The 121,896-nt window shown below is 35.8% G+C and overlaps 2 protein-coding genes and 1 pseudogene across 6 annotated transcripts; 1 reads left to right on the forward strand and 2 right to left on the reverse strand.

The window, feature by feature from the left end:
- Window positions 1-49,524: 49,524 nt before the first annotated feature.
- On the reverse strand, window positions 49,525-87,095 carry RPE65 (retinoid isomerohydrolase RPE65). Of its 4 annotated transcripts, XM_036235139.1 has the most exons (16): window positions 83,706-87,095; window positions 81,715-81,842; window positions 67,209-67,313; window positions 66,017-66,099; window positions 64,184-64,334; window positions 63,081-63,188; window positions 62,839-62,980; window positions 59,095-59,242; window positions 57,801-57,882; window positions 57,432-57,564; window positions 57,184-57,323; window positions 56,377-56,506; window positions 52,337-52,451; window positions 52,144-52,238; window positions 51,929-52,040; window positions 49,525-50,794 (listed from the first exon to the last, which is right to left on the reverse strand). In XM_036235139.1, the coding sequence occupies exons 3-16, from the start codon at window positions 67,217-67,219 to the stop codon at window positions 50,643-50,645; spliced, it is 1,602 nt and encodes a 533-aa protein (XP_036091032.1). In that variant the 5' UTR covers window positions 67,220-67,313; window positions 81,715-81,842; window positions 83,706-87,095; the 3' UTR covers window positions 49,525-50,642. The 4 variants fall into 4 exon arrangements, with proteins under 4 accessions (XP_036091032.1, XP_016020023.2, XP_016020025.2 ...); XM_016164537.2 differs by lacking the exons at window positions 64,184-64,334; window positions 67,209-67,313; XM_016164539.2 differs by lacking the exons at window positions 63,081-63,188; window positions 64,184-64,334; window positions 67,209-67,313.
- A 5,102-nt stretch (window positions 87,096-92,197) lies between these two features.
- On the reverse strand, window positions 92,198-110,568 carry DEPDC1 (DEP domain containing 1). 2 transcript variants are annotated; one of them, XM_016164533.2, is made up of 12 exons: window positions 110,412-110,568; window positions 108,521-108,786; window positions 105,860-106,016; window positions 105,315-105,433; window positions 104,795-104,925; window positions 103,327-103,374; window positions 100,630-100,770; window positions 98,254-99,102; window positions 97,641-97,813; window positions 95,848-96,024; window positions 94,666-94,851; window positions 92,198-94,013 (listed from the first exon to the last, which is right to left on the reverse strand). In XM_016164533.2, the coding sequence occupies exons 1-12, from the start codon at window positions 110,457-110,459 to the stop codon at window positions 93,873-93,875; spliced, it is 2,436 nt and encodes an 811-aa protein (XP_016020019.2). In that variant the 5' UTR covers window positions 110,460-110,568; the 3' UTR covers window positions 92,198-93,872. The 2 variants fall into 2 exon arrangements, with proteins under 2 accessions (XP_016020019.2, XP_016020020.2); XM_016164534.2 differs by lacking the exon at window positions 98,254-99,102.
- On the forward strand, window positions 100,234-100,352 carry LOC118606813 (annotated as a pseudogene).
- Window positions 110,569-121,896: the final 11,328 nt, after the last annotated feature.

Below are 121,896 nucleotides of genomic sequence, written 5' to 3' on the forward strand. Positions count from 1 at the left end.
ATGAAAACTCATGTCCGACTCTGTTTAATCTCATCTTATACCCCTACCCCAGCCACTCAGGGCTATTGTTCATTTTGATTCTTCTGCCAGGATGTCCTTCCCTCCCCTCTTCTTCTTCTTAGCTCTAAGCCATTTACACAAAAACAAAACAAAACAAAACAAAACAAAACAAACAAACAAAACCCTCCCTTGCCCCTTTAATTAAGTTCAATAATACTATTATAGACTCTCTTATCTGTATGTGCTTGATTTGAGGTCTGTCCCAAATTAGAAGTGATTCCTCTTTCTTGACCACATATTTACTCTTTTGTATGAGATGCTAAGACAGAAACCAGTAAAAAAAATTCACATATCCTTATATCAGAATTAAAAGTGGTGTCAAAGTATATTTAAATATTACCTGCATTGCCATTTGTTTGAAGGGGATCTTGATCTCAGAGCAAGTGTTTGAATGGTGAGAGAGGCAGTGCAGTGGGAGGAGGTGAATGTGAAAAAGGTGTCCTACTTCTTTTTTGTAACCTGTTCAATGAGACTGATCTTATTAATTCTGGCTTGGAACAAAATCTTTATAATTTCACCCCGGTATCCAACTGTGAAGCCCATACCGTCATCCCAAAATAGACTTAATAAATCTTGTGGCAGCTCATGGAGTGTATTGCTCATATCTCCCTGGAAGTAAAAAGATGCTGCAAAGGGATAGTTAATTGACAACCTCTATATGCTGTACCCTTGAGATCCATTGAAGTCCGTGACAAAGAGGCTATATATTCCCTGGGCTGCTCTATAACTGAGCATGGAAAGTATACTGGAGTTGAGCTGCTCTTGCCCAACATAGGACTCTTCTAATGGACAAACTTTGCTCTAGAGTGCTTCACTGATCCAGTCAAAACTTTCTGAGATCTGCACTGAAACCTGGGAGCTTTGACTATCCAAACCTTCCTCTCTCTCTTTTCAGAAGTATCAGATGAGCATCATGGTATAAAGTCTCCTTCCTTCCACTCCTGCTCTTTCTCCTTTATTCTTCATAGTTGTTTCCCTTAATTAATCATTCACATATCTAATTCTATTTTGGCATCTGCTTCCTAGAGAATCTGAACTGACGCATGCATTCAGTTGGGAGCCGCTTATGGAAAAAAGGGACATGGAATGTTTTCCTCTCTCATTTCTCCATATCTGGAAAGAAGAAAGTAGAAGTATTGAGGAAGCAGATCCTTTCTTGACCATCTGGTCTTTGGTGATGGCTAATTGGCCGCACACTTCTGAGCTGATAATCACCATTGATTAAGTTTATTCCTCATCTCCTGGTGAGGGAGACCAACAGATTTGGATGGTGATGGACTTGTCTCTGAGCTACTTACTGTCTATGCATCTGTGATTTCCATGAAGTATCTGGCTGCACATTCCACCTGATAGTCATCTTTCTTACAACTCTGATAAACATGGCTCATTTGGCAAAAGGCTTTCCTTTTATTCCTATTCATCTTTTGATATCCCTGTCTTCCTGACCTTGAGATCTGTAAGTGTGGTCATTATCCGATTGTTTTGTGCCTTTCAGGAAACATAGAGTGTGTGGCAGGGAGTAGCATTGTGGCCTGAACTGTGCTCTTTTCTGCCTGACTTTGCTAATACTCATCCCTTCCTTCCAAAATTCCTTTTCCCGAGTTCTGGTAGCAAGTCCTGAGTGAGGCCGTGCAGACGAGCACTTAGCAAGCAAGGTGAGTCTTTTTTTCCTATAGTCTCATTGTAATACAGCTTACATGTTTTATGGATTGCCCCCTGCCCCCTAAGCCAGGAGTGAGGGAGAGAGGGTTTATGCATAAACTGTAACATCTGAGAACTTGAATCTCACCCCAAAAGGACTTTTCCTATTCTTCAGCTCATTTATATATATGTATTTTTTCTTTCTTCTCCTAGCAAGGGATAAGTGGTTGGGAAGATCAAGTGTTCTGGTTTGCTCAGACTTTCTTTTTGATCTCACAAGGCAAGTTATTCTTTGTGATTAATCTAGGGCATTTTGTCCTGGGTATGGGAAAAGCCAGGAAAGGAGAGTAAAATTGATGTCTTAAATGACTGTCACAGGGTAAACATGTATCTTGTAATTCACTTATAGTGCCAACCTTCTGAGGATTAAATAAGATAATACATGTAGAGTGTTTAAATAGCACCTGAACAGAGTAAACAATTAGTAATATTAGCTATTATTTTTCATTGGTTAAAAATTTAGCAGAAAACAAAAAAAATTATTGTGTAAAAGTCTTATAATGCATATATATTTTTTTATTTTCCCAATAAAAATGAGAATTTGTAAGGCACACCATTTTGTTCAAAATGGCAAAAGAAAGCATTGTGTTGTATTTATAGTTTAAAAAATCATGGACTAATTCTGATTTACTTAGAAATCGGTGTTCATTTGTAGCTGGGGTGTGACAAAATGACTGCTATGTCCTTTTGTAATTGCGGGGACAGAATCTGAAGGGGAGGGCACAGTGATAACCTCGCTTCAGTTTCATTTGCTTCCCAATGCTGTGCTTCCCCTTGGAATTTCTCTCCAGCCTGTATGTTGGAGCATCTCTAGCTCAGCAGTACATGACTGTGTGAAAACAACGAAGTCTTGCCACATACATTACCTTCTGAAAGAATCATTTTCACTAGCTGTTATAATTTCCATAAACATGTATACATTACTTAGCAGTCTTTTGTCTTAACCACTTGGCCACCTCACCCCACCAAGGGTATATTGTTTGAACTGGGCCACTGTGGCTAACTGGATTGTATTTCTCAGCCTTTACGCTACCACTATGCCCAAGTTCTATAGCACATTTTCCTTTAATTATCATAATGTGACTTTAAAAGTTAGTGATCATTAAAATATCATTTTAGAACAATTCCATTTTTTTGAATGCCACAAGTACTTGTACTTCTATATAAATAATATTTTCCAGCAGGGGTTAGCAAACTAAAGCCTACCACCTGTCTTTGTAAATAAAGTTTCATTGGAACATAGCCATGTTCATTTGTTTACTCATTATCTATGGCAGCTTTTACAGTAGAATGACAGAGTTTAGTAGTTGTAATACCAACCATAAGGCTCACAAACCTAAAATATTTCCTATCTGATCCTTTACAGAAAAAGCTTATCTTCCCCTATTCTTCAGTGTGATTATTTCTGCAGGAGAATGTTCACAACTAGGACACACTGGTGAGCTTCTCAGATCTTCTCTTAGAGACAGATCTCCAGCCACTCTTAAAGGGGAGGGAGGGGGAATATAATAATTGTTTACATTATTCTATTTGGGATATATGAACAGGGCGAACAAGCAATAATCAGTGCTGCTGCCAGAGAACCTACCATCTTCTCTTTCATAAACCCATTACAAGTTTATACTTAGATATGTGGCCTTTACGACCCAGCTTCCTCCCTCTTTTGGGATTATGTTAATGTGACACTATTAATTTAAATGGGAAAGGAGATAAGGATGGTCAGATTTTTCCTTTCATCTACATTTTCCCTCAAGGTGGCAGCCTTTCCTCCCAGCTTTGGGACTCAGCAATTATCCATGCTCTTTTAATATTAATAATCTGCATAGCAGGGGGCAGCTTTTGAAGTCTACCTGAATTTTGCAGTTTCTACTGCTCATATTGCCTTCAGAATTTCATTACTAATGGATTGGGTATGGCAGACTTCGTCACTACCTCCTACATGTGTCTTATCCTCTACTTCATATTTACTTTTGTCTCTCTAAACAGTGTCATGTAAAATTTTTAAATCTCTATTTTCCAGTTCACTAAATCTCTCAATTGCTGAGTCTAATCTGTTGCTTTTTAATTTCGATTTTTTTATTGCTAGAATTTTTATTTGGTTCTGTCTTATATCTAGCCGTCTAACAGTGTCTTGTATCTTTTCAGTATTTTCAAAATCCTTTTTTATTTTTTTGAAACATATTAAACTTAGTTATTTAATATCTTGTGTCTGATTGTTCCAATATCAATTCTTTATTGCCTTAGTCTGCTATTTGTTCTGTCTGCCAGCTTTTACTCATTGTTTCCTTCTTGGTGTGATAATTTTTGATTGTGGACTAACATATCTCAGAACATTATCTCTGAGAGTTTTCTTTGAGTCTGTACCTAAAATTAGTTTCTCTACAGTGAATGTGCTTTTTCTGCAAAGTTTCTGGAAGTAGTTCCAACCAGGGTCATCCTTGGCTTATGGTTTTTAGATACATGGGCAGTATGGCTTTTGTCCATCAAATCATAGGAATGCAGATCCGCATGAGGACTTCTCATGGAAACATTTATTTTCCTTCCTCCCCTCCTGCATATTTTTCCTTTTCACACAATGCTAATGCTGAAAAAGGAATTGTCTCTATGACTCTCTCTATAGGTAGAGGTTGTTTCTAGATCACCACCCATTGAAGGTATTGCCTTTTGGTGGTCCTGACTTTATGAAAGGGGTCTTTGATCTAAACTCTCATTCTGCTTAGGCTCCTGTTGACTGTCAGAAACCTCTTAAAATTCAGAATTTGGGCCACCAGGAATCAGTTTGTGCCTCCAAGAAAAGGTTGGCTCTGGCACTAATTTCATTTTTGTGTGTGTGTGTGTGTGCATTGTTGGACTCCTCTGAATAATTCTCTTCCTTCCCACCAGCTCAATTATACATTCGAAACTTTGTTGCATTAAGAAAAAAATTTTTAAGCATTTTCTGATGTGCTGTCTAGAAGAGGTTTCATCTAATATTTATATAACCATAATTCCAGAAACACTCATTCATTTATAGAGACACCTTTTATCTACGCTCGTATGTTCATATCTCTCACCCTTCTTCCACAACATCTATTGATTTTTTTTCCCTTTAGTCCTCATGTTTTCTACTCTTATCCTCTTCAAGTCCACTATACCTTAAACTTGGGCTATTTAAGGACCTCCAATATGGATCTCCCCATGTCACTTTACAGTTCATCCTGTATATTATAGCTAGAAATCTACTTAGACAAACTAAATGCAAAACAGTCAGCAACAGCATTTAGTTTTGGCATCTAGGAAAAGAGCTTAGAAAAAAATCATTAGCAATTCAAGAAAAGGAAATTATTTTGTTGGAGGAAACTTGTAAGTAAATATATATATATATGACATATATATGTGACAATCAAATAAGTACTATTGTCAAGTAGGTCCAAGAGCTATCTCTGAGAGAAAGGGGAGATCAAAGATGACTAGATAGAAGAGTGGGATTCTAAGTGGCTTTATAGAAAGATGGTCTCCCAGTCAAGTCTTGAAGTAGTTTTATCCAGGTGAAAAGAGGGTAAGAGAGTAATCTGGGAACAGAAACAGTATGTACAGAGACACCACTGTTTATGGTTTATTTGGAGAAAAGAAAGTTGAGTGAGTTATAGAACAGAGGACACTCCAATGGTCGAGGATGTAGATGCAGTTTGGATTTCTGTTCTGCAGAAATATAGAACAAGAATAACACTTCTCCAGTTCTTTCTTGTATTTTATCATAGTTTACCAACCCAACAGATTGGCAGAGGGGTAGTCTTATATTCTACACATTTGAAGTTGCTATATTACTCACTTAGTCCATGTCATATCTGAGGTTTAAATTTACTCTACTTCATCTTCCCAAGTGGGTTTTGAGTTTCTTCTCAATTGCCTTTATGTATAGGGCATAGTGCTGGGCATAGTGCTGGGCAGTTGTTAAGACCAGGTTCAGGAGTCAGATTGCCTGGGTTTAAATCCTAGTCCACTGCTATGGCAGGCCTAGGCCAGACCTGCTGCACTAAAATTTCAAATGGGCACATTGGCCAAGAAAGAACCAAAATATGGAAACTATTAGATTAGGTAACAGTGCTTCAACCAGAAATTATGAATCTGGAGCTTTGACAGTAGAGTCTAAATAATGTGGTTCCCTCCTAGTCCATAAACGAATAAAGGGCAAGTACGGCGTTGCAGATTCTTCCAAAGGGGAGGATCTTTACACCACCTGAGCTGTTGAAACTACTCCACTTTAGGCATGCTTCTTTGAAAAAACAAGTAGTCACTCGAGAGACATATCTCCTTCCCATCTTGCTTTTATGTGTATTCTTTTGCATTGCCTACTAGTTGAAACGATAGTAAAGCAACAGAATTATTAACTTAAGCTCACTCAGGGTAATCAGTCTTGTCAATCTGAACCTAGACCAGATTTTGCATAGCTCAATCACTTGCACATTGTGACTCACACTATAGTTTGGGACTGATTTGAGGATTAAATGAGATAATAATTGTAAAGTGCATGGCTTGTAGGGACTATGAGCTAAAGTTGGTATTATTATTAAGTCATTATTTCACATGGTTACCCATTCCATCTGCACCAATTTTTTCTTATCCAGAATCATATAGTCATACCTAATAAATTCTGCATCTGATTTTTGTTCAAAAGTTTTGTAGAATGAGGCAAATATCTCCTTTACAGCTATTATCTTTTCACGTTATGTTTATATCATTCAATTTACCTATTCACAATCTGATCCCTCAGTCTTCCACATTTTAGTTCATAGCCCTCTATCTTTCCACTTAATTAGACTAAAAATCTTAAAGTCAGAATCAACTTTTCTCTTTTTCTGACATCCCAAATCTAATCTTTTATATCTCTGTGCTACATCTCATCCAAGCAACTGTACTCTCTCCTGGCTTATTGCAGTAGTTCCTTAATTGATCTTCTAGTTTCTGTCCTTATCCACATTTAATTTATAATGAATGTATCCAAAGTAATCTGATAAAATAAAAAATTGATTCAATCTGTTACTCCTTTGTTTAAACCTTCAAATGACTTTTCATTTCACTCAGAGTAAATGACAAGTTTCTCTTAATATGAGCTATGAAGCCCTGTATAATTTGAACTCCTTTATCTTGTCTTATCTTCTGCTGCTCCCCTCTTTGCTCGCCTATATACACACTGACTTCCCCAATCCGGTATTTGTGCCATGACTTTACATTCTCCATTTGCAAATATCTTTTGCTTAGATATGGCTTTTCAATACCCTCTTAAATTCTGGTGCTCTCATCAAGTTAATGACAGCTCCAAGTACATGTTGTGTTTACATTAGATTAACATGTTAATTACATTTTCATTCACAGAAACCATTAATAAAAATATTGAACATGGAAGATTAGAGAACAAAGATTTCTAGAGACCTTTGGTTTACATCTAGAGATCTTTCAATAAGATTACTATGACTATTTATCCAGTTGCGAATATATATCTTTTCATCTTTCTTTCCTCAAGTTTGTTTCTTAGCAACATGAGGACACTCAGAAAGGGTAAATGAATTGCTCAGTGACACATGGCTAGTAAGCAGCAGACATGGATCTAGACTGCTGGCCCAAGGTTTTCCCCGATATTGCATAATACTTTAGCATTTTCATATTTTTTGTACAAAACAATGTTTTGCAAGTTATCAATGAGCACATGTTTATTGTTGATTAATAAGCCTTGCTTTGATCATCCTGCAAAGTAAGTCCTTCATTTAGACCTGTGGTTCTCAACTCAGAAGATTTTGCCTCCAGGGGACATTCGCCAATGTCTGGAGACATTTTTGATTGTCATAAATGGGAGATGCTACTAGCACCTAGTGGGTAGAGGCCATGGATACTGCTAAACAGAAAAGCCTCATACAACAAAGAATTACATGGTCCAAAATGTGCTGAGATTGAAAAACCCTGATTTAGAACAGCTTACTGATTTACAAGCAGTTAAGAGGTCTAAAAGTGTACCAAAGCAATCTGAATGTTTTTTTTTTTCTCTGTATTTCTTGTTAATGGATCCAGTTTTTAAATAAAACAAAAGAGCACTTGAGCTGGAAAAAAAAAAAAAGACAAATAAAACCTTATGGGCCAGCTCCTTTTAGTACCTGAGGTCCTTGTACTTGTATTGAGAGGTGATAGCCAAGTACCAACCACCCGCCTCAGCTGAGATAAAGTTGTACTCATTACATATTCATGTTTCTAATGGCATTCTTCACTGAAGAAATCAGGGCACATCATTAATTAAAGCAATGAATTCCCCAGAAACAACACTAATTAAACCTCAAAATCAAAACAGCATAAAAAAGCAGACCTCATTTTTACATCCCATCTGAGTAACTGAGAAAATTCATACAGCTTCATCAGGCCAAGTGGGGAATGGTGGGATTTATCAAGAAGGCAGACCAGCCACCTTCACTTATGCTTTCATCCTCTTGTTTCTTGCTGCTAGTTCCAAAAATAAGCCATAGGCAGAGCTGCCAAGAAGCAAATAGCTGGTTGATAGTGGCAGCGCCATCGTTTACATGGTATGTGTTTTATCTTCAGTGAAGAAGTGGTGGAATTCTGGAGCAACAGGAGGGCTAGAATTTGATAAGTCGGAGATCCACCATCTTAACCTAGACAACACTGGCACTCTGCTTTTGAGCCCCATACTGATACTTGGGCAACTTCGTAAATAGTCTTTGCTGACTATTTCCATGCCTATATTTCATTCCAGGAACTGTGCTGAATGCTTTGCATGCCTTATCTTTTCAAAATTAATTAATTAATTAATTAATTATTTTATAGTGACATTGGTTAATGAAATCTGGTATGCTTCAGCTGTACATTTTAACAGTAAGGCATATATAAAAATATTTACATTGTGTGTTCACCTCCCATAGTTAGATTTCTTTCTTTCACCACATATTTGACCCCTTTTACCCGATCTAATTCACCCCGCCTCCCCTACCCCTCTAGTAACCACTAGTCTATTGTCCATGTCCATGAGTCTCTGTTTGTTTGTCTTTTTTTAAATCCTCCAACATCCTTATGTACTCTTATCCGCATTTTCTAGATTATGAAATTAAAATTTAGAGAAGTAAGTAATTCGTCCAATATTATATGTTTAGTTAGTGCAAAATCTGGGACTAAAACCTATATCTTTTATCCTCCCTTCATACCCAGTTACATTGGTTCAGGTTCCCATTGTTTCTCATCTGAATTATTGCCCCATTTTTCCAACAAAACTCCTTGGTTTTGCTTCCTTCCATGCTACCCTACACTCTGCAACCAAAATAATCCTTCTAAAATACAGATCTAATAACTGTATTATTTAGTCTAACTATTTATGATTTCTTAAATTTATCAGGTTTCATGTACTTACAATGTTCTTTCTCTAACTGACATTTATTTTCCTTGAAAATTCAGCTAAAAGGGTCAACCATATTGAATAAAACGGTAGCGTTACTTTCTTAAAATATAGACCATATTATTGCCTTACTAACATCAGTTTAAAAGAGTAAAAAAAAGTGAACTTTTTCAGTAATCCTAACATATTTGTGAAATAGTTTCCCATATACAACATTGGAAAACTTTTTTACTTTTGTCAATTATGCCATTTAAATGGATTAGGTTAGGTCTGATCATTTTACCATTGGACTATGATGAAGCTCATCACTTTTTCATTTACCTCATTTCTAAAATATCAAAATTTTATCTTCTTAGTATTCTGGAGGCACCTCAAATTATGTCCCATTTTATTTTTTTTTACCTTGAAAACTAAACATATATTCAGTGCGCACATATTTGTGACTGTACCAGTTGGTACCTCTCTCTCACTTTTCATTAGTTGGTGTAAGTTCACTGACATTTTGACCCATTTAGTCCAATCCTTCAGGAGGTGCTACATTCAGAGAAGTATAGTTCTTCTGCTCTCATTTACTTACCTCTCTTGAAGGACATTAATGGGATTGGAGAATACATCCCATAGCAACTCATAAAATCCCTGGCTACTTCTTATAGTGCCAATAACTTTTCCCTAATCTATGTCATTCCTTCTCTATACTCTCTCCTAATCTTCCAGTTCCCTGACTTTTTCTCTTTCCACCTACCTGCCTTGTTAGATTGCAGAGCTCTCTGCTTTCTTCCAGCTAATCACCCAGGCAGCTATTGTACTTCCTCCACCTCCTGCATTCTGGAGGCTCACTTACACGAACTCAAAATATTAATCTGGTGATATCGTGAAAGCAGGAGGCGGGGGGCAAAGTGGGCAAAACTAGGTTACGTAATACTTTAATAGTTTAGCCCCATCACAATTATAATTTTGTGTAGCATAAGGTCCATGCTTCCATTTGAAATTACAATTTTGGTGATATGAGGAATTTTAGAGATCAGATAGTCCACTTTCCTAATTATATAGGTTAAGTGGCAATAGCCCAGACAGGTGTAACTGGCCATAGTTAAGCAGGACATTCTGATTCAGAGGTCAGGATATCTCCTAGTATTTTATGCTATTTAAACTCCTCACTTAGTGCTAAGTGCAGAACACCTCGCAAGATATATACAGGGTGAATGTGGGAGCAAACAAAAAACAGATGTGATTCAGTGATTATAGTTAAAGTAGTATCCTTCTCCTCAGCTCATCATGACAGAGGAACCAGATGGAGCAGCAAAATTAGGCTGGTCTGCCAGTCTACTTATACTATTTTAGTTATGATGTTTTATTATGGATTACCTGGGGGTCTAGCCTTTTATTTTATAATATAATGAACCTTAAAAATAAAGGTAAACACATACCACCTCACTCAAATGACCTTTTTAGTTTTTATTGACTATGCTTTAATAGTGATAAAAACAGTAATGATGATATTAATAGCTACCATTACTGACTGCATACTATGTATCAGGCCTCCCATTAAACATATTCTCTCATTTAATTTAATCTTCAAAATGACTCCATGAAATGTGAGTATATATCCACTTTACAGATTAGAAAACTGAGGCTCATAAAAATGAGATAACTTATTGTCACTCATTAAATAGCAGAGTCAAGACTTAAACCCAAGCTGTCTGGTATCCAAGGGTCTTCTCTTTTATTCCCTGCCATATACAGGCAGAAGGTGACAGCACCTACCTCATTTTGCCTTGTCCTATATATAGTTCATTCTTTCATTCGAGGAGCTTTTATTGCTATGCACCGGGACAGGTGATAGGAACACAAAGTTGAATAAAACATTTTTCTGTTTTCAAAAAGATTGTACTCTAGTGGGGGAAAATAGACAAACAAATCAACAATTGTAGTTCAACACTAGGAAAGTACTTTTCTCGTGGTGCAAATGTGATACTCAATGTGCCATGGGAGACATCAAAAGCAGAGGGAGTAGGGATTAGAGAGCTTTTGGGCTGAAAAGTTAAGGATGAATAGATGAGAATTAGGGAAAGAGCATGTGTGAAGACATGGAACTTGATGAACTAAGGGAATGGTGAGTAATTCAGTTAGACCAGAAGGAGGAGGCCAAGTGGGGCTCAGTAGAAAGAGCTGGGGAGGCGGTCTGGGGGCAGGCCCTGCACAGCTGTTCGAACCATGTTGAGTGGGTTGGAATTGATCCTGAGAGAGATGAAAAGCCATGGATGAATTTTTATCAGAGAAATGAAGTAGCCAGAGATGGTTTAGTAAATGTACATGCGCTTGAGTGGGGTTCTGGAGGATAGGCATTGGCTGGGGATGAGAGATTGTAGACAGAGCCACTGGAGGAAATACTGCTGTAATATGGATAAAAGAAGAGGAAAGGAGCACTGAGGCCTCTTGAAGGGACAATTTAATGAGGAAATACATTTCCAAGATTTGAAGCAGGTTCTTTTGACTTCTGTGGGACTGATAAGATGTCTGAAGTTGTTTGCTCCATTGACAGTTGACTCTGTGCCCCTTGTGTACATGCTGTCTGTTGAAAAAGAAGAAAAAAAAAACGAATGTGAAATGGATCCCCCAAAAACTATGAACAACAACAACAACAAAAAATCAAACAAGGGACCTGAGGGAAGTCAAGAAGGAAGAGACATTTTTTTTTTTCACATTAAGCCTTGCATCCCTGTTCTCTCTGCAGTCTTTAGCTCTGTCTTCTCAGTTATTCTTTGTCTACCTCAATGACTTTAGCTTACAGTGTACCATGGCTAAGGTCTCAGGAGGACAAGGAGCTAAACTACACATACTTTAACTCTAGAAAGTGGGCATTGCTAAGCTGGGGTCTTTGGAAAAGAACTGCTTCCTGATTCAAACACACTGCATGGGGGGAGGGGTGGATTCAGGGAAGCTCAGCTTTTGCTCCCACGATGTTGCTTGAAAAAGCCTAAGTACTGCTTGAGAATAGGATCTATGTTTTTCCATTGATATAACCATCTCTGGCTATTAGTTTGAACCCAGGCCTGTGAAGTTGCTGTGATGCTAATGACCTTTTGTTTAAAAAACATCTAAAAGAATATTCTTAAATTATGCAATCTCTATTGCTAAAAAGCTTCCTGTGGACTTTTGAGCAAAATAAAGAAAAATGGCATGTAAATTCACATCCATTTTCCAATGTAAATCAACATTTTTTAAAAAATGGAGTCTATAACAAGGCAATCATAATTTAAATTAATGAGTCCTCAAATAATACTTGATGTTGCCAATTATTTTTCCATATAATATAAAATTCTGGGTTCATAAATAACATTCTTTCCCTATTCAGGAAAAACCATGCTCAGCAATGTGTTATTCATGACTTAATTATTCTATAGATGCTTCATTCATATGCATGCAGATATATCTGGCAGCATTGCATTTTAATGAAGATGCTGAAAGGCAGCAGGCTATAATTTCTAACAGAGAATTCTGTCAGGATTGAACAATAGCAGCTCTTGGAGAGACTTAGGAAATAACATAGCCCAGAAAGAAAATTAAAAATCCATTTAAATATTTTAATTATAATCTTCATTAGTGAAATTTTGAAATCCTTTTGTATGTCTGGAGTGAGCTTCTATAGTTCAGGAGCTATTTTTGTTGGAGGAGAAAAATTTTGAGGAAGAGAAATATTTTTAAGATTCCATGGGTTGAGAGAGCACAAGACCAGGTCTCTGCCCCCATCCCCTGAACCTCCTCAACCTGACTTCTTTTTATTGAAGTAGTGGAGTCAAAATGACCAGTTAGGTCAACTTTGCAAGGGACGACAAGAGGAAAAGGAGGGGGGATTCATTTTAGCGTTTCTTTTGTGTGTGTATGCTGAAACATATATATGAAATGTAAGATTTTCGCACTAGCTGGATGCACCTCAAATTTCTATCCTTGACCCTCCAGAAAGCTCAGCTTGTCTAGAAACAATTAAGACCATTTCAACTGTAATGATTGCCACAATTTTGTTCTAGTTTCTCTTTTTCTCATCTTTCTAGAGAAGAAATGTCAGAAAAATGATGAAACTGTCAAAAGCACAGGAAATGGCTAAGTAAAGTGTGAAATAGGCCATAATTCTACTTGTCTTGTTATAGAATAAAAGCCAAATAGAAACCTATTGCTACCATGTTTAGGTATTTTAGGAGAGCTATGAATATGCAAATGACAGGGCATTGGGGCATTTTGGAAGGTGTGGCATTTCCTGGAAGCATAGCTGTCCATGTACTACCCTGGGTTTCCTCCTTCTTCATTGAAATTTCCCTTGTCCTGGTCACCAGTGTTCTTTGTGTCTTGAAATCCAGTGCTAACTCCACTTCTCAGTAGAATTCAATATGAATGACAACTTCTGAATTTCTTCCAAAATACTTCTCTCCTGACTCTTGAGACACTATACATTCCTGCTTTTTTAGCCTTCTTTTCTTTTCCTTACTTGCCTTTTGTTTTTTAAATGTTGATTTCTATAAATAAAATTTTAAATTTCATATGTACTTGAGTTTTGAATCTTTTTTTGTATTTTACATCTTTCATTAAGGAATTCCTTACCCCACGTTAATGAAGTTCTTCTAAAATTTCTTATAATAAAAGTTTCTATTTGCTTGTCATATCTGGTGGTAGCGATCCCATTTTTTTCCCTGTATGTATGACCAGTTGTCCTAGAATTACTCCTCGAATGGCTCTTCCTTTCACCAATGGTCCGAAAAGCCAGCTCTGTGGTTTATCAAAAATTTATGTGCCTATAGGTCTGTGTATTAATATTTCTATTGCTACATAAGAAATTACCACACATTTTGTGGTTTCAAACAACACCCAATTATACCCATCACAGTTGGGTAGACCAGAGAAGTCCAAGCAGGCTCAGCTGGCTTCTCAGAAGTATTGAAGCAAAATCAAGGTGTTGGCTGGGCCAGGCTCTTATCTGGAAGTTCTGGAGAATTATCTGCTCTTAAGCTCATTCAGGTAGTTGGCAGAATTCAGTTGCTTGAGACTATAGCATTGAGGTCCCCATTTCCATGCCTCTGAGCCTGGGGCCGCTCTCCACAACTCAAGGCCGCCCTACTCCTTGTGGTCTCCTCTGTTTTCAAAGCCAGCAAGGTATATCAGATTCTTCTCATGCTTCCAATTTCTGAGATCCTCTTCTTTCAACAGCCAGAGAAAATTCTCTTTTAAAGAGCTTATTCAAATCGATTAGGCTTACCCAGATGAATCTCCATGTTTCTGCCTAATGTAACATAATCATGAGAAGGATACTTTCTCAATCAGAGGAGAAGATATTATAAAAAGGCAAGAATTATTGAGAGCAATTCTTGGAATTCTGCCTATCATGATCTGTTTGTGGGCCTTCTAACCTGTACATTGGCTTATCCGTGTGCCAGTATCCACCCTGTCTAATTAATTGAGTTTTGTCAAGAATCCCACTGATTCTCTAACTGGAACTGCACTGGATTTATATGGTTCTTTTTTATATTGAATCTTTTTATTAAAAATGTGATGTATCTCATTATTCATATCTTTTCCTTTTTCATGTCAAAATGAAATATTACAGTGATTTCTGGCCAAGAGCAAAACTTTGACTTGAGGTTGGGCTTCTCAAATGGTTGAGTGAGGAGGTATGCAAATCCTCTCCCCTGAAGCCAACTATAGAACCAGACAAAACTGTCAAAAACAACCACTTCAAGATTTGGGAAACTGACCAGAGATATCCATCTAATTGACAAGAATTTATTCAAGAAAAACTAAACATCAGTAATCACAGTGGGAGTCTGTGGCATTTTATCCTGGGGCTTCTGTCATTCCCCAGCCAGCTCCACTGTTAGTAATTTTATGAGGGAGGGGCAGGCTGTGAACACGGGCAGACTCCTTACTAGACAAGGCTGATTCACTTTGGAGTAGAACACAGATACCCAAGGGTGTTGTCAAAAACGATATTAGGAACATCTAGGAATAATAGCAAATAATTTAAGAAGGCCAATATCGCAGCTAGTCTGAAGTCACAATATTGCCTGTACAAGCAACAGATTGATAGACTGGCCAAAAAACTGAAAGAGAAATTCAGAGACTGAGATAGTAACAATGGGCTTTCATAAGTATTCACTTAGCTCTGGTGATTTGGAAAAGGGTATGCATGCTCAAGAATGTACACACACAAAGGAAAGATTAGATAGGGCCTTGGATATTTACTTTTCCCCCCCGATGAAGTTTTGAATGTGCAGAGAGAATAAGTTAGAGTAGACCTATAACTGCCTGAACTTTGATTACATTCCTTAAAAACACACAGCACCACTGGCAAAGGGTGGAAGCTTACTGGTTCAAGATGTTTTTGCACAACATCTAATCAATCACTGGCTGAGCACTCAGCTATGCTGACCCTTGGGGATCCAGGCTGAAAAATGAAACACAAGTACATTTTTAAAAAACCTGAGCAGAGACATTGTTGGCTGCATAATGATGGGAAGACAGACTCTACAGAGTTAATCCAGGCAAACCATTAAAGAAACAAAAAAATCAGCAACAACAACTACCCCTGAAGAGGATAAGAATCCAGAGTTGCTGCAATATATTATTTAAAATTTCCAATTTCAAAAGTTAGATGCAAAAGAAGAGAGAGAGAGAGAGAGAGAGAGAGAGAGAGAGAGAGAGAGAGAGAGAGAGAGAGAGAGAAATACCAGGAAAGTATGACCATACACAGGAAGAAAAGTGAGGGGATTCAGGACATGACATGCCGCCCCTAAATATGTCATCTTGGCGTATTGATTATTATGAGTTAAAGGCGCTTAAGTAACAGCAGATATGAAAAAAGCACTTGATTTCCCTTTCTTTTCCTAAAAGCAGAAGTTAAAACTCCCTTGTGAGAGCTGTCTTCCCTGTGCCAGGAGGAAAGGAACATTCTTATCACTAGAAATGGGAGTCAAGGCCAAGGGAATTTTGTACTAACAGACTTTGTTAAAATGTCTTTTATCTTCCTTTAATCTCTTCATTTATTTTAGTTACATTTTTACAATTGCCATTTTTTGTTCAACCCAGTAAATAAGCATTTAGGTTTTGCCACTTCTTTATGTTCTCATTTCTTTACAAAAGCTCTCCTGTCATGTAAAACTAATATTAAATAAATTTTTATTCTTTTCTTGTTTATGCGTCATGTCAGGCCCAGCCAGAGACTCTAAGAGGGTAGAGATAAGTCTTTTGCCTTCCCTACAAAAGCAATCAATCGAAACTATATCTGAGGGAGCCAGATATTGAAGTCAGCAGAGGAAAACTTCAAAGCAATTACTGTAAACATGTTCGAATAAAAGAAACAATATTTAAAGAAGTAAAGGAAGTATAACAATAATTACTCATCAAATAGAGAACAACAATAAAGAGATAGATTATTTAAAAATCAAATAGAAATTCTGGAGCCAAAAAGTAGAATAACTGAAATGAAAAATTCACTAGAGACACTTAATAACAGATTTTAGCTCGCAGAATAAAACAAATTAGTGAAATTGATGATAGATTTTAAAAATTATAAGAAATTAGAGAAAAAAATGAACAGTCTCAAAGACATGAGAAACACTATCCAATGACTCCACATAAGTGTCCTAGAAGTAGAGGAGAGAAAGGGGAAGAAAAAAGTATTCAAGAAATTATGCTTGAAAATAACTAAAATATATATAGTGAAAGGCATCTGTATTATTCTGCTTGGCCTGTCATAACAAAATACCAGAAACTGGGTGTCTTAAACAACAGACATTTATTTTTCACAGTTTAGGAGAATGAGAAGTTAAAAATAAAGGTGCTGGCAGGCTCAGTTTCTTGTGAGGATCCTCTCAGACGGTTCCTCTCAGAGGGTCCCTCTCAGGTGGCCCTCTTGCTATGTCCACACATGGCAGAGTGAAAGGCCCCATCTCTAAATACCATCATATTGAAGATAGGGTTTCAACATATGAATTTTTGAGGGACACAAACATTCAGTCCATAATAACATCCTACAAATGAATTTAAATAGTGTACTAGAAAATATTGAATACAATAAAAGTAGTAAAGACAGATAATAATAATAATTAAAAAGGATGAGATGTATAGATATTAAATTCAAATAAAATTTCAAGAAATAAATTTGAGGAAAAGAGCAGAATAGCCAAAATCCAAAGAACTAAGACCTCCAGTTGGTAAAAATGCAACAGGAACTCTCATTCATTGCTGGTTGAAATATAAAATGATACAAATACTTTGGAAGATGGTTTGGCAATTTCTTACAAAACTAAGCATAGTCTTACCATATGATCCAGCAATTGTGCTCCTAGGTGTTTACTCAACTGATTTGAAGACTTATGTCCACACAAAACCTGCACATGAATGTTTATAGTTACTTTATTTATAATAGCTTAAATCTGGTTTTTAGTATACATGCTGCTGAAGAGAGCACAAATAATAGCCCAAATCTGGAAGCAACCAAATGTCCTTTGGTAGGTGACTATATAAACAAACTGTAGTACATTTAGAATGTTATTCAGTGATTAAAAAAAAAAATGAAGCCATAGAAAAGCATCATGAATTTTAAATTCATATTGCTAAGTGAAATAAACCAGTTTAAAAGTTTACATACTCTATGATTCTAATTGTATCACAAACTGGAAATGGCAAAACTACAGTAAAAAGATCAGTGATTTCCAGGGTTTGGCAGGAGGTGGTGATAGGGGGAGAAGGGTTCAGTAGGTGAAGCACAGGATTTTTTAAAGGGTGTTGAGAAGATTCCATATGATAATGTAATTGTGGATATGTGACACTATGCATTTGTCAAAATCTTAGAGCAAAAGAGTGAATTTTAATTATGCAAATGTAAAAAAATCATTCAGGAGGTTAGAGGAATCCCAGGATTGAATATAGTATGTGACAAAACAATCTAGCTGTATATATTACAACCACACAAAATAACCTCACTGAATGGGTTTGGAGTAAGATGTACTAACCTATGTAATTTTGGAAATGAGTGGAATCTAATTATGACAAAAGAAACTGTGCATAAAGCCCTGTCACTAGTTCATAAAGTTATTTCCCATGGGTGTGCAGTTTAACAATTCTAATACTGCTATTTTGAAATTGAACATTTAAGTAAATTGATGTCAGATGATAGGAGTCAGATGTTGGATGATATGTCATTGTTGCACTGGGAATTTGTAGATAAGCAGAGGGAGGAGGCTAGAATATTCAAGTGGCACTGGATTAGAGTTTGAGACATCAGTATGAACTCATGTTTAGCTTAATATCGGTACAGATGTTTATACATAGAAATGTGTATATACACAGGCTAACAGAGCAGGCCTAGAAGCAATAACACTCTAGCAGCAATGAGCACACCTGGTACCCAGATTGTGGTTTCTAATACTATTCTCCAACAAAAGGAACTAGGGCTCCTTGGAGAACTGGTTGATTCTAGGACTGGAACAGAAAACATATAAGACGAGCCTGGAGCATCTTGCAGTGCTAGAAAGTAAGGAAGTGCTCAAAACAAATAAGCAAGCAAGCAAACAAACAAACACTCATTATGTTGAAGTTATATCTAAGGAACACAGGTGCCAAGTGAAAGGGCTCCCAATGGCCAAAGCTGGAACAATTTGAGCAACAAAATGACTAAAGTGCCATTGGATCATAATCCAATTATAAAAGAAATATTCACAAGTTCATATAAGTGATCGAATAAATAATAAATGGGGGAAAGACAAAGTTCCCATGCAGAATTGCAAACAATTTACATAGATACTCTGCCCTCAAAAAGGTGGAGTATAACTTTCTACTCCTTCGGTTTTGGCTGTATATAGCGACTTCCTTACAAAGAATACAGTATGGAAAGGAGGAAAAGAGAGTAACTATACAGTGGTGAAAACTGAAAAACATCACCTCAGTCAGTCGAACATCAACAGAGATGTCATGTTGATAGTATGTATCCTTAAAAAGATATGACGAAAGTGGCACTGTGTCTCTGTGGTTTTCTTCCTCAGAAATCATCAGTCACCCTAGACTAATCATGAGAAAAACAAATCAAATCCCAAGAGAAAGATAGTACACAAAATACCTAATCAATATTCTTCAAAAATGTCAAGGCCATCAAAACCAAGGCAAGTCTGAGCAACTATCATGGTCAAGAGACCTAACTCGACATGATGAGTAAATGTAATGTGGCATCCTGGTTGGGATCCTGCATCAGAAAAAGGCATTAGAGAAAAACTGAGGAAATTTGATTAAAGAAGGGACTTTAATAATAGCATATCGGTATTGGCTCATTAATTTTAACAAATGTATTATACTAATGTAAGATGTTAAAAATAGGGGGAAATGCTGTTTAAAGCATTAAAATTTTTTTACTCCCTAGAAAAGTTAATGATTAATAAACATGTCAAGTAAAAAATTGTCCTAGTTAGTGATTTAAAAAAATACATGTCTCCAATGACCAAATAGCCTTATGTAAACATTTCAAAGGAAAGGCAGCTACTTCCAGAAAAAAGTGAAAAGAATGTTTAATTTAAATAAAATAAGTTTATTTCCTGACTCCTCATTCAGATTCTTTGTTCTTCAAGGACAGGATTATTCTTCTCTAAGAACAAATTTAGATATATAATGGCTCTTCAGTTAATTATTATTTTATTAATATCAAAAGTTTATTAAACATTTAATTAAAGACCAAATGTTATAGTTTATTGGGGCTAAATCAGTGTGACCTAAGATGAGGTGACCTCTAAACGGAAGTGTTGCAAATTATATTGCTGTTCAAAATATTTATACGTCCCCCCTATAACCTCATGGAAAGAATGCTCTTCCCCTACTCAATTGATGTTGGCTTTTGCCATCTATGACTAGTTTTGGCCTCAGCTGGACAGAATGTACTTCTATATTCCTGACCTTGGGCTTGGCTATGTGATTTACTGTGGCCAATTGCAGTTAACAGATGTAAGCAGAGGCTTAAAGTGTGCTTACAAGGTTGTACTAGCCATTTTGTGCTTCTGCTATTGCCATGAGAACTTCTCCTGCACAGCTAGCTGTTGCTCTTTTAGGTTCCAGAAGAAATACTCATGGAGAGAGCCCCCTGGCTGAGCCTCGCTTAGATCAGCTAATCTCCCAGCCAACCAGCAGACTATGAGAATAAATGTTTAACACATGCTTCTGAGATTTGGTGGTTGCTCTTGTTCATCAAGCACTGATTGATACAGGAAGCATCTTTATTTTATTGTAATTTATCATCTGCATGTAAGTTTATTTTATAGTGCCTTAACATCTTCAATCACCTCCATAAATTTAATGCTTGGTACTATACAAGGCACTGAGGATACAGAAGTGAGTAAAACACTCAACTAGATATGAGTAATGTTTTGTGTATTAGTAAAGGAATATCTGACTGAGAATGTCCAGCCATTTAAGCAGGCTTTGGAAAGTCTAACTTTGATAGCCAATCAGTAACAGCATATGTCTATCTCCTTGATTTATCTATATGCAGAAAATCTACATGGGTGAGATTAGGAACAAGTGGTTTTACATTTTTCAAAAAAAAAAAAATCGGTTACTACCTCCATAGGAGCTCTCTAGATATGGGATTCCTATGTCCTTTGCTTGGTTTCAGGACCCTGGTTTCATGCTGAAGGGGCCTATGGAGAAATTGGTTGTATCCTACATATTCTTTGAGATTAATTAAAAACGAGATAAAGAGAGAGAAGGAGAAATGAAAACAAAAACACAATATATATATAAAAAAAAACCCAACCTGTTTTGGATTTTACTGTGCTTCAGGTGTTGGAAATGTATGTTCTCATCAAGTATTCTCAACTTCCGATGAGGCAAAATGTGACATTTACCACTGGGGCACTTGCAATGTGTCAATCACAAATGACAGGGGTAAACTTCCAGATAGTCTGGCATTCCAAGTTGTTTTTTCCAGAGTGAGAATCATAGATTCGGTGTCTAGCACAAAATAGAATAAATGTTTGTTGAATAAATGAAAGTTTATATTTTTTAAAATGAAAAATAATAGTAATAGTAGTATTGAGCATGATGTGACAGGTACTTATTCAATACCAAATTTGTTATTTACATTTTATAAACGAAGGTACTTGTGAAAGGTCATATTAGCAAAATCCGGATTAATTTAAACCAAGTTGACCCAAGTCCCTTCACAATATTGAATCATCTGAGGTTTCTAGTCTAGTGCCAGAGGCTAGTGATGAATTTTGCTCAGGGCTTCATAAACATGGTGGCAGAGGATGTGACACCAAATATAGACTGCAGGGGATGAAAACCTGGGTGGAGGAAAGCACGGCAAAGGCATGAGACTGCCTGTGGCTGGAGCGGGCTGGGGATGTCTGTGAGGAGTGGGTAGAGAGGAGAAATGGGGCAGTGAGGGGGACCAGGCAGGTGAGACATGGCACGGAGTCAAGCCAGAGAGTACTGGCTAGTGCTGGGGTTTCATGACTCTAAAGCTTCCCATGGACAGAGTGGGACAGTGCTACAGGGGTGCATCTGGCTGGAGGTGAGCATGTGGCTGCCAACGGTCCTGTTTCTGTCCTGAAGTGGGTGGCATAGGTTCACGCAGTCCCCAAAAGAGGGGTGTGTGTGTGTGTGTGTGTGTGCGCGCGCGCGCGCGCGCGTGCGTGTGTGGTTATGGAGGTGGACCAAGTGAGCGAGACACTTAAGCAAGCTATTAACTTTGCTGAGCCTCACTTTTTAACCAGCATAATAGTACTATTGCAGGAAACAAGGTGAGGATTGACTGAACCGTATGCATGTGCCACTTTTTAGGCTAGTAAAAAAGTCATTAAGAGTTACTTCTATGGTTCAGGAGCAGGCCAAAGAGCATGTATAATCACAGCCTATGCTGCATTATGCTTAAGCAAGGTATTTTTTGGTTTTACTTTTTTTTCTTTTTTAAATGCCATAGTGAATATTCTGCCCCATATTCAGAGAACTTAAAATGCATTTCTTTCCCACATTCACTGCAGTCGGGGAATTTCTGGAAGTTGTTTAAATAAAAGACAAGGCTATTCTCTTGTGACTTATGCCAGCGGGATGTGAAATTACATTCTCCTGCGGAAACTCTCGGTTCTTACAGGCTCTCCTTTCCCACAGATCCACTGTAGAAGTAAACCTCAGGAACACTGAAGCCTGTACAAAGAGGTAATTTCACACACGGGGTGATTCTGTGGTGGCAGGTAAACCTCTCATTGGGACCTATGAGTTCACGCCAGCCTCAGCTGAGTTATAAGAAAGTTAAAATTATCACCATTATTAGTGACGTGAGGATGGTGGTAAAAAAGGGAATTAGTCTGAGTTATTCTTGTTTCCCAGCACTTTGTAAGGTGTCCTGTCTCCTAATTTTTGTACACATTTTGCCTTTCCATTCTGTATCTCTTGAATCTGGGGAAATCTTTTACCACCTTCAAGATTTAACTCAGAAGTGTCCTCCAAGAAGCCTCCCTTGACCCATTAGCCTTAATAAGGCGTGCTCTTCTTTGTACTCCTTGGGGCTTGCACTCAGTTTAATTTTTGTCTTCCTCACACTGTATTATGATCATGTACCTCCCTGTCTTCAGCCTTATATAAAGAATATCTTGAGGGACTGAGCTGCATTGTTGATTTATTTCTACACACCTAGTACCTTGTACACTGAATACATGGAGAAAGCTCTTAATAAATATTCGTTTAATAAACAAGGAATGATTGAAAGAAGAACAAAGAGAGGCCAGCCTTCAAAGGCAACTTTGAAATTTTCTCTTACCCCATCCCTGTTGGCTTCAGTTTCCAAGTACTCTAAGATTTGTGTTGTTTCTAGACCATTAAAAATGGTTTTATTATAGATTGAAATATGTAACTTTGAAAATGGTCTTTCGCGTTCATGGACATCGAGTCTAGAATTACATTTCGAATTTGTGTCTTTGGTGACTGGTAATGAAAACAAGATTGAATAAGGACATCTTTCAATGAGAGAGGACGAACAATGTCGATACAAAGAGCTGTTTTTATAACACTGCAAGGGGACATCAAGGTTTAAAAAAAGTTTTACAGGGATGTTAGGGAAGGGGATAAACTCTAGATCTTGCCAATTCTGTCTCTATAGTTCTACGTACTGATTTATAAAGGATTCACACTGCATTATTCTTAGCCAAGATAAGCACTTAAAAAATGCAGTGGAGCATATCATGCCTCCCATATTTGGAAAGCTTAAGTTCATTTCTTACTTCCTTCTTCTCTCTGAACAAAAAATTTCCCAAGATAAACAGATATATAGTACATCCTGTATCCTCCTGCAATGTACCTCTTTCATAAGACCTCCCTTTCGTCTGGCATACAAACCTCTCTAGAAATATACTTGTTTTGCTTGTGACCATTTCCTGGAAAGCAGTCCTGCCCCAAATTTAATCTAGCACAGAGATATCCTTGGAAAATTCTTGTTGTCTTATATTTAATTGGGTTGTACTGGTAGTGTTCATTTATTTCTTTGTTTTAGAATATAGAGTTTTATTGGAAGGGGGTGTTAACATTAAGCCTCTCTTAATGCACCAGTTTAGGATGCATACACCCAGTCTCCATGCTCTTGCATAAAAACTTAGTGCAATGTTTTATAGACTTCTTTGTGCATAACTGTTTCCTCCATTGCCTTGAGGGTTAAACTAGGTCTAGTTCCCCTCCTTATCTGTAGCGCCTAGCCCTGGGTCTAACACCTGGGAGGCATTTGGTAAATGTCTTTTGAGTGAATGAATGAATGAACAGGAGAACAGTAAGTTAATGGAGGCCTGTGACTTTTAACTTTAAGCTCTTGGAAGCACACCATGACTATGTTTAGCACCTGTAGGACCAATGCTAATAAAAGGATAAGTTGGAGATGTTCGAGCAGCATTTGAGAATTAGCAGTGGCAGAGAAGATCTTTCAGATGAACAAAGGGAAGAAATATAGTGGAAGACAATTAAATGGAGGGAAGAAGTTTAATGGAGCAGGGGGACTAGAAAGAGAAATAGAGAAAGAACTCCCAAATGTCAGACTGGGCTCTTCCTCCTCACCTCCTCTCAGCTCCAGGATGCACTGAGATCCTTTGGGTTTCCTTTTGTGGTCCTTCCCCACCTGCTCCAATTCTGGTCAGAAGAATCGTAGCACAGGATGAGGAATTGTAAGTAGGTGGAGAACAGCAACTGAATGTAAAGGTTAGAAATTCATTCAGCCAAGCAGTTTGAAGTTATGTTAAAATGCCAAACTTCATAGTAATGTTTCACTCCTCAAAGGGTAGGCCTTCTAAATGACTAATCATCTTTTGCCTATTGAATGTGATATGTGCTTATAGAAACAGCCCACGAACAGCCTGGTGTTCTATTTCTCCAAGGTCTGCCAAGGTTGATGCTGGGTTGATTTGGAGGGTTGGCTTGGTTAGGCTAAGGTTAAGCCAAGAAGATTTTTTCAAAGTAAGTGGCATTTGAGAGTAATTTCTATAGGGTTCCAAAGAAAAGATGATGTTTACAAAGAGATATGACTTTAAAGATATATAACCTCAAAGTTTTGTGACCTCGGTCTTTTGCCTGATTCTTATTTGCTGAAATAGTCAAGAAAATGCCTGACCAAGGACCATATTTGAAGAAAAATTAGAACTTGCTTTTTTTTTTTTTTGACATCAGTTTTTTTTAGAAAGCAGGGAATTAACATTGATTGGAATGCAGGTGTCTTTTTGTTTAATTTTGAAAACATTTTTAGGGTCTCTCAAATGCCTTTCAAAATTTGACATTTCATATTAAAAGTATAAATATTTAAGTAAAATAAGAAACTTGCCTGCTGGGCAAAATGAGACATTTTGAGCTCTTGACTTGGGTTCAGGGTGGTACCATCTGTAACTCTGTACCCAAGTGCTTGGCATATAGTGAGAGTTCATAAACATTTGGCACATGAATGGGGAAGCTGAAAGCCAATTACATTATGCAATTTTGCTCTGCTTTTCAGTTGGTAGCAGCCTAGTTGGTTTTAGCTAATGGGACCTTAACATTTTAATTTCTTTTGCTATAAAAGTAAGTAAAGTAAGAAGCTAGGTGTACTTTCGAACCATCTATTCTCATAGCTTGTCATTAACAATAAGTCTATTTTATTAGAAACGTTTGTACATGCATGTGTGTGTGTGTGTGTGTGCGTGTGTGTGTGTGTTTGCAGAAAAACCTTGCTATGTAACAGAACCAGTTTTCTAAAAATTGACCATTGAGTCTTTTGTAATCAGTATTTCATATGGTTGTAGTTACTGCAGATGGGCAAGCAGCTGGCTCCAAGATTCTGTAAGGCCACAGTGTTTTGAACTAAACTAATAATGGTATTGTTTTGTATTTCTTCTGATTTCAAAATAATATATTTTTTATTGAACAAATGAAAAAGCAGAAAGAAATGAAAACTCAGAGCAGCCACTGTTAATATGTTTCTGAAATATTTTCTGTGTAAAGATGTGTAATAGGCAGATTTCTAAGATGACTCCCAAGATCTCCACCCTCTGGGACTATTCCTGCAGTTATGTTATGTTACATGGCAAAAGGAATTTCACAAAATAATTAAACTACTAATTAGTTGATCTTATGATAAGATTAGTTAGGTGGGCCTAACCTAATCATACAAACGTTTCAAAAGGAAAGTTTTCTCCGGATAGTTGGATAAGCAAAAGTCAGAAATTCAAAGCCTGTGAGAAATTCGCTGGTCATTGATGGCTTGAAGATGAAGGGAGTCATAAGTCGAAGAATGTGAGTGACCTGTAAGAGGTGAGAGTGATTCCCAGCTAGCAGACAGTAAGCCAGTGGAGATCTCAGTTCTACAACCACCACCAATGAAAACAACAAATGAACAAACGAAACACCTGGATGTTACAAAAAACCTGAATGAACTTGGAAGTAAATTCTTATAGAGTTTCCCGCTTGGCCAATGCCTTAATTTCAGCCTTTCAGATTCTAAGCAGTAGCTAAAATGTGCTAGACTGCTCACCCACAGAAAATGTGAGATGGTAAGTATGAGTTGTTTATAGCTGCTAAGTTTCTGATAATTAGTTATGTAGCAATATAAAAACTAACAGAGATTATGGTGCCTAGAATGGGCACACAGTAACAAATGCCTAAAGTATGGAAGTGGCTTTGAAATCAGACAGTGGCTAGAAGAATTTTGAGGAGCACAACAGAAGAAACCTAAATTGCCTTCAACAGAATATTAGCAGAAATATGGACATTAAAGATGCAGCTGGTAAAAGCTCCGAAGGAATTGAGAACCATTACAGAGAAAACTTAAATTGTCTTAGAGAAAATCTAAATCACCATAAATAGACTGTTATTAGAAATTTAGGCTTTAAGAACAGTGCCAGGAAGTACTCAGAAGAAGTGTGAAATGTTATTGGAACTGGAGGAAGAGAAGCCTTGTTGTGTGGTGGCAGAAAGCTTAGAAAGATTGTGACCTCAGTTTTATCAAAAACAGAATTTGTAAGTGACAAACTTGGATATATAGCTAAGAAGATTGCCAAGCAAAGTGTTGATGGTGCTGGTTTGTTTTTTCTTGCTGCTTATACCAAAATGTGAGAAACAAGAAATAATTTGAGAGAAAAATTGGTAGATATAAAGGGATCATGTCTGGATGGTTTTGAAAATTCTCAGCCTTTCCAGATGGTAAAAGATGCTAAATGTGAGAAATGGCTTCTGAAATCATAGCATAGAGGGAAAAAGAACTGTGTGACAATCCAGCTCTTTACCAAAACAGAAAGACCAAAAGGACAAAGTATTCAGTCATACAAAAGGCACTTCTAAGAGATCAAGGGTGTGACATACAGATCCCATCAATCAAATCAGAGTGACTCTAGAAGCTTAGCTGTGTTGTCCCTCAGCCATCTCACCAGAAACCAAAGATAGAGAAGCGATCATCTCAAAAAGATCTGTTGATGCGGCTTTTGTCTACTGGAGTGCAACCCTGTGAAATTCAATAAAATGAATAGCTTTCCCCTAAAATTCAGTCTAACTGGAACCTATGAATGTGACCTTATCTGGAAATAGTGTATTTGTACATGTAATCAAGTTAAGATGCCCTTATAAGAAGAGAGAAATTTGACAGTGTTCCAAGTGTTCTGAGTATTCTAAGAAGGCTCCTTGACCCCTGTCCTCTCATGTCACTCTCTGATTACATTATGTTACATAGGAAAAGGGAGTTTACACATGTAATGAAGGTTGCTAATCAGTTGACCTTAAGAGAGAGAGGGTATCCAGGTAGGCCTGGCCTTATTACATGAACCTTTGAAAACAACAGAGTTTTCTCTGACTGGTTGGAGATGCAGAAGACAGATTCAAAGCAGGAGAGAATTTGACATGTCATTGCTGGCTTGAAGATAGAGGGAGCCACAAGTTGCGAAATATGAGCGACTTCTAGAGCTGAGAATAACCCTTGGCCAGCAGCCCCCAGTAAGAAATTGCAAACTAAATGAACTTGGAAGCAGATTCTTCTCCAGAAATAACTGATAAGAACACAGCCCGGCTGACATCGTGGTTTCATTCAACATCTGAGACCCTCAACAGAGGCTCTAGCTCAAGTGTATGGACAATAAATTCCTGGAAACTTGAGATAATAAATTTGTGTTATTTACAGTTGTAAGTTTGTGAAATTTGTTATGCAGCAATAGAAAATTAATTTGTGTGTATGTGTATGTGTATGTGTGTGTGTGTGTGTGCGCGCGCGCGCGCATAATTCTGTGTGTATATATTTTCTTAGGCAAAAGAGATTACATTTTACTAGATCACATAAAATCAATCTAGCTAGAGGTTTATAGGAAAATATTGTAGGTCAGTGATGAAATTAATTTTATAGTATACACAGGATTCTAATAACTTTTAAAAAGCTCTTAATAAAGACCATTAGCACTAGGTTTAAGCTTCTTATTGCTTTATCCTTCTGAGAGATTCTGTGAGGACTGCACATACCTGGATAGTATGTACTCTTAGAGAGTTGAGATCTTAATCAAATCCAATCACTCCAACAATCATTGAGCACCTTATATGTACTACTAGATACTGGGCTTAGCTCTGGGGATTGAACGATAAATATATCTTGCTTTCTTGGGGATTTATGTTGGATGGGAAAATAGTCAAGTAAATATATAATGGCAATATAATGTGTTAACTACTATAATTAGGTAATATAGGAGCATGTATGAAGATTACGTAATACAAATGAGACAGGGATAGTGATAGAAAAGTCTAAGATTTGAGGAGCAAGAAGGTGACAACCAAGTTGGAGGCATGCATGTACAGGTGTGTGTGTGTGAAAAGTATTTTGAGCATAGGAAATACATATAAAACATGTATGAAGGTGCGAGAGTACTTAATAGATATACAAGTATTTTGGTGTATCTGAAACTAGAATGCAAGGAGCAAGTGGCCAGAGGGATATGGAGAGGTAAATATGGACCAGTTATGAAGGGTCTCATATGCTAATTTAAACTTTATCCTGGGGACAATGGGAAAAATCATTAAAAGTACTAAGCATAGGAAGTATTTATGTTATCAAGCTTTCCCTGCAGAAAAATCTGTGTAGTGTGTGGAGACAAATAGTAGGGAGCAAGATCAAATTGCAGGGAGATCGGACCAAACTCTTCCAGATTAAGGATGTCTAAACTGAGTGATAGTGGGAATGGAGAGGAGAGAGAAGTATATGGACTTGAGAAATAAAAGAGATAAGATCAACATGTGTATGTTTGGACCTGGCCAATGAGAAGGGGAAAGAGCAAAGGTTAATGTCCAAGTTTCAGGCTTGTGAGGCTGGATCAGTCGACAAGATGGAAACCCAGAGGAGAAACAGTTTGGGGAAGGAGGTGAGCTCAGTTTTGGACATGTGGAGCCTGAGGTGTTCATGGGATAGACAATGGAAATTGTCAAATAAGAATTTGTTTGTTCTACAAGTCAGGAGAAAAATCTGGGCTAGATAAAGCTTTGAAAGATGGGTGCTATGTTATTTATCTGTAAAATGGGGATAGCAATTTATCAATAGGAATCTTGCAGACAATGTGGCTGGAGGCTTGACAAATTCTAATACATAAATGTATAGATATTATAAGACATCATAAAGGATGCCCAAATATCTCACCTAAGATATGTGAGGGGAGTGTGTTTTCTCAGGTTTCCCTAATTCTTCACAGAGAAACTACCTACATTGGTGGTGATGGTATCTCACCTGTGTGGGATGAGGTCCTGCCAGTTTGTAGGAAGCTCTGACTAGGAGCTGACCAAGACTCTTATATCCCCAAATATATCACAGCCAAACTCCAGTATAATTACTTTCTAAGGCTGAAAAAACTTTCTTTAGCAAGCCCCACTACCTGTATCTAATCAGCATAGGTTCCAGGTACAATTCCTTACTAAACCACCAGTGCCATCTTGCTCCTTTGTCCTAGGTTTTAGAATGATGCCTAGGAATCTTATGTTTTCAATTACATTGTAAGGATGAGCAAACACACACACACACACACACACACACACACACACACACACACACACACACACGTTCAGTTCAACACCTAGAAGAGACTTTTAGCATGGAAGTCTTGACCAAGGCCCTCAACATCTAGTTCACAGAGTAGTCCTAAGAAGAAAATAATGTAAGGTGTAAGAATGCTTAATACAGCGCCTGGCATAAATTAATATTCAATAAGTGTTAGTCACTTTTGTTAATTGCTATTACTTGTTATTGCTTTTACTACAGCTGTAACAACTATGGCCAAAGAAGTGACGACAAGAAGGGCTGATATTGAGAGAAAAAAGAGGGTATTTGGAAGTAATAATGAGGTTGAAGAAATAATAGAGTGGCAGTAATTGAATGAGAGACTTGGAAGGAAGGTTGCAGTGAGTGAAGTGTTTGAATTTAAGCTTTAAGAAAGGGAATAGTTCCAAGTAATGATAGGACTGTAGCAATCTTGGATGCATATGGGAGTATGAGTAATGAGAGATGAGTGAAAGGAAAGGGAGATATGAGATGAAGGTCATTAGCACTGAAGAGGTCAAAGAAGTCAGAGGCTGGGGAATCAGGTGGGTCAGCCATATGACTGTGGAGCTGTCTCAGGATGATAACATGGCTCAGATTAGAAAAGATAATTGTGAATAAGTGCTAACATCTTTAAAAAGAGAAGGAAACACTTGAGTTTGTTGGGTGGATTCTCATGCCATAGAGTGTCTTTGGATCCCATGGTTTCAGCAGAGCTATTATGTGCTTTACTTCTACCCTTGGCAGATTCTCTCTATCCTCTAACTTCAAGAAGTGACTCTCTTGGGCTGGTTACCAGGGACCTGCTAGGATAAGTGTACTTAGGCCTGAGCTGGCTGTTTGGAATACATCAGATATACTGCGTACCCATTCTTCCAGTCCAGGCAAACTGCCCTGATTCCAGGAAGAAAGACCCCTTACAGCTACTTGACTGAACATCACAAAATCTGTTCTCATTCTAATTTAGGATGCAGAGACTTGTGTGGTGACTCACACATTTGAAAAGCTCAAATTAAGTAGTGGTGATCTCAACCATGATTCACTGATGAAAACTGGAAAGTGATTCATCTCCTTTATGTGCTTGTCCTTGGGAGTCATGAGGCCTAGAGGTCTTTTTTCTGAACACATCGCACTCAATAAAAGACACTGGGCCCTCCTGTGGTGGTATTTTAGTAATTACACAGTCATCCACTGCATTTTCTTACGAGGCCATTTTCTTCGGTCCATTTTAATTCCATCTACAGTGAGTAAGATGATCTTGTACTATAATGACTCATTGTTAATAAATCAGGGAAGGCAATGATATTTTCAGGCCAAAGGTGGGGGTATATCTAGTAAATCTATGGTGCAGATTCACAACTCCGTAATCTGTAGGGACCGTTGTATCATTTTTAGTATTTATTTGTTATGGAAGATTCACTTTATAAGATCTTAAGGGGAAACACTAATTAAAAAGTGAAGATGACTTCTACTGTAACAAATAAGCCCAGTTTAATGACTATTGTGTACCAGTAATACCATTTACTCAGAATTAAAATTAACACCAAAAAAAGATCCACCCGAAAAAGAAATACCATATAATTTGACCACAATAAGTATTTATTCGTGCACCCACCATGTATTCAATCACTGTGCTGATTACTCAGAACTAGGTAGGAACTCTTCCTGTGAGCTTCCTTAGAATCTTGTATTAATGCTCACTGTAGCCCTTATAAACAATCAATTTCAATGCCATCTGAACATCTGTTACCTCCTCCCTGGTCTATAATGCTTATAGCTAACATTTTACTGAACTAATATTTTGTGCCAGATGCTGGGTCTAAGCACTAAACATGTATTAACTCATTTAATATTTACAGCAACCCTAGGAGGTAAGTACTTATTACTATCATCATACCTGTTTTTATATAGAAAGAGACTGAAGCACAGTGACATTAAATATTGTCCAAGGTCACAGAGCATAAGATGAGGGAGCCAGAGTCCTAACACAGGTAGAATCAATTGAGTCTGTGTTGCTCATCACTCTTCTGTGTGCCTCTCTATAAGTCTCTCTCTTGTTCGTCTCATCCCTAGTACTGGTTGTCATGTCTGGCAACTTAGCTTTCCTGTTCGTCCCCCTTTGGTCTGTTTTTGATACAGCTATCACAGTGATGTTTTAAAACTATTAAATAAAGTTATTATCCTTTCCAAATCCCCCAGTGACTTCCCATCTCACTTGGAATAAAATGCAAACTCCTACGAGGTTCTATGTAATCTGGTTATTGCCAACACAATAACCTCATCTCTACCTTTTCCTGCCTTGTTCACTCCCCTTCATCCACATTATTCTAGCTGCCCCTGGAGTATAGTAATTCCTTCCTGTCTCTTCCTGCTCTTCTCTCTACCAGTGGGATTCTTTCCCTGGCATTTCTTTTGCTTCATTGATGTCTCTTCTCAAACATCATCTTTTTAAAGGGGTCTTTTCTGACCACTGTATCTATTAGGAGTGCCTACTTCTAGTCACTTACTTGCCCCTACCCCCACTCATAGCACATAATCATTATCTGAAATTTTATATGACAACACCACCTTCATGATGATAGGCAATTTATTGTCTTGATCACTTTTGTATCTTGAACACTGAGAACAAGTGCCTGGTTCCTAGTAGGCACTCAGTAATGTTTGTTGAATGAATGCCTGTCTATAATAGGTAGAAAAAAGTTTGAATGAGTGAATAAATGCATGCAGTCTTATATATGAAACGCAATACAATGTAAAAATGTTTGTGAGTATATAGAAGAGGGATTCTTAAGTATTTCTCGAGAAAATGGTGCTGAGCTGAGTCTTGATAAAATAATAAAAGTTACTTAGGTTGAAAGTGAGTGAAAAAGGCCTTTCAGTAGAAGTTAATAAGATACACAAAGATTTGCAGGTGTGAAACAAAATATTATGTATAGAGAAATACTATTGTTGAGGTATTCTGGAGCCATAAAGTATAAGGTATGAAGAAATAAAAATGATCTTGGAAATATAAGCAGGAGCTCCTTCATCTCTCTTCAACATTGAAATAAAAATGTGAAAACCACAATCAACCAAACAAAATTATCTTGTACTTATAAGTTAATAGACTGTATTAATGTATAATGTATACATTAATGGAATGTATTAATGTGTTATTAATGGAATTTAATTACTAGTTCTCATTCATCCCCCACCCCCTGCTTTTTTTTTTTTTTTTAACCTAGATACTCAGAGTTACTGACAGCATCCAAAGAAAGAAAAAGGATATCTTGAGACTCAAGGGCAATAATTACAAGCTGTTAGTGCATGAGTGACTCAGGTTACTCCTGGATGATGAAGCCTTTTTGGAGCTGTTACCCTTTGAGGGCCATGACTTACCCTATGGCACTGTCTAGAATGCACATATCTTCACTGGTGGGATGTGGGGCTCTCATTCCAATTCTTATTTCACTGAGAAAAAATAAGTAACTTTTTATTATCTTGTTTGTTTTTGGAAGGGGCTTCATACAGCTTGTTTATCACGGAATCCACTATACCTAGAACTAAATGAACATTTGTTGAATTAATGTATGAATATCCAGGTGGGGATGTGTAGTCAGAATTTGTATACATGAGTCCAGAGATGGTTCACTGGACTAGAGGATAAATAAAAATTATAATTGTTGAGATGGTCCCCAACATTGCCAGTGGCTTTGTAAATTAATTTTATATATGGACATTGAAATTACTCATAAAGGAGGCAGAAGTTAAATAAGAGGAAGACTCAGACCAAATGAAGGACAGTAGATAGGATATCTGTAGATGATAGCAATAATCTGAGATAGAGGGTGGTGTAGACAGATAACAAAGTGGTAAGCGATTTAGCCTGAGTATGGAAAAGGAATGATGTTCAATAGAATATAATGGACCATTCTTCCCTCTCCCCTCATGTGCCGCCTGGACTCTGTGGTATTTGGAATTTGAGAAAATAGGCAGCTTTGAGAGGATTTAGGAAAAGACAATTTTCTATGGGGGTTCCAGGTTTCTTGTAAGACTAAGAAGGTAAAGAAACATTTTATGACTAGGTTGGGGATATTTAAAAAATTGTTGCAATGAAATCAAGAGTTCTGTAGAGCACTGTGAAGTAGGACAGCTATGGAAAGAAGAATCACAGGTAAGAAGGGAGCACAGGATAGTATGGGAAAGACAGCATATCAGGGAATGGTGGATTACACAACCTTGTGCTTTGGCCAGTTACTAAAGATGGCAGAGATGAAGGGCACAGTTACATTGATTGTTCTCAAGGGAAGGACTATACTTAATCTGCAACTATCCCCCACAATGTTAATTGATTCTACTGGTATTTATTGAAGATTTGCCAGCTGCGTTCTGGTCATTGTGAATAAATAGAAGAGTAAAATGGCTCTAGCCCCTTTTCTGGTGGATGTTATAGTCTAGAAGAATAAGTGGATTGAAACATAGATATTTATGTAATTGCAAACATAATAGAGGCAATGAAAGAAACATATAGAACACAATGAGAATTAATAATAAGATAATTTATCTTAATCTAGAGATTCAGGGCAATCTATTCCTAAAACATGAGAACAGTAGTCTCCCCTTATCTGCGGTTTTGTTTTCCACAGTTTCAGTTACCCAGAATCAATCACAGTGTGAAAATATTAAATAAAAAAATCTCAAAAATAAACAATTCTTAAATTTTAAATTGTGAACTATTTTGAGTAATACAATGAAATTTCACACCATCCTGCTCTGTCCTGCCTTGGACATAAATCATCCCTCTGTCTAGTGTGTCCTACTACATGTGCTCCCGGCCTGCCCATCGTCATTTTGTAGCCATTTCACTTATCAGTCAGATCGATTGTTGGGGTATTGCAGTGCTTGCATTCAAGTAACCCTTATTTTATTTAATAATGGCCTCAAAGTGCAAGAGTCGTGATGCTGGCAATTTGGATATGCCAAAGAGAAGCCACAAAGTGCTTCCTTTAAGTGAAAAAGTGAAAGTTCTCTTATTTAATAAGGAATGAAAAAAATCATATGCTGAGGCCGCTAAGATCTGCAGTGAGAACAAGCCTTCTATTTGTGAAATTGCCTAATTTATAAATTAAACTTTTTCATAGGTATTTATATATTAGAAAAATCACAATACATGTAAGATTCAGTACTATCTGCAGTTTTCAGGTCTTGGTATGTATCCTCCAACAAATAAGCAGGGACCATTATAGTGATAAACCGGATTATAAGGGTAGACAAAGGCAAAGTCTCAGAAGCAAGAAGGAAAAATTGTCTGGCACTGTAAAACATAGAGTTTTGTAAAATTTAGTACTTGGGGAACCTTTAGTACTCTGTCATGTTTTATAACCCAGAATAGTATTTCATGTCAAATGTGGCATTGGGTTAAGTCCCCAGGGCAAGCATTTAAAGTATTTGCAAGTGTTGTTGTTTTTTATACATTCTCAATATGTTAGCTTTGACAATTTCCTTCAACACCGTAGGTCTTTCTGACTGATATAGAAAATTGAAAGAATTGTTTATTCTTTAACCAAATTTAATCAGCAATCTACTGACTACAAAATGTTGCAGAAGACACAAAGGTGGTCAATGAATTCCATGAAATTTCAATATTTTGAAAATGCAACACACAAAAATGAGAAAAGAATGATGATATATAACAATATAGTAGAAATTATAAGACATTGTATAACAAATGAAAGATATAAACAAGATGTACTCTGAAGTCATAGAATGAAGATAATACTGTGTTCTGGAGTTGTCTGAAAATATTTTATAATGGATTTGGAGCTCGCGATAGTCCTTGAAATACCTTAGAAGAGATACCAAAGGCGGATATTTTTATTTTGAAGTGATCCTCATAGAGTTGGTTTTAGTTAGGATCATTTTGGTTACAAGAAACAGAAGATATAACCCAAAGTAGCTTAAATGAGAAAGAAAATATATTGGCTCACAAAACTAAAAATTTCATTAGTTATATAGACACCAAGTACAGTTTAATCAAGGACCTGGTTATATTTCTCTTGTTTTCTTGGACTTCATCTTCTCCTTTGTCCTTAGGCCATTTTCCTTCATGTTTGGTAGATGGCTGCCCTCGGCAATAAGGGCTATATATGCCTCTTTGATAAAATTAAGGGGAGATAGTAAGTTGCTTATACAAGTGTCCTGAAGTTTGCTCTCACAATGTCATCTAATGTCACATCGCTATGGTCATGGAGATATCCTATAATTGGTTATCTCAGATTTGAGTCATATACCCATTCTTGAACTAAATAACAAAGCAAAGTGAATTAAAAACTATGCTTTACAATCACTGAAGCTAGTAAGCCATATGGCAATTAAGTTCATTGCAAAATGACCTATAATTCTAAACAATAGCTACCTACAAACCAGTCATTTTGAACATTGGCTATTTGTCCAGTCCTTTGCTATTTTTTTTTTATTCTCAGACTCATTTCTATTCAATAGATACATATTGAATGTCTATCATGGCATTGTGCTAGGTGCTGAGGGATGTGCTATCAAGTCGAATGAGCATTTATTCCTGCCCACAAGAAATGTAGTATGGGTGGAAGGGCAATGAATTAATGTGATACGAGTAATGACTGTGGGAAGCAGAGGGTGCTAATGGGGGCAGAAAAGAGGCCCACACATGTCAGGTGCTGAAATGGGGGGGGGGCATTGTCAGAAAGGGTACCCAGAATTAGGAAAAAAAAGTTAAAACACATGTAATAGATTTTCTTGCTCAATATTAGTGTGACTTTTTTCTCTTTAAAATAGAAGCAAAAATATTCTGAATATTAAGGATTTATCTAACAAAATGCATTTTGCTTTGAAATAATTTCTGATTCAGAGATAGCTTTATTCTTTCAGTCAATAGAAGTCAGTCAAAAGGATATCTTAGTTAAGTATTGCCAAATTTTGTTCTTTTAGTTAGAGAAAGAAGTTGAACTTTACTAGATCTTTAAGCACCTAGTAATACTTACTAGTTTATTAGTGTAGGGGAGGAAAGATAATTTTTCCTCTACCTTTCCGAGTGCTTGACTGAGACCACTATAACAAGATAGATTAACAGGAGAAAAGCAAACAAAGTGTATTAACATATACACATCATATATACCTAAGGGATACCCAGGGAAAAATAAGTAACTCCTTGAGGTGGCTTAGAATTCAGATTTAAATACCATCTTAATAGGGAAAGTAGAGGGTGAATATAGGCCTTTTAGGGAGAGTAATTTTTAGGAAAGATGAATGGACCCTTAGAACAACAGCTAGGAGGTATGATAGTTTGTGGCAAAGTTTTTCTTGGTGTGGTCTCAACATTAGAGTCTTCTCCTGTGATAAGATGATTTAAGATAATTGAGGTTTTTGGTTTTTTTTGGGGGGGGGAGGAGATTTGCCTATAGGCAAATAATGGGAGTTAAGAGAAAGCCTCCCTCTGCATTTACTGTTTTGCAAGTACTTACAGCTCAAAACAATCGTTAAGCCGAAGTGGCATATTTTGGGATGGCATATTCTGCTACTTTTCGTTAGTTAATTAAAAATAGTCCTGCCCCTTTCTGATATAATATCCTTTGAGATCAGTATCACTAAAGAAATGTCCTTGCTTTTGGCAATATGTTCATGCTCTATTAAGATGGTGTGTGGTGAACCAACCCCACTTCTCTTGCTCCTGCTGGACTTGAAAAGATGCACACAAACAACAGAGCCCTTGTGATTTTGGGTTCTGTGAGCATGACATTGCTCTTCAGGGAATAATATCCAGATCTAAGGACCATTCCACCCCAGGGTCAGGGCTGGGAAAATAGGGTTACATACGTGGATGGATGTTTATTTTATCCATCTTATGTCTGTTATCTTTTGTTATGTGGTAAAACATCCCAAAATTTGATGGCTTAGAACAGTAATTATTTTTGCTCTGAGTGGTCCCACTCATGCATTTGTTGTCAGCTAGCAGTCATATATAACTTCACTTACTTACTGGCGATCAACTGTTCTCAGGGGTCATTGGTGAATTCAGGCTTTTTCACATGGTGTGGTGATAGGGTTCCTCAAAAAAGCAAGAGAATGCAAACCCCAATCTAGAAACACTTTTCAGGCCTGTAGTGGTATCATGTTTGCTAAAACCTTTTTGGCCACAGAGCCCAAATTTAGAGAGTGGAGAAGTAGACCCTACCTCAATAGGAGGGGCTGTACAATGCTATTGCAAAAGAGTGTGGATAATGGGGTAAGGAGAATTTCTTGCCAATTTCACCATACATCTACCACACATCCAACAAATAGTCTCTTTTCATTTTATTATGTGTCTACTGTAAAAGCATGCATAGCTTAAATCCTGAGAGTTCACTAGAAGGAATAGATTCAGGCTGTCTGAAAACTCACTGTTAGTGCAGAAGTTTTTCTGCAACAGTTCATTCCTGAGCCAAGTTTACAATATTTTGAGGGAGAAGATATGAACATAGAGGGGAAGAATAAATAGCAATATTCATGGCTAAACACATACTTTTCTTTGTTTTAAGATTCAATTAATTATATGTTATCCTAGAGGAATTGGAAAGATATGTGGAGTCTTGTGTATGTTAATAACAAATGGTGCAGTTGTGAAAGGTGAGTCACTATACCCGATTACAGGGAAGAAACAACTTCAAGCACAAGGTATTGTAATCAAGAACCACCTTGCAATTGTGTATCTCATTGTTAGTGAAAGAGCATTCTTGCCACTACAGGTAATAATAAAAATGATGAATTAATAATCATTTGGTTCATTTAAAGATTTATATAAACAATTATCATTGGACAACAGTGGTAAGTAACATTCATTCATGGCAGGAAGTCTCTAATCTTTGATCTCTGGAATATTGAGGATATTCCCTGTCAGATATGCTAATTCCTAGCTATGAAACTAATTAAAAAGATTAATATCTCTAACTCTGGGTCTTTTTATTTTAAGAATATTACTGAGCTCATGTGTGGTAACTAATAATGTAACATTTCGCTTATTTGGAATTCTGTACTCAGTTTCAGTTCAAAGAATATTTTCTGAGTACCTGATTTGGGGTAGGCCTCCAGTGCTGGGGGCTGGAGATATAATGGTAAATAAGACATATGTTTGGAGCCTATATTTTAGCAGGGAAGACAAAGATTAAGTAACTAATTATAGCTGTTAGGTATTTCAGCTATGGAGCATATACTAGGATATCTAACTTAGCCTGGGGATCAGAGAGGTCCCTCCTAAAGAAGTGATACTTTAGCTAAAACTTGAAGAAGGATGGATATAAATTAGCTGGGTAGAGCTGAGGACAAGGTATTGGGTGTGGAGATGAATCTTACAAGTAGATGAAAAAATAGGTAGAAAGACCTGTAGGTGCAAGAGAGCACATATATTCGACAAACTGAGAGTAGTCCAATGTAGCTGGATCAGAACACGCAAGGGAAAGTGATGCATATTTAAGCTGGAGGGTCTGGCAGCAGTCAGATTGTTAAAAAAAAAAAATCAGTGAGATTGATAGGCATTATCTTTTTTTTGCAATTGCCATGTATACAGAAAGTATAAACCTCAAAAAGTATGAAAAGTCTCTGACTATGCTTTGTATATCTTCTGGGACAAAAAAAGTGTTAAACTCTGTTTTTCATGGATTTGCATTATTATACAGATAGCTACCTAGTTTCTCATATTTCTCTAAAAAAATGGATTGTTTCCAGTGTTTTGGTATTATAAGCAATGTTCCAATATACATATTTCTTATAGAAATAAGCTAAATATTTTTGTAGACTAGATTCCTCGAAGTGGAAGTGCTGAATTAAGGTGTCTATGCATTTCAATTTTTATTAGAAATCAGTACCTCACGAAAGGAGATATCTAAATAACAACTATGCATTAAAAACATGCTTTGTAATATTATTCATATGGAAAATACAAATTAAAGCCAATAAGGCATATTATTACACCCCCATGAGAATGGCTAAGATTAAAAAGATTGGCAATAACAAATGTTGGGAAGGATATGTTCAACTAGAATATTTGCTCTTACTGTTGGCAGCAGTAAGAGCAGAAGTAGAAACTCAATCCTTTCTAATGCCAAGACCAGGTAGAATTTTTTTTCTTGATGGAAAATACGTACAAAATATGCACTGGGTATGTAAGAATATAATTATTTACTAACATGTGGGTTTAAATTTTTATCTATAATTCGATGTTTTAAGTTGTAACTTTTCATATTCACACTTTAATTTGTTGCCATTTAGAGTCAGTGATAGTGTTGACTATTTTGCACCTACTGAAAAGGAAGCCTACAGCCAGGTTAAAAATATTTTTTTCATGTTAAATTATGGACATCTACACGAAGAGCTTATGGAATGTGATAATCCTTTGTATAGCACAGAAGAGCTAAATGGACTAGCCCCTCAAGATTTTGAGTATCAGCTAGATGTTAAATTGGTTAGGGAAAAAAGGCAAATTTATTTCTAAATGGATTACTTTGGCAAAAGAAGTTAAAGATTAGTAATAGGGAATAATTATTCTTTTTATAAAGATATGATATGAATACATTTTTGTGCTTGATTAATCAACAAAAGACTTTCTTGACAACAAAAGACTTTCTTGAGTTATAAGTCTGATGCATTTTCAAGCTCATGGCAGCTTCATGGGATTTGATGACTCCAGTGGAAATGTGAATTTTGTCTTCAAACTCTGTTAGTATATTTGAAATACTCAAATAAAAGAAAATGTTAGATAGAAAGGTTTAAGAATCAGTGACTATATAGTCCCACGAACTTATAGAAGCAGTGAAATACTTATTGGCAGGAAAGAGACCTTTGTTTATAAAAGTTCTGAAAGGACTGTCAAGTAGTGGTGAATTTTTATGAAACAGAAAAACTAGGGAGATCACGAAACAGCCTCTGGATTTCAGTGACCCTGACTTTGAATCCCCTTTCAACCACTTAAAACCATGTGACCTTCAGTAAGTTTTTTATTTCCAGGTCTCTTTCTCTATAAAATAATACAATAATTACATTTATTTTATAAGGTTATTATAAGAATTTAACCAAATATTTATGTAAATTATCTAGCACATAAAAAATAATAGTTATTATTTATGGTTATCTAGGTCCCAAAACTTCTAGCAGACCGAGAATAGCTGTTATTTCATAAAACAAAAAAACGAAAGGACTGGTCATTGGCTTAATACTTTACCAAGATTTGTATCCTTTGGAGTGTCAAAAACATACTTGTTTAATGAACAAATGAATGGATACAATCGGTTTTTAAACTGTTTGTTCATTCACTAATCATTGAGTACCTACTCTATACCAGATGAACTTACCCAGCAATGGAAGAGACAGGCATTCATTAAATAAACTTACACATAAATTTAAAACTAACACTAATAAATTTCTGCGAAGTATATCAGAAGAATATTTGAATGTTGAGTCAATCATGTATATAATCACATGTGATCTGTAGATTTTGAGCTGTTTGATAAACAGAAGTTGATTCCATGAATTCAAAGCAGAATATGGAGCAACTCTTGTAACAGGCTTTGCTCATCTGGGAAGGTAAGGTTTACTTTGCCAGAACACATCTTTCTTGTAATGCTAAACTGCAAGAGGACAAAGCATTCTTCTTTCTTGCCAAGGCTAATCTTTTCAATCATAACATAGGTCTAGTTCTTGTAGATCCTATTTCTATCAAGAACATGAGAGAACTAAGCATCTTGATGGGTTAAGTAGAACTTCAAGTTAAGTTCCATTAGAGAGAATGATAAGATGTGAATATTAGTTCCATTCCCAGTGGCGGAGAGGGTTCTGCAGTGAGAAACTTGTTTCAGCACCCAAATCTTCCACAACTCAAAGCAAAACTTAGGCTATACTAAGTGCAATGCCAGTTGCTTTAAAATATTTTATTTTCCTTATGTCAGGCAAATTTATTTTCTCCAGGGGAAGCTCATTGTTTAGTGTTTGAGTTAAAAATTTTAGTGGTAATTAAGAAGTTACTTATACTATATCATGTATCATCATCGCAAATATTTAACGAGTCTTCACTGGGTATGTTTAAATGTACTGGGCGTCTCATAAATTTTGAGTTTGTAGAGAGATGTGAGAACAACTGGTTTAGTAAGCCCAGTAGTATTATCTAAGTGTTTCATTGTTTTTATTATTTTATAGTGACACCAGAATTAAACATTCTCCCTAATCAGGTGTTCTAGGAAATAGTGGAGACAGATGCCATTAAAATAAACTATAAGCAAACTTTCAAGTGAGTATATTAATTGCCCCCAACTAAGCTGAGATGGTAAAAAACAAAAACAAAAACAAAAACAAAACAAAACAAAACAAAAACCAAAAAAACATATATTGAGCTCTTAATATGTGTCAGAACCTGTTCTAAATGTTTTATATATATTACTTGATTTAATAATCAGAATAATCCAATAAGTAGATAACATAATCATCCTAATTTTATGGATAAGACTAAGGCAATGAATAGTTGAGAAACTCAGCAGGTCAGTGTTAGTGAGCGGTGATGCTGGGCTTTAAACATAGACAGTCTGGCCTCAGAGACTGTGCCCTTAACCAGTAGGATGAAGTAGTAGCAGTAGAATAATTAGTAGTAGAATTAGTAGAGGGGTAGCAGCAGCTTAATATTGAGGAGCGGCAAAGCTGGTGGTTGAAAGTAAAGATTCTGTAGCCAGACTGTCTTGGGTGAAATCTTAGCTCCAATTCTAACAGTAAGTGAGACCTCAGGCAAGTTATTTAATCTCTTTGGGCCTCAGCTTCCTCATTTGTGAAATAGGTATTGAGGAAAGATTAAATGATATAATATATGTTCTCAGAATAGAGCCCAGCACATGATAAGAGCTCGAGTGTTAACCGTTAATATTTATATTATTGCTATCTGTTCTGTACCCTTAAAAAGATTAGGAAAGACATGCATGAGGAATCCTTTCTTCCCTCTCCGCTGTCTTTAAAATTCCACTGTATGTTCCTTCCTTTGTTTTGCATGCTTCTCCTTCTCATCTTTAGATACATTTAAAAAAAAAAATCTAACTTGTTGGTGCCTGGAGATTTATGCCTCACCTGTCTAGATATATTATAATTTTTTTCAGAATATGGTCAGCAACATATTGCAAATATTCAGCTTGGTAGATGATGAGACACACCAGTCCTGGTGTAACTGGAGTATAGAAACTCAACAAGTAAACAGTGGAATAGCAGACTCTTTTTGAGAGAGTGGAGAAGGAATTTCCTTAGCTAGTTAAAGCAAGCTGGCCACCCATGGGGACACTTAAACATGTTTTCAACAAAGAGAGTGGCTCTGGGGCTGTGTTTTGATCCTTGAGAAAAAGGGTGGGGATAGGGAGAAGAGATATACGTGAAAGAAGGTAATGTGCTCATTGAAACTGGTTTGCCTTGCTTACAAAAAAGCCAATTAAAATTTAGGTCCTCGGTCATACTAGCCACACTTAAAGTGCTCAGTAGGCATATGTGTGTAGTAATTATAACATCAGACAATACAATGTAGACCAGTTCCATCATCATAGAAAGTTCTCCTGATTTAGGTAGTACTTAGAACACATTGGTTGCTCAATAAATATTAGCTGACTGAAAGAGTTGAATAAACAGAATATATGCCTCACCTACCTCATTTTGAGAATCAAAAGCTCTTTTCAGATGATGAATCATCTGAGTATGTTGAAGAGCCTTCATTTTCATGATGGCTTCCAAACAAATACTTCGATGGAGGGCCTTTTGTTCTAAGAACGTACAATGGATTTTTTTTTTTGGTCATGTTCTAGGAACGATGTTCCCTCCTGGTCCCTGTTCCTACAGTTAAATAAACTTTTCTTTTTTAACTATAGGAGACAGGGTGAACTTGACATAACTGTGTAGCCTTGTTTCTTCTTTCTTTTTCCAACGGGCCTCCTCGACCTTCTGATTCTCTGTTCAAACCCCTTTGGGAGTGCTCCTAGGAACATTTCATGAAGTGAGTCTGTGTTAGGGAAATGATGTGAAGTGTGTGTGTGTGTGTGTGTGTGTGTGTGTGTGTGTGTGTGTGTGAGAGAGAGAGAGAGAGTGTGTGTGTGTGTGTGTGTGTGTGTGTGTGTGTGTGTGTGTGTTGGTTGGTTGTCAGCAGAGCTGGCAGTCAAGGGATTTGTAATCCACTTGCAGTGGTTTCCCAAGCAAACTGTGTGGATGACAAAAAGCTGCTTTCAATAATAGGAGTAAAAGTCACTTTACTTTTTCTTTGGTATTTGCCTTTAATTTGTGTATTAAGTTTTTTTATTTTTTTATTTTTAAACTTCATCACTAATTGATCCATTATTACTCTCTAACAGTTACATTTGAAAATTTCAGATGAGAGCATTTTATGTGAGAGGCTCACTTCCATTACATAGCTTATAAGAAACAAAACAGGGCTAGAACCCAGAGCTTGTAACTCTTACTCCTTTACACTCTGTTGCCTGATTTACTTTGAAGGGAGACAAAATCATTAATATGTGTTAGGTCTGTGGGGGAGGCGGATGCCTGCCTGGAGGATTCCCGGCTTGATATCAGAATCCAGAACTCCCAACTTGACGTCAGAATCTGGACAAGGGCCCACCCTAAACCACTGGCACCACCACCGTAATCCGGATGCTCAACTGACATTCCCTATTCTATATCCTACCCCCACATAACCCTATAAAAACTATGCCCTCCTGTCCCAGGGCACGACTTCTCTGGCCCCCCTCTCCTCTCAGGACCAGAGAACCTTTCCCGGGAGCACTCTCCCAATAAAGGCTTGCTTTTATCTTACAATAGGTAGTAGCAAATACAGATATCAATGTGAGCCTATTTCAATTTCATCTAAAATTTCATCAATTTTATAACTGAATTGTGAGGACTTACAAGAACTTTAATATCATAATTGGTGGCCCAAGATTTGGATTTTTGCAGTTGGAACTCTGAGGCTGCTTACAGAGTGTAATTCTGCTTTTTGGACTTGAAAACTGTGCAGAATGAACAATCTCTCTGTGCTGTTTGATTTCTGCTGATAAGGAACCTAAGAGCTGTTGTCCTACAAGCTGAACTGAAACTAGAACACTGACAAATTCTTGATCATATGCTATCCATCACAGTCCCACTTGCGGACCACTGAGTCAACCTGCTGCTGAAAAGTCCAGTTGCCCTTACCAATCAGAAAACGAATAACGTAAGTTTATGGTCTTGTTTCCCTCTAGCAGCCCATCTCTGATCATCAGCTCCTAGCACTTTTGTCTTTAAAAACCTAGCTCTATTCCCTCCATTTTGGAGCATGTCTTTGGTTTGTACTGAGAGCTACATTTCTTCTTTTTTTAAAAAATAATTTTTTATTTTTCAGTTATAGGTGGCATACAATACTATATTAGTTTCAGGTGTACAACATAGTGATTAGACATCTATATAACTCACAAATTGATCACCCCAATAAATCTAGTGCCTCTCTAACACCATATATAGTTATTACAATATTATTGGCTATATTCCTTATGCTATACTTTCTAGCTCCATGACTATTTATAATTACCGATTTGTACCTCTTAATCCCCTCCCCCTTTTTTATTGACCCCCCCCCTCAATCCTCCTCCAATCTGGTAACCCTTAAAATGTCCTCTATATCTATCAGCTTGTTTCTGTTTATTTTATTCTTTAGATTCCACATATAAAAGCAATCATATGGCATTTGTCTTCCTCTATCTGACTTACTCCACTCAGCACACTACCCTCTAGGTCCATCATGCAATATCTTTTCCCATCCTCTTAATTTTAGTTTGTGTCTTTTAATCTGATGTGAGTCTCTTATAGGCAGCATAAGTAGGGTCTTATTTTCTTATCCATTCAGCCACTCTCTCTATTGATTGGAGCACTTAATTCTTTTTCATTTAAAGTGCTTGTTAATAGATATGTAGTTTTTGCCTTTCTCTATTCATATTTTTGCTACATATTTTTTCTTCTTCTTAAAGAAGTCCCTTTAACATTTCCTGTAACGTTGGTTTGGTAATGATGAATTGCTTTAGCTTTTTCTTGTTTGGGAAGCTCATTATCTGTCCTTTGACTCTAAATGATAGCTTTCCTGGATACAGTAATCTTGGTTATAGATCCTGGGTTTTCATTACTTTGAATGTTTAGTGCCAAGCCCTTCTGTCCTGCAAAGTTTCTTTTGAGAAATCAGCTGCCAGTCCTATGGGAGCTCTCTCGTAGCTAACTAACTGCTTTTCTCCTGCTTTTAAGATTTTCTCTTTGTATTTAACCTTTGGCATTTTCATTATGATGTGTCTTGGTGTGAGGCCTCTTTGTGTTCATCTTCTTTGGGACTCTTTGAGCTTCCTGGGGTTGTCTGTCTATTTCCTTCACCAGGAAATAGCTCTTCAACTCTCTGCTCTTCTTCTCCTTCTGGTACCCCATAACATAAATGTTGTTATGTTTGATGTTATCTCATAGGCTCTTTATATTATCTTCATTATTTTGGATTCTTTTTTCTTGTTGTTGTTCTGATCGGATGTGCTCCGCTACCCCATCTATATCAGTAATTCTATCTTCTAATTCCTTCACTCTGTTGATCCCTCTAATATACTCTTTATCTCAGATATTGTATTCTTTGTTTCTGACTGATTTCCTTTTGTAATTTCCATCTCGGTTTTTATCTTGAATTACAGGCTTTTCTCATACTTGGGCCTGTAATTCAATAAGACTCTAAACATTGCCTTTTCTGTCCTCACCTCTCCCACTCCTATCTACTGAAATCCTAGAATTCTGTATGAATCATCAATAAATCTTCTTTATCTTCAATCTCAGCTATAAACTTTCTCTTCTTTTTTTCTATAACCAAGACCTGGCATTTAAGCTTAAGTCTGCTACTATTTCCTTTTATGCCACTGAAGTAATAACTCATGATCGACCATGGTTAAGAAGAATCTTCACGTCTTTTCTACATTTCACATCAGCTTACCCATCACATCGAAGTTTTTAAATTCTTTTTCAACTCTGTTTGAATAGCTTCAGCCATAATGTATATTCTTTGCTTCTTCAATTGGTTGATTACAAATAATCACATTACAAATGCACTATTCACATGATTCCCCAACACTTAACAATATTTCTTCTTTTAATGTGGGAGATCCTTTGATCCTAAATTCCTATTCCTATGGCCTAGTGCAAAAGTTGCTCTGATAGATGGGAGATACCCCTTTGCTTTCCTTCTGGAAGGAGATAAAGATATGTCTGTGGATGAATCCACATTAAAGGAATTAGTGAGAATTAGTGAGTTTTGAGATTTCTGTTGTTAGCTTTTTGAATATATTTTATCATCTATCTAGTGTAATATTATGAACATATTAGAATAAGAAATGTCCATAACCATCCTAGTTACAGAAATAGTAGATATAATTTCTTCATCTTATTTTTTTTTCCTTTTCTTAAGTAAAATTCTTTTGTGTAACTTTAATGTAAGAATTAAAATAAAATTATTTGGTCTGGAGAAAAATTTAAAAGTTTATTTAAATCATAGACCTCTAGAGTAGGGGCTATAAGATTAGAGCTTTTTACATAATGTTGAAAACCAGAGTCTTAAACAGAGGTTTCCCAATTTTTATTTATTTATTTATTTATTTTTTTGGTTTACAAAGACTTTAATGTCTCAGTAACCTAAAAGATATACCTAATGGCACTCCAAAAGATATACCTAATGTTTCTGTTTATTACAAAATCCAAATGACATAATACATATCTTTGTTCTAACAGCCTGATATCTTTTGGACATGAAGAACTTCTCGAACTTTGGAATCAAATTGGACACGGCCATTATCATATTGTGCGCCACATAAATTTTGCATGGGACTTGCATTTTAACAGCAGTCACTGCAAACTTAGCCTTTTAGGATGTCATTAAAAGGAATGCAGTAATCTAATGCTGACATTGTGAATTATCTCATAGTAGTTCACAGTGTCCAACAGGTATAGATGGTATTTGGAATCTGATTGCCATTCTATGTATAAACTGAGCCAAGTTATTTAACTTTACTGAGTTCTAGCTTCCTCACCTGTGAAATAAGATCGTCAAATCGACACACAGCATTTTAGAGGGACTAATTAATGGAATCCATTGCATAGTAAATACTTGGTATATGGTAACTATTATTCAAGGAACATTTCAGCTCACTAATGATTAGTAAGAATTACTGAACAGTTGAAGGTTTTATTTGCATCCAGAATTGATAACCAAGTAGTATGAGAGTGGCTACTATCATACTATAATATGAGAATTGATATTTGAAATAAAATTTTAAATTAGTAGGAATATTTAAGAAGCTATCAGAAACCAAAATTTCAGTAATAGAACTATTAGATTTAGATTTCAGTTTTAAGTTTTTCTACTAATTAGTAACTTGGCCTCCCTTTTCTCATCTTCAAAATGGTGGAGATAGTATCATGATGGATGTAATATTAGGAGTAATTCTCACTTTTTTTTTTTTTTATAAAAGTGAAAGGTACTCAATAAGGATGAGTTTTCTTTTCTCTTGTCTTTCAGAGACAGTTTTTCCATTGAGATCTAATTTTACCAGGTTTGGTGTTCCTTAAGGGATCCCAAAGGGGATATTTTCTCTATAATCCTAATCACCGATCATTCCTATTAGGTTAAGAGAAGAAAATACTGCATTTTATTCTTCAGTCACATGCGGGATGATGAAATAATAGTGCCATAAAATTATTGAAAAGTAGGCTAACTTTATTGTCTATCAGTGCTTTCTGGTTTAGAATACAGTAAGGAACTCTGTTTAGATTGTCTGTCATGAGGTAGTTATCAGCTAATAATTTACCTTTTAATATTGTCAAACATTGTATTATCTTTTCCTCTTGGCTGTGATAAATATTAGGTGCCCAAAATGGAAAAAAATTTGACTCCAAACAATTGATTCCAAGTTTATTTTAAAATAACTACTTATTAACAGGTTTATTTGTCTTAATTCAATAGAATTTTTTCCTTAATAAAGATTTATTTGTTTATAGATAGCACATAGATCTCTATACCGCCTCAAAGTTCTCTAGCTCTGATTCTTAGAAAGTGGGTTCCTTAATTTTTTCAATGTGAATTCCTGTTACTCCCTCTTGAATCTCCCTTATTTTAATTTAAGGTTTTAAATCTCACGTTCCATCTTTGGAATTGAAAAGCAGCCCCTAAGCCTTTCTGGTATATTATTGGCAATGACTGTATAGAGAATTCCAATTTTGGTGAAATGGTATTGGTAGAGTGTTATTTTAGTCAGATCTGCTTCTCTCTCTTCTTAACACTACAAGGATCTCCAGAAAGAATAGTTCTTAGAATGAGATTCTACAACAGGAGAAGAGGTGGGCACACCAAACTGCACGACTAGTTACAGAAAACTAATGGAAAGAAGGCAGGGAGTGATAGGCACGTGTAGGAAGTGGCAATTTTAGTTCTCTTAAATTTGGAGATTTTAATAAGTATAACACTTAGTAATTGCTTAGTCATTTATTTAATATTATAAAAATAAATGAATAAATAGTTTTCTTTATGGAATTATGTTTATGTTTCATGTCTAGAGATAAAAAAAAAAACAATGGACTGGTGTTGATCTATAGTCACATACTCCATGTTATTCTCTGGTAGTTTTCCTTTTCTTTTTTTGAGATTTCTAGTTCAATCCAGAAATTACCCACAAAGAAATAATGATTACATTAAAAATTCACAGGGGGGAAAACGATGAAAAAGACTACTCAAATCTAGTAGTTCAACTTAGATGAATTCTGTTTAATTTTACTTTATAATTTCCACTTTTCTGTAATTTTAGATTTTTGAAAAGTGTATTTTAATATGTGTTTATAATTTAAAAAATAAATTTGCATTTTGTTTAAATAAAGAGATCAAATGGATGCATTTTTACAAGTGAAACACAGTGTTGATCATTTTAAATACAATGATATGTAATACTTTTAAGCATAAAATAGATACCAGGGTTAATATATAGAATAAAACTTTTTGTCAATCTTCTTGTTTTCCCAATGTGTAGCACAGAAGAGAATAATTTTAAAAACAAAAGTGCTTAAATTGCATTAATATCTGAATGCTAATGATTTAATATTTTCTCTTTGGTCAGGTGATTATACGGTGCTTAAATGTAATTAAACAGAAGAGGCAACAAATTAAAACACCCAGTATTATCTCACACTCCAATTTTAAGTAGAAATTATATTTTTAAGTATTTTATCCTCTGTTTTTCAAAAAATTACAGATACTACTATATGTAGCTGGTTTGATGTTATATAAGGTTAAAAAAAAAATAACAATCTCCAACATGTTATTTGGGTGAGCACCTTCAGGTGAGTGGAGATAGGTTTCCTCATTTAAAAATCAGAAATAGTAGTAATTGCTTATATTAAATGAAAATGTTAAAGTTCACAAAGCTTGAGACTCTTTGAGTAGTAATATATATGTGTATACAATTATAGCGATTACTCTTAGATGATAGTTTCTGGTTTGAAAAAGAGTTTGGTTTGACATTTAGTAACTAAGCCATTCTACCTGATACTGCCTTGACAGCAAAGCCTCACACAAATCAAGTATAGAGAACTTTGGTTTTTAAATGTTAAAAAATTATTGGAGCAGATAAGTACCTAAAATACACTTTTATGACAGGGATAAAAAGTTTAATAAATTCACGTTCATTTTCTAATTGATTGCTAACTATATAGAATTCTTTAGTTATGGTCTGTCTCACAGAGAGCCTGTTTTTCTAAACAGATACTTTTTTAAGAACAGCAATTAATTGCTCAGCTCTGTGCTTTTCATAAAATATTGCAAAATAGTGTACATCTGCAAGTGAAAACCATGTCATACAGCAGGCTAAAACTGAACAGAACTTGATTACAGACCTGACTGTGTTTTTCTTGGTCTTGTCACTAAAAACATATCTTGCTAGAATGTGCTCAGGATTTTTTGAAGAGTCCATGAAAGGTGACAGGGATGTTAACCTCCACTTCGGCCCTGGCAACTTCGCTCAAGTCCTTGGCATTCAGAATCAGGAGATAAGCGGGCTTTTGTCCTGCCCCAGGGCTCACCACCACACTCAGAACTACACCTGTTAATCAGAAGTAAATAAGGCAATGCTGAATTTAAAAAAATTGCCAAGGGCTATAGAGTAAATGTCACCGAGATAATATAGGAAGTATTATGTTGACAATTAAAAAAAATCTTATGCCTTAATATTTTCTTCTGACTCCTCCACCACCTTATTGTGGTGACCACCTGTAAGTGGTCTTTTAAATTCTTAATGTCCCCTAGACTATAACCTTTAGGACGGGAGTGACCATATCTGTCTTGTCCACTGTCATATCCCAGTAGCCTACTACAGTGATTAGAAAATAGAAGGTATTAATTAAATTCTTATTGAATAAATCGATTCATACTCTTATCTATAACATAAGATATAGCATCTGCTCTACCTACTACAAAAGAAAAAAAAGTATTGTGACAAATGAAAAATGTATACTAAAACACTTTGACAATAGCAAGGTATATAATTTCTATAATTTTCAAAATCTAGCTAGAAGCTTACTTCGAACAAAATAAGAACAAGACTTTTGTGTTTTGACCAGATGAACTGTATGTGTACAATAATTTAGCATGAAATGGCTCTACAATTTTTTATTTCCTTCATTCCTCTGTGGTCTTTTTATATTTTAATCCCAGAGAGTGTAATCTACTTTCCTATTCCAGCTAACCAATAGTTAACTAAAATTGATGCATTGTAATGAATTGTTTTATATTCTGTGGCTCTGTTCCTGTTCTAGCCCCTGCTTACCAAAAGAAAAACTAAAGACTAAAACTAGAGTCATAAACCCACATTCTTGTTCTCTTTGATCTGTTAGAATACTCAATCAATTTCTCTCCTTGGAACTCTCTTGTTTTTCAGAAACGTATCTAGGTCAGGAAAGGCAAAAATCTAGAATTCATGCTCCTCTTTCCTCATGATGTTCCACCATGACTCCAGATGGAACTTTAGTGTTTTTTCCAGTGGTACTCAACGAGACCTGACCACAAGATGAAACTTCTTTTTGAATAAGTTTACATTTTTTAGTGCTGTCCCACTCAGTAGTATTAAGGATCAATTTTGAACATCAGGGAATATTTACTGTGACTCCCTTCCTAGTGAACTAATGATATGAACAACAATAAAAAGAGAATGTTCAGCTACATCCATTGCTTTCATTACCATCATCTTCTTCCAAGGCATCAGGGTGAGAAACAAAGATGGGTTCTGATGGGTATGAATCAGGCTCTTGCCATACCCAAGTTTCTTTAGTTTTGACGTTCAGCTTACAGAGCTGTTTGTTAAGAAAGAAAAGTCAATTAATTAGTCAATATGCTTTACTTGACTAGCATGTGACTTAAAGTACTGTTCTAATATCAGTAAGATGGATTAATTACCCTGTCTGGAACAAAGTGATTCAAGCCAAGTCCATATGCGCATGTATAAGGTTTCCCACCATACTTCTGATAATTGATTTGAGGAAACTCAAATGCTGCAAAATAGAGCACATGCTTATGAAAACCCAGTTAATCTTTTTGAATGGAACATTTTGTTTCCTCTCATGTGAGGTTTTTCTCTAAATCATCTCACCTTGGTGAGGCCCCGAAAAGAGAACCTCAGGTTCCAGCCAGATGGTCTCATCACTACGCAGAATTGCAGTGGCAGTTGTGTTGGGCAGTGAGACTAAATTCTTTCCTGTGTCAGCCTAAGAAAGAGGATAACAGAAACTTCAGTGACCAGAAAAGTGAAATCAAGCAGCCATACATGCAGTCTTCCTGAGTTTTGTCTCCTGAGTTCTTTATTTCTTAAGTTAATATGGAAGGAGGAGTAGTTCAGAAAACTCTAAAGGAGGGAGGCCAGGAACATGGCTGGGAAACTGCCTGTGTATACACCAACTGTGTATCACTGGGAAGGTCACATAACCTCTTAGGCCCTCAATCTTCTCATTTGTAAAATGAGAATGTTCTCAAAGAAAGAGGCACTGAGGAAGGACCTCTGGAAAAAAAGCAAACAAACAATATTTTTCTGTAGAACAACCAAGACTTCATTCCCTTAGGGATCCATTTATAGCATTTATCTCCCTTATAGTTAGGATGTATTTTGATTTTGTTTGAAAAATATTATATGGTTATATTATCAAAAAGAAAAAAAATAGAAAAACTACTGTACCACATGTTTTCTAAAATCTCTATCATCCCCTGCCCTCATATGATGTTTTAGATTATTTATGAGAGGAATGGATATCTGAACATATTCATTTAGTAATACTTGTATTAGATATTTGAGTACAAAGTATTTGGGATACTTTACAGAATAAAGTTCCTGTCCTCATGAAGCTTACATTATACTTTGAGGACATAAATAATAAGTGTAATGAACATATAAAGTATATAGTATGTTATGAAAGTGGGGAGAAAAAATAGAGCAGGGTAAGAGAGATTAGAACCGTGAAGGGTAGTTGAGTTGTAATTTTTAATAGGTGGTCAGAGTAGACTTCATTAAAAGTGAGACAAAATTTGTAGGAGATAAGAAAGTTAGCAATGCAGATATCTAGGGAAGAACATTCAAGCAGAGAGGATAAACAGTGCAAAGACCTGAGGTAGGATTGTGCCAAATAAGCTTGAAGAGTACGAAAGAGACTACTGTAGCTGCAATTCACTAAAAGTGGGGGAGAAGAGAAGTAAAGAAGGTTAGAAGGATAACTGGGCCAGTTTGTGTAGAGCCTTAGAGGCCATTGTGAGGACTTTTTCTGTGAGAGAAAAATGGGAAGCCATTGGAGGGTTTTGAGAGAGAAGTGACATGTGATTTATTTTTAAAAGAATCACTCTAGCTGTCTGTCGAGACTTCCTTTGGGAGGAGGGTGATGCAAAAGTGGAATCAGGGAAATCAGTTTGTATTGTAGTAGTCCAGTCAAAAGAAAACTGATTCAGGCTAGGCTAATAGCATTGGAGTCAGTGAGAAGTGGAAGGAAGAGCCAATAGGATTTCCTGATAAACACGATACAAATGGGAAAGAGTCATGAAATTAAGAGAGGAGTCAAAGATGATGTCAAAGGCTGGAATTGTCACAACAAAACTAGGGACTACTGCAGGTGAATTTTTTGGTGGAAGAAGAGGAGAAATTTAGGTTTTGTCTTAATAAGCTTGAGATAGCTATTGGACATCCAAATGGAGATATAGAGTTGGCAGTTAAATATGTGAACCTTTAGTTGAAAGGAAAGTTGAAAATGTAAATATAGGCTTCTTTGAAGCATGAGTCGTTACAAAGGGAGTGGATGTACAAATAGAAGAATAGAACGAAGGACTCAGTTCTGGTGCCCCACTTACCAACACTAAGAAGTCTACAGGAAGAGAAATGAGGGACTAGTTGTTGAGGGCAAGAGGAGTCAAGAGAAGGATTTTGTAAGAGCAATGATATGAGTGATTCAATGAAAAGGGGAGAAGAGTGATGATATAGGAGAGAGGGGGAGAACTGCTAGAGTGATGTCCTTGAGTGGGTGAGGGAAGATGAGAAAGACTAGTTCTGGATAAGATGATGGATAATTCAATATGAGTACAGATGCTGGTGGGTGGGTAGATGTGGTGGCAGAAGTCTACGTTCTTTTCTGATTCTTTTTATTTGTTTCAGTGAAATAGGAAGCAGAGCCATCAGTTGACTGTGAGTGTGGAGGTGGGAGGTGTTAGAAGTTTGAAGAGAGGAGGGTGTGAAATATTTAACCAGGAAAGTGGGAGAGTAAATGAAGTTGGAAAATGTGACAGTAAGATTTGTGGTGATGTATTTAAAAATGGGCCAATTAGCATGGTTCTGTGTTTTCAACACAATTTCACCCTCAGAGGTACAAGCATGAAGCCGGTGGAGAGCTTAATTTAACTAGGGCTGCAGTTTTGACAAATGAGTTGATAAAATAAGGAAGAGGCAAGAGAATGAGAATCTATACAAGGGGATAATTATTTTTCATTATCACTGAAGTTCTCCTTTCAATAATTGGGTGGTTTTTCTTCATGCAATGATGACTATACATTTAGAAAAATCCTTCCTTTTTCTTATTTTTGGGATGTGGAGAGAATGATATTGGAGAGACATATAAGGATAAATTGAGTGCTAAAGGTACTGAGACCAATCTCTCTCCTTGATTTCTCTTCTGAATGCCAGATCCATATATACCAGTTGACTAGTGAACATTTATGCTGCGATAACCAGTGGATATATCAAACTCAACATGTATAAAATAAATCTTACTCTTTTTCCTGCAAACCAGCTCAGCTAATTGTACTATCATCCATTCAACTGCTCAAGGCAGAATTCTGGAAGTTGTTCTGATCTCCTTCTCTCATTTACCCCTCACAAATTATTATATCAACTTCTGGTGATTTTGTCTCCTAAATATTTCTCAATATCATATCTTTCTTTATTGCTTAGTTCCTATTTTCTTAATTCAGACATTTATCCTCTTTTATTGCCCTATTGCAGTAGTCCTCTAATAGAGCTTTTAGCTTATAGATTCTTCAACTTCCAAACTGTCCTCCATAATACTGCTAGAGTGACCTTTCTAAAATATAAATTCAATCAGATCTCCTCCCCCTCACGCACACTTGAAATACTACAATGCTTCCTTATCATTTATATAATACTCAAAGTCTATAAAGCCCCATACAATATCACTCCAACCTATCTTTCCAGTCCCTCTGCCCAATGCCCATCTCCTCTATGGTCTGAATGAACACAGCAACTACTTTACATTTCCACAGTATGTTTTGATTTTTTAACTCCTTCCTGCCTTTGTAGAAGCTCTTTAACCAAATTGTAATGCCCTACATCAACCTCCTTCCCCCTTTCTCATTCTTCATAGAGCTTTAAACTTGCTTAAGAGCAGTAGTGTCTGATTCTAAATTGGGTTTATTCCCCACTACAGCTGATCTAAGCCTTGAGTATAATGTTTTATCCTTGTAGCTGCCTCAACTACTTTTGTATATATATTTCATATATACATAAATGAGAGTATATATTCATGTATCAAGTGTAAAAATTATGAATATTTTTAAATTTTGACTGTCATTCTAGTACACTAAAAATTCTTGATGTTATTCTGATACTCTAAAAAGATAGTCACTGATTACAGGGAAGAAAAAGCAGAAGTAAGGAGAGATTACTGTTTAATACTATTAATTATTTTTATCATCTAGTAATATTTTCAGAAGATTTGTAGAAAAACCAAACTAATGGGCTGATTTCCCTACCAGGGTACTTTTTGATGCTTTATCTCTCTAGTATTTCAAATTATTTAAATTAAATTATATTATTGACAAAAGATCCTAGGAACCAGTGGTGTGCAGTATTCACTGAGAAAGTATATTTTTAAAAGATTTTCTAAATTAAAGAATAACAGATTCAGAATCCTAAATCCTGGTTTTCATTCTGGCTCTGCTGCAGTTGGCTTTTGCTAAGTCACATCACTCATCTGAGCTTCATTTTCCTCTTTTGTAAACTGAGGGAGTTGAATTTGTTTATTTTTAAAGTTCCCCCAGCTCCGAAATTTCAAGTCTCTATGTACAAACAGAAAGCAGGTGAACATATCCTGGGAGAGATGAAACATTCTGGTTTTATCTGAAATCTATATACAGGGTGGTTACCTTGTCAATATTCAGAGGAAGTACATATCTCCTAACTTCAGGCTGGGGAGCCTTTCTGGCATTTTTTTTCACTTCTTCCCAGTTCTCACGTAAATTTGCTAAATATAAGTAATTATAAATAAATTCAAATCTGCAAAAAATAAAAGTCAAACATGAGCATACACAATTACAAATAATTTTAGAGTGATGATTCAAGCCATTTAAAAGCACAAGTGCCTGCCTGTTCTTTATTCCCCAACCCAGAAACTGCTAAGGATCCTGGTATATTAGAGCCATATTCTCCTGCCTACCTGGATGAAACAAAAAGAAGCCTGTTTCCTGGAAATGTTTAAATAACAGCAGCCTTTCATGCTTTCTGTTCTGCTTCTCCAGTACCATTCTGTTCTGCTTCTCCAGTACCAACCATTCTGTCTGTGTCTTTAGCGGCTACTGTCTTTAGTAACTTGACTATTTTAAAGAAAATATGCCTTTCTCCCAAACGGAGAGGTTTGTCAATGTTTGTCAAGTTCATGTGAAGTTGAGTTTAAGTTTAAGTTTAAGTTCAATTATCAGGTCAGTTATCTTTTCAGATCTGGTTAATAGACCTGATCAGTTTATAATCATTACCTATGGTTTTGATGTTCAGCTGGTGAGTTTTTCTGACTACCTAAACTCTATAGATTTTTCAATGGTATCTTGTGACTTACACATACTTCTTGCTTTTAAAAATGTAATTCAGGTTAAATATTGAGAGCAGCATCTCTGAAAAAGGCCCCTAATTTTCAGAAGCAACTGAAGATGTAACATTTATCCACTGTCTTTTCTTACCCTTTCCAGCAACAGAGATCCACAATCAGAAACTCATTGTCTTCATAGGTATTGATGTGATGGAAAAGGTTAAAAGGAGAGGTCCTGTATTTATTATTGAGATACTTTCTCCTTTTTTTGTCAGCAATATGAAGCCAAACCTTGAAAATGAGAAAAATATTTTGATGCTTTTAAAAAGAAAAAAGTATGTATTATGAAACACATCTTCTTTAGGATCACAAACCTGACAAAATAAATGTAAGACTTACCCCCATGGTTTCATTGGACTCAAAACAATCCATGTAGTTGGCTCCCCAAAGACTCCATGAAGAAAGAAACTTGAACAGGTTAATTTTGACTGGTGTCTCCACAAAAACAATGTAGTTGGGAGTCAAACCAAAACTGTTTAAAAACACAAATGGCCTTGTGAATGAAAGGAGCTGCTTCTCAAACCAAAAAGATATGTGTATACATGAGGTATGCTCAGTTATGTGAATCAATGGTGCCTACATAAAATTAATTATATTTACATTTAAGTTTCTGTAAGAAAATGTGATCAGAATTGATATCAAAGGTAGGCAAAGCAGATCATTAAAATTGAGTTTTCCTGAAGATTTATAGCAGGCCTTCGAAGTTACCTATGGACGTAAGATGGCTTGAATCGGTCACTGCAGGGGAATTGTACAACGATCTCTGACTTGCTTATTGGATCTTCCTTGTCTGAAATAAAGTGGTTTTAAAAGGCTTTAGAAGAGCCCCACCCCCTCCTTTTTTATTACAAAAAAACTTAGAACAGCTTATGCAAGCAAAGAAATACATTTTCAGATTGTGATTTTTTTCAGAGCTTATTTTCATTTTCTTAGTCATTGACATTTGTTAGCAAAATTTCATGTGAAGCTGCAATCACCCAGGAAAATCCAAATAGCAACAGCTTTGGAAAAGTGCACTCATATAGGATTGTGGCAGGCAGAGAACAGTGGAGTCATATCTGCTAACTGGAGGTGGGTTAAAGTCAGGAGAGTAAGGCAAAACCTTAGTCTGCAAAAATGCCTTTTACAATCTCTTAAATGGCTTACAGAGTACAGTGTACATGGGTTTGTGTCATTAACCCTGCACGGTAATTCTTATGCACATTTAAAGTTTATTTACTACTAAGTTAGTGGTCTTCAAAACCTTAGTGTGCATCAGAATCACATAAAGAGCTTCTCAAAATGCTGATTGTTAGCCCACTCCCAGAATTACTCATTCAGTTGGCCTTAGGTGGAGCTCAAGATTCATATTTGTAACAGATTCCCGGGTGATGCTGCTCGTGGGACTATACACTTCAGTAACTATACTAAGCAATACTAAACAAAAATCCACATATATTTAAATAATTCTGTCATCAAGGTGGTTATCAAATTTCTGACAATTAATGGCAGATAAATGGAGAATTCTAAAGAGTACTCTTTCTGTTTTAATATTCTTTATAATATGAATATGAGTTAATAGATTTGTTCATAGTTTTACAAATTAAACATACACAAAATACTTAGAACACTGTAATATAATGAGTGTATGCTATTTTGTATATGTATACGTATTGTTTAAAAATTTAATTTTGCCTGGCACATGAATAAGTGCTTGCTCAATAAATGTTTGCTAGATTTGAATCTAAATCTTATGTGACATAGATACTACATATTTGAAACATTGTGGAATAGAACTTGAACATTTGCTTTCTATATTTTCAAGTTGTCATTTACTGCTATTGTGTCCATGGGCATTGATTCCATGGTAGGGTACGGGTAAGGACAATTGTCCTGAAATCTGAGAGTAATTTAGCTGTGCATATAGTGCTATCTTGATATTTTGATTTGGTGTCTTATGTTTCTAGTAACTTTTTCACAATACAGATACTTATTTTAAAAAGAGTCAAATAGGTAAACTGACCTGCTTGTAGTGGAGGAATCTTTATGATATTGTAGGCAAATGAAAAATTTTTCCCAAAGCAATTACCAATGTTGTAAACAGTTCCATCACTTTCGATGTGGGGGTGAGCTGTGGCTCCATTGATTGAGACATAGTTACAAAGATCAACCTATGGAAGAAGAGCAAACGTCAATCATGTTGAGAGAGATTATTTACACCTTTGGTCCCTAGTTTTGACCTCACCATTACTGCTTGCACCCTTATCCTAAATGCACTTTCTCTTTCTTTCCATCTCTTTGAAGTCTGCCTGAATTCCCGTATTCAATGCAGGACTCTCCTCTGACCCCCATGCTGACCCCACTTGCCTCTGACATCTGAGTTCTTGACTCTGCTCTTTAACAGATGTATACCATATACTGCTTTGGTTAGTTATTTTACTTTTGCATATTGCAGTTTTTCCTCAAACAATGATGAAGTTGAACCCTGGGACTTCTTTATATTCCCCTTTGTTGTATTAGATGAATTGCACAAAATTGCTGATATTTAATAATTTTCATTTTACAAAAATAGCAATTTTGCATGGTACGACCTAAATACCAAGCCCAGTGTCTTCCATAAAGTATGAAGCTGGAACTGAAAGGAACCCCAACATTCATAGTATAGAATGTCTTAACCTAAATAGATTTTAGGGGAACCATAAACCTCCTGTTTATGTAAATGTAAATGTTTTTGGAGAGAGGATTTAATGCTTTAATTAAATTTGTAGTCACATAAGATATTCAGAACCACAAATCTAACACAAACTTCTTATTTACAGAGGAGAAATTGGGGTTCCAGAGAGTTCAAGTGGCTTGTTCAAGGACTCAGAGCCAGATACTGGCAAAATTGGCTCTTGAATTTCTACCTGGGACCTGCTCAGTAAAGATTTATTGAATGAGTAATTGATGAAGTATATATTTGTTTAAACAAAATATTTATTTACTCTTTGATTAGGTGAATATGTTTTAAAGCATAGGGAATTTTTAGCATCCTATTTCAATAATAGCCAAGGTATCCATTCAGTCATTCATCAAGTACTCATTGAGCTTCTACTGTATGTCAGGCTCTGTACTTGGGTCTAGAGAAACAGAGATGGTCTATGCTTTCAAGAACTTCAGTCTACACTTGTGCTGTCCAATATTGTGACCACATGTAGCAATTTAAATGTAAATTAATTATAATTAGATAAAACTTCAAATTCAGAGTGCTCAATAGCATGTGGACAATGCAACTATAGAGCACTGCCATCATTGTACAAAGTTCTAATTGATAGTGCTGTGGTAGACTGATAAGCTGGTATACAGACAGTGCTGTAAGTGTAAAATGGTATCTGTAGAGAAAAACCATCTAACCCAGACTGGGAAATTTGGCAGGGCTTCCCAAGGTGATTACTTCAACTATGGCTTGAAAAAATGAGTAAAAGTTAGTCAAATGGAGAAGAACGACAGTGTATTCCAAGGAGTGGGAAGGCTAATGTACAGGCCCAGAGTTGTGAAACAGCACGTGCTGTTTGGGGACTCCTAGTTGTTCAACGTGGCTGCCGTGAAGGGCATGCATGGAGGAGGGGAATGAAGAATGGGCCAGCCACAAAAGCCCTTGTTTGGACTTTATCTAGATGGAGTAACACATTCATACTTGCATTTTAGAAAAAGTGCTTCTACTTGAATTAAGGAAGTTATATTTAAGAGAATCAGACTGGACACAGGAGCACTGATTAGAAGGCTATTTTAGTAATAGTAAACAAAAAAAAAACCCTCAACTTTTTTAAAACTATATTTTTATATGAAGTCATGTACATTGCTGTTCTCAAGGAAACCTGACTCCTAATAAAGTCTTTTCTGGAGCCATACCATGAACTTTATATTTCCAATTAAATTACCATGTCAGTTAGAATACAGATTCACTATATAAATCATCTTTAGTTCTTCTCTAAATTGTCTATACATATACTCATATGTGGTTACAAACATACATCAAAAACAAGAAAGAATGGTTTAGAATATGTTAAGCCTTAGTAAATAGTCTGTTGAGAGTTGTTAATTGCCTTGTGTCATTGAGACCCAGTGTTGGAACTATTTTTACTTTCTATTCCCACTACACTAAATTTCTAGTTCTAATCTTGAATTCTACCCAACTGGTCCCTTAGCTATCCCTTATCTCTTTTACCCTCCCATACAGTTTATACATGGCAGTTAAATATCCTAATGTGCAGTTCTGCTTATACCATTTCTCAAAGCAAAAACTTTCAGTAACTTCCCATTAGCTAGACAACTTATTCCAGATTTTTTTTCTATTATTCAAGATTTTAGTTTCACCCCGCCCTGTTTTTAGCTATCCCCCTTGACATTGCATGTCCTAGATCCCTAGTTCTCAGATGAAAGTGATGTTGGCCCCTCGGGGGAGAGCTAGAACTGTTGGGGAACATTTGATTTTCCACAGTGATTGAGGGCATGATTGAGGGTATTTAGTGGGTGGGGCCAGGGATGCCAAACCTCTGCAATGTCTGAGACAGTCCCCACACAATGAGTGATTCTGCCACTAGCACCTACATTTAAAAATACTGCAAATCTAGCCAAATAAGTTATTCTTTAGTTTCCATGAGTATATCCTCTATTTTTCCCACGTCTATACCTTTGATCATGTTACTACCTCTATCTGAATGTCCTTTCTCCAAATTCATTGAGGTCGTGCCTCTCCGTTAACTTCTAACTCAAATATAAGTCTTTTTAACCTTCCTTGACCTATCCCACTTTACATCCCCCAACTACTGCCAGAAGCAATCTCTTTCTCCTCTGTGCTTTTATACGTTTTCCTTCTCTTAAAGAACTCATCATATTATGTGTCCCATCTTAGTTAAATTGTGTATTTGTTTGATTTCTCCATCTAGATGTTAAGCTTTCTGAAGACAAGGACAATGACTTCAAATGGTTAGATCTTAATAAGTATTGATTGAAAAGGTGAATCTATTTTATTGAATGCTGCATTGAGATTGCCCAAGTTCTCAGCAAAATTTGTCACTTTTTAATATTGCTGATATTTTTTTCTATGCTATTTTATTTCAATAAATATTTGTGCCACAGATGAATAAATGTTAGGCATCTTATAAAGCTTTCCTCCAATTCATGTAATGTGTTTAAAATTTCATAGATGAATAAACAAAATCTACTCGATGTCACGTAACTAGTAGATGATGATGCAGCAAGAATTTGAAAATTTGGCTCTCATGTTCTTTCCACCAACTTGCACAGTTGATTTAATTCCAAGTTGCAGTTTTTTTTAAAATTTACATATTTTAATTAGTTTCAAGTATATAATACATTGGTTAGGCATTTATATAGTTCATAAAACGATCCCCCCAATTGCTCCCTCCCTTCCCGGCCCTCCACCTAACCAACATATTAATGCTAACTGCATTCCCTATGCCGTGCTCCCCATCTCCATTACCATATATCAATTACTAATTTGTACTTCTTTAACCCTTCACCCATTCTCTCAGCCCCCAACACCCCCTCCCCTCTGTCCGTCACCAAATTGTCCACTGTATTTGTGGGTCTGTTTTTGATTAGTTTGTTCTTTTTGTTCCTTAGATTCTGCATATTAGTGAAATCATACGGTATTTATCTTTCTCCGTATGATATATTTCACTCATCATAATAACCTCTAGATCCATCCATGTCATTGCAGTTCTAAATTTTTGAGCAATGTCACCTGGACACTGTGTCCTACCTGCTTAATTGTCTCCAAGGTCTCGGGATTAATTTTTGTAATGAAGTTGGTCTCTGTGCAGGCATAGTAATCTTCCCCCACTGGGTAGACATTAACAAGGGCATTGTCAGTAACCTCTACTCCTCGAAAGTAAGAAAAAAACCTGTAGAAGTAAATGGATTTTTCAGTCTAGTAACTTTCAAGCCACGAAAGAAAAAAGGCTAACAAAATGTTTTTAATACATGCAGTTGAGTTTCAGTAACCTGGAAAATATATTCTTGCAGGGATCTGGGAAAGCATAGGTGCCAAATTCTGTGATGACGATCCTTTTCTCAGTCATTGCCCGTACGTAAGCATCAGTGCGGATGAACCTGAAGTTACATTGAGACATAGGAAAGGGTCATGGACAGGGGCAATCAGTCCACATGGAGTTTAGAATGGTCATTCTGTGTGTCCCTATCAAGTCAGAATCATAAATCCACAACATGAAGAATGAAGAGTATTGTCAGGTCTCATTCTTGGGTGACTAAGGGAAAAAGACACAATGTGCCATAAGCTTAAATTTATGTCTTATAAATCTCACAGTAACAGATGGGGAAACTGAGGCTCGGAAAAATTTAATGATTTGTATATCACTTAATTGGCTGAGTTGTAAAACAGGCATATTCCATATCACACCACCCAGCCTCATGATAGTTTACATAGGACCTCTGATTTCTGGTAGCTTATAACCTATCGACCTACACTTAGCAGGAAGTATAGGACATGGCGTGCTGGATTAGATTCCTTTTAATCTCCCTTATGTCCTTCTTGTGTTTTCTTCAGCAACAATCTCCTATTTTTAGAAAACTTCTCTTTCTTGTATCATTATGACATATATGGTCCTTCCCTGTGGCCTTTCTGATTATAACAAAAAAAAAAAAAGGAAGGAGTTAAGAGAGCCAATGGTTTAACAATAATAGCAATAACTATTATTACTGAATGCCTCCCATGTGCTAGGTACTGTGTTGTTATTTAATCCTTGTAATGAACCTTGAAGTAGATTCTATTATTTCTCATTTTAGAGATGACAGAACCAAGAATTAAATACTAACATCTTGCCAAAGAATACCCACTTATGCCAGTGGCGTCCGATGGATATAGGATTTGAAGCCAGGTATGTTGGATCCCAAAGCCCTGGTTCTTAGCTTCTTTATCCCATGTCACAGTTCCCAGGTGTCCATGCAGATGCACTGACCCAAGTGGATACTCAGAGAAGCGAGTATATAAGTCCCCTCTGAGGTTCAGGAGATTGAAAAGCATCAGGGAAGAGGAGCTGAAAAAGGCCCCACTCACAGTAGGGGGAAATAGCCTAGTGTTTCTTTACCTTCTATAGTATGTGACATGTCCTTCTTTAAAGTCAAACTTGTGCAGGAGGGCTTGCCCATCAAACAGGTGGTAAAATGGCTCAGATCCAACTTCAAAGAGTCCTGGCCCACATCGAAGGAGACTGCCGGTGAGCCAGAGGGGAATCCTGCCTGTGATGAATGTGAGACACAGAACATTGCTTCTTTCCCCTGCCCCTGGCTGGGCTGTTCCTGGTACGGTGTAGTGATTATATTAGCAGCCTGATTGGGCAGCCTCTTCTTTATAAAGAGAGCAGTGATTTTTATTGCCAGCTCTTATACTGGGCAGCACTTAGCAAATGCCTGCTGATCAACTGTCCTTTCACTAGGAGACCAAGTTGGGGGAAATGTGGCAATGCCTTAGAGTTGGGATATGTGGATTGAGAGACCAAAAAAAGCATCTTGAGGGGAATTGGATTCGCAATCTAATAGATTTCTCTGGATACCAATACATTTGCCTTTTTCTAAAATTTCATTATTAAGAAAAATTTCAAATTTCTTGACATATTTATGGAGTGGGGGTAGAAAAGATGGATAAAGAGCAGGGATCAAGACATTAAGAAAGGTGCGTCTATAAAATAAATTATTTAAAGAAACGACAAGAATATTGGCTTTTAAAATAAGGAGCTATATTCTTTTGAGGGTGTGGGCTACTGTCCAGGTAAAGGCCAACCTGCTGTAGCAGAAAGTGCACAGGGCTGGGTATTAGGGACCTGGATTCTGGTTCAGGATTTGCCACATGCCATCTCTTGGCCTCTGCCTCCTCAACTGCAAAATGAGGGGCACACGAGAAAGGCCTTATTCCTTTCAGTTTAATCAGTTCCATTTGTGCCCTTTTATCCTTTGAGAAGTGCAATGTTTGTTTAATCTTTGCCTATGCTTTTTTTTTTTAAACAAATGGATTATTTTGTACAACTCAGTTTTAGCAAACCACTTGATAAGGGTTTGTATTTTGGACAAAAACTTTAAGACGATATGGCTTAACTAAAAGGTATGGTACTAATTTGATTGCTAGAACTTAGATTGTTAGTATCAGAATCTGGGTGAGAGCATTTGGCCCATCCCTTCTATTTTATAAAAGGGAAACTAGGAAGAAAGAGAACTTGCCCAGGCTTTGGCCCTTCTCTTAACCTCATATCCAGGCAAGGATGCTGTATGAGTCATGTGTTGTCTTTGGATAATGATAACAATAGTACTAACTACCAACTATCGATTACTTTGTGTCAGATACGGGGTAAAATTTTCTATTTACATTATTTCATTTAATCTTTACAATATCCCCCTGCAGTAAAATTTGCTTTTTGGTAGGTGAGGAAATTGAAGCTCTGAAAGTTTAAATAACTTGTAGGATTCACCGCAAGTAAAATAAGAATGCTGCAATTAGCACCTATACCTACCTGACTCCAGAACCAAGACTCTTCCAGTATAATGGTCATAAAACCTACTACCCTTCAATGTAACATTCTAAGATGCTTGTCACTGGGGCCCTCATTTATTCAGACATTGGTGGAAGAGATATTTATAGGAAATTCACTTTGTGTCAGACATTGAGCTAGGTACTGACAGTTTAAAGAGACAAAGTCCAGTTTTCAAGAAATTCAAGTTAGGTAGCATTTTTTTTTTTTTTACATTAGAGAAATAAAGACAAGGTAAATGAGAAGAAATGAGTTATGGATATAAAAGTCCCCAACCTCCAGATTCCTGTCTGTAGCCCACAGTGGGAGCAAGTCTTGAGAGGTGCCCACAAATAAAAAGACGGAGAAGAGAGGTGGCCAGGAAATAGAGAGGGTGGCTTCAAGATCTGTGAGACCCACCTGTAACATGAGCTGTGAGTGGTGAGGAGAGTTCCTCTACAGTTTCGAAAAGTTTCTTGTAACCACCAGCAGGATGCTCGACTCTGAAATGGTGGAGTCATGAGCGAGAAGCCCATGTTGATACTCAGAGAAGTCCACGGAGGCAGAGGCAGAGGCAGAGGCAGGGCTCCAGGAGAAAAGGCTGCTCTGTCTTAATGCCAATGAGCCCCACCACTCCAGCCTCACTCAAGAAGCACATGGTGCTTAGGGGAATAGAAAATTACTCAAGAGGGTTCGGGGTAAGTTCTCCTTTGACATCAGAAAAAATGACCTCCCTTTTATTGTCACAGTTGACTTAATCCTGCCATCCACAGTTTTCCCATATTTCTGAAGATCAATCAATGACTCCTGCTGCTATCACTTCCCTTCCTGACAGAGTCCCTCTCATAGAATTATGCTGCCTTGTCATTACTCTCAGGTTACTGTATCTTGATTCTCTTGCCTCACGGGGAGTCTCATCTCTCTCCCTTCTATGAGTCTAGAGATAATAGCATTTTGGGTCAATACCTCATCCTTTGTTATTCACCCATATTATACCATCATCTCTTCCTGTCATTTTGTTTCTTTACCAACCTCCAATAGCTATAGTATTTTTAAAAAATAGTCAGATGAAAAGATTCAAGTTTCATGTTTTCACTTATTTCCTGCCTCTTCACTTTGGCTCCATTTTATAACCTCTTATAGTGGGAGCTCTGACCAGAATCTCTAATTATGATAGTTATCTTTTATTAAGCACTTACTATGTGCCATATACCATTAAAAAAAACCATTGCATGCTATCAGCTCACTTAAATCCCATAACAACACAATGAGGTAAGTACTATCATTATACTTACTTTATATAGAAAACCCTAGACTTTAAGACATTAAGTAACTTGCCCCAAATCACATAGCTAGGAAGTGGCTGGGCAGGAAGTGGAAGCCAGGTCTGCCTTACTGAAATCCTCATGCTTCCAGCTGCTTCCAAGGGCCATACTGAGACACACAGATCCCACTGTAACTCAGACATAAACTCTATATAGGAAGAAAATCCCTCATCAAGACCCAAGACCTTCCCTAAACAGGCCATCGATTCTCTTCAGGAGCTCTTGAAATAGCCCACTTACCATCAACCTATTAAGGCATTTAAAATAAATCTTCTAGAGTTACTTACTGGATGGACATTTTCTTTCGGCAGAGGATTGAGAAGTCTGTCACCAAATCCAAAATGAGGAAGCAAGTCCTCAGCCAGGGACCTTTATATGCCTTTTAAATCCTCCTAAAAGGAATTACAGCTTTGAGAACCCTTTCCCACCCCCTTAGCTGATCCACCTGATACTTGAGCATTATTTGAACTTGCTGTTCCCAAAACAGTTTCTTGGGCTGTTTTCCAGAGACCTCGAGCCTTCCCAAAGAGAATGAGAAGTGGATTAGAAAAAAGGAGGCTGTGTGGGAGTAGCTAGCATCAGGCCTGAGCTGGTCCAGGTCACCCCAGTGGAACCTGGCACCATTCTCTGGTGCCCAGCTCCCTGTACCACCTTTGTGCTCTTACCTTCATTCTCCATTTATTCAATTATTTATTTTTTAAAAACTCTATTATACATTGCCTATGGAACAGAGATAGGCACAGTCCCTATTTGCACACATCTTGTAACTCTGCAAAGGTAACAGAAAACTAGTAAACTATTCAATAAAGTTGTATAAGTGCTATGATTGGAGAAGTGCAAAGTGTTATAGAAGTATATTATAGGACCTGTAACCTCTCTGGTCACCTTATTGACCTCATTCAGTGTCTCAGTTCCAACCAAGCTGAGGACTATAGCTTGGATTTGTCCTTTTGATTTGTTGAGGATGAAACCTGTTTTGTATTCTTGCTTATCACTAATGCTTGCCTGCTCTCTGCCTCACTTTCCTGTCTACAGGTGTATATTCTTCACTCAGAGAATATATGGCACTATTTTGTTAAACATGAATTCTTTCCTAGCACAGACATGGTACTGCCAAAAAGAGTCCCCAGAAACAAAGATACATTCTATATCAGCTAATGAGAAACTCATTAACCATTTTAAAATTAATAAATAGCTATGGCTACCCACCCTAGGGATCTTTAACAAAATTGTAGAGCAATTATTCTAAGTACTCCTCAAGAAAAAAGATGAGAGCTTACTTTCCCAGCCAGCCTTGCAACAAGGGTGCAGGCATGTGACCTCAGCTCTACCAATCAGAGTCAGGGGCAGAGGTTCTAGTGGTAGCAGACCCAGTGCCAAGAATCAGCGGTGTCACCATTCAACTAAGGCAGTTGTGTCTCCACTGGAGCCATTCTACCGAGCCACGCTCTAGTGAAACATAGAGCATTATCACTGGCCTGGTAATCTCCAAGCTCCATTCTTTAGCTATTGAAGAAATTCTGTCAGCTATCTAATATTTTAAATATTTGTGTGCTACTTCGATTAACTAAAATGGACATCTTGTTTGCAACTAAGAGCTCTGTCTTTATAAAATGATGATAATAAAGGGTACTGTATTATTGCACAGAAAGAACATCCTTGTTGGCATGTGGAGGTCTCAGAAAAATTTTTGAGGAAGTATCTAAGCTAAGATAGAAAGACTATGTAAAAGTTAGCCAGTCCATGGGCAAGGAGAAGGGTATTCAGGTACAACTGGTAGAATTTACAAAAGTCTGGAAGTAAGCATGATTTTGAGAAAAGGTAAGCAACAAAGCTACTAGATCAGGACAGATTTTGAAGTCTTATAAACTATGTAAAGAAATTGTAACTCATATCATAAGAACAAAGGGAATTACTAAAATGTTTTATTTAGAAGATTGATACAATCTAATGTGTGTTTTATTAAGGCCACTTTGATTACATTTTGGATAATATGTTGGAATGGGAAATTTGGGAAAGATAAATCAGGAAAAGACCAAACAAGTGAAAGTAGCTGATATAGGAGAATGTCTTGGGGATGGATATGAATGGTGAGATTCAAGAGATATTTCAGAAGAGGATTGATCAGGCTTTGTGACTGGCAAATGCATTAGTGAAGTAAAAGGCAGAAAAAGGATGACTACTAGATTTATGGCTTGAAATGTGCTACAATTCATTGAGATAGCACACACTGTGTGAGTGTGTGTGTGTGTGTATGTGTGTTTGTGTGTGTGTGTGTGTGTGAGAGAGAGAGAGAGAGAGAGTGAGAGAGAGAGAGATGTTTTAGTGATGCAGAATGAATTCTGATTTTGATTAAAGATAGACATCACTGGGGGCTGTATGGTTTAAAGGCTTCATAGAGAAGTGGACTGAGTGGGAATATGGAAGATTGCCAGCGTGTGGGCACAGAGAAGATGGAGAGAACATTCTTTGTGAAGTTTGCATAGTGAGAGAAGGCAGAGTAGGTGGTTTGAGAGGTCCATGTTAGAAGGCCTTTCCCTCTCCGAGAATCTATAGCACTATTTCATTCATATTTTTACGCTGCTTTATTAGACATGAGTTGTTCCCTGGCACAGACATGATATTTCTTAAAGAAGTCCCCAGAAACAAACCTTTGATAAAAATAGAAGCTGATTTTAGTAGATTTTGCATTTTATATTACATGTTTAGTGGCTTTTATTTTTCAACCTATTTAAATGCTGGGAGTCATCTGCTTGAGGGCTATTTGTTTTAAAAACACAAATTACAGCAATTCATTCCTGGAAGGTTTACAGAGTTATGGGTCATTTGAGTTGTCAAGTTAGTATGCTTGATTAAAGTCGGGATGAAAACTAATTACTGTTCACTCAACCTCAAAGAAATTTGAGTTCTTTAGGTATAAAATAGGGGAAATAAGTAAAAGCTTTTTTTTCTTTTTTTAGCCGAAAGCACTCTATAAAAATATTAATACCAAGCAGTGCTTATTCTCAGAAAGTTTGATTTCCTATATAATCGTCCAGCTAATACCTCCTACCTTACAGGTAATCCACTTCCCCCCATTCTCCTGTTGATATGAAATCAGAGCAAAGCTGGGATATATCCTTTCTAATGCATCTTTTCAACCTCTTGGCTCCTAAAGAACCTTTTTAAGGTCTAACCGTAACCTTTTGTTGTTTCGCTGTGATACACCAGACCTGTAATGTATTGTTACTTTTTGTTTCATCCTCTCCTCTTATCTTCCACCTTAATTTTTTATTATTTGTTAAAATCAGATCTTCATGTTCGGTTTCTGTGACTGCCAAAGAAACTTAATTTTTAATACATTTTGGTACATTTACCAAAATAAAATTCTATGAATCAAAACAATTAAACACCTTCCTTCAAACAGAAATTTCTAAATAGGAATTGGTTTCACATTTCTTTGAAGAAAATACTTTTGAGAGTATAATACAAGCTAATTTTTTTTCATCCTAATATTAGGCAGGTCATGCAGGGCCTAGAGGTCATGATGAGGAGTTTGGATTGTATCCTGAGAACAATTAGAAGATGTTAAAGGATTTTAAGCAGGGAATGACTGAAGTGATCTGATTTATAATTTGGGAGAAAATCAGTCTCCCTGATATTTGAAGAATGGATTATAAGTGTCTGATTTAGAAGCAGAGAAAGCAGTAGTTCAGGTGAGGTAAGGATTTTTAAACTAGAGTGGAGCAATACGGATAGGAAAAAAATAGATAGATTCGAGGTCTGTTTGGAAGGTAGAAGTACAGGACTTGTGTGATATAATTGATATGTCTTGGATATTAGAAAATGGGGTCATGAGATATGTAAATTATCTATAACATAAAAATTAAATACCAAACCTCAGTGCCATACAATGAGTCTGGGGTAGTTGGCTGGGTAGATCTGCTGATATTGGTTGGACTTGCTCCCATAACTGGACTTTAATCTCAGCTGCGATGAGTCAAATAATTGACTTTATGTTGTAAAAATAAAAATTGCCATAATTTGTATTTTTAGAACAAATAGCCTAACATGTCTGCTGTTCAGTAGGGTAACCTGGGAATTTTCTCCTGACAATGGCAGAAATGAAAGAGAACAAGCAAAAATATGAAAGGCCACTGAAGGCCTAGGCTCAGAACTGATACACTGCCACTTACACGATGCTCTATTAGCAAAACATATTTTAATGGGTGTGAAAATAGCCTTTGCCTTTTAGTCATTAATGAGAACTACAGTGTCACATGGCAAAGGTCATGGATACAGAAAAGGATAAAGAATTGGGGCCATTTTTGCAGCTTGGTACATAGGAGAACCAAATATGATTTTTAATTTTTTTCTTGAGCAACTGAATTGAGTCTCATTTTATTCTTTATGACTAGAGGAGGAATGTTTGGGTAGAAATGGGTATATTTAGTGGTCCCAATTAAATTCGAGATGTTTTAAGACAGGGGTTCCCAACTCCCAGGCCACTACCAGTACTGGTCCATTGCCGGTTCAGAACCAGGCCACATAGTAGAAGGTGAGCAGCTGGCAGTGAGCAAAGCTTCATCTGTATTTGCATCTGCTCCCCAGCACTAGCATCACCACCTCAGTCCACCTCAGATCATCAGGCATTAGATTTTCACAGGGGCACTGATTTCTGGTGCCAAAAAGGCTGGGGATTGCTGCTGTAAGATGTTTATCATCTCCATGAAGCTTAATTCTCCATCCTTCTCCTTCTCTCCTGTAGCATGCCAGATCCTCCTTACCCCAAAGGAATATGCTTAGTGGAGGTGAAATTCAAGCCAAAGCAGTCTGATTCCAGAGTCTGCATTCTTATGAATTACTTCCATTCACATACAGAAGTTCTGGTAAATATTATTTTCTCTATTTCAGTACAAGCTGAATGGTATTTTAGTGCTCTTTGTAGACATATGCTCCTGGAAGATTCCTAGCTGACTTGTCCCTAATCTGTGTCTTCGACCATTCCCCAACCATAGTGTCAAAGTCATTCTTCTTCAAGGAAAATCAGACCATGTCCCTTCTATCCTTAGACCCTTTCAAGAGGTTTGCATTTAACTGGATAAAGCCCAAGCACTTTGACATAGCTGTAAGATGCTCTACACACTGACCCTTGTCTACTTCTCAGTGTCATCATCTACTGCTTTCCCCTTTCATTTGTACCCCAGCAATATCAAGCTGTTATTGCTTCTCACCAATTGTATACCATTTCATGCCCCCTTTCTTCACACGGTCTAGTCCCTTTGCTTGGAACTCCCTTTTCCATCTGATAGAGTATCACCTTCCTGTGATGACTCAGATAGGATGCTCTCTTCTGCACTTTTTTGAAACATATATGTCTATTTTTGTCTATAGCACGTTATGTTGTTTCATTTGTTAGCATGTCTGTCTTTCACTTTAGATTCTGAGCTTATTGCTTATTGCAAGCAGATATAATTAAACCACCCTAGCACAATGGCATTTGGCTAGACTATTCAACACCTGTCAGTATGGAAACTGGCAGCCATCCCAACTGCTCCCCCAGGGTGAAAAACAACAGAAAAAACTCTGCAGTCGTATCTGTTGTATCATCATAAATCACATGTGAGGTAACCCCTTCTGCCCCTCTGTCTCTCTACTTCTACCAGAACTGGCATCATTAAAAAATGTCATTGGGAAGAAATATATGTATATAGCCCCTGAGCCTGCACACTTTGACTCTCTTTCTTTCCAGTGGACATCAGAGTGCCTTCTTGCTGGTGGGTCCTACCCCTCACTCATGGAATCCTTCTTGCTTCGCACACAGCTGTGTGAATAATAGACATTTAAATTATTTATGGTCTCTGGCTTGGATGTGATATATTTTAATATTTGATATCTTAAAAAGGTAGAGCTTGGCAGTAACCTTGCCATAACACTTATGTATCATCATTATACTCAAATATCAGTGCAAGAACTCAATAAGACCTGTTTATTCAGCCCAGTTAGAAGAGGCCACTAAAAGATTGCCTTATTAACTGAGTACAAGAATGATTATAAAATTGTTTATAAATTCATGCTTAAGAATTTGTTTTCTAAAGAATTTGAAACATTTTACTTAAGATCTTGATTATACTCTTATTTTAATTAATCAGCTCTTGATTCAAAACCAAAACCAAAAAGGAAAAGCACAAAAGAGGATTTTGGGTTAGCCTTCTTGGATTAATATGCCTCAGCTTTTGAAGGACTCAATACACTTTTAAGTTCTCAGGTTCTGATAGTTGGTACAAATGCAAAGAGGAATGGGCAGCTGAAATCTTTTAGAACAGGGTTTTTTTTTTTTTCTTTTTTTTTACCTCCTGGGCCAGAGAACTGGTTTATTAGACAAAAGAGCCTCAAATGCGAATTAAAAATGACTTATCCTCTTAACTACAGGCACATGGACAGCAGGAAAAGTGCTATTCTAATAGCATTAGGAATCCTGGTTGTACCAATCCAGTTATGGAGTTATTAGATTGCTAACGGGTTATTCTCAGACAGTGGGAGAATAGATTTTCTAATAGAATAAAGTTGTTAATAGAATTAACTAAATGTCCACTAAATGTCTCTATTCCTCTTCTTATCAGAGTATGTTATCAATTTTTTATGTTTGATTCCCCACATAGAGAGTTTCTTGAGAAGAATACCCTTGTTTGTCACTTTATCACAGAGCCCGGCACTAAGTAATTATTAAATATATTAGGCTATTACAAATTGTATTGTTTTTTAAATTTTATATTTCTGCTTGTTGGGTGATGATGTATATAAATAAATTTGATTTGTATATTAACATTTTATCCTACAATCTTTCTAAACTCATTTATTAGTTCTAGTACCTTTTAAAAAGATTCCATCATATTTTCTACATAAAAAAGCATATTATCTATGAATTAAAAACAGTTTACGTCTTCCTTTCCAAGTTGAATGCCTTTTTAAAAAAATTTTCTTGCCTTATTGCATTAGCTAGAACCTCCAATACATTGTCAAATAGATATGCAAAGAAAGAATATCCTTGTCTTGCTCCTGGTCTTAATTAGAAAGTACGGAGTCTTTCACCATTAAATATGATGCTAGCTGTAGGTTTTTGATGGATGTCCTTTATCGAGTTGAGGAAATTTTCTACTTGTTGAGGGTTTTTAATCAGGAATAGGTGCTAGATTATGTCAAATGCTTTTTCATATCCGTTAAGATGATCATATGGATACACTTTATAGTTTAATTTGGTGAATCATTGATTAAAATATTAAAGCAACTTTGCATTTATCAAATAAACCAGAAAAATATATTATCATTTTATCAACTTTTATATCCTTTTATATTTACTAAAATTCTAAGAATTCTTGCATCTATGTTCAAGTTGGATATTGGTCTATAGTTTTTCTTCTTGTAATGTTTTCATCTGATTTTGGTATCAAAGTAAAGATGGCTTTAAAAAATGAGTTGGAAATTGTTATCAGCTGTTTGGTTTTCTGAAAAACTTTGTATAGAATTACTATTATTTCTTCCTTAAATGTGTGTTAGAGTTCACCAGTCAAGCCATTTTGAACATGGAGCTTTCTTTTTTGAAAGGGCTTTAACTACAAATTCTATTTCTAGCTTCTCTATTTCATCTCTGATATACTGGAATAAAGTTGTTCATAATAATCCTGTATTTTTTTTTAAATATCTGTAGATTCTGTGATTATGTTGTATCTTTCATTCCTGGTATTTGTAATTGTACTCTTCTCCTTTTTTATTTTTTATTTTTTATGTTTTTTACTAATAAGTATGGCTAGGAGTTATCAAGTATACTGATTTTCTCAAAGAACCATTTTTTAAATTTTCAACCTATTTGTGTCTTTATGTTTAAACTACATTTTTTGGAGGCAGAAGATAATTTGGGCCTTTTTTAAAAAAATTAAATCTGAAAACATGTGCTTCTAAAGGAAAATAGGTAAACAATTAACATTTAATATGATTATTAATGTGGTTAAATTTGAATTTATAATTTTGTTGTTTATTTTCTGTTCATCTCATCTGCTCTTTGTTCCACCTTTCCTTTCTTATGCCTTCTGATTTTTAAATAATTTTTTTATTTTTTAATTATGGTTGACACACAATATCATATTAGTTTCAGGTGTATAACATAGTGATTAGACATTTATATAATTTACAAAGTGATCACCCCAATCAATTTAGTATCCATATGATATCACACATAGTTATTACAATATTGACTATATTCCCTATGCTATCTATACTTCGCATCTCCATGACTATTTTGTAACTATCAATTTGGTTCTTAATAATTTCCCCCTTTTTACCCATCCCTGCAAGGTCCCTCCCATCTGACAACCATCGAAATGTTTTCTATATTTAAGAGTTTGTTTCTGTTTGTTTATTTTTTTTTGTTTTTTAGATTCCATATATAAGTGAAATCATATGGTATTTGTCTCTCTCTGTCTAACTTATTTCCCTTTGAATAATAGTCTCTAAGTTCATCCATGCTGTTGCAGATGGCAAGATTTTATTGTTTTTTTATGGCTGAGTAATATTCTATCGTATATATATGTACCACTTCTTTATCCATTCATCTATTTATAGACACTTATGTTGCTTCCATATATTGGCTGCTGTAAATAATGTTGCAGCGAACATATATAGATATCTTTTTAAATTAGTGTTTTAGTTTCTTCAGATAAATACCCAGAAGTAGAATTACTGCGTCCTTCTTTCCTTCTTTGTCTCTTGTTACAGCCTTTGTTCTATCTTTCATTATTTTTTCCTTCCTTCCTTCCTTCCTTCCTTCCTTCCTTCCTTCCTTCCTTCCTTCCTTCCTTCCTTCCTTCCTTCCCTCTCTCTCTCTCTCTCTATTTATATATTTACATATAATATATATGTATAGAACACATATAAAGAATACATTTTATAAATGTATAAAGAATACATTTTATATATATATAATTTGTCTGGTTTAAATACTGTTACCATACCTTTTTTGTTTATTCATTTCCATTTCATGCAATATCTTTTTCCATCCCTTTACTTTTAGTCCATGTGTCTTTCAACCTGAAGTGAGTCTTTTGTAGGCAGCCTATGTGAGGGTCTTGTTTTCTTACACTATGTCTTTTGATTGGAGCATTTAATCCATTTATGTTTAAAGCAATCATTGATTAATATGTTTATTGCCATTTTATTTTTCCTAATTTTGATCTTTTCTCCTTCTTCTTAAAGAAGTTTCTTTAACATTTTTTATAATAGAGGTTTGGTGGTGATGAACTCCTTTAGCTTTTTCTTTTCTGGGAAGCTCTTTATTTGTCTTCTGATTCTAAATAACAGCTTTGCTGGGTAGAATAATCTTGTAGGTCCTTGACTTTCACCACTTTGAATATTTCATGCCAAATTCCTCTGGCTTGCAAAATTTCTATTGAGAAGTCAGCTGACAGTCTTATGGAAGCTCTCTTGTATGTAACTAATTGCTTTTCTCTTGCTTCTTTTAAGATTCTCTTTTTGTCTTTAACCTTTGGCATTTTAATTATGATATGTCTTGGTTTGGACGTCTTTGGGTTCATCTTGTTAAGGACTCTGTACTTTCTGGAGTTGTGTGTCTATTTCCTTCACCAGATTAAGGAAGTTTTTCAACATTATTTCTTGAAAAAGGTTTTCAATTGCTTGCCCTCTCTCTTCTCCTTCTGATATCCCTATAATGCCAATGTTGGTACATTTGATGTTTTCCCAGAGTTCCCTTAAACTACACTTATTTTTCTGGTTGCTGTTCTGATTGGGTGTTTTCTGCTACCTTATCTTCCAAATCACTTATTCAGTCTTATGCTTCATCTAATCTACTGTTGATTCCCTTTTATGTAGTCTTCATTTCAGTTTTTGCATTCTTCATTTCTGACTTCATTTTTTATGTTTTCCATCTCCATTTTTATGTTTCCTATTTCCTTTGTTGAAGTTCTCACTGTCAACTGAGCATCCTTAGAACCAGTGTTTTGAGCTCTGCATTTGGTAGATTGCTTGTATCCATTCAGTTTAGTTCTTTTTCTGAAGTTTTGTTCTGTTCTTTCATTTGGGACATAGTTCTTTGTCTCCTCATTTTGGCTACCTCCCTGTGTTTGTGTCTATGTATTAGATAGATTTGCTATATATCCTGGATTTAGTAGAGGGTCCTTATGTTGTAGGGGGTGTCCTGTGGGGCTTAGTGGCACAATTGCCCTGGTCACCTGAGCTGTGTGCTCCAGGTATGTCCCCTGTGTGGATTGTGTGTACCTTCCTGTTATAGCTCAGTCTTGATTACTTTTGACATGTCAATAGAAGGGATTGACCCTCATGCTGATTGGTTGTGAGGACTGGCTGTGACTATAGTGGAGGAGCTGACGCTATGGAGCAGGATTTACCTTAGTGGGCTCTGGTGCCTGCCAAGTCTGTCCTTTAGGTGTTTTGGTGGTGCTCTGTTGTGTTCTGAAGCTGACCCTGGATGTGTTGGTTCTGAGGCCTCCTGGGAGGGGCTCTGGTACAGGCCAAGTTTAACTGCTTCCTGTGTCCTGCCTGGTTCTACTTGGTGTGAGCTACAAAATGATCGGCAAATGGTTACCACTTATGCTGGCCTCGAAGGTGCCTGGGAGAAACTAAGTTGTGAACCAAAGCTGGCTGCTGCGAGTGCCGGGCTTGGGGCTGCTTAGTATAAGGTACATGGCATGCTGAGATCAGATGCTGCTTCTTTTGAGTTTGTGAACCTTAGATAGATTTTAGGAAAGTGTGTAGCATGAGTCAAGGCAGGCTGTTTGTATGAAAAAGCCATTGAAAGTGGCTTGGGTGGGCCCCAAAGTTGGTTGGGGTGGAGTGTCAGGGAATGTGCAGGGCGGGACAAATAGTGTTAACCAGGATGATGGAGGAGGCTCAGATGTGGCACCTACCTTGGGGTGCAGGCTGGGCGAGGAGAGGGTTCAACAAAAGAATAATGATTTCTGTAAGCACTTCTGTTTGGGAGGAAGCAGACTCTTGAGCCATTTCCCTGACGCCAGACAATTTAGTTTCACCCTGTAAGTCTCTTTTGAGCTGCTGTTCCAGTGCTGGAGCTCAGAGAAAGTGAGTTTACCAGCAAGTAAGTTTGTGTACAGGCCCTTTAAGAGAAGCTCCTGGGCCTCCAGCAGCCCTGTGTCTCACCCAACTACAATCTCCTCTGGTTTTCACAGCCAAGAATTACAGGGACATCTCTCCCTGGCACTGGAAACCTGAGCTGAGGAGACTGATGTGGGCCTGGGACCCCTCACTCCTCAGGAGGGATCACCACAGCTAAGATATCCCTCCTGATTTTTAACAACCATACGTGAGTGTGAGACTTGCCATTCTGAGTCTCTGGCTCTCCTATCAGTCTCCAAATGTGTATCCTTCTGTATATCTTTCATTGTAGGACTTCTGTTTAGCTAGACTTTAGGTGATTCTCAGTGATGGTTGTTCTGTAGTTTAGTTGTAATTTTGATGTGGCCTTGGGAGGAGGCAAACACAGCATCTTTTTTTTTTTTTTTTAATGCTTTCTTTGGATTACTCATCGTTGTTGTTGTTAATCCCACCTCCTATAATTTTCATATCAGACTCTCTAGTTGTTATCTCCAGAATTTCTATTTCGGTCCTTTTCATATCTCCCATATCTCTACTTAACTTTTTGAATGCTTTAATATATCTGTCTGCTAATTATAACGTATGTGTCAATTCAAAGTCAGATTGATTTTTGTCTTAATTATGTCTTTATATTTTTCTGCTGCTTTGCATGTCCGGTAATTGTTTGATTAGATGCCAGACATTTAAATTTTATCTCATTGAGTGCTGGGTTTATTTGTATCCTTTAATTATTCATGAGTTTTGTTCCAGAACTCAATGTTATTAGAAACAATTTGATCCTTTTGAGTTTTGCTTTTAAGAATTGTTAGGCAAGATTAAAGCCATGCCCAGTGTAAGGGCAATTTTCTCCAATACTGTATTATACAGCATTACTATACAATATTGAGTTAACATTCCTTTGTGTATTCTACCAAATTTTCATGAATTGAGGTTTTCGATTAGTAGGAAGTTTTGGATGGTGGAAATAGGTACTATTCTTAGCTCTGTGTGGGTGCCTGGCACTGTTACCCCTAACGCATTTAGGTGGTTCTCTTGGCTTTGGGTAATTTCCTCATCCAGAAGCACTGATAAATATTTCAGCTGAATATTGAAGGGGGTTACTCAGCAGAGCTTCAGAGCTCTCTCTCTGTAGATTTTCCCTTCTATATTTTTATGAACTCTAATCACTTCATTCTCAAATTCTCAGTTCATCTCCTCAATTCAGGGAGTCATCCTGGATTTATTTAGGTTCATTTTCTGGGCATCACAGCCTAGAAATTTTTCAGAACATTAAGTTGGTGCAATCAAACAGCTTACCTTGTTTAGGGATCATTGTTTTCTATTGACCAGTGTCCCGTATATTGAACACTGTTGTTTATTTATTTTTTATTATTTCAGGCAAGAGGGTGAATTTGGTCCTTAGCACTTGATTTTGGTTGAGAGCTGAAGTTCACCAGCTGGGAAATGTTTGTTTTGAAATAAATATCAGAGAACTGTCTGAGCTTCAAATAGAATAACTTAGGGGACTTTGCATCTTTGGAAGTGGGAAAATGAGATTATGGAGTTTCATAACTGAAAGGGTTAGGTGTGATGTGGTGGTATTGGAAGTTGGATATAGCAGGAGGCAAGAAACTTAAAAACTACTGCTAAAACTTATAAGAAATAGTGCTATGTACTACACAAATGGCAATAAATAAAAAAAACAATGTCCTTCTTTGGCAAATTTTATCCAATGTATAGATAATATAACCCCCAAAACACACAACATATGACACATATTACCTCATAGCTTTATAATTCTATTGTAGCACTCATTACATTATATCATAATTAGCAATTTATTCATATCTTTCTCTAACAAGTCTGTGAACTTCTCTACATCATGACTAAGATGTCTTATTTAGTCTTTTATTCCCATTGTCTAGCACAATGCAGAGCACGTAGCAGGTTTTAGTGAGTGATATAAATGAATGAATGTAGAAAGGAAAGCCTCTTCAATAAATGGTGCTGGAAAAACTGGAAAACCACATGCAAAAGAAAAGAACTGTTGTCTATCACCACACACCAAAATTAACTCAAAATGGATTAAGGACTTGACTATAAGATCTGAAACAATAAAATGCATAGAAGAAAACATAGGACCTAAACTCAAAGACCTTGGGCTTAAAGAGATTTTATGAATTTGACCTTAAAGGCAAGAGAAGTAAAAGCTAAAATAAATGAATGGGACTACATCAAACTAAAAAGCTTCTGCTCAGCAAAAGAAACTGTCAACGAGGTGATGAGACAACCATCTAACTGGGAAAATATATTTGTGAGCAATGCCTCCGATAAAGGCCTAATATCCAAAATATACAAAGAACTCATACGACTCAATAACAACAAAAAACAAATTATCCAATCAAAAAATTGGCAGAGGACCTGAACAGACACTTCTCCCTAGAGGACATATAAATGACCAACAAATATATGAAAAGATGTTCAACATCACTAGCTATTAGGAAAATGCAAATCAAAACCCACAATGAGATACCATCTCACACCTGTTAGAATGGCTATAATCAACAGGATAAGTAATAACAAATGTTGGAGAGGATGTGGAGAAATAGAAACCCTCATACACTGCTGGCGAGACTGCAAATTGTTACAGCCACTATGGAAAGTGGTATGAAGGTTCCTCAAACAACTAAGAATTGACCTACAATATGATCTAGTAATCCTTCTACTGGTATTTACCCCAAAGGCTTGAAAACCCATATTCGAAAAGATATTTGCACACCAATGTTCATATTAGCATTAATCACAGTGGTCAGGATATGGAAGCGACTGAAGTGTCCTTTAATAGACAACTGGCTAAAAAAGCTGTGGTACATATAGACAATGGAATATTACTCAGCCATATAAAGAGATGAAATACTGCCATTTGCAACAACATAGATGGTCTTTGAGATAATCATGCTAAGAGAAATAAGCCAGACAGAAAAGATTGAAAATCACATGATATCACATATGTGGGATATAAACCTAAAAGCAACAAATGAGCAGGAAAAACAAACAGAGACTCATGGACATGGACTATAGGCTAGTGGTTACCAGAGGACTATAGACTAGTGGTTACTAGGGAGCTGGGGGAGGAGGGAGAAGGTAGATGGGGTAAAGGAGGTCAAACATAGGGTTTAAGAGGAGGGTGAAGTATGTAAAGAGGACCAAATATATGGTAGCTAAAGGAAACTGGACTTTGGGTGGTAAACACACAATAGAATATATAAATATCAAATGATAATGTACACCTGAAGATTATATAATTGTATTAACCAACGTTACCTCAATAAACATAAATAAATAAATGCATGAATGAATGCATTAATGAATGATGTAAAATCTTTGTACTGAATTTGACTGTCAAAGGAGTTATTTTGGAGAAATAGGTCTTTTGGTTACTTTTATATCACTGCCCTCATACCTATCTGTCAAAATGGCCTGCACATTTATTCTCAAGCCCAACTGAGGGTGGTGTGGAATAATGACGATAGGTTATGTGCTCAGTATATGTTTTCTACAGTTTAAGTAATTATCTTCTAGTGGTAACTTCAAGTTTTTGGCCTTCAAATTTAAACGAATGAGTCATAGTACATTCTAAATTCAAAAGAATGAGGAGCTAATTAGGTGTCCATTTGAGCATTACTCAGTACTTACTTCACGATATGATCTTCCCATGTAAAGCAAAAACAAACAACAGTAACAACAAGAAATCAGTAGTTAATTATGGACTGTGTCCATGGCAGCAGGATCCTTGTATTTGTCTCTGGTGTCTAGAACAATACCTAGAAATGAATGAATGAATAAATAGATTAATGAACAACACCTCATCCTTCTCAAGGCCAATTCATTATCAGCAAAATGACTCAGAGAATAGCTGAAAAAGAGGAAAAGGTAAACCCACTTTCTAAGACAATATCTATATCTGGTGTTTTCTGAGGAGAATTCCCATGTCCCAAAGGGCTTCTCCTAAAGCTGCCTATTCAATAAGATAGATGTTTTACAACCAAATGGACTTGGGCCACTACACAAATGGGCAAGCAGATGGTTTTGTAGAATATCTGTGGAATATAATTTTAGTTCGGGCCATGATTCAATACTCTGAATTTCAATCAAGTTTGTAAAATGAGATGTCAGATTGAAAACCTCTATCAGAATAAATTGTTTCTTAAAAGGTCTTTCTATGTAATCAGCAGAATGGTACAAGGGCACAAAGGAGTAGAGGAGAAAAGCCTCACACAAAAGAAAATGGTATGGTTGTGCATAAGTTATAGAGCTTTAATGATATTTTATAATTGAACGTTTAGTCAAACATTTGATAAGACATCAAATATAATTATGAAAAGGTGAAACATCAGAAGAATTCAAGTAAAGATGCCTAAATCTCACTTGTTGAATTACTTATTTCCAGACTCTGCCTATCTTGCATAAGAACATAAACAAAAAAAGCTGAAGGGGTGAAAAAGCAGCTTATTAGATTCTAATAGCTTTCTTTGAATGCTTTCTCAATTAGTTTGCAACTATTGAAAATGGCACAAAATGTGCATTAGAGTTGTGAGATAGTCCATGAAACTGCTATAGTGTCTTTTCTTGGCATCAATCATAAATGCAGAAATTCACATTCAATCAGATTTGTTAGTGATTTTTTTTTCTCATGGTAAATTTTCATAATCTTTCTTTAGCTAAGTTAGCCATATCTACTCAGGTTGTGTGCAGTTGAAACGATTATTCAAAAAATCCTAGTCTTTTTAATCACTTTAATTTGTGATGTTCATACTTTTGAATGAACGCTTAAAATTTTTTGTCTGAAATATCTATTGAGTCAAACTTCTGTTTTATTCTTTGCATGAGAACAAGTTTTTGTGCACCTAATGTATTATTTTTTGCATTCATAATTCGAGATGTTTTATTTAGGAATTTCTTTTAACAACTGGATTTAGAAAGGTTCCAATTGCACTGAAATTACATTTTAACTGTTACATTCAAAAGATCTATCTTATATTTATTAGGATAAAGTCCATATTCTTGAATATGATTTGTGTAAATTTTTATGATGTTGTTTCTTTCCAGTTGTATCTCTTTTAATTCCCTGTCTCAAATACATAGTTCAGTAATCTTGACCTGCTTCTATTACCTACCCCTCAAGAATAAATCTGTTGTTTTTCACCCCTGTGATTTGGCTCGTCTATAAGGCCCTACTCTCCCATACTCCTTCCTTACATCTCTATACTCGGTGTAGGGCAAAATACTCAGGGTATCACCTTATCTGAGAAATGGTGCCACCCCTATTTGCTCCCCAAAGACCCTATGCCTATCTCTACCACGGGCTTTATCACACTATATTAGAACGATACATTTATATGTTGGCTGTCTTGCGCCATTAGTCAAAAGCTCCTTGAGAATAGGGAGTGGCCATTTTTCTAGCATGGTATCAGACACACAGTATGGTCTTAAATGTGAAAAGAATAAGTATCACTGAAATTATTTATCTATGAGCTAATTATGAGAGGAAGAAAGGAGAAAGGTAAAGTTGAAGGAGTTTTTATCTCGAGTTGTTAAGAAAGTTTGTGAAAGAACACATTTCTTTACTAAGTGTGAAGAAGGAACAGCAGACAGGGGAATGATGAGATGAGATATACATGACTCACAGGCAGTGATGATAACAAGAGCCGAAGGCACTGAAGCTTCAGGGCTGCTCTTCTCAGTTGGGGTGCTTTTGATGTGTGCCTGCTTTGATCCCTGCTGTGTAGCTACAGCCCAGGAATGTTCTGGAATGAAGAAAACCTACTTACTGTTTCTTGTTCCCAAGATCCAGGGTGTGTGAGAGAAGAAACACTTGAGGGAGGGGGAGTTGGTTTTTCTGGTGGCAAAATAAAATCATTTCCCAAAGGCAACTAGTCTCTCCAACATGGCTGAGAGCTGAAGCAGAAGAATAGATGATGTGCAGAGAGGATATTGCAGTGCGCAGGAAGGAAAAGCAAAATGCAGCAAAATAGCAGAGACAAGAAAAAATAGAACATGCAGAAGAGCAGCAGGTGGGTGAGGTCAGCTGTGCTAGTAATGGCAGCTATGAGACACTGGGCTGGCCACATGTGGAAGTATTTTCACAGCCTCTTGGACAACACATGTGAACATAGGTAGTGACATTTAAAGCACCCTTACACTAAGGAAGAGGAGAATCCTGTTGACAGATCATGACTTGGGAAAACGAGACACATTGTATGGGAGGCTGAGTGGAACTCCCATTTGTATAGTTTTTTTAGGAGCACAAATTTGGTCATGAATTATGTCCAAGTTAAATTATCCATAGTAAATTTATCTGAGATGTGGATTCAGCTCTTTTCAAAAACTGCTTTTTGCAATAGAGATTCCATTTTAGGAATTTTCTAAATTTGTACAATAGTCAGATCCAATTAACCATCTCAGACTAACCTAGAGTAAATGTACTCTTACTTTAATTTTACCAGATCAGTAGAGAGAGGAGATATTGTAAACTCTCAAAAGAAGGGAGCAGGTGGGACAAGCTTCGGAGAGTTATTGTTAGAAGGAGAATGAAGTACCGTGGTCCCAAACATATAACAGTTTAAGGGATAAATAGCTGAGGGAGTCAGTACCCAAGCAAATATCTGATGAACTTGATTAAAAAAGGAAGTACTTTCTAGAATATGCTGTATTTTAGGTTTAACTGTCCCAGTCTTCATACCCTAGTATTCAATGGGATATATAAATGGAGGCCAAAGTCAGTACAGTTCTCCTACAAAGGTCTCAATCTTGTGATTTAACACACCAGAAAGCGAGACATTGTTTTATTCACCATTAGCGTAGTTTCTGTACATTGTGCGCACTCAAAATATAGTTGGTAGAATGAATATAAGTGGAGAGAAGCTGAGGTATCGTCTATAAAATTTGTGCTTGTGAATGGGGGTAACAACTGGGATGAAATCATGATTTTCCAAAGACGCGTAAGCCTCTGAGGCTTGAGCTTCTGTGTGATTTAGTCTAAGGAGAAAATTAATATTAATAGTTATATTTTTATTGAGCTCCACTGTGTACCAGATATTGAGCTAGACAATTTAGATACACCATTTCAAGTCCTCAGAATAACTTCCCAAGGTACATAGTATTATCCCTGTTTTTCAGATAGATGAGAATTAAATAAGTTTTCCAAAGTTACATAGTTAGTAAATGGCAGAACAGTAGCTTGAACCTAGATCTCACTGCTAAATCAATTCGTTTTATTCATATTACTCTATCTCCAATAATGTATATATTATAAAAAGTTTTGTTCTTTGTAATAAAATTAGTGCATGTTTATGAGAATAAATTTGGGAAATAAAGAAATATATAGGGGAAAAATTCAGTCATGATACCTTCACTGTTTTATAAACATATGGCAATACAATTGATTCTCATTATTTGCAGTGATGTTCTTAAAAGTCATGACAAATGCTGAAATAGCAGATACTGAACTCTTGCTGCTAGGGGAATTATAGAATTAGGTTCCTTTGTGCCTTTGGTCACATTTTATCATCCAATCAATCCATAACTTTGTTTTATGTGTTTCCGTTTAAAGACATTAATATATATTGTTGATTCATTAGGACTTAACTCATAGCTAACAGCACTATAACTCATGCCTGAATGAAGCTTACCTAACACACGCATTTGCTCCATAAGACTCATCATGGCCTCATTATGTTTAGGAACAAAAGGCAGCACTTTGACACTATGCTTGGGGTTAGTGAAATCACTTTTAAAAAAGCACAAAAATGAGAAAAACATGGCACTACATAGGTTGTGAAAAGGCCACCTGTTTACGGCATGAGAGCTTAGACAAGAAAGCAGTCTCCCCCTGTTCAGCCTCAGCCAGAAACATTCACGTCAGGTGATTCAGGTGTGATGACACTCTCACCATGAAGTGGCTGTGAAAGTGATGCAAGTTTTGGTTTGAGAGTTACAAATCAATTTCTGCGAGTAGAAGAGCTCAGAAATATGGAATTGCGAATAATAAGGATTGACTTATTTTTTCCTGAGAATCGAGATACTGATTGGTTTTGTGAAAATCATAGACACTGTAAAAGAGTGCTTTTCAGAAATATTTGCAAAGCTTTCTTATGTAGAGTCTTCGGTGCCCTAGGGCTGAGACAGATGCAGCCAGCCAACTAGCCATTTATTCCACTTAACATTTCTCAAATACTTTGAAACTATTTGCTAACCACTGCGATAGGTATTGAAGATGAAACGAACACAGTGGCACCTCGCTCCCAGAGCTCATGGTTTAATGAAAGAAGACATACAGACAAACTACTTTAACAAAATGTAAGTTAAGTAGTGGACACAGGCAGAGTCTTTGGGATAACACAAGGAGAACTACTTAGTAGGAGCTGTCTCAGGAAATAAATAGTCTGATTCAGTCGGGTGAAAGGTGGGAGAAATTGGTGACCCTTACTGTGAATAAAACACAGTAACATAGATATTAGCAAAGGCTAATTAATTTGACTTAGAAATCTTTGGAAACAAGAAGTAAAATGATTAGCAATTATTCCAGCCGGTATCTTCCAGATAGCAGATTTTACTGTATCTCCTCCAGCTCGACTTGGACTTTATAGCTCCATATAGTATAATTAATGCCTATAACATGTCTTAAATGTTTTGTCACACAGGTAATAGATGTTGTCTTGGTGTAGTATTTGTTAAAGTAATGGTACTTATGTTAGCTTTCTACATAGATAATGAATTCCCCTAGGGCAAAGAGTTTTCTGGGTTCTTTGTATAAAAGTCTGCAAATAGAAATCATTGTCTACTACATAATCACAGGGGTAGTAGTTAAATAATATGTCTACCTCAGCCTCTGCTTCCTAAGAGGGGAGCTTAGGCAGTTTGTTCTTATTAATTTTGAGAAAAATTGTATACAGGTTTCCTTAGAGCATATAGATATGATTTCAGAGAAAGTCTATTCAAAATCTGAATTGCTCAGTTAAACCTTCTCTTTTCTGTCTTGTATAATTTAGAAATGAAGATTTTATTTTTGGTGGGGGAGGAGGGAAGTATTCATTTTTTACATAAAAAACATCTTATGTATTTTCCTTTTTCAGGTGTTTATTAGTGTTTTTATTTGAAAAAAAGCAATGCTGTACATGATAGAAATTAAAAGTTCCAAGGACATATACATTAAAAAAATAATACTGCTCATACCCCCCAAATTCAGCAATTACTATTCAGCAATTGCTTATAAATATCTTGCAGAAATATTCTATGTGGTTACCAGCATATATAAATATATTTAAATTTTAAAAGGTATCAAGAGGAAAAGAGATTACAGGACAGGATGGATAATAAGTAACCGTTCCTTCAAACTCTTTTTTCCAAAAAAGTAGTAATATATAATTCTTACACTCACTGTGTACAAAGACAATAAATGTCCTTGATATTTTTCTTGTTTTGAATTTTAAGGAAAAGGGAACTATTACTAATTGGGGATATATTATATGTACATTGTATGCTAGGCATTTTGTACATTTTATCTAGTTTGATGTCATGAATGATATCACATTGTATAAATAAGGAAACTATATCTCAGAGAGGTTAAGAAAATTTTGTAATGTCACACAGTTGATAAGTAATGGAGACACAATTAGAACCAGTTCTGCATGATTCCAATACGCATATTCATCCCATATATATTCTAGACCCTATTTATGTTTAATATCTTGATTATAAGTATGGATATAGCAGTTGATATTACCTCAGTGGTTTAAAAATCTTTCATGGGTATCAGTACCTGTGACTACCCTTCTTATATTTGTGATTAATACCACTTTGTACTTGGCATTATAAGCCACAGATATTCAGTAGTCAAATCCCTTTTAAGATGAGGACCCCAGAAATTAAAGAGCTGCATCAGAGTAGGCCTGCAGATGGCACTATGGCCTAGGAGCCACCCAAATCTAATTTACTAATAATTTGCTTACAAAATAAATACACAACTAGGGTCATTTTTGGAATTATACAACACTGATTCTAAAAGTTAAATCACTCAACCAACATTTGAGTGATTTTTAAATTGTGTAACTCGTTCCAGTTTATGGTTTGATGTCCAAATTTGATTTTCAGTTTAATGAACAATGAGTATAATGCTTAATAGTGTTGCAGCCTAGCAACAGGTAGAATACAAATCTGAGCAGAGGGGACACGGGAATATCAATTAAGCTCGGGAAGAAAAAGAAATGTGGACTTTTTGCTTGAGTGTAAGGTATTGCTTGACTAATCATGTCATCTAAGTCAGGAAACAGATTGGGACTGCTAAATCTAAAAACGTATGCAATCTTTAGAATTTCTAAATTACAAATCAGAAAGCTGATAAAAACTCGCAAATACCAAAGTCTGAAATAGTGTACATAATGAACAAGAATGCAGGTCTTTTCATTGTATTTTTAGCTTCACTATAAATTAAAAAAACTTATTGCCAATCTCTAATCCTACCTAGTCGTATCAGCTTTAGAAGACAAAAAGAGAGCTACTTTCTCTTGAGCCATTAAGAGACATACAATTCTGGAGACAGAATACTCAAAGAATACATAGGGTTGTAAGTGACTGATAAGATTATAGATGATTTAAACTTTCTTTCATTCCAAATCATCTATAATAAATAGACTACCTTTTAATAAGAGAAATCAGTAAGTACTAAAGTAAAAGATAACTCAAAACATTGTCAATACCTGTCTCTTAATACAAACTCTTTTGGTGTGTTTGTTTTAATGTTAGGAATCCCTTGTAATGAATATGAGGAGTTCTGCACAGATCTCCTCCATTCAGCGTGACTCATTCATCCCCCCAGCTACCAGGAATATTGGCTGCACTCCTCTTTAGGAACCCTGTTGGCTAAATCCCCAGAACCAATCCATAATCAGTGACTGGTTTATATGAAGTATAAAGGTCCTGTCCCTTCCCTCAATTTAGGACAGTTCTGAAGGAGCATCCTAGCTCTAGTTCCTTATGCGATCGACTTAGGCCTCTGTTGCGATTACATTGCAATTAGACTTTTCTTTTGCCCCACTTCAACTTCATCACTTTCTTATAAGTATTGTTCCCAAGTGTACTTCCCAGTAACCGCCAAACACAAACATTTGTTTCAATATTATGGGAAACATAACCTAAGACAGAACTAAGACTAGTCCTAGGAAGTTGACTAAAAAAGAATTTTAGAGCTCAATCAGCCATTGGCTACCTCATAATGATGGGACTATCACTGATGGCTGGTAGAATACCCATGGTCCCAGCCAAAACTTTTATTTGTGGTGAACTGGCACCAGTCCCAGTCAAGATAGCAAATCTAAAATAATACCTTTTTATTTCTGTATTGCAGTTTTTTACAAGTCTACTATAATTCTTTTGTTTCTGTTCTTCTCTGTATGCATTTAATATTTTTCTTTTTATCATTAATAGTTTTCAGCAACTGGAATATATTTACCTTGGTGAAGTTTTATGTTTCTTTTGCTGGGGGTTACTTGAACTTCTGTGGGGTTATGGTCTTTATCATTATTTTTGGCCAATATTTATGTTCTCCCTTTTTCTTCTCTCATTCCTAGGCTACCATTGCATACATTACTCAGTTTCGTATTTTTATACAGCTCACTGAAACTGTTCTTTTTTTGGTTTGTTTCCTCCATACTTTATTTTGGGTAGTCCCTATTGTTCTTTTTCAAGTTCACAGATCTTTTCCTCTGCTGTGTCTAATTTGCTCTAAATTTCATGTATTATTCATCTCTAGAATTTCTATTTACATCTTTTTTATATTTTACATTTCTTTCACTATATTCATGGTTTTCCTTATATTCAAGCATATATTTGTAACAACTTTGTTAAAATGTCTGTCATTTCTGGGTGTTTCTATTGATTGATTTTTTTTCTTTGGTTATGGGTTATATTTTGTTTTTTTGCATGTCTGGTAATTTTTTATTGGATACCGAACATTGTAATTTATACATTGTTGAATGCTGTATTTTGTTGCATTTCTTTAAAGTATTGACCTTTGTCCTGGTACACAGGAAGTTACTTGAAGATCAATTTGAATGTTTTGAGACTTGTTTTTAAGATTTATTAGGGTGAGTCCATAGTAGTTTTTATTCTAGGGCTAATTGGGCCAAACTACTAAAGCACAACTCTTCTAAAGATGGTACATAATGCCTCAGGTATTATAAGCTCTCTCTATTGTGGTTGGTGGGAACATGAACTATTCCTAGCTGAGTTCTAGGGATTGTTTGGTTTACTGCTTTCCAGTCTGTCTTTCCTTAGTCTTGCTGATTAGTACTCAATTGACTTCCTTCACCCTGCCCTATGCCAATAGTACTCAACAAATACCTCTAGCCTGCTCTGCAGCTTTCTGGACTTTTGTTTTGTTTTGTAAAAGTTCGGTCAGTGAGCAAGATTCAATAGTACTTACACTTCTACCATACATTCTGTATTTCCTCCATGCACATTCCGAGATTTCAGGAGAAGAAAAATCAGCTATTTATACATTTTTTTTGGTTCTTAGAAAAAAGATTCTTAGTTAATAAAAAAGATAATCCTGAGTAAATAACATTAATTGCTTTATTGCACTTAGAACTGTTAAGCTTACTCAAGTGAACTCTTTCTTTTAATTTATAGGTAAAGATTAAAACAGGCAACCCTTCATTTCTGCCCTGGAAATGCTTCACTTCAACAACTAATGCCACATGCCCATGTATATCGCGCGCGCGCGCACACACACACACACACACACACTCTCTCTCTCTCTACCTTCAAAATCAACGGGTGGTATATCTGCTGAAGAGGTACACAGATTACCAGGATATAAAATTTCAGAACTGGGGGGCTCCGTAGTTTAGTGATCAGCACGTCTGCCTTACATGCAGAAGGGCCTGGGTTCGTGCCCCAGGTGGAGCCATGAACCATACCCTGGGTGCACCAGACCCTGGGTGCACATGAGCATGTGGGAGACCCCCCGCCTTCAGAGATCCAGCTCTTAAGAGGAAACGGCAACATCTATATGTCAGCGGTGGGAGTGTGTATGTGGGGTAACTGAAGAGGGGGAAAAAAAATTCCAGAACTATCACTAATTCTACCAAACCCGAGGTAAAAAATATTACCACTGACAGAATAGAAAATATATTGTGAGATGTGGGGACAGAGATATGGTAGGAAAGGAGTTTTAATCAGCAGAGATCTTGTTAAGCTCAATATTAAGAGGAAAGGACTTAGAAATTGAGCACAGGCTTGCTACATTCAAGATATAAACAAATTGCCTTTAGATTACTACAACTCAGGTAGATGTTATTATTCATCTTTTATAGATGAGGAAACTCAGAGTTTAAGTTTCTCAAGGATAGAAATGTAGTAAGAAATATCATGCACTTTCCAGTACTGATTGCTACATAACTGCCTGGACAATTTGTGGGGAGTCTGGATCATGATCAATGTGTAACATACTCCCCACCCCGCTTTACTCTTCTTGGCAGTTGACTGAGAAAGTAAAATCAATTAGAAGAGAATTTCTATAAGTACTCAACCTCAAATCAACCGATCAACCCATCTATATTTGAATTTAACGTCTCTCTCTCTTTTTTCTGATAGAAGAAAATCTGTCTATGCTCCAGTTGAAGGTTAAACCGTCTCCTGTGGACTGTACCCCATGTTTTCATATACTCAAGGATATTGCTTCTGAAGATATTCATACTTTCCTTCCTCATCACATTTTCCCTTTAGACTAGATAAAAAATTTTCAATGAGTGTGTACAATCAGAATCTTATTAAACTGAAAAATAGTTTAACAAGACAATTGTAAAACAATTGTTCACAATTTTGTTTTGGTTCATTTCTGCTCAAAGCAATTGAGAGTACTATGCTTTTACTAAATCTTGTTGGGTAATTTAATCCTAGGTAATTTTAATAATCGCTAATATTTATACAGTGCTTATTCTACTAGACACTGAGCTAAACACTTCACATGCATTACTCTATTTAATCCTCAACAATCCACAACAATTCTAAAAGGGAGGCATTATTATAATCTTTATCTGACAGATAAGAAAACTGGGACTTAGAGAAGGTAAGTAACTTGTCTGAGGGAATATAGCAAATTGCACAGAGGATTCAAAACTGTCTTTAGAGTTCATATTATTAAAGTGTTACACCATATATTATGTAATCTCAACAATAATGCAGATGAAAATTTACTATATCTTTATAACATTTGCATACTTAATATCAATCAATAAATACAAAAACGAAATTAAATTGTTACAGTACCCATAATAATTTTTATCTCAATAAGCAACATAATTCACATTATTACACATTTTTAAACAGAAAAGGTTTTAGCATACAAACACCTAGGAAAGAATTCTCATTTGGTCCAATAATTTTAGAGCTAAAGTTTCTTGGCAAAAGATAGTTATCATTTTCTGTCCCTGTCCAAATTCTTAATTAAAAATAGTAATTTCAAATGGAACTTTGTCATTTTATAGTATGACAATAAACTGAGAAATCATAATGGTCAATGAAGAGTATCTACTACATCCCACGCATTATGCATAACTTTACATTTAAGAAATGGATATTAAGCAATCTTGGAGTAAAACATGAAAGAAAAACTGCTTCAAGTTTGTGCCAAGTCAATCAAACCTAAATTTGGAGAACACTGTAGTAAGATGAGACATTTATACTGGCATTTTCTTCCAATAAAAAAACCAGTGTGCCATCAGCTTGACATTTTACTTTATAAAAAGTGTTTTAGGCACTGATTCTCAAAGTTGGCTGAAGAGTGGAATCCCTTAAAAAGTTGCCTATATACCATTCCTCAAAATTTGGATTTAATTGGTAGAGGTAGGGCTTCAACGTGATTATTTTAAAACTCTCCTGGTGATTCTAATATGCAAAATACTAGCATAGAGAATTGTTCCATAATTAAAGAGGTGAGTCCGAAGAAATTTCCATGACTTGATTTCAGGGGAGTGTATTATTATTTTAAGTATTTGTTAGGTGCATCTCCCTTTATTAGAAAATAAATACTTTAAGAGATTTTGTTTTATTCATCATTGTTTTTCCATATCTGACATCATAAAAAGGCTCACAGTAGTTGCTAAATAAATACCTTTTGAATGAATACAAAATTGCCTTATACTTCTTGTATATCTCTATCTTCTAGATTCATGAACATAAGAATGCAAACATAAATGACTGAAAAAATGAATGACTGAAGAAGTTAGGATAAATGTTTAAGGCAAACCAAAGTCATAATATATATACATATTTTAAAAACACATACATATATAAATATATCAAAAGTAGAAAAAGAATATATAACAGTGCAACATTTAGCAGTTGAGTTTTCAAATAGTCTTCACATTTTTACACTTAGAATCAAAAGTAACCCTAAACAACTAATTCTTTAAGCTAATATCCATAAGCATATATGTCAATAAGTATTATTTAAAAAAAAAAAGATTTAAGATTAATCTCGACAAACATCAGTTTTTAAAATTCAAGTAAATGCAATTTTTAGCACACATCATAATAGCTTTCCATGATAGCTGTATAAAAAACAAAAGATTGTTTCTCGTTAAAATATCTGCTATTACCTATTATTATTTTTTCTTAGTTGGGATCCACTAGTTTCTTAGTCTCACATTGATAAAAACTATTTTGGCATAACCTTATAAATGTTTTATTTAGAAAAACCTAATTAATAAATAGGCTTCCTTTTTAGTAGCTGGATTCTTAGATATGGCTTCATTTACTAAAGTTCCACAAGTATTACATAATTTTTAATTCAGTTAGTATCGTATGTTACGAAACTTTGGTTTTCTTAAAATTAGCATTGGTTGCTTGATTGTAGGTTTGTCACCAAAAAGTGCTGCTTCACTTTCTGTGGTTGGAAATCTTTTCTGATATATCAATGGATATTCCTTCTGAAACTTAAAAACAAAATGAGGACTTAGAAGGTATTACCCTAGCTGAAGCCAGTGTACAACGTTTTAAAAGAATTCAATGCCTTTCTCAAAAATGTACTACAGAGATGAGTATCCTTTCAGTTTACCCTTGTTTCTACTTCTGCTTTCTCATATAGGACAGATATACTATAAGATTTCTTAGATCTCAATTAGCATTAACTTTCTAGGATTTTCTTGCTAACTCTTCCTCTGAATTCCAGGTTGTTATCTTTCCCACTGGTAAAGCCTATATAAATCACAAAGATCTAGTATATGTAATTATTTGAGTGTCTCAGACCTGGAATTGGACTTACTAAGTCATGTGGCTACTGGTTTTTGAGCTAAAAATTCTTAATGGTAATGATGAGTCACTAAAAGTTATGTGACATAATCCAAACTTTATCATTGTTTCTCCAGGCTAATCTAAACTATAAGCACATAAAACACTAAGAGTAAAGGAGTGTACCTATTATTATTATTATTATTGTTATTAAAATGTAAAGATAAAGAGTAAAACCAGGGTGGTAGTCATAGGTAACCTATATATCCAATATTTAAAATCTAAAATATTAAAATGTGAAATTAAACTCTAAATGTTAATAAATATTTACAGAATGATAAATATCTGTTCTCTTACCTGTTTTAGTTTTTTCCTTTTTTCCTTTAGAGGTAAACTCCTGTTTTTAATAATATTCTCTAAAAGTTCTGCAATTGCAGCTTGAGAGGTAGAAACTTTTTGTTCATCAAATTCTTGAGCACTAATCTGCATACAATATGAGTAAGTTGGCAAAGGAGCAATAAGTTCGGCTCCAGGATTTTTGATCTATAGTAAACAAAATGATACAGTCCAAGTTTATGAATTCTGCTCATGTTCCTCCTTGGTAGAGTGTTCTTTTGTTGGGTTTTAGTACTTATGATTTTGCCACCAAACAGTCAACATTTTAAGAAGGGTCTAAATCCCAGCTCCACAATCTACTAGCTTTGTGTGGTCTATAAAATGTTTCCGGATTAGACAAGACAGTGTATACGAAGTGCTCAGCATTGACTAAAGGTAGCCATCATTACTACTGTTAACCATGGACTACAAAACAATAACAATAAAAGTGGTATTTTAATTCATTCTAAAACATGACTGTTATAGTAATAGTTAAAGTATTCATCTACTGTTTTTGAGGTGTGGGGCATGGGCAGAGCCCTTAACATCCGTTGATGAGAAAGAAATCATGGGGGTAGTTATAATTATAAGTCAGGGCAATATTAGAATGGCATAAATAGTAAAAAAAACATGAATATATGCGCTGGTAAGCCAAAGATCGAATATAGACATCTGCTGTTTCTGGCTGCTTAGTATTCCTTCTCTCCTTCTTATAAGTTCCCCCTTCTAATCAATGTAGAATGAATCGAAGTATGGTTCTCTCTCCAACCCACTCACCCTCATCTACCGAAAGATGTGCATTTAACTTAGATTGGGCCAATCGGAGTCCATATCAAGAACTTTTAAAATTGGAGGTGGAAGGATGACTTTTTTTTTCCCCTTTGGATTACAAGCAGTAAGTCTGTAACTCAAGAGCTTTAATAAGCCATATTCCCCATCATGTGAAAGGCCATTTGTCAAATACAGGACCAAAATGGAAATAAGAGATGGAGGGATGGAAACAGTCCTATTGCTATTTGAGTCCCCAGATTCTGTCTATATTCCTGACTTCTGAGGTTATTTATGTGAGCTGATAAAGTGTCCCTTTTTGACTAGGCAAGTTTGAAATGAGTTTTCCACTTGCAACTGACTAATGTGGAGAATTTTAAGACTTATAATACGTACATGGCCCTTTTTTAAGTAGTCAAGATGTTTCTCTACTGCACTCTGTAAGTAAGAGGGTACTTGAAGAATTTCCTGATGATGATCCATTAAGAAAGAAACTAATCTTGCAGCAAGAAGCTCATCAAGATCCACTTCTTCAGAACAGCATAGCACACACCGAGAAAAAGTGTGTATCATCTGGAAACATATTAAAAGATGTGAATTTTTAAAACCTAAGGTTTTATATAAATCAGAATAAATCAGTAATTTCTGTGTAGTGTTATCTTGAACTATTGAGATTTTGTCACAATTTTATCAGTAAACACCATAGGTTCAATTAATACCATTTAGATATGTTGCTTAAAGGTTGTTAGACAACAGTGACTTACCATATTAAATTAATTCCACAAAAACACAAACCAGGAGAACATATAACACATAAACATTAGTGGTGACAAGGACGGCACCATTTATCTCTTGCAACTCTGGAAAATAGTTTTTAATGAGTATTCTATCAGTCTTTAAAAGCAATTAATACATATATTTTTCAATTCCATTGTAAGAGTCTTCAAATTCTGAAATAAATTGTTTCAAAATTCATTTACTCTCAAATTCATATTATCCATTAACTGTAAGACACACACACACACACCATCATTTTAGATTATTAAAATTCTACTTTAAGTATTTTACACATAATATATGATGAGCAAACTGAATTATTTTTTGTTATTCCTACCTGTCAGGCAGGTTTTCCCATCTCCCTCCAAGCCTTAGTCCTCAGCTTTTTATTATTCTTTCTCAGCTTTGTAGAGCTAATTTACTCTCATAGCTTCACCTACCACCTCTCCAAAAAATCTGCCTTCTGCCCTTACCTTTCTTCACCAGGCTCACATTTGCAATATTCTGTTGGATAAATTTCACTTAGATGTCCTATAATCTCAAACTCAAAAAGTGTAAAACCAAAATTATATCCTTCCTATTTATATCTCTCAAAATATGTTCCCTCACAAACTTCCTAATGCTTTTTAATGGTGCTACAGTTATACAAGAATAGCTTTCCTCTTTATATTAGGTCTAGCATTGTTAAAGACCTGTCCTTAATGAGTGGAAAAATAGAGCTTAGCTCCAGATTCCTTGCTACGAAAACCTCATAAATTGAAGCTGCATTGTGAGGAAGAGGTAGCTCTTGGGAGAGAGACTCACACACACTCACACACACACAATATTCAAGGGTTTATTTCCAATCTGTATCTGCATATAAATGCCTCTACCTTGTCCTCATATGGAACCTGAGCTGGCTTCACAGAAGTTTCTTAGAACTTCTTGCTCACAATGATGTGCCATCCTAATTCAGGTAATTCATCAAATACAACTTCTCCATTACTGCAATTTCTGAAACACTTTTAGTACACATTTATTTTCCATTAATTCTCTGCATCAGAGGTATAGTGCCCTTAAGCTTTCGACAGTGCCTACATCTTCTTTTCCTTCTCCACCAAACAGAATTGGCACGAGGCGGTATGATATGGTCTAACAATGAAGTGATTATAAGATGAGTGAAGAAGCAAAGTCCTCAGACAAGATAAAGATCAAGATATAAAAGTATAACAGACTAGGCATAAAGGATTAATACATCAACATTTTTGCTACTAGGAAAGGTTAGACTTTTAAGAGCATTTCTAACTCAAGAAATTAGGATTTTAAGACCATGTCTTCACTCAAGTAGCACATCATAGATGGTCTGCTTTTTTTTTTTTTTCTTTTTTGGTTTATGAACCAGGGCTTATTCTTTCCTTAAGAAATCAACTTACCAGTGATCTTGTACCCATTACATCATGTAGTTGAGGCATATCAACATTTTGACTCATTCGAGAAATCATGCGCATTAAAAGCTGAAGCTTTCTACGATTTGGCGGGGGAAGCAGCAAACAACATAACTGTAGTGCATCAATGGCAACCCGCTCTAAATGAGGTTGCAGCAAATCTAGAAGGCAAAGTTACCCCCCCCCCAAAAAAAATCAGTGACACTAGTTACTTTCATACAAAGAGCATATGCAATTATACAAAGAAGGCAAAATAATATTTTAGTACTTCATTTAACTATTCCTAGAAATTTCCACATTCCTGAAAAGCATGGTAAGATTCTCATTTTCTTCATAACATAACCTATTTGAGCATTAATATCCTACACTTATTACAAATAAAGTGAACCAGAATAAGCAAAAGTGAAGGAAAAGAAAGTGAAGGAAAAGAGTGTTTTAGGTAAGTAGAATAAATCTTGGTTATGCCATGACAAGAGTCTTTTATAATAAGAAACTTTCCTTTTAGAGGGGGAAAAAGCGATGTCAAAGAAAGGCCAGGTAAGCAAAACAGTTAGTAAACACTAAAAGTTAATATTACATGCATTGAATGCATCAACCTTACTTTGTGTGCCAGTCAACACAGAAGAAGCTGAAGGTAAAGAATTTTCTGAAAGTTCTATTGTACTTTTGCAGAGTCTTTTATTGATTGTGGTACTAGACTCTCCGAGTTCACCTCCCATAGCTGTTTGCACACTTGTGCTGCCTTGTCCAACATTTGGTTTCATGATAATTTCAGCCACTGGCATATTGATACAACTATTCCTTCTCGTACTACTTCTTAAAAGTAAACTCTGAGATCTACAAAGCTGTTTTGACTTGCTTTTCCCATTACATAACTCCTCTTGGTCTTGAACAGTCAAAGTAGAGGTTCTCTTAAAACCAACACAAAGTGGCTTTTGAAAACTTTCCTCTGAATGAAGATTCATTATAGATTCCTGTTTGGTCTTAGACTCTAAAAATTGTTTATTATTTTGTCCTTCTATGTTCAGAACAGATTGATGGCAGACACTGGAGACCTCTTTACTTGAACTCCCTGGTAAATCTACAATTCCTTCTAAAGAATAGCACCTTGGTTTGATGTTAGAGGCTAGGATATGCATACTACTTAAGCCTGTTAAATTATGACAGCTTCCCCCTATTCTGTCATTAGCACTGGCTCTTCTGTTTTTTACATTAACTAGCTGTATTTTCTTAGCACATTTTTCTTGAAATCCATGATGGCTTATCTGCAGTCTCTCAGTAGTATTTGATTCTTCGTTTTTGTCCTTACGAAGCAGACTGAGAAGAAGGCACTCAGTTGATTTGAAGGAATTCAAACTGTTTAAATGAAGGCTTTTTGGAGACTGTGGATCATCTTGGATTTTATGTATCCCACTGGGTCTATCTGAAACTGTGATGTAGCCACAAACAACTACCAGGAAATGAAACAAAAATTAAGATGCAACTGTATGACAGTGGACAAAAATAAAACAAAAACAATAGTAAAGTTAAAAAAAATAAAGCATCACTATAGTATATATCGTTAGTATAGTACAACAAATAGCAGTTGCTTAATTCAGAAGCCACTTAAACAGGACACATGCAACATTCAGGTACAAAGTGCAAGACTGACTAGAGGTTTTCCAATTTCTGATATCAATAACTTTAAAATTTATTTCAACAATCTAATGAACTAGATTGAGTCAAAAACATTAAATAAGTACCTGCTTGCAATCTACAACTATAAGAAAACTATTAATTATAAGATAACTGAGTATAATAAAACATATATTTGGTTTTTGTCTCTAGTACCTGGCACAGAACTCCTAAAACCTTTGGAATTTCTGGAGTGATAGAAGTCTTCTGTTATTCATAATGAGCATGTCTGAGTGCGAGTGAGTTTATGCTAATGAGGTGATTTAAAGCTGGAGTTGCTTAGGTTACAATTTTCAGCCCTACCTCACACCTCCCCTCAGAGGTTGGAGATTTAATTCAGTCACCAATGACCAATGAATTAATCAATCATGTGTATGTAAGGAAACCTCAATTAATAAGGTTAAGGGAGCTTAAGGGTTGGTGAACAGAGGGGTATGCCTGCAAGGGTGGTGTTCCTGGAGAGGGCATGGGAGCTCTGCATAACCCACACCTTCCCCTATGTATCTCTTCCATTTGTCTGTTCCTAATTTGCATCCTTTATAATAAACTGTTCATTAAGTAAAGCACTTTCCAGAGTTCTATGTTTTGCTGTAGTCAACTATTAAACCTGAGGGGTGTTGGGAGAACCCCTGAATTGGTATTAAGCCAGGTGGAAGTGTGAATAAGCCTCAGGACCCCATCTGCAGCTGGTGGCTGAAGTGAGGGCAATCTTGTGGAACTGAGCCCCTAATCTGTGGAGTCTGTGCTAATACTAGGTAGTTTGTATCAGAATTGAAGGACCTCGTCTTTAACTTGTAGAGTCTGGGCTAGCTCTGATTAGTTAGTATCAGAAATAAACTGAATTTTAGGATACCCAATTAGTGTGGAGAATTGGTATTGGAATGATATGTTTAATATACTGGAAAAAGTCTATGGCCATGCCACCCTTGACACCCCTAATCCTGTCTGATCTCAGAAGCTAAGTAGGGCCTGGCCTGGTTAGTACTTGAATGGGAGACCACCTAGGAAGGCCAGGTGCTGTAGGCATTAAAAAAAAAAAATCAATAAGGGATTGTAAGCTGACAAGATCTTTGCAATCCGTGAGGTCAACCAAGGGCTGCCTCGCCTAAAAAAATAAAAAGACAAATAGAATAAATAAATAAATGAATAAATAAATAAATAAATAATACTACAATATCAACCATAGTATTTCTAAATTTTAAAATAATTTATAGCCTGTCATCTTCATATTTACCTATACTTTTAATCTCTTGAATTAAACCCTTAATAAAATAAATTTAAATAAGTAAAAATCCATACATACCCAAAATGTTCACAAATAATTCATAATACTCGAAGGTAAGTAGAGGTTCAGGGAGATCTAGAAAATAATCTGCAATTGTTCTGAATACATCACGTTCAAATCCAACATAAGTTGGATTATTCATATCATTACTTCTTGGCCCTAAGAAATAGGAGAGAAAAAAATAAGCAAAATATATTTTATTTTAAACACATTTTAAAATATACTTATAAAAAGTATAAAACCTATTATTTCATGAAGGAGCTACGTTTAACAATAAATTCTGGCACAGTTCAAAAACTTAAAGGGTTGTACACACTCTTTCTCATTATCTTTTCTGTAGAAATCACTGTAAGCAATTACTAGCATTTTGTCTAATATTTATGTGCCTGAAAAACTGCATAGAAAGCAAAATTTGATATATATTTTAAAGGCATTAGGGAAATTTATTTTAATGGAATTTTATTGCAATTCATTTTAAAAAGCAAAGAATATTTGGATAATACAAATAATTTTTACAAACTGTCTTTTGCAAATTTATATTTTCAGGAATAAATCTTGCTTGATAAGAAGCATACCTTTAATGAGTTTAAATAATACCTTTACATTCTGTTTTACTACCTTAACATTACTGAAATACACTGTCTACTTATTAGTGTTTTCCTCAGAAATAAGACTTGATCCCAGGTTACAGATGAGGAAACTGAAGCTCAGAGTAACTTGCTCAAGATGAAGGAGTCCTTGGTGGCAAAGGTTGAATTCGAACTTAGAACAATGTAAGATAAGAACAATGCTCAGGACCTTGAGGTCCAACAACATTTATAGTATGGTCGATGGACCACATAAACAGAATCATCCAATGTTTCTATTAAAAATATAGCGTCCTCTACACAGACCAGAATCTACGGAAGAGAAGCTTGGATTACTAGCCTAGAAATGTTTGCTTCTGCTTCACTAATTTAGTTGTTTCCAAACACTGATCTGGGCATCTTTGCCATAAGAATCTTCTGAGGCATAGTTAAAAAAAAAAAAAAAAAAAAAATTCCTGACATGTTGAATCAACTGAATTAGAATCTTTGGCGAGTTTCCCTAGTGACTGTGATATGCATTCAGGTTTGAGAGTTACTATGCTATCTTTCAAGTTAAAATCTGTTTTCCCAAATCTAAATGATCTTACTTCTCTGTCTCTAAACTTTTGTTATAGCCCCACAAGTGTGAGCTGAAAAAGGATTAAAGCAAATAAATGACATACACACATACTTAATGGCTTTAAGTCTAATATGGGTTTTATGTAGAACAAAATAAACATTTTTCTACAGAGGATATAAAAAAGTACTCTTAATACGCAGAATAAAAATCTTAAAAGTCATTAGAAAGTCTTGTCTGACAGAAAATACTTTACTGGAATTATAAATATAGAATTTATAGTTAGAGAATCTAGCTTTGAAAACATAGCTCCCATATTAGAAAGAAGACTTTCTAAGCCTCAGTTTTTCCTCTAGAAAAAAGATATAGTATACTGATCACTGATTCTTACATGTCACAGGATTACTATGGTGGGTTAAATAACAAGAAAAGTCTTAATACTTCTTCTGGCTAGATATATTGTCATTAAAGTGGAATCCGGTTACCTATATCTTTGGTATCATTTAGGTATAACATGGACTGGGATGAAAGTCACAAATCCCTAAAGATGAGGCATTAGAGCAATCCTTGGAAATATGCTTATCTGAGTTTGTTAACCATTAGCAAAGGATGAGAGAGGGCAGTTAGGTAGGGGAAAAGTTTGAGAAAATAAAAAATCTTAAGTTTATGATCAAGATCTTTACCTTGATTTAATAAATAAAATCTTTCTGTAACTTATATTATTTACTTTATTGCTATTCATTCTGTTATTTTGTCATATTGACACCCAGTGGACAACAAGGGAATATATACTTATCTTGAACATTAATAAAATACTAATTTTATAAGAACTAGAAAAATACTTTTGTAACAAAATTATTAAAATATAATTTAACTTTTGATGATTTGAAAACACATACTTCTGCATATCTTAAAAATTGATTTTGAAAGCAATTAGGGTTTTGTATTTGAATTAGGGCCTTAAATTATAAAAAAATCAATAATCGATCACTGGGAAGCTTGATGAACAAAAAGCTAAAAAATAATTTGCTGATTTGTAACATAATTTTTCATAAAAATACCACTAATATATCCTATAGAGTTAAAGCATGTCATGAAGCACCTGAATGTTGAAGCCATGTATATACATTTATTGGCAAGGAGTATAAAGTAGATTTCATGAGACTTCATTTCTGAATGAAGATTTCCACTTCTAAGAGCTTTACTTACAAGCTGCTATTTGAACTCTCTGGGCCTCACTGAAGCAACTGATGTAGATTATACCTAAAAATCCTTTGAGACCCTCTAGCCTATAATTTTATGATATATGAGAACTGAGCCACAAATGATGTGCTTGAATTATAAAAATCACCACTTGCAAAGAAAAAGGGCTCTATAATATACTCGACATGTAAAGAAATGTAATCAGTTCTAGATTTTCATTTAAACATCAAGGGAAATAATGTATTTTAATTTTATCAATACTTTAATAAGTCATTTAAAAAATTTTCTCAGTTCTTGTTAAACAGTATCAACATACTACACACACACACACACACACACACACACACACACACACACACTTTAACTTACAGTTTGCTAGGCACTTCATGGCAGATAATACCCAATGAGGAAGGTCATCTAGGCACATACAAAAAAATAAGATTGTTTAGGAAATCACATTTTTATGACAGTATATTTAAAGCTTAGCATTTATTATATGTAATTATATGCATGTATGAATATATGTTATATATATGTATTATTACATGTTTATAAGACATAAGGCCAAGGCAATAGTTTAAGATACAAGTGTAAAAAGTTATAAAGATCTTGAGTTTGACTCTTGTTACAATACATAAAACAATTAGCTACTGCTAAATCAAGGATTAATTATTTTTGGGGAAATGGTTTGGAAATAAATTAACATTTATCTTTATCCACTACCACCATCTTTTCTTTATCCTCATTTCTGTTCTGACTATATCTATGCTATTGGATTATTACCGATTTGAGTGAAATCTGATTGAAACAAGCTATATTTAAATATAGGGTACTTTCACAATGAAGCTTGCTTCAAATAATTACCTCTAATGGAAATATGTTGCATAAAATCTAGCATTTTGATACAAACACAAAAACTACACATATACTTGACTTGAAAAGTTTATAGTTATGAAGAATAGAAAGCTTGGATGAGAGCATATATTGTTAATTATTTGAGGTAATGAAAAATGGAAATGGTATAAAGCCATTATAAAACATATACAAAGCATATACAACATAATTCTTAAGTTTTGACATTTACTATTTGTTCCTACAATTAAAACCTCAAAGTTCTTGCCCACACAAAAAAACTGAAAGTAATGTATGTCAATTAATTCTACAGACAGCAACTGATTACAAAAAAAATGACTCAACATTTTGAGATTGATATATTTTTTATAATCTAAGTTTTCTAATATATTTGGCTTGAATGATTTCTCTGATTTTCCCATCTTATATCTAATATCAATATATTATATAAATATATAATAATTATAAGATAAAAAATGATATATATATCAAGCCAGTGATCTTTAGAATATTGGTCATGAGAGTTTGAGGTTATTTTATTGTTACTTTGGTTTTATCTATGTCTTGATCCTTTTAAATTTATATATAACTACTCGTGTAAGTTCCATGAAGGGATGGACCATTTCCTTCTTTCTTGTTCATCACTAAATCTTTAGCACAATGACTGGCACATTATAGGTCTTCAATAAAATGTGGTTAATCGATAGCTTTAATTATATTTATATATGTTTTGGATGTTTAATTGTGCCATTTTTTAAAATATCGAGACTATCTTACGAGCTAAAATAATAATATGTATAATATTCACTTAAAAATCATTCCACTGTGATTGCTAAAGCACTTATGATAAAACAATAGTCTCCCTGATGTCCTCCCAATTAAAAGTATTCTGCTTTCTACACTGTGGTCTCTATGTATTTCCACAATAGTTACAAAAGTTGTTAGCAAGTTTAAAAAGATTTCAGCTTCTTTTATTGATACCAACCTGATTTGTCTTGAAGTATAACTACTCCACGTTTACTTGTATTGGTTATGTTGTACATTACATATTGAGGGATTACTTGTTTTGGATTTATGACTTCTTCTAGGGATGACACACCTAAAATGGTTTGCAGGCTAAATAGAAGAAAGAATATAAACTTTTTTACCCCATAAAATAAGTAGAATAGAATATAAATGAGTTTGACTGGCAAACAAAGCCCTCAGAATATTTATTTTTCTGACACCAAGCTTTGAAGGCTTATATTTAGTATTCACTTTCAAATAACCTTTGAAAGATTCCCATATAGACCTCAAACTATAGCTATAACTTTGATTCAAAAAAAGACAAATGACACTGAAAACATTCTATTTCTACTGTACTAGAACTATAGCAAGAACATTTATTAAATTTTAAGCTTTGGCAACTAATCTGTTTTTTTTTTTCTCGTGTATATCTTGCCGAAAATGTCAAATTAACATTCTAAACATCTCTGGAACTTGGTTATAGCTTAGTTTTAGCTTACTAGATCAGAATAATATATCTCCAAACTTCTTCAACATCTTTCTGGCTTATTTCTCTATTATCAATAGAGTTTTCTTGATCTTCATTGATTACTTCACTGTTCATGTGTTCTATATTTTCCTGAAAAAAAGAATTACTTTGGTTTAATATATTATGTTCAAATTAAGGAAATACTGACACCGTTTTTAATATTTAGTAATTCTATTTCTATCAGTCCATTGTGGAGCTATAAGGTGTTACCTGAAGAAATAATGTAACATATTGTAATAAAGCTTTTGGTTTTGCATCTGCCCCTACCACCCCCTCAAATCACTAAAATAAAATATCCTTATATCATTACTGTTTCAAGTATGTCTCATTACTATTTTTATTATTGTTTATATAGGTTCCAAACAAATTTACACATACATTCTTAGAATATAAAGTAGGTTAAGATATTTCAAGCATTGGCTTCAAATATTAACAAATCGTTTACTTTTCATGGTTCTATTTTTAAGCACATGGTAATTATATTTAGACTAGTGATTAGTAAAAAAGATGTTTTACCTGAGATAATTGTAATCCATGTGTTTTAGGAGTTCTACGAGATAAGTTTCGTAATTTAAAAATACTGTCTTTATCTTTGGAAAAGTTCTCTATGCTGTTTTTTCTCAATTCCGGGTGCCTTCGTGGAAGGGTTTTAAGGGGTGAATTTGAAGGAAATCTGGTTTAAGAATAATATGCAGTTAAATAATGTGAAATCAGAAACAAACTTTTAGTGTCTATCTTAAAAATCACCCAAAAAAGTGGATTTATTATTTACATTACCAAGGAATGAACATTCTACATAAATCTATTATCCCGTTAAACCTGTTAAAAATTTTGAGTTTCCTGCTTTCTTTAGTACACTGTGCATATTTTGTTTATTTCTGGATAATTCAGTGTTATTATTAGAATCGAATCTGTTGTAGAGAAATCACTTACATACAAAATGTTACATTTTCTAAATTTCTTTTATGAGTTATCTGATTTGTTTATATTGTTTGCTCTTTGTTTGACTGTGATTGTTCTAATTCCCAGAACTTGGTCTCTGCTACTTTTTTTGATTATGTTTCTTTCATTTTAATATAAATTATTTCAAAGATACAAAAAAGTATAGAAAATACAAAACATCTATGTATGTAACCATTAACCAATGCAATTAACATTTTATCAAAGACTTCATTATCTTTTTTTTTTTTAATGAGAAATTCTTTGCTTATTCTATTTCTTTTTCTCTTCCTAAGGGAAATCACTAATCTTTATTGTTCATGTTTTTATACTTTTATGCATGTTTTTAGTGACCTCGGGAATTCTTTCTTGTTCTACTATCCTAAAAATATTTTCTTATATTCTCTCGTAAAAATTTTATTTTCATATATACGTGTGTGATCCATATGTAAGTTATACCAAGTTCCCATTTCTGTATGGGTTTGTATTCTCAGTACTTGTTTTAATTTAAGCCCATACGTATATTAGTTAAGGCAATTCTTCCCTCTTTGTTCTTTAAAATTATCTTGGACCTTTACATTACTATACAAACTTCAGAATCTGTTTGTCAAATTCTATAAAAATTATATAGTGCTTTTGAATGATAATGTACAAAATTTATCAATTTGGGAAGAAGTGACTTATTTATGATACTAAGTCTTCTTATTCATGAACAAGATATCCTTCTCCAATTATCTTTAATTTAAAAGTTTCCCTAGTAAGGTCTTACACATTTTTGTTAAAATTTATTTTAAGTATTTTATACTTTATTTACTATTGTTAAAGACTAGAGGCAGAGGAACTAGTTGAAGAGTTACGCAGAATTCCAGGTAAGAGAGAATAATGGTCTAACAAAAAGACAGATTAGAGAACTACTGAGGCAACACAATAGAAATGGTTTAATTAAATCATATTAAAGGGGAGGAAAATGGGAAACAATCAAGGCAACTACAGGGAAGACAGTGCCATTCATTCAGATATGGATATAAAAAGACAAAAGTTAGGTTAAGAGATGATATTGATTATCTATATGCTATATATTAGAAGACTCTCTAATAGGCAAAAATGGTTCTAAAGCTCTCAGGAGAGATACTTGGATTGGAAGTTGGAAAGTCATAAGAAAAGTAGGTGAAGATATGGCAGGAGATTACCCATGGAAAGAGGTGAAATGAAGACAAGTCTAGGAGGACCTTGAGGACCAGTAACAACTACAGGCTGAGCAGCAGCAAAGGAGCCAACGAAGGTTACTAAGGAGTAGTTGAGAGAGGAAAATTTCTAGAGTGTTATGTAAAATGAACTATTCGTATGCTTGTTTTGGTTTACTTATATGGCATAAATCATCTGTGATAACATAGGCAAGAATCAATTTCTAAGACATTCCATTTGAAAAGTACCAGTTCTGTAGAGAAAAAAAAAAAAGCATAGATATTAGAATCCGAAGACCGAATTTAATGGAAATAAAACAAAGAACCCTGTGTGCATGAGAGAAAAAGCAATTATGTGGCCATAGGGGTTCAGAAAGGCTTCACAGAAGAGGATACAATAGAGTCTGACAAATGGGTATAGTGTTTCAAAGTAGAAGAGCAGATTACATACACAGTGAACATGCTTTGTTGAAGTATGGTCTCAGCTTCCTTAACTGTGAAAAGGAGCTAAAACCTACCCTGCTTTGCTACTCCAGGGATTAAATAAGAGCATATAAATCATAAAGCAGGGCCTCTGGTACATAAATACTTAATAGTCTCTTTAACCTGTATACTTCATCTGTTATTTATTATATAAAGTTTGGTATTATTTATTTATCATGAGTATTCTTAGATTATATAAGATTATATGTTACTTGAAGGCAAAGACCCATGAAAATTTGTCTTGTAATTCTTGAATCTACGAAACTAAAGTTTAATATTGATCTGTCTTTGAAATGTTATAGTTTTCTGAATATGCAGAAGGAATAATATCGCTTTCCTCTTAATTCCCTATTTGGTGATATGTACTACTTAACATTTATAAGTTTGAATTGTGTAGCTATTAACTTTAACTTCTAACAGGTTTTAATTGGACTAAAAGTAGTACAGGTCTCTACAAAAACATTACTTCTGAAGAAACTGCCGTTTTAGTAAAAGTATAATATCTTCACCTACTTTTCTTATGACTTATCGTTAAGTGATTTAGTTGTGTAGTTAGTTCTTTGTTCAGTACCTGAATAGCTGACTGTTGTCATCAAGATTTTCTGATCCCCATCTGCCTTTGATATCTTCAATTACATGATTCTTAAGAAATTTTCTCAGTAGTTGGATAGTCTGTTGCCTTGTAACTTCAGGACCAAAATTGCTATTATTTCTTAATAGGTCATAAAGCCAATCTACTGCTTCTCCTGCTGTAAAACAATTGCCATATTTTTTAAAGTGTTGCCTATGTTTTCTTAGAGGCATTCCTGCTCGAAAAGATGTGGTAACTTCATTCCACTACAAAGAGAAAAAAATTATTTTTTTAAAAAAATTAAAGAACAAACATAAAATCTTTTACTGATTTGCAATAGACAAAATTCTTTCATTCACATATGATTACATCATAAAAACTCATGAAGAAATCATTCATATTACTTGTGCTATAGAAAATTGATATACTAATTTATTTTGATTAATTCTACTATTGTAATAATAATTCTATGTAAAAGTTGTTGACTAAAAGCACTTCATTGGCTGATTGTCTTCTTTAGGAAACCTAGGAATAATGAAGAACTGCAATGAAACTGGTTGTAGTCCTCAATAGAGAAAGCGTTCATTCCTGTTTCTTTAAATCTCAACTAATATTAATTAGTTAGCATTTGTGTCAGACATTATGCTTTACATTCATTATTGCACTTTAATTCTCACAATTCTGTGAATCAGTATTATTATCCCATTTTTAGATGAGGAATATGAAGCACTGAGAACTTTAGTAATTTGACCAAGGTTGCACAGCTAAGTGATGAACTCTTCAAACACAAGATTTGATTGACTCTAGAACTCGTACTAGTAACTGCTATGCTGGCCAAAAAAAACTTATGCTGGCAGTAGTTTCACTGGTAAAATACCTTTAATATTAAAATCGTTTATGTATTTACTATAGTATCTCTTATGTGAAGACTCCAATAGTGAACACAGAACAAATGAGGTAAGTTAACTCCAACTAAGCCACTGCTACTTATGTTACCACCTATCTGACCTATGTGGCCCCAACATCACAAAGCAAAATTTAACGTCCGAAAACACAATAACTGTATAATTTTCTTCCCACACCACCACATTTCATATATTAATTACTCAAGAAATATATTGAGCAGCAATTTATCCAGAGGATAAGATATTTTATATTCTACAAATTATAACATTTTCACATGCAGTACCATCTCGGAAAATCTCTAAGGGTGGGCATGTATTATCAGGCCTATTTTACCAATGTGGAAACTGAGGCTCACAGAAGTTAAGTGGCTCTCCTAATGTCACATGATCAGTGGCACAGGTCACGGATGAAGATCTAAATGCGGGAGACACTGGATCCAAGTACAAAACCAGTGACTACCAACAGTGGTTCCTGATAGGTACCTCAAATATTCTGGGTTTAGTTTTGAAATAGCTGTTACCTAAGTGGCATTCGGTTGGTCCACCCTACATTAAATTCTGCAGGGCCAGCCAAACGAAGCTGTCACATTCGCGTTTGCCCCAGTCTGATCCTACAAAGCACTGGAACTCATTCTAAATTCTTCTCGAATCCTGATTGGGTTAGAAGATCAGGCATAAGTGCGGCTAAACTCGGAATATTCTGTGGAGTTACAGGGGACGCCGACAACACGCGGAACAGGAGCCGCCTAACAAGGAATGAGCATGATGCACCTTCGCGGGGCGCCCGGAGCAAAGGCGAGGGGCAGAACAGACTCGTTCCGCAAAGGTCCCGCGATATCAGTTAATTCCTTTCAATCTCCTTTTCGGGGAACCAAGAGAATGTGGGATCCATCCCTCCGCCCAAGGTAAAACTCGAACGGTCTCACGTAAAAGTGGTGGCAGCCATCACCCCGGCTGGCTAGCCTCGTCGTTCTGCGCTGTCTTACCAGCTTAGTGGCCCGATAAGGCCCAGGAGGCACACTCCGAGTCTCCATTCTGCCCACTGGGCCTGGAGGCCTCTCAGTGCCCGGTGCTGTGCATGACCGCGGAAAGCTACACTCCGACCTCTGTTCAGATGTCCGCGTAGCTCTGCATAACTGTCGGCCCCCGCCGCGGATTTGAATACCACAGAAGCAAAGCTGATTGGCTACGCCGTAGAGTCACGTGACACGCCACCGCCCAGCTGCATTCGGCGTGGGCGGTGGAGACTCCCTCGGCAATGGCTCGCGGCGCTGGTGGCTGGCACCGGCAGGTCTGCGCGGGGGCCGGGCTGGTGAGACAGGTTCCCGGCCTCGCCCGGCTTCCCTGGAGCTGCTTCTCCCTCTTGCGGTCGTTGACGAGGCGGAGTCAAGTTTCCACACTCAGAATGGGTGAGACGGTTTAGTCCCAGACTTGATTGTTTGGAGTTCAGCTTTGGTTAAGGGAATATGAAATTTGAAAAGAAAAAAACCCAAGCCTTTTTTGCCTGGTCCTAAAGGATCTTTAACAGTGCTCAGCATGTAGAACAACGCATCCCTGGGGCGTAGCTTTTACCTGACAAAGCCCCTGGTTCTGCTTTTATAAAGCTTCTTTGGTGTTTGTTGCAGCGCTGTCACTCTCGTACATTTTAGAGGGTGCCATCATTTAGTTCTCCCCAGTGCAAAAATGTAGGTTAAACTCCCCTAAATTTGGTAGTAAAATGAAGCATGAGTAGATTTCCGTAAGTGCACACAGTAAGAGGTTTGGGAAAGGTTCCATAAAACTTGCCAAATCCCTTCTCTTAAGAAAATATACCATATCTTTATAAGAATCCTGGTTATGTTTTAATCATGATTATACACTTATGGGAATTTAGAAATCCGCAATTTTTCAAATGACAACAGAAATCTCATTTTTTTCCAAGTGACAAAAATTAAGTTTCGAGCTTTGAAGAGACTTGCCCAAAGTCTTAGGTCCTGTTAGCAGAGCTCAGACTTAATAATTGTGATGAATTCTCTATCATCAGTTTGAAACAATTTGATGCTAAGAGTCCCTTAGTACAGAAGATTGAAAGGTTGGTTACCTGAGTGATATGAAGCTGTGGAAGAATTAATTTGGAAATTAAGTAGTAGTTTGAGAGGTTATGATTTAGTAAAAAGAAGAGGTAAGAGAAAATGTTCTAGGGAAGAGTGTTAATAGTTGTCTGCACTGTGTGGCATGAAATTAGTTTTCCACCTTCTGTGTTCTAGCTGGGCTAAATTTATATGAGACAGATTAACAGGAGAAAATGTCCAAAATTTATTACAGATGTATATGCTTGGGTGCCATAAGAATATGAGACCCATGGAAGCGTTGGGCAGTTGAGACTTATGTGCCATTTTGGACAAAGGCAGGGGTCTGGGATTTCAAAGGTAAAGTAGGCAATTAGCAGGTAGATGAGGAAGAGCAAACATGTAAATTCTTCCTGGGCCACCTAGAAACAACGGTACACAGAAGGAATTTCAACAAACAGGCCTTGCTAGATTTCCCCCGTTCTGCCATATTTAGTTTATGTTATGATGCAAAGATGATGATTTCTTCCTTTAAGTAGGATTTTCTACCTGAATTCCTTTAGGCAAGTAAGAGAAGGAGGGTCAAGGGTTCTTTTGGAGTCTTTTGTTTCTTAATAACCAGCTTAAATCAATATCAAAGGCATGTTTTGGGTTGGCAATATTTTGGTCCCTCTCTGTGTAGTTTGCCTTAGCTTTCGAATTTAAGATGTAGATACATCTATCTTCTGATCAAGATCAATGGATAAAGCACTTAATAAACACCAACAATGATTTTAATTTTACATTCGAGTTAAGGAAAAGAAGTACAGTGATAGATGTTACAAAATAGTTTTAACTCTTATCCAGCTTTATGACACATTGTCTGTCCTAGTGTTCTTTTCTTTTGCTTCCCATTTCCCTTAAGAATAAAATGGAGATGAGAATGTGGAAGCCAGAATTTATTTTATATTTTTGCCCAGCTCCCTAGTTGAAAATTATCTCATATACAGACTTTCATATGAGTAGTCATAGCTTAGCATTTACCTGTTTCCAAGACATAACCTGGCAGAGTTTTAAAGGGTAACAATGAAAGTAAATCCAAACTTTTCATAAGTATGATTGGAGAAGTTCTATGAAAGTATTTCATAAGATGTCGGTGTCACATCTTGAGAAAGCCTCTAAGAGTCCTAAAAGTGCTTCCATATTATCTGAGAATTCACTCTGCATCATCTATCTTCACTGTGAGTTTTTTTAGATAAGAAAATATCTAAGCCAGAGTTTTGTGAAACGTGAGTATTCGGGTTTCTTTGAAGTAACTTTGCATATCTCTGCTCTTAGTAACTATTTATCAATTCCATAGTTTATTTCTCTCATTAAGTTTTCAGGAGCTACTTCAGCATCTTTTCCTCATTCCCCTACATCAATTATAAATGACCTGTATTAGAATCACCCATGATACTTGTTAAAATCCTGATTCCTTGGGTTCCCCAAACAATTTTTTGGAAGGGTTCTTTCTTAAGAATGGAGGAGCCTGGGTCTCTGAAGACTTTATAGAGTTAAGCTGCTAGGTTTTTATTGCTTTATTTCTAGCTTCTAAACAGGGAGGAGGCTGTAGGAAATTCTAGTCTTTATAGCATACGTCATTTCATAGACTTCTACTTTTCTTTGAATTTTAATGCCCATTTTTTATTCTTGTTTAACTCTGCTTAGGGCTTATACTGTCCTGTAGGGAGCAAAATTTATTAATGAATTATAGTCATTGTATATGGAAAATGTTATTGTAATATACAGCCATCAAATGTCTGAGTTTGCCCCTGTTTAGTGTGATTTTTATGTTTTTCAATAAAAGATGATTCATTAAAAATCAATTTGTCTTTAACTGTACAATTATACTTGCCTGAGACATGGGTATTTATGTATGTATGTATGGATTCCCAAATCAGAAAAAAGTCCTTTAGTGAACTGCTCTGTAACTATAGCAGAGTTTGTACATGGGAAATCTGGTTAATTTGGAATGACAGTAACATTGGTAAAAGGGGATTTACAGATGAGGGGTCAATTTGTGAACTTTTCCATGAGAAGACTGTATGAAGTCTAAATATGACGCTTTGTCTTGAAGGAAATTTATAGAACAAGGAACATTATTTCCTTGTGTAGTGGACATTTATTGCTTTATTACATAGCATTCCTTTCCCTTACTTGCCTTATGGTACCAAGATTTTTCTTAAGCATTTCACTCCTTTCATACATGGTCCATAAGTTCAGGGAGACACACTCTTGCCAGCTCTGGTGGTGGACCTGGATTGCTTTAAGCTAATAAGAACGTTAAGTTCCCCTGGATGCAGTTAGTGTGGTTGGGTTTAAGCCAATGAAAACGTTCAGTCTTCCATATTTTATAAAAGTCCTTCTAGCTCCTATAGGAAGGTTTTGAAATTAGGTAGGCACACAGGTGAGGATGGCTAGGAACTACAAAAAGCTGGCAGATACTGTAAGTCAAAGGAAAAAAATCCCAAAATATACTTGCAGAGTTAGAATATGAAAGGAACTTGTGCCAGAATCACAATAATACATGATTAGCAGGTCATCTTGCATTTTCAACTAAAACAAGAATCATTAGTGGCATGTTCAGAGAACTTACTCTGTGAAGTTCAAAGATCTATACATAAAAATAGCTTTTCCTTTTAACTTTTGTTCTTCCCCATTGTACAGACTGTTGAATTAAAGGACTATTAGTTTCCCAGAGCACCTTTATTTGGAGACCAATTTAGGAATTCAATCCAATTTAAAAATTATTTCTAGGGGAAAAATTCATTCCCAGTTCTAACCACAAGTGATTTATAAATGAGTTTTTAAAATACAAGCCATTCTTAAGTTTAGAATTTCTCATATCTATGAGAGACTTGGTAGTGTTAGAGCACTGCTCTAGAAAGGACGCAAAGAATATTAATTCTAACTTAGCTGTGCCACTGATTAGCTATGAGACCTTTGCAAGTCAGCTACCTGGTTCTTTATTTTCTTATATGTAAAATGAAGGAGTTGAAGTAGCTTTCTAAGATTCTTTCAGTTCCAGTATTTTGTAATAAATTCATCAATGCCAGAACACTATTTAACATTAATACTAAATTTTATAAATGCGAGTCAGATTTTGTTCTGGATCATTAAATATTATTCATAAAAATAATTTCACCTTTGGGCATTTAATTTAATACATCAGTTAAGATCATTCTAATAATGGGACTGAGATAAAACTAAATAAGATAATGTATTAGAGATCATTTAAAAATGCAGTTTTTACTGATTCTTAATGATTTTAAATTTGTTCATTTATTTTCCAATTATTCTTGTGATTTTTTTTTATTTAAGAGGACTTTCATTATTGTTTAGTTTAGCTACTTTATAAGTTTATTATATTACTGATTTAATAGCATCCTTTAGAAATTTTAAACCAGATATTATATATATATGTGTATATAAATGACATTAGATATGTATATAACACAATTTACATTACAAATAGTTCAAATATGTTTATATATGAAATACTGCTTACATTGTCATTCATTAGGCCTGCTTTATGCCAGGTACTGTGCTAAGATCAAGGAGTAAAAAGCATACGGTTATTGGTTACAAGGAGCTTATAGTCTATTGAATGAAATGATTAGGTACAATGACAGTTTGCATGGTCTGGTGAGCTATTAAAAGATATGCATTCATTAATATTCAGGGAATTGATAATTAAATAATGTATTTCAGTTTTTTCACATTAGATTGATAATATCACATGTAAAGCAGCACGGCAAAAGGGACATGATTATAAATCCTAGTCCTTTTTGTCCCTTTATCCTGTTTTCTTTTTCTTCTTAGATCTTACCAGCATTACCATACTATTTGTTTATTTGTATATCATCTGCTTCGATCCGCTGGAATGTAAACTCCATGAGAGAAAGGATTTCAGATATATTTGTCCATTGATAAATTCTTAGTGCCTGGCACGTAGTAGGTATTCATTAAATACTTGAGTAAATGAGTGGCATGGAGTTTTGATACACAGTATAGCAGAATTCATGCAAAATTGAAATCACTTGCCTTATGACTTAGAAATTCCATTTTTAGGAATAGTTTACAAGTAGGTGTGATTTTTTATGTACAGAGGTGTTCACTTGAGCATTCTTTAAATAATGAAAAATATTGAAAGTAAGCTAAATTTTTATCAGAAGGAGAACAGGTTACATAAAGTGTGTCATATCTATGCTTTGGAGTATGTATATGTGTGCTGAAATGGATAGATATCCAGCACATTTTTTTAAGTGAGAAGGAAGTTGCAAAACAATGCATATAGTATTACCAAATTTGTGTGTGTGGGATTATAAATAAACATGTATATGTGTATGTAAATTTATACTAAAAAACCTGGAAGAACACACATCAATCTGGGAAAAGTCCATATCAAGTTTTTATTCTTTGCATCTATAAAGATTTTTCCCCCCTCTGTTTTTTGGAATTTTTATATTGGTATATGTTAATGCATTATTTAAATACCTAACTAAATAAACAGAAAATATATTTTCTTAAGCACCATGGCAACCATAATAAACTATGTGGAATGTGTAGGAAAATCCTAACTTTGGTAGGGCCTGTGTGAGCATGAATGGAATTAACCAGGTGAAAAAGGAAGAAAGGGAGTCTCAAGAGAAGGAGTAGCTTATACAGAATCATGAAGATATGTAAGTATGAAATATTTGGGGAATGTTAAGTAATTTTTATATTACTAGAGTACAAGGAAAGGAAGAGTGACAGAAACCTGGAGAGGTAAGCATAGGTCAGATCATGAGAATGCTTATTTGCTTTCTAAGGATTTTGCATTACACTACTCCCCAATCTATTCCAGATTAATCTTGCTTCTGACTTTAAAAGTCATTGTCCTGCATACAGTCACATTGCAATCGGAATCTTACATATACTTTTGTATCCCTATAGTTTATCCTCCATAACGTACCCAGTTTCCTTTCCACCATACAGTTTCTTTTATTATCTCCCCTTATGTTGTAATTATCTTATGTATTATATCTATGTACATTGAAAACCCCATCAGACAGTGTTATAATTCTTGCTTTCAAATAGCAAACATATTTTAAAGAACTGTAGAGGATAACAAAAGTCTGTTATATTTACCCAGATATTTACCATTTCTATTGCTCTTTGTTCTCAATGCTCAGGCATCTTGTGGGTGTTATTTCCCCACTGTCTGAAAAAGTTCCTTTAACAATTCTTTTGGAACAAATCTGGCACGATATTCTCTTTATTTGACTTCATCTGAGAATATCTCTTTTACACTTTAATTCCTAAAAGATATTTTCTCTGGAATGGAATTTAGATAATAATTATATTCTTTCAGCATTTTATAAATATTGTTGCATTTTCTTCTGGCCTCCATGAGACTCTGTAGTCATTTGAATAAATGTTTCCCTGTAAGTAAAGCATTATTTTTCTCTAGTCGATTTATTGTTATACTTCAGTGATATTTTATATTTTCTAAAGAGTGACTTCCTGGAAAAGTTTACATACTTTACTCTCAATGATATCAAGAACCTAATTAATATACAATTCCAATCAGATACAAGTGAGTAAAAACAGTGGTTGACTATAAGTGTTACCATGCATCATAATCAGTTATTAATAAATCATTTTATATGTATACACTCTCCTGAACCAAACTTATTATAATGATTCTTGACGAAATCTGTCAGCAGCTTTCCTTTACTGTTTTCTCATCTGATAGTGATCCATGTATCTATTTGCTTGTCTTGCAGTGTTATTTCCAGAACCCTTCATTTTTCTTATCCATTATGAATAAAAGATAAAAAAATATCAGTTGTGAAATTTCCTTGTGAAATTTCAGTCGTATTTGTTTTGTTAGATTCATTATTGATTTTATCCTCAGTTTTCCAGATAAATCAGCATGACTTTCAAGTACAGGATATATTAATTTAATGTCTCCGGTAGCTTGTTCTCAGATATTTTTTGCTTTCTTTTCTTGTCACTGGGAGTTGCCTTTCTGAAATTATTCCCTCAAGTTGACTGCTCATTTATATAGCATGGTGAGAGGAAAATAAACAATCTTATTTGGCTGGACAACATGAAAAAAAGGAGAGGAAATAGGCTGTAGAGTCCAAAGTCTTCAGGGAAGAAGGAGTGCGACTGAAAGGTGATGGCGAAATGAAGATTTCTATTTTCATGGACAAGAGAGTTTTGAGATGTCAAGATAATTTATTTCCAGGTTATTTGCAGGTGAACTCTAGACCTCTGGAGGAGTGACAGCACATGGGGACCTAGATCCTCTGATGGAGAACCTGGGTATTACAAAATATATGAGTAGATGAGCTTCTACTAAGCAGAATGCTTAGAGAAGAATAACTGAATGGCCACATTCTGAATGGTTGTGCTTGAATGGCCACAGTTTCAAGGATGCAGTGAGCTCAACTGTTGGGATGTGCTTATTGGACTGGATTCTCTGAAGGAGTTGAGCTCACTGCATCCTTGAAACTGTGGCCATTCAAGCAGAACCATTCAGACAGAATGTGGCCATTCAGTTATTCTTCTCTAAGCATTCTGCTTAGTAGAAGCTCATCTACTCATGAGCAGTGCTAAAGAATAAGAAATAATTTTTACATTTATAAATTCAACATAGAACATACACGTTTGTAAAAATGCTTAAAATTTTCCTTAAAAAGTTTTTAGGAGCATTTTCTACTGTGATAATATGAAATATAGCAAGTATAAACCAGAGATTTAAAATTGCCCAGAACATTACTCTCAGTTCAATTCAGTTCATAAGACATTAACTGAAAAAATAATGTAAGATCTGGTACCTGTCTTTAAAGAGTTTACACTTTAATGGGGAAAACTGGAATAATTTCAATACAATGCCACAATAGGTGCTTTAATAAGGGCATGCACAGTGTGCTGTAGGGACACGTAAGAGACACTTAATCTTAGTTGGAATGTATTGTTTTCTTTAGGAATCTCTTCCTGCCTTATGAAACAGTACAATTTTTGGGGTCTTGATTTATACTCTCAAGAAGCTGGAATAATAGCGAGGGATGACTGGTGTATCCTGGGATAAGAGTGCCTACACTGGAAGGTTGGGTGAATTGGAAAGCCCTGGCAGATGCCTTCATGTCAGAGAAGTACTGCAGAATAGCGGACCATGATTACAATTAAGGGACTGTTATGCTAAGGACTTAGTGACTTATTATTTTCATCTTCATTAAAATTTTGGTAATACTGGTTAATAAAATCAAATAAGTTTTCAAGTGTAGAATTCAACAATACATCATATATATACACACATATCTACACATATGTTTATATACGTGTGTACATATGAGTGTGTGTGTATGTGTGTATATATATATGTATGTATATGTATATATATTGCATTGTATGTTTACCCAAAGTTAAATTTCCTTCTGTCAGTAAATATTTGACCCCATTTACCCATACCTACCTCTCCTCCTCTCCTTCTGGTAACTACTAAACTGTTGTCTGTATCCATGAGTTTTTGTTTGTCTTGTTTGTATATTGCTTTCATTGCTTTCAGTTTTATATCCCACACGTGAGTGAAATCATATGGTTCTCATTTTTCTGACTGACTTTTTTCACTTAGCATGATTATCTCAAGTCCATCTGTGTTGTTGCAAATGGCAGTATTTCATCTTTTCTTATGGCTGAATAGTAAACCATCGTATATATGTCCCACATCTTCTTTATCCAATCCTAGTGATTTAGCATCTCTGTTGTGTTCCCGTTGAGGTTGGATCCTTAGATAGATATCCTTGTGGTGATGGTGGGCTATATATCAGTTTTTCCTTTTCTCCTCTCTCACTACACTAGTTACCAAAAGACAGGAGAAATTGAATCTAGGACAATGAAATAGTGGGAGTGGAAGCCCTGAGAAAATGGTGATGATATCTCGATCAACTAAGTTTCACTTAAGCTATGGAATGTTTGACATCAATTCTACTTGTGCCTAATGTAGAGGAACTCCCTAGATACAAAGGAGAGAAGTTTTGGAGGAAAAAATAGTGAGCAGAGCTCCTGCTACATCAACAGAAGAAAAAAACCTGCTGATGTTGGGCTCTCTAACCTCCATAGTTTACTTCACTGGGATGTTTGTGGATGGCAGTCAGAAGTGTCCAGCATGATATCCTCACAGTTGGCTTACATTTCTGGGCAGGTAGGCTGGTACATTGGAAGCTTATCCCATGGCCCAGCTCCAATCAGGTGTTAGGTAAGATTGGAGGGAGAGACTTGGGCTTCTTAGGGCCAGAATGAAGACATTCCTTTTCTTCATTTCATGAGCCCTTGTCTCTTCAGAAAAGAGATTTTCCTGAAACTGGGAGGTTTTGATTCCCTAAAACAAACTCTTAGTTTTCTGGAAATAATGCTATTGTGCATCCTGGAAATTATGATTCTGAAAGTGTTGGCCAATTGTCACTGGTGTGAGACACAGTGTTGTGGAATATTCTAGATGTACAATACAGAATCAGGTTAATGGAGAAGTCAACAAGTTGCATGAGGCACACATTGACATGGTGCTAATGGGAAGGTGAAACTTCACTTTGATATTTATGTTAAAACCTTTTCTACATATGTGCCTTTAACTTTAATGAAAATTATTATAATAAATAAGCACATCATGACATAAACCACACGAGAAGGACGGAAGAACTCTAGAGGCAATGAGATGGCTGATGAAGTTGGAGTCAGAGAAAGTTTCTTGAAGAAGGTGAATTAGTTCTTTATTGAAGGAGGTTATAAATGCAGATTAATATTAGTGTTATTTGGATTTAACAGCTCATTTAACCTTATCAAAGGTTTTTCACATTTATCATCTCATTATCCAGACAAAAATTCTGTAGCGGATATCATACCATTTGAATTAATTAATTAATTAAAAGAAACTATGCCATAAAGAAGTCAAGTATCATCTAAGGACACATTTTGTTAACTGAGTATCTGAGACTTGTGGACCCTGACAAAGAAGATACCTACTAAGAAGGCTCTTGGTGGCTAAATGGGCTCAAATATAAAAGCAGAGCCTAGCAACCATTTCTAAACAGAAGCCTCTTACGCAAACAACACTTCAGGGAGAATCCTGCACTAAGCTGCCTGCCTCCTGCACTGAACTGCCTTCCTGCATAGTGTTCCTGTCATGTGAGCCTTTTATAAAGGAGTTCCTGGAACTATATTTCAACCAATTAGACTGACGCTTTTCCCTTGGAGCTGCACAGATATTTCTCATTAGCATCTTTACCGACCAATCAGAGCAGCTCTAGCTGATCAATCAGGACAGTGCTTTTTGGATCAATCAAATGCAAGGATTTGGAGTCTTCATATACATGGTGATGGACCAATCAGGTACCATGCATAGGGACTTTCTTCTATTAAGTCAGCTCCCCACTGGCTCAGAGAGTGTGCCTTTCCTTTCCACCAAAGATGGAAGACTGCATTTCCCTGAAACACCAAAGAAGTCTCATAGGAACCGAGCAGAGCAGATGGAGCAGAGTGGAGCAGACCTGAGCAGAGCAGGACCACCTTGCCCTCACAGCCATGCTGTCTCATAATCAAGCTTTAACACTATTGACCTATGTGTTGTTGGATTGGCGCCAGTGACCATTAGTTGACAGACTTGGACACAAAACCCCTGTGTTCTGATGCGCGTTACTTCCATAGGAGATAGTCTCTTTCCAATTTTATCCTTCATTTTATAAGTAACAATAAAATAGAAAATCATGGATATCCTAATATTTTTGCCTACTATTCAAAGTATGAAAATACAAGGACAACAAACTAAGGAAATAGTTAAGCTGTTAATAGTAGAATAGTTATTAAAAACTGATTATGATATTTCTGAATTAGTCCCAAAAAGTTAGAGAAAAATGAATTCCCATCAAGGATCATGTCAACTTGGGCAGATAAGGTACACTAAACAATTGATTTTTTCTTAATGCAATGTAATAGTAACCTTTTAAAGTTATGTTCCTAAGAGTTCATATAGACAATTGTTTTTGGTTATTAGTCTGCTCTAAGTGATGTGTTAAGGACTGCCCCCCTTCCCCCTGCATCCTTTTTTCATGCGTGTCTGGAAATAGAACTGGATATGATGTTCTGGCCCTGGGCTCTCATTCTTGAGGTCAAGAAACGTGAGGCATTGGGTTGTCAGAATTAGCTCTAGATTGCTTTCTCAAAATGGGGGGAGCTTGGCTTGCCACTCATTCTTCCTCATGTGGCTGTTGCCTTTGATAAGCTTCTACTTATGGGCTAATTAAAAATGGCCTGTGTGCTTATCAGAGTACTGTCACATTTTACACATTATCATCAGATTGTTTTGTTTGCAGGATTTCAAACTCTGAATTGATCACAGCCTCTCTTCCTTCTTCCC

This window comes from Rousettus aegyptiacus, unplaced genomic scaffold (assembly GCF_014176215.1).
Source record: "Rousettus aegyptiacus isolate mRouAeg1 unplaced genomic scaffold, mRouAeg1.p scaffold_m13_p_1, whole genome shotgun sequence".
NCBI lineage: Eukaryota > Metazoa > Chordata > Mammalia > Chiroptera > Pteropodidae > Rousettus > Rousettus aegyptiacus.

Excerpts from the sequence above, each read along its gene's own strand:
- RPE65 (XM_036235139.1), bottom strand. Across the intron at positions 57,324-57,431 it reads AGTCCAATGAAACCATGGGG|GTTTGGCTTCATATTGCTGA; the intron begins GTAAGTCTTACA and ends CTCATTTTCAAG. Across the intron at positions 50,795-51,928 it reads TGCCTTGGAAGAAGATGATG|GTGTAGTTCTGAGTGTGGTG; the intron begins GTAATGAAAGCA and ends TCTGATTAACAG.
- DEPDC1 (XM_016164533.2), bottom strand. The coding sequence starts at position 110,459 with ATGGAGACTCGGAGTGTGCCTCCTGGGCCTTATCGGGCCACTAAGCTG. Across the intron at positions 97,814-98,253 it reads TGTGTTGACTGGCACACAAA|ATTTGCTGCAACCTCATTTA; the intron begins GTAAGGTTGATG and ends TTTGCCTTCTAG. Across the intron at positions 94,852-95,847 it reads ACTACTTAAAAAAGGGCCAT|ATCAAAAATCCTGGAGCCGA; the intron begins GTACGTATTATA and ends TGTTTACTATAG.